Here is a 144,179-nt window from a genome sequence, read left to right on the forward strand (position 1 = left end):
GAAATCATCGGTTAAGATGCACGCATTCTAACCACTGGGCCATCTCAGCTCTTAGAATAGTTATATATAGAATAGCTATACAGAATAGCTCTCATATGTACTTTTAGAATATATCGGATAAGTATGTAACAAACATCCAAAGCGATCGAATGCGAATGCAGAGCCTTCAATCGTTACACGATCAAAACAATGACACTTTATATTTACATTTTGATTAGAAAACGAGCGTTAATCGTAAAGCAATAAGGTTCATAATGTTAAATTTTAAAATTTCCAATCGAATTTAATTATCGCGTTAATTCTGTGAACTAGAATTAGAAGCATCTGCTGCGTAGTGGAAATGACGGATGCATCCACGCTTGCTATTGCAATTAAGAGCGCCGACACGGCGCTGCGATCAGCTGAGCTATTCTATAGGAATAAACTTGAAACTCATCGCAACACTGTGATGAGATATTGACATCAATTACTATAAGACTTAAAGCATACATTCATCAAAATCGAATACTAACTTAAGTCCCTTTTTAAAATGTTATTTATTACTTATTTATTATAAACTTAGTATAAGTTTATATAGAACTAACGACTCGCCCCGGCTTCGCACGCGCGCAAATCTGGTACTAAATATACTACAGAATGTTTTACAACTTTCACATGTTCCAATCATTAGACAAAACAAACAACTGTATGTCCCTTCGTTTTAAATCTGTTATATATTTGAAAATATTCATTAAAATTAAACGCTGTAAAGGACTATATTGATCTATACGTATAATACAAAGTCTATTTAAGGGACTTAATTTGGATAAGGAAGAAATTCTATATCGCTTAAAATCGCTGCAAAATAAAGGAATTATTTATCGTAAATCATTCAACCATCATTTGCCATACTTTACATTAAAAAAATTTAAATCCTTACTGTAATACATTCACATATATGTATATAATTGTAAATATCAAGATTAAACTAAATTTATAGAATGTCATAAGTAGTAGCTAACATTATTGTATTAGTGTAGCTATTGCTGTACAACAAAGTTCAAAATAGGCTGGCGGGAAAACGTAGAGACAAACTGTTACAATTATTTGTGTCTTGTATTCTGTAAATTGTTCTCAAGATAAATAAAGGCAAGGATATCAAGCCTCAAATAAAATCACCCGAAGGCTCCTCCATATGAGACGGACAAATTGTATAATATACGCGGAAGTCCGAAGGTCGACTTTTGTATTGTTTCACAGACGTCTCAAGTCAAGTTTATGACTTGTACTTTTCCTTATAATAAAAGATAAGATAAGAATTTTGTACTCATAAGATATTCATCGCCAGGAAACCTGCATATTATATTATACATAAACCCAACCTACCGTTATTGGTCAATCTGGTTTTGTCGTCTTTTTGATAGAAAAACGGTCGTTTATACAACAGTGGTATGTTTGGTGGGCTATAATTTTGGTGATATTAATTTAAGAAAGTATTCTGTTACGGCCTTATTATTTTAATCACTTAAATTACACATCAATTTATTCTTCACTAATATACTTTACTTTTTTACGTTAGGATTTTATATATAATTGATAACAGTTACTATGTTTATAATATAGGTATTTATTCATCAGCACAACTTTCGTGTACATATTTGGCAAAACTATTTGTCCGACTTCAATTATAAGCTTAATTTCGAGTCAAAATAGAAACCATATTATTCGAAATAAATATTGTAATCCAAAAGAAAAGAATCAACCGAGACACTATAATATTAATAAAATATTGTTTTGTGATTTATTAAAACAGTGAAATATTTAAAGTCGGTAACTATTATTGTGTTACGTTTTGAAATAAGAACAGGCAGTCCATTTGCCTATAGTATAAAAGAGTTGTACATATAAATCAAAACCATTTTTTTAATAGTATATGTTGGCGGACGAGCTGGGCGATATGGGCCACCTGATGAAGGTGGTCACCATCACCCATAGACAATGACGCATAAAGAAATAGTAACTATTCCTTACATCGTCAGTGTGCCACCAACCTTGGGAACTAAGATGTTATGTCCCTTGTGCCTGTAGTTACACTGGCTCACTCACCCTTCAAACCGGAACACAACAATACCGCGTACTGTTGTTTGGCGGCAGAATATCTGATGAGTGGTTGGTACCTACCCAGGCGGGCTTGCACAAAGCCCTGCCACCAAGTGAAAAAAGCAATAAATTATATTAATTTTCTCAATAACGTATGTTTATACAAATTCTGATTTATGATCGTGAAATTTTATTAAGGGTCAATGACATCTGACATCAGATTGGCCTGAAAAATTGTTCAAATATATTAAATCTATTTACTTGCAAAGGCGTGTTAAAATATCGGCGAGCATTAGCACGAGCGTACCTCACTAATGCTAGTCGATAATAATAATAAGGGGAGCACCTTCGTGAGTGAAAATATCTGTATTATACCGTTATTCTCATATATATAATATTAATTATAGAACAACAGTCTGTAAATTTCCCATTGCTAGGCCTCCTCTCCCTTTGGGGAGAAAGGAACATATTCCACCACGCTGTTCTGTGGAATACACATGTGGCAGAATTTCTATGAAATTAGACACATGCAGGTTTCCTTACTAGGTTTTCCTTCATCGCCGAGCACAAGATGAATTATAAACACAATTTATGCACATGAATATTAATTGGTTCTTGCCTAGTGTGAACCCGTAATCATCGGTTAAGATGCACGCGTTCTAACCACTGGGCCATCAATGCTCTTTCAATATTCATCGCATATTAAATTCACGTTGGTTGATATTCATAACATATATCATACAACGAAACGAATGATTTTACATCGTGTCATATTCATTTCAACTTTTGATTAAAATATTTAACTAGCAACTTTTATAATTATAACGTTTTGGTTTCGAAATTACTATAATGTTATTTATTACGAATATCAATTATTTGATTTTAATATATTCGTTATTTCGTAGACGGCTTTTTCGATAGTTTACAATTTGCTTAGATTTATTATTATTGATAAATGGCCTGGGTTTGAACCCGCAATCATCGATTAAGATGCACGCGTTCTAACTACAGGTCCATCTATGCTCAGTATACAATGTTAAGATAATTTAAAAAATGGATCGCAAAGATCTCTAGATCCAATAAAGTCTGGAAGTATACTCGTAGAGTACGACATAACCTAAGTTGTGTCATACTATACACTGCTACTATGTTGCTACATCTAATATGTAACATCGGCTAATTTAATAAAACCGATTACTGTCGATTTATACAATCAAAAGAAGTAGCTCCCTAACGCGCCATTCTCGCGTAATTACAACCCGAGAAATCAAGTACATGTAAATTGACGTGTCAAATTGATGAATATATTAGGTCATATGATATGACAAGTTATTACGTTTGTGTAAAGATCATATTCACATAAGAAATAGATATTGATAATTTGGGATAACGTACTTAATTCGGATGTGATCGGTTTTACGAATTTCGCCGATGCTATCTTAAGTTGTGTCGCTATAGACCATTAACTTGTACATGAGTTGCAACGGGTTATGTATTGAAATTCAAATATTTTATCCAGTATTAAATTCACGTTCCTATAAGTTGAAATCAAAGTCACGTTTTCATAATTTGGTTGATGCTCAGACCAAATAAATTTTCATATCATTCGTGTCTTCGTTTAGTTTTCACCAAAAATACTTATAATATATGTCGGCGCCTAGCCACGAAAAACACATGACCAGAAATGATTATTTTAATAATTTAAAACTGTTTGATTGTTAAATGAAAATTTTTTAGTGAATTTTGAAATGTTAAATTAGTCTGAAATATTTTAGTATTGGTAAACAGCTGTTATGTTGAGTGAATAAGTCTACCCACCTATTTTTGTTATAAAAGATCAAGCACCCGCCGATATCGACAGACTTGGTCGAGCCGTCGGAGCGATCGGACCATCTCATATTGGAATAAATCAGAGAATAATATTCTCTGAGTTTTATTTCATATCACCGAAGATGGTTAAAGATCGAAACTCTGACACTCGTGACGTCAGCTATGCTGACGTCATGTTTTTTAAAAACGGGCTCGGACATGCTTGCTCCGTTATATATAATCATAATTATTATTACATAGTAAAACAAAGTCGCTTACTGCTTTTTGTCCTATGTTTGCTTAGGTCTTTCAAATTACCCAACGTATTTTTTTTAATAGATAGTGTGATTCGAGAGTAAGGTTTATGTATATAATGCTACATGCATGCAATGTAGTAAAGAAACACTGATAATTTTGGAAGTTTTAAATGTGATGGAGTAAATACGCAAGTTCTGTAATATTGCACCAGTGCAAAGCCGGGGTCGCTAGTTATAAATCATTATAACATTTCAAAAACGTTCTAAATTTATTATATTAGTTAAAAATAAAATATAAAAAACTAATTGTATAAAATTCAATCAAAACCAGAGCACCGAGCACGCTGTATAAGTCACATATTACTTAAACGACTCAAGTTCTGCCGGGACCACTTACAGTTTTTAAATTTCATTCTTCGTAAAGAGGCAGTTGGTCTCAGGCACATAGACTGTAATACACGTGCCTTTCTTTTACTCTCCGAGCATGCTAAAGTTTGAACGACGTTAACTTCAGTCACCGATTAAAATGAAAAATTCAAAATTCGAATTGGAACGAAAACGCTACGTTTATATATAAAACCTGCATTGTGCTGTAAGAAATCACATTGTACCTCACTCGTGAAATTTTCACATCCAACGAGTATCGTAAACATTTTAAAATTACTAGCGGGCCTCCTTTGAAACTTCGCGTTCATTTAAAAGAATTGGAGTTTGTTTATGATTGGAAAAAGTTGATGGAGTTTTCCGGTCTCTAATGTTAAATCTTTGTTAAATCACAACAATTTTTATATCTAGAGTAATAACTTTCTAAAAAAAAACTGTATCAAAATTCATTGTTAAATTTGAAAGATCTAAGCATACATAGGGATAGACAGCGAAGTGACTTTGTTTTATACTATGTAATGATATTACGGAGCGTCTTTAGTGGTTAATTTTGTTTCAATAACGGTTCATACTATTTATTGATTGATTCATTCGAAATCTACAATTCCACGTATTTGATTGATGTCAGAACACTCCGGTCTAATTCTCAAGGACTCTCAGAACAATGGTTGAAGACATATGTATGTAAATGAGAATAATTTGAGCGTAATAATTTCTTGTAGTTTCGAAGTTACCACAAATGTATACAGCTTGTTGCTCATATAGTACTTGGGTTTTCTAGTAATTTTAAGAGATGTAGGATTAACCAATATAATTTAGAATTTACAAATATAATCTTTGTTAATATTATCAATGTAATAGAAACTCTTTCTGTCTGCCTGTCGCCCTTTCACGATGAAACTTGAACTCGAGGAAAGGACATAGGTTACTCTTTTTGCCTGACAAATGACAACCAACACCCAAAAACGCGAATGAGTCCGTGGGCGAAAACTAGTATGAGATTAAAGATGAAATACGAAACATGCAATTTCATCCGCACCACCTACATCGATTTCCGAACATCATCATCAGCGTGATTTTGAAGGCATTTCTTATCACGCACAACCGCTTTGTGGAACCAGCTTTGACCGACATCGATTTGTGCTGGTATGACTTGGGAACCTTCAAGAAAAAGCGTACGCATTTCTTAAAAGTCGGCAAGTCACCCGCTGTGTCAGATATCCAGCAGGAGTCACTTTCCATCAGGTGAGCCTGCTTGATTACCAGATGTACCATAAAATGATGGAACACTTACTAGGCAACGATCAAAATAAAGTGGTACAATTATGTGAGTCTGCATATTATTAAAGTTTCATAACAACTAATATAGTTTGTATTCTTTATTGTACACTACACAGAAAAATAAAAATAAATTATGCATAGATTTGGCCTTGGCCTTAATAGAACAGGCGTACAATTTTGGCTACCTTATCGCTACATAGCGATCTCTTCCAGGCTTCTTCAACGCTGTAAGATAGGTCATAGAATATTAGGTGCTGTAATATATTATTTAATCAAATTAGTAATGGACGGGAAAGCATTTATTAGAAGAGTATCGTTACGTGTGTTTACATTTTGACCTTTTTTATCTTAAATTTCCATTAACTTCGTGCACTACGTTTGCTTGATACTTCTTTCTTAATTTGTCAAGAACTTTCTTTTCGAGATAAAAGTTTTGTCGTTAAGTGTTCTGCACGCGATATTTTCATTACTCGCGGCTATTTTCCAGTAACGAGATAAAAAGGAAATAATGCGAATGTTTCAAAAACATTTTATAACATTGAAAAAAGTTGAAGATATTTTTCTTGAAAAGTTCACCTCACTCACTCACCTTTAAGCGTCGTATCACTTGTATTACTCGCTGTTACACCTTGGCTGTTTTACGCTTACATCAAATTAAATACTTCGAAATTGTAATTTGAAGTGTTGTATTATAGTATTATATTCTTGTTAGTGATTTACTCAATGGCGCTTGTCACAAGCAATCAAAATCCAAATATACTTTATTCAAGAAGGCTTTTACAAGCACTTTTGAATCGTCATTATCGTCATAATATCTATATTAAGTGAAGCTACCACCGGTTCGGAAGTATATTCAAACGAGAAGAACCGGCGAAAAACTCCGTATTTACTCTTTTTCAACATTTAAAAATATATACCCTTGGCCCTTGGAGATTTATACAGTAGCTAGTTTTAGTTCCTATTTGTACATATTTAAGTATTTAATGGTATTAAAACATAGAATACAAAAATACATTCATGTTAGTTAAACATAATTATTTATGTATGTATGAAATATATCTTGCCTGGAAGTCAACAAGTTTCAAGTATTGAATTGTTTGACAACATTAAATACTAAATCGGATGAACGAAAAAATACGGCCAGAATCATTTATTTATTTTTACATACTTTATAATAAAATACATACATATCAATAAAATATATTCTCGGTCTCATCGATAAAGCGAGCTAAATTTTGTTGTGTTTTAAAAATATGTCTTTAACTTAAAAATCTCAGCCATTTCGTTCTTGTTAGGTTTTGAACAACGAATTATTTATCATAAACTACCAACTAATTTTAAATATTCTCTAGGAATCCGCGAACATTATCTGAAGATAGTATGGAAAATATAATAATGGAATAATCTTCTAAATATCAAGTCACCAGTAACAATAAAAAAACAACGAAATAACATTTTTTTCTACATAGTAAGTTCGATACCATAGATCTAGGCAGATGGTTTGCCTTCCTATATTTATCAATTTTAGTGCAATCGGTGTTAGAATTTAATAATATTTGAGTATATGATCCAAATATTCCAAGCGCGTATGCTTAATGCCGTTGTTTATACGTTTTTCTACAAATTTCTCAAAAACTAAAATTCGCATTGAGATCTAAGTTCAACACACTTCAACTTAGGAGTAGTATAAGTTTCATTAAAATTGGTTCAGTAATTTCATAGATTTTGTTGTCTTTAATTTATTAGTTGTTTTTTATTTTGAAGTCAGTTTAATTTTTTGTAAATTAGTTAGACTTTACGACGAATGTCAAAAACAGGAGCGCAGTCGCGGGCAACAACTATTACTAGTAGAGAGTATAAGTCCATTATGTTATAGTCAGTAAACAGACATTTCATAATGTTACTACCTCTTTATCATACTTTATGGCATTAGGGTTCCGTAATAAAACAGTTACGTTTATGACTGCGATATTAAATATGTAAGTCCGTATTTTTGTCTTTTAGTGGTGACGAGTTTTGAAAGTTTATATTCTGTGGAACTGATTTTAGGAACACTTATCAAAAAAAAAAAAATACAGACGAATTGATAACCTCCTCCTTTTGGAAGTCGGTTGAGAAACTGATGTTTGACATGCAATCTTAAGTCTCTTGAAATATGGTTAGTACGAGTTCAGTTTCAGAAGATCGTAAGTAGATGTATGTATGTATATGTCAGAATCTCTAATGATAATGTTTTCATATAAGCACAAACATATTTTTTCTCTGTTTCTTAATGCTGTCTTAAATTTTCGCGATTATTACACATTTAAATAAAACTAGTTATAACGGATTTTCAACCGACTTCCAAAAGGAGGAGGTTATCAATTCGTCTGTATTTTTTTTTTTTTTTTTTTTTTTTTTATGTTTGTTACCTCATAACTTTTTACTGGGTGGACCGATTTTGATAATTTTTTTTTTGTTTGAAAGGTAGTGCTTCCCGTGGGGTCCCATTTTTTTTTTATTTTTTTCCGATGATGGTATCCTTATGAAAACGACATAAGTCTTAAATTTGCATTATGTATATGCGCGACAAATAGGTGAATAACTGAAAATCACGTTAACTAATTTTGATAATTCTTTTTTTATTATAAAATATATACTTCAAGGGTAATTTGATAAAAGTTTGGTAAGGTTCTGAGCACAGGATCCATGACAAAGTAACGGAAAGGAAGGGAACGGAACTATTCTGAGGAACACGTTAGCAATACTCGGTCGAATCTTTTATTTATAGGTTATTTGGATATTTGAGTCACCTTCCGTAATGTGGTTATGTTTATGTAATTATCATAGTCGAATATTATAATCAACTAGCTACCCACCCCGGCTTCGCACGGGTGCAATACTGATACTAAATATACTACAGAATTTGTCAACCGACTTCCAAAAGGAGGAGGTTATCAATTCGTCTGTATTTTTTTTTTTTTTTTTTTTTTTATGTTTGTTACCTCATAACTTTTCACTGGGTGGACCGATTTTGATAATTTTTTTTTTGTTGGAAAGGTAGTGCTTCCCGTGGGGTCCCATTTTTTTTATTTTTTTTTCCGATGATGGTATCCATGTGAAAACGACATAAGTCTTAAATTTGCATTATGTATATGCGCGACAAATAGGTGAATAACTGAAAATCACGTTAACCAATTTTGATAATTCTTTTTTTATTATAAAAAATATACTTCAAGGGTAATTTGGTGAAAGTTTGGTAAGGTTCTGAGCACAGGATCCATGACAAAGTAACGGAACGGAAGGGAACGGAACAATTCTGAGGAGCACGTTAGCGATACTCGGTCGAATCTTTTATTTATAGGTTATTTGGATATTTGAGTCACCTTTCGTAATGTGGTTATGTTTATGTAATTATCATAGTCGAATATTATAATCAACTAGCTACCCACCCCGGCTTCGCACGGGTGCAATACTGATACTAAATATACTACAGAATTTGTTTATATACGACATCACATCGCAAACTTCTAAAATTATCAGTGTTTCTTTACTATATTGTTCATGTTTTATATACACAAACCTTCCCCTTGAATCACACTATCTTTTAAAAAAAACCGCATCACAATCCGTTGCGTAGATTTAAAGATATAGGGACAGAGAAAGCGACTTTGTTTTATACTAAGTAGTGATGGAACTCCTATACGGCTCGCAGTTAGGGTGCGATATGGGGCAGAATTTCTTACTATCTTTAATCAAATTTTGTGTATGTGATGTGATGTCATATGATGTACGAAATATAGTTGGTCTTTTTCAAGGTATTTTTGGCTGAGTTCGATTACAGCTCATTCGAGGGATCCTTGTAGTTTACGCCGCGTGACGTATTAAATCCGCATTTTCGAAAGTCTATTTTTGCTTTATTCGCAAGTTTCCTTTGAAATTGTCCTCGAAGTAGTTTCTGACTCATATAAACGGAACGTTTAATCTATCCATATTAAAAAAAATTAGTTAGTCAACATCAGCTTCACTTAAAATCAAAAAATAAATAAAATTTTAACAAAAAGAAAAACCGACTTCAAACAAAACACTATTTTAAAACAAATGAATATGCACGAAAAAGTAATAAAAATAATTGCGTATTCAACATATTTTTTAGAGTCTTCCTAAGTTAAATGAAATGAAAAATATTAGACTACTTAAAAGTCGATTAACGATTATATCATGTAGTTATAATTATTGTTATATTTGGAGTCGGTGTCAGCCAATAAAACCCTACAGTATATCTATCAAAAAACAATACGAGAATACTTTAACAAATATGTTTTTTACAAATTACCTTTTACACAATAATATACTGGATCAATCAAGGGGCTCGTATCGCTTCTTTCTTTTGATTGTTGGGGCAAGGGCACCGTAGCTGACACCGGCTCCAAATATACCAATAACTATAGCTACATGATATAATCGTTAATCGACTTTTAAGTAGTCTAATATTTTTCATTTCATTTAACTTAGGAAGACTCTAAAAAATATGTTGAATACGCAATTATTTTTATTACTTTTTCGTGCATATTCATTTGTTTTAAAATAGTGTTTTGTTTGAAGTCGGTTTTTCTTTTTGTTAAAATTTTATTTATTATCTTTCAGGCTAAAGTTTGATATAGTCTCTTGTCTTCATTATTTTTAAATGAAATTAACTGTTCTACATATACATATTGGTTGACATATTCAATATTTACATTTTCTATTGTGATTTTGCGTCTCAATTGGATAGAATCTTGGTTTACATCTTATTCATTGACAATCCTACTTTTTGACCTTCTATCGCAAGTTCACTGACTACCGTTGAGAATATCTTTGGAGAGAGTAGATCTCCTGTCTTACCTCTCAATTGGATATCGATATATGAATACATGGATTCAGTTGAGTCTGTTGAATTTTAGGCCTTACTCTAGATCCCAATGGTTCCCGTATATTATGACATTAGACTGACCTCTGCGGCGTTTGCGGTCAAAAATAAATATTCACCGACGCCGATACCACTCGCTTAATACATTTAGGTAACGCAGACGCCATCCATTTATATATTATATATTACACAATTCTTAAGTTTATGGTTGATAGCGCACCTTAGGAATGAAATAATCACTGCTAGGCTACTTCTTATAGAAAAAAAACTTTCGGCGTTTCTTTTCAGGTCAGGGCATTTCCTCTTCGGAACCGGTGGTAATTAATTTGACAAACAAGAAGTGTAATGTGTATTAAATAAAATTATTTTATTTTATTTAATTTAGAGGCACTTTGATATGAAGACTCACAAACTAATTACTGAACTAATAAATAAAAATTTTAACAAAAAGAAAAACCGACTTCAATCAAAACACTATTTTAAAACAAATGAATATGCACGAAAAAGTCATAGAAATAATTGCGTATTCAACATATTTTTTAGAGTCTTCCTAAGTTAAATGAAATGAAAAATATTAGACTACTTAAAAGTTGATTAACGACTATATAATGTAGTTATAGTTATTGATATATTTGGAGCCGGTGTCAGCCACGGTGCCCTTGCCCCAACAATCAAAAGAAAGAAGCGATACGAGCCCCTTGATTGATCCAGTATATTATTGTGTAAAAGGTAATTTGTAAAAAACATATTTGTTAAAGTATTCTCGTATTGTTTTTTGATAGATATACTGTAGGGTTTTATTGGCTGACACCGACTCCAAATATAACAATAATTATAACTACATGATATAATCGTTAATCAACTTTTAAGTAGTCTAATATTTTTCATTTCATTTAACTTAGGAAGACTCTAAAAAATATGTTGGATACGCAATTATTTCTATGACTTTTTCGTGCATATTCATTTGTTTTAAAATAGTGTTTTGATTGAAGTCGGTTTTTCTTTTTGTTAAAATTTTTATTTATTTATTTACGACATCACATCGCAAACTTCTAAAATTATCAGTGTCTCTTTACTATATTGTTCATGTATTATATACACAAACCTTCCCCTTGAATCACACTATCTTTTAAAAAAAACCGCATCAAAATCCGTTGCGTAGATTTAAAGATATAGGGACAGAGAAAGCGACTTTGTTTAATACTATACGGCTCGCAGTTAGAGTTCGATATGGGGCAGAATTTCTTACTATCTTTAATCAAATTTTATGTATGTGATGTGATGTCATATGATGTGCGAAATATAGTTGGTCTTTTTCAAAGTTTTTTTGCTGAGTTCGATTACAGCTCTTTCGAGGGATCCTTGTAGTTTACGTCGCGTGACGTATTAAATCCGCATTTTCGAAAGTCTATTTTTGCTTTATTCGCAAGTTTCCTTTGAAATTGTCTTCGAAGTAGTTTCTGACTCATATAAACGGAACGCTTAATCTATTCATATTAAAAAAAATTAGTTAGTCAACATCAGCTTCACTTAAAATCAAAAAATAAATAAAAATTTTAACAAAAAGAAAAACCGACTTCAAACAAAACACTATTTTAAAACAAATGAATATGTACGAAAAAGTAATAAAAATAATTGCGTATTCAACATATTTTTTAGAGTCTTCCTAAGTTAAATGAAATGAAAAATATTAGACTACTTAAAAATCGATTAACGATTATATCATGTAGTTATAATTATTGTTATATTTGGAGTCGGTGTCAGCCAATAAAACCCTACAGTATATCTATCAAAAAACAATACGAGAATACTAAAGTATTGAGGTAAGTATTTAAGTAATTTGTAAAAAACATATTTTACACAATAATATACTGGATCAATCAAGGGGCTCGTATCGCTTCTTTCTTTTGATTGTTGGGGCAAGGGCACCGTGGCTGACACCGGCTCCAAATATACCAATAACTATAACTACATGATATAATCGTTAATCGATTTTTAAGTAGTCTAATATTTTTCATTTCATTTAACTTAGGAAGACTCTAAAAAATATGTTGAATACGCAATTATTTTTATTACTTTTTCGTACATATTCATTTGTTTTAAAATAGTGTTTTGTTTGAAGTCGGTTTTTCTTTTTGTTAAAATTTTTATTTATAATCGACTATTACTAGTAGAGAGTCTACCCGTGACCACGAACGCCGTAAAGTGCTCGAAACGTCGGGATGTCCAAAATAATTAATATACTCGATTAAAATCCGTTATAACTAGTTTTATTTAAATCTCTGTTTCTTTTCTTTTTTTGTCCTACTTGCTGTTTGCCGGTATCTGGTAAACGGTGGTACCTACCCAGATAAGTTTCTGCAAAGCTCTACCTCCAAGTATATCGAAGCTCCATGGACATCAGCTCTACGGGATATTCAGCACTTTAGCATTGCGTAACAAAGGCTCGTAGCACCCGTTTAACGCTTTCACTCTACAGTCCAGCTTATTTCTACCGTCACGATAACATAGTCATTGTTAAAGTAATGAGTTTTGTTTAGTTTTTCAACCGACTTTTTTTTATGTTTGTTACCTCATAACTTTCACTGGGTGGACCGATTTTGATAATTCTTTTTTGTTTGAAAGGTAGTGCTTCTCGTGGGGTCCCATTTTAATTTTATTTTTTTCCGATGATGGGATCCGTATGAAAACGACATAAGTCTTAAATTTGCATTATGTATGTGCGCGATAAATAGGTGAATAACTCAAAATTGGTTGGCACAATTTTGATGATTCTTTTTTTATTATAAAGGATATACTTTAAGGGTAGTTTGGTGAAAGTTTGGTAAGGTTCTGAGCATAGGATCAATGACAAATTAAGGGAACGGGAGGGAACGGAACAATTCTGAGGAGCACGTTAGCAATACTCGGTCGAATCTTTTATTTATGGGTTACTTGGATATTTGAACCACCTTCCGGAACGTGGTTATGTTCATGTAATTGTCATAATCGAATATTATAATCAACTAGCGACCCGCCCCGACTTGTCACGGGTGCAATACTGATACTAAATATACTAAAGAATTTGTTTATTTACGACATGCGGTTTTTTTTAATAGATAGTGTAACTCAAGGGGAAGGTTTGTGTATGTGTATAATACTTTAAGAAATATGTTTTTTACAAATTATCTTTTATACAATATATACAATATACTGAGTATAATATATAAGTATAAATAAGTTATAATATATACAATATACTGAGTCAATCAAGAGGCTCGTATCCCTTCTTTCTTTTGATTGTTGGGGCAAGGGCACCGTGGCTGACACCGGCTCCAAATATACCAATAACTATAACTTCATTATATAATCGTAAATCGACTTTTAAGTAGTCTAATATTTTTCATTTCATTTAACTTAGGAAGACTCTAAAAAATATGTTGACTACGCAATTATTTTTATTACTTTTTCGTGCATATTAATTTGTTTTAAAATAGTGTTTTGTTTGAAGTCGGTTTTTCTTTTTGTTAAAATTTTTTTTAAATAAATTTAGAGATTTTGAATTTACAACACTTTCATTCGTGCTAGTTTCCTTTACTTAAAATAAACTTAGTAATTCCCAAAGAAGCGTCCTCAGTTTTTGACTTCATGTGCTAACGATTTGTATGTTTTATTTATGTAGTATTTAAAAAACATGCCAGTCGTAATGATATACATTGTCATCGAATTTAATTGATCAAGAAATAAACAAGAAGTTTTTAATTTACCGTTATTTACAAGTAAATGAAACGAATCGATTTTTAAATTCAAATATCGAACATGCATCAACACCTAATGGTTGAATTAAATTATTATAAATGAATAAGTGTTTCGTACATTGTTTTAAAATGGACAAAATACACTGGGTCAATGCAGTGTGCCAGTATACACAGCTGCTTGAACCATCGCCTATATTTCAAGACTTACTTCAAACTGAGCTCTGTTCTTGAGACACCAAAAATGAGAACAAGTCTTGTGGCGACATCCTTTTATTGGATATTGTAAAGCTTGCTCAGTTCTCAAAGGGTAGAAACTCATATCATTCAAGCACGACTTATCACTTTATTACATTGCAGACGTATCGAATATTGATTTCAGAGACAAAATTTCATACTGAAGCGCGACTAGTCTTGACAAGGGCTTATTTTATTGTTTTGAAGTTACTTTACGTTTTATTGGTAATATTATTTCGAAGAGTAAAGCTATATTGTATTATTGATTTATTCGTGTAATGGAAAACAAAGATATGCTTTATATGATGTATGTAAGTGGACGAGCTAATGGGTCACCTGATGGTAAGTGGTGAACACTGCCTATAGACAATGATCAACGTTGGTAAAGAATAATTTAATTGTAATTGAAAAAATAATTTACATATAAAACAAATGCAGGTAAAGGTGTCTAAATGTAAGTGTTATCGTAAGATAACAAAATTCGTTAGATTACAATATGTCTCGTTAGATTGTAATGTAACGAATTTTGTAATACAAACAGAGGTTAATGACTCCTGGAGGTAGCATCACACTTTTCGCTTACGTGACGATCTCTTTCATTTCACTCTACTGTAAATAGTGTAAAAAATCTTCGTTCGGTAAATGCAGTAATGGTTATCTGGATTACAAACTGTAATTTTAGGTCATACCTATTTCTAGCCAAGACAAACATAATATTATCGGGCTTTTGCAGTTCTATTGATGTATATTACTAGCATTATGAACTTGTTTGGAAGACTTTGTACAAACCTTCTTGGTAGGGAATCTTTCTCCCACCACTTGACGCCGAAATTCTACCGCCTAACTGTTACACATAGTATTGTTTCCCTTGTTTCAATGTTAACATTGAAACAAGCGAAATGACCCATTTATTTGCACGTAAAAGTAACCAGAGAACCAAAATCATCGACATAGCCCACCGGATTAGTAAGCTGAATTGGCAGTGGACTGGCATATTTGTCGCAGAACCGATAACCGTTGGGGGAAACGTGTTCTAGAGTGGAGACCGCGTTTCGGCAAACGTAGTGTAGGACGTACTCGGGCACGGTGGAGTAACGACTTACGCAAGACGGCTGGCAGGAGCTGGATGCGAGTAGCCCAAGAACGATCTCAGTGGCGTGAAGAGTGAATTGAAGAGGCCTATGTCCTGCAGTGGACGGAAATAGGCTGATGGATGGATGGATGGATTTGCACGTTAACTTACCTTATTATGTCTATAAAATCATACATTTTCATATTTCAAATGCAATAGTACTATTTGAAAATGAATTTAGACAGGCGATTCTACATTAGACTTAAGACTTTTTTAATAATCTATAATGAATAAAACAGTAAATATAAGTTTACTTTAGAAGATATTTATCTACATGCTATTAGGGTTTTCTGTAGGGCTTTATATGACTTATAATTTTCTAATAGATTCTTTTGATGTAGATATCTCTGAAGTTCCTTTGTTAAACGTATAAGATTACGAAAGCAGACTGTTCAGTCCTTTTGTACAAATATTTACAAATTGTTCACGCAAACCAATATTCCGCCCTCGTCTATCATAATTCGTTGAATCTTTAAGAGGAAGAAAGCGAAGATACAAATAGAGGCAGAAAGTGGCTCTGTTTTGTACTATTTGTAGATATACGCTGTATTCAAAAGGAATTCAAACTTGAAGGGCTACCTAGTAGCGTCAAAAAATAACCTTTTTTTTGTGTTGATTAGGTTAGTGGACAAACATATGGGCCATCTGATGGTAAGTGCATGTCACCGCTCATAGACAATGCTGCTATAGGAAATATTAACTATTCCTTACATCGTCAATGCGCCACCAGCCTTGGAAACTAAGATGTTATGCCCCTTGTGCCTGTATTTACACAGGCTCACTCACCTTTCAAACCGGAATACAGCAGTACTAAGTGTTGTTATACCTACCTAGACGGGCTTGCACAAAGCGCTACAAGGGAATTTTCCTTCCTGGCTTGTCCATGATATAAGCCTGATGCATTAATATGATTGAATTACATTTCGAATTATAAAAAAATCGTACATATTAAAATTCAGATTTTAGTGAAGTTAACATTAATTTAATTTATAAGGATGGGATAATAGGTCGCACAGGTCGAAAATTGAACAAGTGACATTAAAAAAAAAGAAACCAAACTTTGTAAGGAGTTTTTTCTGCGTTGATGTAATTTGTTCGGAGAAATGAAAGTCAATATTAAAAATACACTTTTATTCCAAAGTCATGCACACCTACAATTTGTTTTCTAAGAGTAACATTGTGATATTGTGCTATTTATATCGAAAAATCTATCCAGTCTGCCGTTTATGAAATAAAACATGTTCAGTCAGCGGAGTTGCAGCATCATGATGTACAGTCGCCCTCGAAAACATGTAGACGAAAATAAACATCCATTGTAAATTCGAAGGCTTTTGTTTTATACTATTGAGTGAATTCACACGAACAAAACCTTGTACACATTCAGAGTAGAATTTAAACAATACATCTAAATATTTGTGTTAAAAAATATATATCCGATAGTTTGACAGAACATTTTGGTGCCAAATTGACGACATAATTTTTAAAACATATGTTGTATGTGTAATTATATATGTCAGTGTTACATTATAAGGACCATTTATCAATAATAATAAATGAACCACCAATTGGAAGATGGGAATAAACGCCACTTTTCAACATATTCACTTTTATACACTCTTACATTCTTTAGACGTAGGGCTAAATATTATACATTTAAGGTCTTTTCTTAATAATCATTGATGTCCTATAAGTTTATAAGTTGAAAGCAAAAAGTTGTGAAGTTTTTTTTTTATTATCTCCGTTCCTATTTTTTGGATTTATTCCCTGCTTCCAATTAGTGGTTCAAATCTAAGCACATTGTAAATTATCGAAAGGCCGTCTACGAAATAATAGATATATTAAAATCAAATAATTGATATTCGTAATAAATTACATTATAGTAATTTCGAAACCGAAACGTTATAATTATAAAAGTTGCTAGTTAAATATTTTAATCAAAAGTTGAAATGAATATGACACGATGTAAAATCATTCGTTTCGTTGTATGATATATGTTATGAATATCAACCAACATGAATTTAATATGCGATGAATATTGCAAGAGCATAGATGGCACAGTGGTTGGAGCGCGTGCATCTTAACCGATGATTACGGGTTCACACCCAGGCAAGAACCACTGAATATTCGTGTGCTTAATTTGTGTCTGTAATTCATCTCGTGCTCGGCGGTGAAGTAAATCATCGTAAAGAAAACTGCATGTGTGTAATTCAAACAAATTCTACCACTTGTGTATCCACCTCACATTGGAGCAGCATGGTGCAATATTCCTCAATACTTCTCGTTAAAGGGAGGCCTTAGCCCAGCAGTGGCGAATTGCCAGGCTGTCTATATGATGATGTAATGTATTTTAAATGTTTTATGTCATTACAAAACGACCAATTGCATGTTAAGAAATACATTATAAAAAGCACCGTATTGATAGTTATATATCCATTAAAATGCATATTTTTAGAGTCCACGCAAATGTGCTTGTAAACAGCTATTTCTAATGCTGGATCCACACATAACTGCTCTACCATTGCCATACACAAACTTGTGCGTTCCTGTTAACAGCTATTTGTAAGAGTGCATCCACACAAGCCAACTTTAGTGACATTATATATAATTGAAACGCACTTAGTTTTGTCCTTATGTGTCTATCCGTATGCTGCTCTTTCGCAACTGAAATGAATTTGATGAGATTTGAAGCAAATGTATAGATTGTAAACGGTCTAAAAAATGTGAACGGAGAGAGAATTTACAATGAAACACATAAAGTGTAGACTATCACTTTGAAGTTTAGTTTTGTTTATAGATTAACTGAATTTGGCTTTTTGAGCATTAAGGATACAATTTTTTCTAAGTTGGAGGTGCATAGCTCAAGAAGATTGTTGGCTGTGTGTATACATATATTCCTCTATCTGTTTTTGAGCCAATTCATATTTTTTATTAACAAAATCTAAAGATCTTTGTAGGCTAGAAATTTATAATTGCAGTTGTTCAATGTCATTTTCATATATTATTTTATTATTCTGCAATTTGTTATTTGATGATTTTACTTTATGATTTTTTAATAAGAGTACGCAGCGTTTATTAGTTTTTGACAGTTTACAATATATCAAGATAACATTGCTGGTATATTATGTAATTATTAATACAAATATAACATAATAAAACCATCATTTATAATGTAAATGATATAATAAGTAGACTTTAACGTGTGTAAATATTAAACAAGCGCAGTGACACTATACGTTGATAATTAAAATTTATAAAATCGTTTAAATAACAGTTGATAACCGAATATCAATTTAAAATTCCATTGTATTCAAAACAGTTGAATTAACAAATGGATAAACGTTAAAATTAACAGAAATAAGTTTAATGATTATTAAATGTGCTCTTGGTTAATATTAATTATTACAAATAACAAAATGCTGTTTTTTGTCGCTTAATAAAATAATACTTTTTATGCCAATATATTTGTTACTATATGCGTTTATGAGTTATTTTATTGGTAGCAGTCCCTCTTCATGGGAATAAAAATTTACTACATTAATAATAGATGTAATAAGTTTGTGTGTTTGTTATTAACCAATTAGGGTGTTGGTTGTCATTTTTTAGGCAAAAAAAACGTCCTTTCTTGGAGTTCAAGTTTGCTTCATACCAAATTTCACCAAATTCGCTTCAGCGGTGTGGTCGTGAAAGAGCCATAGAGATGGACAGATTTGCATTCACATTTATAATATACATAAACAATCACGCAATTAAATTACTCTCTCTTTGATTAGGTTGTCTAGGAACGGTTTTTCGACCTTCAAAAAAAAAGTAAGACTATCGTTTTACAAAACTGTTTGCAAATTTTTGGACTAAATTTGCTGAACAAAATCAAACAGTCTACAAACAATTGAAATATCAGTACTGATACATTACTGCTTTTTTCACATAAGCTTTTGTTTAGATAAATTATAAAACATAAAATATTTACCTATCAATTAAACGAAGAATACAGAGATATGTTTAATACATTTTTTAGAAAAGATTATAGAGTTGATTATGGTACCTTTTACGCAGCAGACTGTGGCAGTGATCACTGAAATACGATCCTTATCGTAAATAAACACAAACATATATATAAATTAATTTTATAAATAAAATAATGCTACACTTCACAACTCGGCTGACGGAACGGTTAGAGATTTACCCAACTGTAATACAATTCTATTCATTACAAAAAATAAACATGAAAGAAAAGATACTTTCTTACAAAAGATAGACACATTATTATAATAATTCCCTATAGATTGTACCGACACTTGCTTCGTAACACAATTTTCTGACAAGTTACAATACACGAAAGTTTATTTTTATTAATAATCTGTGCACTTATTTTGCTAACGCAGTATCTTATAATGTGTGTGTAACGTTCATAAATGTTTTGTATAGCGTGTAGAACATATTCGAAACGTAAAATATATATATTAAAAAAGTGTATATAACTAATTTCTGACTAATAATAATTTAGACAGAATTCTTGGATTTATTGTTTTGCTGGCTGTATAGTACCTTTAACAAATAGAAGCGATATTGCTTTTATATGCTTTATCATATACAGAGATTTTCCAAATTGTTTCATATGATGAAAAACCTAAGTGAGAAACTGCCAACAATATTCGTAAGGTTTGGAGCTTATTACATCACGCTTTGATGCAGATTGGTGGTTACAAAAAGAGAATTTTAACGTTTTAAATTCACACGCACACACAGTTCTCTGTTATTTACACTGCAATACAATACAAAATATATGTATATATATCTTTCATATACTGCTTGTGCTTTAAGGGATTTACCTTTTCCCCCTTTTTATATGTTGCTAGGGGCAACTAAGTACACGCGTGGAAGTTTATGCTTTATCATGTAGTAACGTTTCTTCTTATCATCACATGTAGAATATTAAATTCAAATTCTTCGAAATACATATCCTTACCGTTTTCAAAGAAGTTTTACTTCTTATTAAGACGGTTTTTATTACATCCTTAATAAAATATTTCGAAGAAATTAGTAAATCAACTATCAAAATAATTATACTTTTTACATAATTAATAATCACAATAATGATTGCGTTCTAAACAATATTAATTGGGTAACCTCTTTGTAATTTAATTAAAAGTCACCCAAAAACTATTAAATTTAGAACACTGTAAAACGGTTTACGCTACAAAATAATGATGTTACTTTTATTAGGACTAATTATTGATGCATTAATAATATTTTAATAATTAAACAGAGTATTGCTTTGCAAAACTATAAGAGCAGCGTACAATTACATAGAATAAGACGGAAACTTTCTTGGTGGTAGAGCTTTGTGCAAGCCCGTCTGGGTAGGTATCACCCACTCATCAGTTATTCTACCGCCAAATAACAGTAATCAGTATTGTTGTGTTCCTGTTTGAAGGGTGAGTGACCCAGTGTAACTCCAGGCACAAGGGACATAACATCTTAGGTCCCAAGGTTGGTGGCACATTAACGATGTAAGGAATAGTTAATATTTCTTACAGCGTCATTGTCTATGGGTGATGGTGACCACTTACCATCAGGTGGCCCATATACTCGTCCGCCAACCTTAAATTACCTTAAAAACTCTTAACTTCATTATGTTATCCTCCTTATATAATCCAATTTAATGTTAAAGTTCCCTCTTTGTAACCATACAGCAGTAATAAATAGAAATAGGATCAAACTTGAACCCTTCTTGAGCGGTAGTCAAGTAAAAAGTAATTACTTACTTGGCTTAGAAGCTTTCTGACCTATTTTTACATCGATTCATGTATATAGTGCATAGTGTGCTCTTTAGTTTTGATACAGTACCATTGGTCTAGATGGTTCATTAGAGCAACATAATTAGCATTTTCGAGAGCATGCTACAAATGGTTCATGAATGGGAATGAGTTGAAAAAGGAACTTTTCTTTCGGTACACTGGAGTCTATGATTTCCAAACCCTATATCAATGGTATGCCTTTAAGTGTAATTGTAAGTTTAGATCCAGAATGACCCAGTTGTTACAAGATCCGAACAAACACTATTGATTGATGTATTTATAATTTAATTCATGCTCAAGTGAAGGAAACCATTTTGAGTGAACTTCCACGTGGTGGAAGATAGTTTGAAGTATTTATCCATCAAACTGTATTGGAACAGCCACTACGCTGCTCTAAGTAAGCTCCAAACGTTACTTTTAATAGAGAAGGTTTTTCAATAAAGATAAGCGCAGCGTGGGGCGTCCCCCCATGAGATGGACCGACGATCTTGTCAAGTCCGAGGAGTATAGCTGGATGCAGGCCGCTCAGCGGTCAACGTGGTAATCATTGGGAGAGGCCTATGTTCAGCAGTGGACGTCTTACGGCTGACATGATGATGATGATGAAAGATAAATAGGTTATCACATTAAAGTTTTGACAACCCTAATTAAAAAACCAGAATAATAATATTGATCATGATGCATAATATAATTTTATTTTATTTGTTTTTATATTTCTATTGTACAATAGAAATTTAATAAAAAATAAAACATTGTCAAATAAATTTTTGTGCACTCGTATTTTGTTTTTAATTACAATATTATTTTTTAATAAAATAATATTGTTATACGAAATGAAATATTAATAAACCTCTTCTAAAGATCCATAAGGCTTAAATCTAAAATCGAACACGAAAAAGGGAACTTGGTAGCATACGTCGAACATAAAAAACATTTTATTTTAAAAATAGCTGGATCGCGGCATCCATTACAAAATGAGAATGGAATCTCACGAAATAATTTTGTTGAAACGAAGCAAATGTCACTACAACCGCGTCTATTTAAAGGGGGATACCCTGATAAAGATTTTATATCTCGTTCAAACATTCCGCAACAGAAAATGTCTAGTATTTTATTTTTCACTGGAATGTATCCAGATCGTGTTTATTTTCCAAACACGTTTTATTACAATGGTGAAACTGAATGTATCAAATACTATCTCGTGAAGACCAATAGTATTTATTCTAGAAATTGTCATATAAGAAATATGAAAAAAAAAACAGAAGACAATTACAAGGAAATACATTTGATCAAATTAAGAACACAATACACACGTACGACATATTTGCGAAGACTTGCCTATTTATAAAAACAGTATTTCATAATTAATTTATTATTTGTATGTGTGAGTATCTTAGGATACACTTATGAATGATTGTTTAAAAATGAATATAGTTTATTTTATTGTATCTATGTGTGAGTGATTACTTCTGAAATCTTAAAATGGAAAGTCGTAACTCTCGGAGAGCTGTTTGTGAGCCCGCGTGGGCGCAAAATAGCATCCGCTATTCGACCCCCAAACAAGACCACTTTATATTTATTTATTCCGGTTTGAAGGGTGGATACTTCCGATTGCTGACGCCGCAAAAAATAATGTGATAATTAATATTTCTTACAGAAAATAAGCTTTGGCAGTAACACCATTTATTTTCAGGTTGCTTATTTGTCTGTTTTTCCTTTTTTTAATTTAATAGAACAAGGATAATTTTAAAGTCAGAATGATTTTCCTAGTTCGTCGAATATAAGAATCATTGTTAACAAAAATGAAAACTTGAGTTTGAAATGTTCTCCCTATAATGTTCACATGTTTAAAAAATGAGAATATTATCACGACTTCATCTTGTAAGGAATTCTTTATCATAATATAGTTAAACAAGATCTAACCGTTGTGGCTTCGCTAGTGGAAGTGTTATAATGTATTTTCAGTGCGATATAAAATTATTCTTAAAAACATATGTGAAAATATTTATTTATTCTGGTGTGCTCAGTGAGGGTGTAAGCATATGATTTGGTTGTAAGCAAATGTCTCGGGATGCCGCTTAATCAATCATTATTAGTATAAAAAGCATTCTAATTAGGATAAAAACATGTACTTCTTTTGATTCGTAATAACGTGTAAAGAAACGGCAGTATTGTATCCCAAAAAATATACTGTTACCAAAAAGGCCGATTATTAATTTTTTATCTTTCCACTGTTAACTTTTTTCCATAACTTTAAAGCATAAAAGACGAAATTAAAAGCTTTCTTCAAATTGCCTTTTAGTCGTGAATTCCACGATTATATTTTATGCGAGAATATTTGACCATTTTCTTACGAAGTTATAATTTTCATTTCAAATTAAACTTTAATAGCTATGAAGCTATACGAAAACGAATCTTTATTTATTTCATTTCAAATTATTGCCATCTGCTGAATAACTATTAACAGCAAATGCTTCGATTAAATTTATATAACACTAGCAACCAGCCCCAGCTTCGCACGGGTACAATACTGAACCCCTTGCTATCTACATTGGGTTCCTTAGATTTAATTATTTTCTTGTGTACAATCGATGTATGTATGTGTATATGTAGCAAAATGCTTTATAAGTCTTAGCTAAATTATAGCTTGGTAAAAATATCTGCAATTACAACCCGAGTGAATTTTACGATTATCTACTAACATAACTGATTCTTAAATTTAATAACTTACAAAATAATTTATATAAGATATAAAATGAACATGGTTATTTTTTTTGAGTTCCGACGGATAAAAATAAAATGGTAAATATCCCGTAATTAACTGTAATACAATAATAACCTATTTGGAAAAGGTCGCAGGAAACAAACGTGTGTGAATGTAGTGTAATTTTTACTTCTCGTTTTTATATTTGTTGCAAAATGTTTGAACGCATTACGAACTAATGTCTTTCCACATGGAAATATCATATTAGTAAAATCTAGTATATACAAATTCTATATACATTTTTTAATATTACTTAAATTATGAAATTTTTTGTGTCTTATATTATTATTACATAGAAAATTGAAGAATTTAGCTTAGGCTGTTGATTCATGCTGCATTTAATTAAAATAATCTGAATGTCACCGTTTACATATACAGTTTTCGGTAATATTAATCGTAACACAATATAATATTAAAACTAACACAAAATATTTTCGTATCGAAATGTTTTACGATGGTATAGTTAATTGATTACACATTTTCAGACAAAGTTTTACAATTTCACAATTAAAATAACAGTCTAAAACTTTTCTAGAAACGATCAGAAGTATATTGAAACTTATTGCTTTTCTAAATCGTATGCCAAGAGATGAATTATTCTATTATAAATAACACTAAAAAATAAATGAATACAAACAAACAAATAATGTAGGTATCGACGTTACTTTTATTGGCACATCGAAATTTGTTTTAAATTATTTACTGTTACATATAAATATAAATAAATAATCATATCTTAGATTGTATAAACATTTGAATAATAATAAAAAAAAATTGTTTAGTATTTTACGGTAACAAAATTAATTTTATTATAATACTGTTATTATCGTGACTAGAATAAATTATCAACATAATTACGCAATTTTTTTCCCGTTCAATTGCTTTAATTTAATATAATAAAAGACCTAGATTAAGATGGCTTTCTTTAAAAGTATTTTGTTAATGTAATAGAACCTTTTTCACTCCATCGAGGACTAATTGGGTCGGAACGGTCTACAGCTTAATATTTAATCGCCTATAAAAATATAATAGAAACGAGTACGTATAAAACATTATGATTTACATAATATTAATTCTAAATTCGAATGATTGTGCACGATACACAGAAGTTCTGTCCGCGAATTTTTTTATAAGCTTATATACAATACTATTTTCATATTCAGTCGCTTTATCACTTTTTTAGCGTCTAAATTGCCCTGTTTACGCGTTATCGTTCCGGCGACGTCGTCAGATGTCATTCGCATCGCCCACGTAACCCTCATCGGGGCTCTCGGAACACATATCAGAGACACACTTCGCGTTCGATACCTGTGGAAGCGGTTTCAAAACATTCTCCGACCCCTCGCCTGGCATCCGAGCGTCCGTTGTCTGAGTATCGACACACCTAGTTTCCACCTGATAACACCTCCCTGGCCCTTCCGGCATTCCCATAGGGACCATCACCGCACAGGTTCCTTTTGGGTTCCAACTGGAACACGTCTCTGTGGGGACACAGCACTGGACTGGCTCAGTTTTGTAGCCTTCTGGTGGCGAAGGTACGAACTCTTCATTGTAATAAACGGTTCCATTTCCAACAAAAGCAATCTGACGATTTCTGGGGACTGGGTAGCCCTCTAAAGTCCGTCTTACATTTGTCGCGCTGAATCCTTCGCTAAAATTAGGACAAGCGGGTGGCGTCGCATTAAATTCGTTATCTTTCGCGAATTTACAAACAAGCTTCTGTCCTTTGGGCCTATTATGTGGTAATGTTTGATAAAAGGGTCCAACGACGGAATAGTTTGACATCATTGTTGGTCGACATGGGTGCTTCGGAAGGCCGTAATCGTATGGGTAGCCTTCGCTATCTAAGAAGCAACCAGGATTGAGGTGAACGTCCGCCGAATGTTGGTACATAGCGTTAGGAGGCATGTTCATTGGCGGCATGCTTGTTAAATTTTGTTGATCCTGCCACGTGACTTGTCGCGGTACCGTCGGAGCAGTGAATGCGGTCTCCTCTTCGAAAGTGTCGTTAGTTGTTTGTGCTTTGTACACTGAAAGCGCTGTGTTCTCGTTTTGTGCGTTGTTAGCGACGGTTTCCGCGTCGCTAATTAGGTCAGGATTCCTGTCGACAAAGCCTTTCATGTTATTGCTTTGGTATGCATCGCTCGACTCATAATCTCGGTTTGTCTGTACCGTATAATGCAAGGCGTGATGCGAGTGAGCATTCACTATAACGCTTCCGTTATTTTTTGGCAATGATCCGTTACTTCTGCTAGACGGTAATATTTGGTTACATAAAGCCACGTCTTTTCCACTCTCTTTCTTTTTACGACTCCTGGTATCCGTTTTAAATTTCAATAAGACAACCGCTATTATTGCTATCAATAAAACGATTATTAGAAATATAACAGTTATTATCACAACTAAATGTCGGTGAGGAAACGTGACGACAATAACGACGGGCTCCTCTTTCACGAGAATTTTTATTGTATAATTTGCACGAACTTTTCCAGCTGAATTTTCTGCGATACACGCATACGTACCATTGTCATCGTTCCCAATATTGAATATGTACAGCTCGCTTTTTTTATCTATAACACCGTTTTCGACATAAAAAACGTGATGGGGCTCAATAGCGGACGTTGAATAATTTCGAATAAGTTGGCCTTGATAGAACCACTGTATCTTGGCCTCCGGGACGGCCTTGACGATACACTCGAGAGATACATTGTTTCCGACATTCGTCTCTAAATATACGGTTGTAGGGGTCAGTTTTGGTAAACACGATAAATCGAATTCATTTACGTCCGTGATAGTACGTTTTTTCAAACGTTCAGGTAGTGAGCAGATGGGTTCAACGGCATGTGGCATATTGAAATTCGATAGCCAGTTATGTAAATCTCTCAAATTACAATCGCAATTCCAATTATTGTTTTGAAGATCGATACCCCGAAGCGTATCGGGAAATAAATTATCTCCTTGAATATTTGATAATCGGTTACCATTCAACCTCAACCATTCCAAATGTTTCAGTCCAGAGAACGCCTCCGGTTCGATATTCTCAATTTTACAGTTGCTCAATTCTAATGTATTCAAATAGGAGAGATGCTGGAAGCAGTGCGTCTTTATACCGGTTATAGGATTATTGTTCAGCGAAAGTCTCATTAGTGATGGGAAGAATACAAAATTGCTCGATGGAATCACGGTAATGTAATTATTTGATAGATCCAACTCAACTAGATTTGCAAGGCCCCTGAAGGCGTGGTTATCGATTTTCTGCAATCGACATCTCTGTAGATAAATTTTCTGTAAGTCTAACAAGCCCAATTTGTGGAATGTCTCCTTTTGTAACACTTGCAAATCATTTCCTGTGAAATCTAATACTTGAGTTTCGGAATCCAGCGAGTTTGGTATTGCTTTTAAGTCCTTGTCCGTACATTCGACGTATCTTTTTCCGTTCTTCCACTTGCATATGCATTGGGTCGGGCAAGCGATTGCCGGTAGGAGTAAACAGGTAGTACACAAGGCTATGAGCCTCACGTCTAGACTCCGTTTGACTTTCATATTGCCTTAAGGCATCCGAGTATCAGCAAAGGTGGCGAGCATTATCTGAAACAAAAGAAAATAGACGTTGAATTATTACTATACTTTTATTATTTCTTCTTTCGTTGTAATATCATTCAGCTCGAGCCGTCTCTTTGTTTCCTAAAATCAATAAACTTATCGAATTGTATCGTAATTTATTAGAGTTCCCGTTGTGAATATTCCGTTTCGAATATATATTATTATTTTAATACGAGTATATCTATATCATTCAGATTCATATTCTATTCTGGATATAATTGCTTTCGTAGGAATATTATTAAAATTATATTAACATTTATGTGAATACTATTTTTGTTATCCAATAAAGTTTGTTTTTTGAAGAATCCGTATTTGTAACACTAATATAAAATACGTAACAAAAATATGGATCATGAAGATCGGCGTATATTTACTATAAATATTTCTAAAGAAACATTTGTTAAATTTCAATTTCGTCTTAAAATTAATTTCGAAGTTCGTGTAATTAAATAAAAGTAAACATAATCTTCAAAAGTAAAAGGTTCCTTTAGAAGCGATATCGAAATTAAAACTCCACATCAACGATAGGAGGAGTATGTTTTAATTTGGTTCCATGTTTGCTTTTTGTCGGTAATGTGTTGGTATTTCGTTATTCCGACCGACGTATACTTTAATATAAGGATATCGGTTACATAATGTAGCAGAATTTAGTTGCCAGCCGGTATTATTCTTCTAAAAATCCTTTCAAATTTTTTTTTTTTTAATGCATAAGAACTTTTTGCGATGTTAAATTTATTTTAAATAGCGATCTTTGTATTCTATTTAAACTCGAAGGTCTATTTCACCTCCTTAGGTTTAACCTCTTTCGAGATACCCTTACTTAGTCCTCGCTTTTATATGAAGCTTTTGTATAGAATTTTAAGTTCTTTTACGTTTAGAGAGTTTTGGGTTTCATAGAAAAGCCGCAGCGTTCGTGTATTCGTTAGCTTGGACGTTGAAGATACAGCCTTTTTATTCTTATAGACATTTTTGAATAGCGTTATGTCAAACTATTACCCAATTATATATATTTTAAATAAACATAGAAGGTAGTACAAGTAAGTTTTTTTAAGACGTCATTTTACTAATCAAAGTAATTATTACTCAACTGCAAAGACGTGAACAACATAGATTTATCAAATAATCAACATAGATAAAGATAAATATATAAGTCAACAATATAAGTTCAAAACGCATATAATTTTAAATAAAAAATTTAAATTTTGACTTTGAATTTTATATAGTAAAGACTGCGATTATTTGGTTATTATGATTTATAATTAAACATACAAAAAATAATACAAGTTTATACTAATGAAACTTTTGACTTACTAATTTAATGAAATTACTAATGAAATTTAACTAGCTGAAGCTCAGCATTTATTGATTTGTATGTATGACATCATATCCAAATTATTTGTAATTAATATAGTATAAAAGAGTAACTACTGAGAATAGCCCATTCATCTAGGTTGAATCTAGTTTCCTATATATATAGAAACATTACGATTACATAAGATTAGTTACTTAAAATCCAAAATAGTTTTCTATCCTGAAAAGAGATATTTTTCACTTTAATATCGGTTTAAAATTTCTAGATAGCTCACCCATAATAGACTTAGGCTAGGCTTAAGTTCTTAGTGCTTAAAGTCTCCAGCGATATGATTAAACTACGGATCCGCTCGACTTTACACGGGTAATTAAGATTTGATCCTGCAATATATTTTATTACATACAAAATATATAACACCTAATTGCTTTCATAAGAATCTGAAATGTATTAGTTTGTACTTTAATTTTTTTTTAATTTAAAAAAAGAACAATACAAAAGGGTGCTTACGTTTTCTTAAGACGCTTAACATAAGAGAATAAGCTTTTGTTAATAAAACGATTATTTTTTTATTATTATTAATCCAATTCTTCAATCAAACTTTTAACCCATTTTTGTTAAATTCTTCATAGATAGTCCGGTCCTATTGGTCGTAGCATGTGATTGTAGCCTTATAGCCTCTCCCAATATGGGCTATCTAATAATTCGGGCTATAATTTCCGATACAAACGCGTTTAACCAAACAAACTCTTAATAAATAATCTGAGTATAGATACTATAAGTTTTTATTAAAGAAATATTTTTGTATATTAGCCAAGAGGCTCACACTTGGCCAAGTTTGTTAACCCATATCTTACCAAAAGCCAAATACATTATGTATGCAATGCATTATTTATTTCCGTCGGTCGCCCCTTTTCATTCTATCTACGTTCAGTTGTTTCTTATTTCTCGTTTTCTGAGCTATTGTTTACTTCGAAAACTGCTGTATCACAAAAATTCGACGCCACAAAGGGGCCTTTCAGTTGATTTCGTTGGTTATATCTAAGTTGCTTTTATTGAACTACAACGAAAGTGCTGCTGTTATTTGTAAATATTATAAGTAATTGTTTTATTGACTATTATTGTAAAGATTTTTTTTATCTACGTAGATCATTATTGACAATTTTTGTTTGATAAAATGGGAAAATCTGAATAGACTTTTCAAATTTAATTGATAAATATGAAAACTTAAATTATATATAGAGCTGGAAAACGAGAGTAAGAAGAATGGTTCGCATCCAGACGAGTTCGCAGAAAGCTCTAGCAGCATTCGGTAACTATTATTTTAAATATTTTTTTTGTTTTACTTATTGTCACCTTCATGTGTATTATTAACAGGTACCATCAAAACAATACTCTCTGATATACATTGCTCATGTTTGGTGTAACAAGATTAAATTTTGCTTAGGAATTCCTTACGGAACATAATATACTAAGAGTGGATTATGCTAAATTAATCTTCTATCAGTTAAATGATGGACGAAATTATATATAAAGTAACTGTGCCCGCGTACCTTGTGTACCGCGTGTGTACCTTGTACGCTTTTGAATTTAACAAAAAAAAAAATATTGTAGCCTAAGTTACTCCTAATTATATCAGTTATCTGCCAGTGAAAGTACCCGTCAAAATCAGCCGTTCCATAGATTAGTCGGAATAAACAGACAGACAGACAAAAATTGTAAAAAATATTATTTTGGTATATGTACCGTGTTGTTGTTTACAACAACACGGTACATACCGTTTACGGTATTTACATGTGCACTGAGTAAAGGGCTATTTTAATATTACAAATTGACACTCCAATTTTATTATATGGAAAGATATTCTTTTATTTAAAAGTAAGAACATTGCATCTTTTTTGAGTTATATAAAGACTATACTGTGGTTTTAAATGTCCGTCTCCTAAAAGGGTTAAATATAGGGTTGAAGTTTATATGGGACCCGAAATAAAATGAGGCTATGGGTAACACAGCTTACCAAAACTCTAATACTTTTTGAATAATGAGATCAGATCGGATACACGAATAATTTTTAATATACATATATTTAACAAAGATTAATGCTAGTAATAGTCCCTCGCTTTGCTCGTGTTTTAGGGTATTTGTTGTCATTTTTTAGAGATCAAGGTTGCTTCATACCAAAAGGTCCAGAGGTGTGGTCGTGAAAAAGCAACAAACAGTGTTACTTTTACTTTTATAATATTAGTATTGACGACCTCCATGGTCGAGTGGTGTTTACAACGGTTTTCATGGGTGCGCCACTCTGAGGTCCCGGGTTCGATACCTGGCCGAGTCGATGTAGATTACCATTAGTTTTCTACGTTGTCTTGGGTCTGGGTGTTTGTGGTACCGTCGTTACTTCTGCTTTCCATAACAGAAGCCATATATTCCATAATAAAGCACTTGGCTTTAGCTACTTATATTGGGATCAGAGTAATGTATGTGATGTTGTCTCATATTTATTTATTAATTATTTATTTAGTATAGAAGTATTGATTACGACTGCGAAAGTCTGTCTGTCTATATGTGGCTCTACTACTTACAATCGTACCGAATGAGATGGAATTTGGTATCAATGGAATTCCAAGGCTAAAGGCTATTTTAAAGCCTAACTGATAACTATCTCTTAAACTCTATCCCAAACGTCTGTCATTATACGTTATAATACCAGCCAGCTTCATTATATTTCTCCATAAACAAATTATCCGTAACCTTGGTCTATTTTCAACTAGTGGCCCGTCCCAGCTTCGTACGTTGACATACGTTTTTTTATATTTTTACCCTTTATTTACATATTTTTTGTTGCTTAAAAATGCTTAAAAATTATCGTTCTATTTACAACTTATTAATACGAAAACCTTAAAAAATAATACGCCTAAACCTTCCTGATTTTGTCTATTGATGAAAACCTCATGAAAATCTGTTCAGTACTTTTATAGTTTAATGCGAACATACAGACAGAGAGACGCGACCGAGGACTTTGTTTTAAATTATGTAGAGATTTGTATTTGTTAATTTAGTGAGCCTGCATGTTTTTATTACCAGTACAAAAATTAAAGATTCCGGACTAATTTATTTTTATATTGTAAAATAGTATTATAGTCATATTTCAATATAAATCTGTTTTAAATATCATACGAAAAATTAATATATCGAAATCTATATTTCCTTTTATATCTAAGACAAAGGCACAGCAATTATTTCATAATTCGGTTATTATTACGTAATGCTTTCCCATATAGACTGTCACGTTTTCCAAGAACTGTAAGACAACCATACTATTATTACTACATCCCTTTACGACCTTCGATTCATCTCCAAGATCTAAGAATCGAATGATTCTTAGAAAATATTGCTTCGATTTAATACATGTTTTCCTAAATGGATGGGGCGCTGTTTTTTCAACCGAATTTATGTTATTTAGATAGTCTATTTGGCATGAGATACGAATAAACTCCGACAAAGAATAAAACGACAATCTCGTTTTGTATCTAGTTTTATTAGATAGTAAAATATAAATGACTTAATAACATCATGGTAATGTTAAGTAAGCACAAACTACTTGTATTAGGTTTTTTATATATAGTCTTGGAACAAGAAGTCTTTTAGATTTTCTGAATGTAATGCAAAAAATAGAGTTTTTATGTTTGGATAGATCGCTCAATCACAGAAAAACCCCTAAACTGATTGTGATGAAAATTGTAATAGAATTTATTTTAATTAAATTAATTATTATTTATTTATTTTATTTTAATTATAATTTATTTTAATGAAATTACTTTAATTGACAGATTACGTACAATGTGGGGCAAGTCGTCGGAACTGATATTTATGTGATAACGTTCTTTATTTAAATTTTTAGTCAAAATAAAAATAGATAAATTTGAATATAGAATAATAATTTCCTAAGAATAAAATGGATAGCAAAGTGTTAAAAACAAATTGGTTTTTGGACGTGATAGCTCACAATTTATTTATAAATTGGATTTTTTTTTCACTTTACAATATTTCGAATTAATAACGTCTTATGGTATGGTGTCTGCTGTCTTTGGAGAATTTGTAAAGGGATTACTATAATTAATTGTTTATAATATCTGCACAGCACTAACTATATTAATGAGATAATTTCGCTTAATCTATCTGTAGGTTCATACAATCAAATTATAGCAAAACCGTATCCTAACGTAACAAAGGAATATTTAGTATATTATTAATGTTAATATTATTAGAGGCTGACAGATGACACTGCTAGCATCAGACAGAATAGTCCTAGTGGCTTTAGTAACGACGGTACCACAAACACCCAGACTCAAGACAATTAAAAAATAACTAATGAACTTTTTCGACATCGACTCGGCCGGAAATCCATGAAAACTGGTGTACACTCTACTCGACCACGGAGTTCGTCAAAAATTATTCAGATATATCGTTGTTTGAAGATTGAGCGAGCCAGTACAACTTCCGGGACAGGGGACTTAATAATTTTGTTTCCAATTATGTTGGCGCATTGGCGATGTAAGTGTTGGTTATAATTTCGACGCCAATGTCTATGCGTAGTGACAATCACTTACCATCAGGTGGCCCATTTATTCGTACACTGATCATGTTTTATAATAAATATATATGTATAAAAAAGACAATTAATAATTTAAATTTATTATAACAATTTATTATTTTATTAATTATTACGGCCCTACGCGATCGTTTATCTGCAAAGTCTTGAAAGTTGTCAGCATTATTAATAATTTTTCTCAAACAAGCGTTCCTTAACACTTTATTTGTTATACTATTATACAATTTCGAACGTTTCGAAGGATTCCGTTTCAGAAGATCATACTGTATACAGTCGCATGTATTGTTTCATTGAGGAAGTCGAAATAAATATATTATATAAAAATGACATTCAATTCCCTTAAGTAAAAAGTAAATAAAGCATCCTCGTCGAGGTACCATTCTTAATTCAGATGTTTGCACTTGAATACAACAATAGAAACTGACGTCCCCCGGGGCGCCCGACCGAGGTTTGAATGTATGATGGAAGTAACAGCCGTCTTGGTTTTATTGAGGAAATATTTACATTTTATAAGAAAACTAGCAAACCACGAAAATATTTCAGTTATTTTCAACTCGGACTCTTAAATAATGTAAAGCTCATCTCACAAATTAAAATTAACAATATTAAAAAATCATATTAGTCAATACAAGATTATCATTTATATAAAATGTGTGGATTTCTAGGCAAGATATAAAAAAAATAATTGTACTTGACTGTAGAATCAACTGTCTGTATTCTTATCTGTATATACCTTTTTAATTCAATATTGTCACGTGACTTTTGAGGGGAAAATTTGTAGCACGTTCAATCATGGTTAAAGAATCCATCAGGCAGAATTGATTGAAATAAGACATATATATAAACTAAGCTCATGAGAATTTTTTGCTTTTTCTATTGTATAGGTTGGCGGACGAGCATATGGGCCACCTGATGGTAAGTGGTCACCATCACCCATAGACAATGACGCTTTAAGAAATATGAACTATTCCTTACATCATCAATGTGCCACCAACCTTGGGAACTTAGATGTTATGTCCCTTGTGCCTGTAGTTACACTGGCGCAATCATCCTTCAACATAACACAACAATACTGAGTACTGTTAATTGGCGGTGGAATAACTGATGAGTGGGTGGTACCTACCCAGTGGACTACCACATATTTCAACTACTAAGATATCTCGACTTCATCATAGTGTCATATATTAATAAAGATAAGATATATACAGTCGCTGACTTTACCGAAGAAGTTTGAAAGATCTACAAATATTCATGAAAAGTTCATATATCCGGTACGTAGAGTTTTGGCAGCGTTTGCTTAAAAGTACCCCGACTGACTGTTTTCTCTTCGACTGCGTTGACATAATAACTTAGAATTCATAAAATATTCAACATTTAAACGTGCTTCAGAACTGAAACTATAAACTAACATCATACAAAAGTTTCTTATCAATCGACTTAGTTACTTTACGACTTTGTACCATACTAGCCCAGGCAACGAAGGTAAATTAAAAATAATAAATAGGAGTTTTGGAAATTGGTGACAATGTCCATTCTAGCTTATTATTGAATGTGTTGAAAGTCTTGAACAATTGAAGCCCCGGAATCGCCGCCATCTTGAAAAAAAAGTGCACTCTTATGGTTTTTAAATAACTTCTTAATTATGATATTTATTGAAAAAATAGTTATAACAAGTTGGAGAACATTAAATTTTCTTCAACGAACTTCAATTGTTCAGGACTTTTAACCCGTTCATTAATAAGCCAGAAGAAACATTGTAAACAAATTTCAAAACTTTCGTATTTATTATTTTTATTTCGTGAAATTTGGCCTTCGTTGACTGTGCTATAGAGTTTCTACTGGATATAATAATACGTGACGTGATAAATGGACAGTTTATTCACACTAAACCCAAGTTACATATAATTAATTATGATTAAAAATAATTTACTATTGATAAATGATTTTATATTGATAATTAATAGCGGTGTAGGTACTCAATGGCAATTAGTTAACTAACTTATAAATTGTTAATTAAATGAATCATGAATATTGGTGTTGACGTGGTGTTGCCATTTATCAATACGCGGTTGCATTATTGAGGTGATATAAAAAAAACCTCTATAACTGCTATGTAATATTCGTATAAATATTATGTTTTATATATGTAATCAACATTCATTTCAATTGCGATTTTCTCGTCAAATTTTTTGACGCAGTAAGCTTCTAAATTTGAATTATTGAATGTTTGCATTTAAAACACGTCGTAGTTTTCATATGTAGCTAATAATTCGAATAGAGAGCCAGTTAAAATTTTATTACTTATTGAATAAGTAATAATTACAATTCTTCAGTTTTTATTGTTGTAGACATTATATCTGTGGATTTAAAAAAAAATCCCAATTTAAAATAAGTTGACTGGCTCTCTCATCCTCGTCAGGGCGTCACGGTAGCATGCGTAAGCGATCCCGTGACGTCCGCCGAAAGACGGAGAGGGTACCGCTGGTTTTTTAGTGGGTAAACCCGCTGGACCTGGGTGGACTTGGCATCCAGGAAACCGGGGAGTCCCACCCCCCCACTTTTTAGCGTTTTTCCAGCGATAAAAAAGGCTCTCTCATCTTCCAAATCAAAACACAATAAAACTAAATATTGCTATTTAGCGGCAGAATATCTGATAAGAGCGTTTTCAACCGAGACGGGGTACAAAGGATCGCACCACCAAATCAAATATACCTTAAATTAAAAATATTACGTTAAAAACCCTTCATTTTCTCAATCATCAACATCATCTTTTGCCGGGTATAAGATAAATTAAATAAATATATAATTAATATTTGATGACATCACATACATTACTCTGATCCCAATTTAAGCAGTTAAAGAACTGTTGTTATGGAAAATCAGAAGTAACGACGGTACCACTAAAATGGTAGGTAATATACATGTTAGGTATTAAATAAACGTATAACATTGAAAATAGTAAAAGTACATTATATACCATAGCTCATATTATAATTATTGTTGTTTATATTAAGTTGCATTGATATCATAGATGATAGACAACAAAAGGGTATATGTGCTTAAATCAATTAACTAATTGCTTATTATTAATGACATCAGAGAAGCGATAAGCCTCAGTAATGGAATGGTCGTATTCTAATCTGATTCGCTGAAAAGATTAACGTCATTGATAAATTGTCTAGAGTTCTAGACCTTGAATTAATCCGGTCAGATTGAGAATGATGCCAGATTAATAATAAATGTATGAATACTTGTAAACTATAAATTTATTGCCATAACCAAATTTATATCAGTATACCAGCTTATGCCTGCGCCTTCGCGTAGATTTCGGATTTGTGACAGAATTACGTATCTCAAGAAAATCATAAAGATAAAAAATAAAAAGAAATTAAATAAAGAAGTAAGAAGATGATTATGGTTGATTTTTTACACCTTGTGTCCGAAAAACGCAAATATCATACGGAACCCTATTTTTTCCAAAATAGAATTTAGCCTATGTTACACGTGGATAATGTAGCTTTCAAATAGTGAAAGGTTTTTTAAAATTTCGGTCCAGTAGTTTAGTGGTAGTGAAAAAAATAAACAAACAAACTTTTCCTCTTAATAATATGAGGTATATAAAATTAAATCGGTATTACGTTTCCAGCAACGATTTATTTAATAAAATAAAAATGTTAACAAAAAGAAAAACAAATTTCAAACTAAGCTAAATTTTAAAACAAATAAATTTGCACTAAAAACTAATAAAAACAATTGCGTATTCAACATATTTTTTGAGTCCTCCAAAGTAAAATGAAATGAAAAATATTAGACTACTAAAAAGTCGATTTACGATTATATAACGTAGTTATAGTTATTGTTATATTCGGAGCCGGTGTCAGCCACGGGCGAGTCCCTTGATTGACTCAGTATACTATCGTATAAAAGCTATTTGTAAAAAACATATTTCTTAAAGTATTCTCGTATTGTTTTTTGATAGATATACTGTATTTACTTGTTTTGAAGTAGTGTTTAATTTGAAGTCAGTTTTTCTTTTTGTTAAAATTTTTGTAATGTTAAGTTTGAATTATAAATCAAGTAAGATTAAATTCATTTGTAGTAAGTAACAAAAACAATTTTCGAAACGGGAACGAAACTAAGCGAGAACATAGTGATTTAAAAAACAAAACTAGAAAATGTATTCCAGTAGCTAAAAAAGTTCAAATGAAACGAGCGAACCTCAGGAGCCATAGAATAAAATTCAAACATGTGGCGAGGCGGGTGCAAAACAATCGCTGTAAGGTTTTTTAAATTCTTAATAGGCGGGACTACGCTCCATTACCCGTTTCCCGACGTCTCCGTGCGACGAATACTTGATATTTTTTCGTACTAACCGTTGAATCGCGGACAAAAGGAACCATTTTGAGCGAAAAAAAATTATACCTTCGCAATTCGGACTCAACTTCACTGTTCTTAAATGGATTTTTCATGCCTTTTTAAGATATCGATATACAAATTCACTTCTTCTCAAAGTTACTCAAGATATTTTGTCTTATATAGAAACTTTTTAAAGTATTATGTACGGTAATTTTCATCACGAAGTTGTTCCATCTCGGTTCCACGGAAAAGTCAAAGAGAAAATTTCAAATTCAACGCCAGTGCTTTAGATGTTAGGTCATAAATATACAGATGAAAATAAACAAGATATTGTGGCAATGCCACGAGGAAATATGTTTGGCGTGGTTTCACACGTACGAGGAGTTCACGTACGACTGTAAGCGGCAAATATATTCCGGAATAGTACTCTAACCCATTCTCATATAATGGTATATTTATCACAATAGCATAACATTTACTGTATATTCTTCAATCCGCTTGCATGGTTTTTTTTTCTGATTTAATCTTACTTTGATTAATTGAGTCGAGATGGCCCAGTGGTTAGAACGCGAGCATCTTAACCGATGATTGCGGGTTCTAATCCAGGCAAGCATCACTGAATAATATTCATGTACATATGTCTAGTTTCGTAGAAATTCTGCTACGTGTGTAATCCACCAACCGCCATTGGAACAGTGTGGAATATGTTCCAAGCCTTCTGCTCAAAGAGAGAGAACGTTTTAGTCCAGCAATGGGAAATTTACTGGCTGTTGTTATTGCAATATTACTATTTAATAACATCATAGTAATTAGTAAGTCTTTTAAGCGTGTCGGTTTCAATTGATCCAAAATAATGATTATATTTACGACATATTTTATGAAACCTAAAGGTTAATCGATTCTTCAACAACTTGGGGTAAATAGGTATAAGGAAAGTTGGAAGATTAAAACACGTTTCTCCCTCTCAGATTTCTGATCACGCAAGGCGCCGCCGTCGGGCCAGCTTAAGTTAGTGAGGGTGGAACTGACATCGCGTTGGGTATTTTGTGCCAAAAAATTTATCAGTGAAACTTCTTGCTTTAATTTATTTTTTTCTTGTTACATAGCAAGAGGAATAGATAATACTACATTTCAACTTTTTTGTAGCTATTATCAATATTCTTTGTATGTATCATATTGAACACTAAAGTAAAATTTTTTGGACTTACTCGTAAGTGTATTTTTGCTTCATATGCTTGTGCAATGTTTGATAATAATACATTTTCTGATTGGAAAAATATTTCCAATGCTATAAAATTTCCAAGTCTTTTCAAATATATAGAGTAGTTTTTGTCGTATAATAAATATTTTACTGGAATAAAATACGATTTGTAAGTTCAATAGTGCTAAAGATATGCAATTCTATGCAAGAAATTTCCTCAAAAAGACGCTGCAAACGATTTATCGTCGCTTTTGATATTTGAAGCGGATTTTATCGATTCGATTTACGTTGGGAAAGGTTGAAGATTGCTGGTGATTGGAAATGAAATAACTGGAACGGCTGGGAAGTATTTCGAAGATTCAGATCGGTTCGACGAGGAAGTTAGGAACCATAATTCTGATAATGATAATATGTATGAGATAAGGTACATTTTGGTTTTTATTGCATGACATTCAGTTTTATTGAAGGTGTTCGTGATCTTACGATTTTATATAAAAAAAACTAATGACTTTCAAACACAAGTTTTTTCATATGAAAATTTGGCAAAGTAATTGTCTCCCGTTGCTTGACTTACGTTTTTAGGTTAGTCATGAGTTAATAGGCGTAAATAGTATGTCCTTCCTTGGGATTCCAGATTACTTCATGCCTTATTTCATAAAATTATCTTGACAGACAGACAGTGACTTTGGCATTTATAATATTATAGATATAGATTTGATGGATCGTAGTTAAGTATATATAATCTAACTGTCTATATATTAGGTTATTCCATCTTGTTATTGGCTTAACTATATACAAACAATTCATTACAAATAAGTATTTCAATTAAATATGATAATAGTGAAATAAAATAGATGACAATAAATGTTAACATTGCGAAATTGTCCTGAATTACTTTATAGTTTATAAAATCAATATAAGGAAGAGAAGATTGGTTCCGAAGCAAATTTCCTGATGATGAATACACTTCAGATATAGTTTCACTGAGCTAATAAAACTTATGAACGCATTTCATAAAGCTAAGCCGTGTTCAATTACTACGTCTGAAAGCAGCTGACAAAGATTAATAGCGTCATTATAAAACTCTCATAGAGCATCGTCAATTTGGTCGTCGGTTACCAGATTCGAGCAATTTTCCATGCATTATACAAACGGGCGTAATATGCACTTTAATGAAATTCCGTTCTTGGCTTAATCCGTTCCAGTTGGAACTTTATTTCTCCCATATCATGTTCCCACTTACATTTTAAACGCTTAATTTTAAAGTCTCCGCAGTTACGAGCCTGGAGATAAGTTTGTTCTCATCTGTAGTCAACGTTTCGTTTTCCATTTCAATATTAACTTACTCTTTAATTTGATTTCATAATTCTGGAGAACTTAATGCATTCATAATAGTATTTAAGTCAATTTACGCTCTTTTTATACGATAGAGTTTACTTGGTATAACAGTAGTCGCTCGTGGCTTTGCTTGCGTTTTAGGCTTTTGGTTGTCATGTATTTGCTTCATATCCAATTTCAACAAAATCGTCAGACAGACAGACGGATCTACTTTCACATTTATAATATTAATATAGATTAATTTATTTTAATTCATAATTACATTTACACCATACACCAAAGCAAATTTTCCGAAAGCAAATTCAATCAGAATTGGTCTTAATTGATTCATCGACTATCTAGTTTTATTGCTTAAATTGCAGGTTGAATTTTCTTTCAAAGCAAAAGCTTATTTGAATTCTTGGCATTGTTTGGTTAGATTTCATTCATCTTATTGTGACTAATTGTGGATCGTCTCTCAGCGTTAGCGTAATCCTCTCTTTTCATTCAAGAATTCCTTCAATCGATATTACTCTGATTCTAAGAGCAACTTTGGAAACTGTTTATATTTGAATGAAATTATCGCTTGATTTAAACACTGGATTATGAAACAAAGCAAAGATTTAAAAGTAACGTGATATTTTACTAAGCTCAAATGTAGACACGGATTAATGGTTATTATTATCATCTATACATATAATAAAATTGTTGTGTCTGTTTGTAGTATTAAAATAAACGCTTTTCTTCGCTTCACTTAATCCGTATGTGTGTGTACACGGTATAAATACCGAAATACCATCTTTTAAACTTTTTGTCTATCTGTCTGTCTGTTTATTCTGGCTAATCTCTAGAACGGCTGGATTGATTTTGATGGGGTATTCAGTAGTAAAAAGCTGATGTTATAAGAAATAATTGAGGTACAACAAAATTTTTTTTGTTAAATTCAAACACGCACAAAGTCGCAGGCTACAACTAGTTATATAAAGTTTTATATAACTAGACAAGAGGCAAATTGACAATATGGTACACCGAGCATAAAACTACAACATGGGAGATACATAAAAATATATATTTAACGAGCTTTTAACGACACTTCTTAAATTTAGTATTTTACTAACAGTAAAAGATTCATATAACATGAAACTGAAGCAAATATAATTGATAAATGATAACAACATGGTATCAGGCATAATAGAGTCATCGAAGTATTGACCCTTCGGCCTATAATAATGGTTTTATCTCAGTACTTCTGAGAATTATCGAGTTGACAGAGTTTCAGAATGTAAAAGACATAGGCAATCCGTAAAGTAAGAGTGTGACTTAATTTTGTTATTTTAAATGGGTCACCTGAAGGTCAAGACCGTCAATAGATATTGGCGCTGTAAGAAATATTAATTCTTCCTTACATTGCCAATACGTCACCAACCTTGGGACCAGTTCATCCTCATCCTCCTGCCCTTTTCCAATTTTATTTGGGGTCGGCGCAGCATGTCTTCTCCTTTCATACTTCTCTGTCAGACGTCATCTCACAAGTAACATTCTTTCTAACCATATCGTCTTTCACACAATCTATCCATCGTTTCCTTGGTCGTCCTCTACCTCTCTATCCGTCCACATCTATGCTCAAGGCCTTCCTTACAATATGTTCCTCATTCCTCCGCATTACACGCTCATACCATGATAGCCACCTTTCACCAACCTTGAGACCAGTTGCCAAGGTTTATTCATCCTTTAACCCGGAATACAACAATACTAAGAATTACTGTAATAAAGTCGTTAAATACCATAATTCATATTCTTATTCAAGCTAACTCCAATTTCAATTTCTATATAACTATTTCCAAATGTAAATTTCGTATACGTGAATATAACTCAGCGACCGTACCCTCGTAAAGAAACGGTAAGAGAAGTGAATTCAATTAATATCTAAAATTCAAACGCCGTAGCTACCTCCATATTGAAAATGATTTAATTTATGGTGTTTCGGCAAAACAGGTTAGATGAAAAATTAAATTTGTAACAGCGATGATAATACGAACAACAACAGCTTGTAAATTTCCCACAGCTGGGCTAAGACTGCCTCTCCCTTTGAGGAGAAGGTTTGATAGAATTTGTATGAAATTAAACACATGCAGGTTTCTTCACGAAGTTTTCCATCACCGCCGAGCTCGAGATGAATTATACATATTAAGCACATTAAAATTGAGTTATGCTTGCCTGGGTTGGAACCCGCAGTAAGATGTACGCGTTCTATCCACTGGGCCATCTCGACTCAATTCGAACACTCAACGATTATTTAAAATCTTCTTAAGAAATTACATTATTCAATGACGAAATAGAACTAGTAATTTAGGATTCGACATTATTAATTAAAATAACTGTGTGCTGTGGTTTTAAATGCATTAAATTTGTATTGTAACATGAAGTATCTGATCCAATCCTAAAGCACATATTTTATATACTTGGACTATATACTTCATCAAGTTGCTGCTCTATCAAAATGTATAAGTCCTGTCTTAGAAAACGATTCATCTATGCATATAATAAAATTGGAGTGTCTGTTTGTAATATTAAAATAGCACTTTATTACTCAATTAATATCTATGTATACACGGTACATATACTAAAATATTTTTTTTTTACAATTTTTGGCAGTCTGTCTGTCTGTTTGTTACGGCTAATCTCTGGAACGGCTGAACCAAATTTGATGAAATTTTGAATGAAGCAAACTTACATCCAAGAACGAAACTGTCATTTAAAATAAACTAATACTTGTATTAATTATTTTATAATTACGTACACACACCTGGAATTCATCTACCTCGTTACCTAACTACAATTTCGTATTTCAAGTCATATATCATCATGTTTGACGTATCAAAATCAATTCGCGTATACTCTGTTTAATTTATCTACTATAATAGCGTTTAAATCAAGTGTAAACGATTTCGAAACCACGCTAGGTAAAGCCGAAACTAATTTTACGCGTAAAATACTCAAGTTCAATTTGAAATTGCAATTTTGGCAACAATCATTATGTATAACCCCAATGTGCCTGTTAAAACTGTTAATGGTTTTGTAATTTCGCTTAAGAGGCAAATATTATAGGATATTCCTCAATGTATAGTATATGTTTGGACAAATTTGAATTTACTCCTATAAACAACAACAACAGCCTGTGAATTTCCTACTACTGGGTTAAGGCCTTAACCTCTCCCTTTGAGAAAAAGGTTCAGAACATTCCACCACGCTATTCCAATGCGGGTTGGTATAATGCACTTGTGGCAGAATTTCTTTGAAATTAGATACATGCACAAGCACGACATGAATTATAAACACAAATTAAGTACATATTTATAGTTGTGTTTGCCTAGATTTAAACCCACGATCATCGGCTAAGATCCACGCGTTCTAACCTCTGGGCCATCTCGGCTCTTATATCATTCCTGCCTAAACTAAATTGATCGAACTAATGATGAATGTTAAACTCGACAGGCTTTTGTTAGCATTCCGTAAATAAGCGACTGAAAAATTATCCTCGCAAACGCAATAATTGCGGACCTAATGAATGAATTGGATTTGTCAACGCCTTTCTTTTCCTTTGTTGCGCTTAACGCCTTTGAAATTTTATTTCTTTATCAGCATAATTTGCTTCTTGTTAAAATAGCATTCGTTAATTATATTTTGCCTTTTTACAACGTCTTCTTCTATTTGTTTTATAATTTCATTATTTAGCTTCTTTAATTTAATGTCATTTCGAGATAATTATATTGAAACCCTTATTAAGAACATGTTAATTTTAAAATTTCTTATTATATTTTAATAGATACTTAACCCATTTCTAAAAAGGAGGTTATCAGTTTGACATGTATGTATGTATGTGACATTGTTAGAATTTCAAAATATTTAAATATGATGATCCGTTTAGGCTTCCAAGCATGTATGCTTAATTTTGTAAGTGTTTGTATGTTTGTCCATGAATTGTTCGAAGACTAAAATTCTTGTTGAGATGATCTTCTATCTAAATAAAACTAAAATTGGTCCAGTAGGTTCATTGATATATTTGTTCTTTTTTTTTGGTATAGGTTGGCCGACAAGCATATGGGCCACCTGATGGTAATTGGACACCGTCACCCATAGGCAATGACACTGTAAGAAATATTAGCTATTCCTAACATCGTCAATGCGCTACCAACCTTGGTAACTAAGATGTTATGTCCCTTGTGCCTGTAGTTACACTGGCTCACTCACCCTTCAAACCGGCTATTTGGCGGTAGAATAACTGATGAGTGGATGGTACCTACCCAGACGGGCTTGCACAAAGCCCTACCACCAAGTATATTGTTATTATTACTTCACTAGCTGTTTCTAATTTTGAAGTCGGTTTAATTTTTTTTTATAAATTTGACAAAACTATTATTGTAATATACACAGACAATCACTTCACTAATGACGTTTCGATGTGTTTTTTTATCTTTATGTCCTTTCCAATACATTGTGTGAAAGAATATTCGTCTCAATCGAGGCGATAAAAATAAAAATTGATTTTATCGAAAATCTCTTTAACCCTTTTCCAGCCCTTCGCACATCCTATGGAATATAATAAAGTCTTTACGGTTATGGTAATGATATGCAAATGTTGGTATTCCATTCCATTTAATTTCTGTCAAGGGGCGTCAAGGTTAGTGAGGTTTTATCGAATTAATCTGAAGGTGATTTTGAAATATTTTGAACCTGTTTAAGTAAGATATCAACCAATTGGTTTGATCTATGGCTTACTTCTATGGATTCTTGTTGAAAAGTTATTGTTTTTTGTATTGCTTCGTAATTAATATTAGCGCAACTTTAGTAAATTATCACTTACTTAAAGGTATTTATCCTTTATCTAATGTTTTCTGTCGTTCAATTGTTCCATTGTAGTTAGATAAGATAGTAATGTCTACAGATATTGTCGCAGGAAAGTGAGAGTGAGTAACGTAGCTATGTTTTTACAAACACTTTGTTAAAAGTCGAGTCGAGATGGCCCAGTGTTTAGAACGCGTGCATCTTAACCGATGAGTGCGGGTTCAAACCCAAGCAAGCACCGCTGATTCATGTGCTTAATTTGTCTTTATAATTCATCTCGTGCTCAGCGGTGAAGGAAAACATCGTGAGGAAACCTGCATGTGACAATTTCATAGACATTCTGCCATATGTGTATTCCACCAACCTGCATTGGAACAGCGTGGTGGAATATGTTCCAAACCTTCTCCTCGAAGGGAGAGGAGGCCTTTAGCCCAGCAGTGGGAATTTACAAGCTGCTGTTGTTGCTAAAATAGCAAAATTTTAATTGACATTTGAATAGAATACTTCAAAAAAATATATCGTATTAAATCTGATATGAAAATTTCTCGTACAATGTTTGTTCTAAAGTAAGTTCTTGTAAAAACAGAAAGTTAGTTGGGATCTCCAAATGTTGGAAATAAATTCCAACTTTATCAAATATCAATGTAACTCTTGTAAATATATTCCGATTACAAATATCAGGTGACCCTATTTGCTCGTTCTGATTGTCAAGGCCCCGTGGACACGTTCTGATTACTGATAACAGTCTCCCTAATTGTGTGGATAGCCTGATTTTCAGAAGTCCCATGAAACATTTATAAAAGCATTGTTATGATATAATAAAATTCCGCAGACATTTTTAACTTTGCCGTTTAGTAAATTCAAATTGTTTGTAAAAAATACATTGGTAGAAAAAGCATATTATTCGATACAAGATCATATAGATTATAAAAAATCGTGGAGTTAATACCTGTTGACTTCCAAGCAGGATATATTAATTTAAATAATTGTATTTAATTAACATTACTTTGTATTTTTTAAATGTCAATAAAGAGTAACTACTGAGTTTCTTGCCGGTTCTTCTCGGTAGAATCTACTTTCCGAACCGGTCGGTGGTAGCTTCACTTAATTGTTAAATGACTTTTCAAAAGTGCTTGTAAACGCCTACTTGAATAAAGTTTATTTTGGTTTGATTTGATTTGATTTGATGATATTATTTTTTCAAATGGAAAAAAAATACTTAACTTCTTTAGCACTTTTGTTGTAGTGACAATACACCATATAAACTCAACTCAAACTCAAATATCTTTATTCAATTTAGAAGCATTACACTTTCTTATTGATGGTCAATTGAAACACTACCACCGGTTCGGAAAGAAAATACCCTGACCTGAGAAGAACCGGCGAAAGAAACTCAGCGGGTTTTTTTTTTTGTTTGTCTTATGTATTATATAAATAAACAATTTAATATGAGATGAAATAGCCAGGAGGCGATCGTATCATTCCCAAGGTGTGCTATCGATCATAAACTCATTAATTGTATAATAACCTTTTGCACACAAGCGTTCCTTAATATTTTTTTTAAATTTGGCAACAGAGGCATTTTGAACGCTTTCTGGGATCCTGTTGTAAAACCGTATACATTGCCCCACAAAGGAGTTACTGACTCTATGTAGTCGAGTAACAGGAGTAACAAGTTTGTGTTTGTTCCTTGTACCAATGTTATGAGTATCACATTTTCTCATGAAATCATTAATATTTTTTCGTACATACATAACAGTAGAGAATATATATTGAGAAGCAACAGTCAATATCTTGATTTCTTTAAATTTATTCCTTAACGATTCCGAACGATATAATGACAATGTGTCACCAATTTTGAAATGAAATATTATATTCCTCGAGAGTTGATCTGGTTGACTCTCCAAACAAGTTCAGGAACGATAGCTTGTATTAGCAATAGTTATCTTCCGTTAAGATTCATGACGTGTTATTTTCACTAGGTCAGTATATATCAATATTACCTCAAAACCAAACATAAACTATAGTTACCAAGGATGTTAAGAATTTAATATAATCTTCTTAAATATGTAAGTGCTCTTCTGTTTCAGTACAACAACAATAACAGTAGCCTGTAGATTTCCCATTGCTCTGTTTCAGTATATCTTACTTATTATTGCACCACCATTTAGTAAGAGATACAATTTAAAATACCCTATATTTATGCGGTTTTGTCTTTGTATTACAATTTTTTCTCGTAGCTACTCGATGCCATGAATAGTCGGTAATGTGTCATAATACTCGGCACCATAAATGATAAATATTATGTAGCCAAAGTCGATAACTCAGCGACAAAGACACATATGATTCGTTTTAGTATCATGCTTGTAACGATATATATGTAGGCACCTATATATATTAATTTATTTCACTAACAGGTTGCACAAACTGCCTTCATGACACATGAGCATAATGTCAGATTACATTAATGGTGTAACTTTACATGCTATTGGCTTAGTTCCAAAAGTAGCATCCCTAAGATCTCTGAGCTGATATGGCACAGTGGTTAGAACGCGTGCATCTTAACCGATGATTGCGGGTTCAAATCCAGGCAAGCACCACTATATATATGTGCTTAATTTGTGTTTATAATACATCTCGTGCTGGGCCTAAATCTGTATGTGTCTAATTTCGCCACATGAGCAATTCACCATTGTTACAGCGTTCTGGAATATGTTCCAAACCCTCTCCTTAACGGAAGAAGAGGCCTTATCCCAGCAGTGGAAAATTTACAGACTGTTACTTTACTTAACTTTTTAAGATCTCTGTCGGGTGTAAATGGTTTTATTATTTTATTTTTTTACAAAGAGTCTCATACCAATTATATTAATGAATTAAGCTATTTAATATTTTGAAGAAATACTAGAATTTATTTCGAGAAGTTCTTTGGAATCTTGTTTAATATAAATTTCGATTTGATGCAACCGACCGACAAGTGGGTTATGCCTATACCGCCGTAAGATGGGGTGTTAAATTCTCCATAAATTACTCTAAGGTCCAAGTATTCCAATTACAAATAACACAGATCTATTACTTGGGATAAGAGACAAATATTTGTGATGCTTATTTGCTTCAATATTCACTGGTTTCTCCGCTGCTGTTTCCCTGGCATACAGGTTTGTTTGTCAACGCATGTGCTATGGGATACATTTACAGGGAATTAATATCTAGTTAGTTGACAAACTAGTTTTTAAAATATAACATTAATAAAATTTGATAACCTCCGTGGTCGAGTAGTGTACACCGGTTTTCATGGGTAAGCCACTCCGAGGTCCCGGTTTAGATTCCCGACCGAGTTGATGTAAATATAGTTAATTTGTATTCTATGTTGTCTTAGGTCTGGTCGTTTGTGGTTTTTTTTATCTTTATGGTATAGGTTGGCGGGCGAGCATATGAGCCACCTGATGGTAAGTGGTCACTATCACCCATAGACAATGATGCAAATGACGCAATGACCAATTACTTCAGATTTTCCATAGCACAAGTGCTTAAGCTACTTACATTTGGATCAGAGTAATGTATGTGATGTTGTCCAATATTTATTTATTTGTCGGGAACGCGTACCTAAAATCCTTCAAATTTTCTTTCACATTTTGTGCTCAAGAAAAACATATCCGCTGAGCATTTTATACAGATGACATATTGTTCTCCATTAGGTTATATGGTTCTTCATATATAGACGATAATTTATTTCTTTCACATATAAATTCTCGATGTTATAATGCTGATTTATATACTTAGTGTTCAGAGAAATATTCATCGTTTGTCAGACAATTTTCAAAACATAAATTCAACGCGAAAATGCTAATTTATCAAAATTTCCCAGTCCACATACTTGTAGATTACATCCATGATATCTGTCAGCGGAGCTAGAGACGCTATGTGACGTCATCCCCATGATGGATGGTGTAATGCATACGGAGCAAGAAATGAATGATTGATGCGAATGCCACTATTATGGGTTGTATAGGGTTTTTGTGTGTTTACTATCATATTCGCTTACCGTGTTAGTTTCGCTTTCGAACTGTAAACGTTTGTGTGATTAATGATTCCTTGTAGTAGTCATTTTTAAAAATGAATATCATTCTTATAAGCGATGAAGTGATTATAAGATTTTTGTTCGTTTTTATGTTCTCTGTCTATGTCTATGTCTGATGGGCAGTGGTTTCTACAGCCCATAAAATCCTTGGATTAGCAATGCGCCACTAACCTTGGGAACTAAGATGTCATGTCCCTTGTTAGTTGTACTGGCTCATACCAGCCTTCACCCTTCATACCGGAACAAAACAATACTGAATACTGTTGTTTGGCAGTGGAATATCTGATGAGGGGGTGGTATCTACCCAGATGGGTAGATACCACTAAAATTTGTACACAAATCCCTACCACCGAGTGAAGTTGCAACAATTTATCTTTCCAACATTCATGATTGTCATACAATTTATATGTTTAAATAGGCTATTTGACTGGTTTTTGAAATCCATTTTATATTATTTAGTAGAGGTTGAGGAAGCCAGTAAAAGTTGTATTTTTTATTTTTAGTATATATTTGCCCGAAAAATATCATATTAAATATGGCGACAATATGACGCTGCAATAGGTGACGTCACTTGCCTGTACACACAAAAGACACACAGTAAATGGTATTACTTTATTGTTTTTATTCGTCTTCATATTTATATATCTGTATGTTATTTATATATCGCAGTTTATTACTACGTTTACTTTAATAAAAAAATTGTAGTCAATAAGAGAAAAAAAATCAGAAAATCCTTTCATTTATTTGCATGAATTTGACATTAAAAAAATCGCTTTAAAAAATAATGAAGTTGCTCTTAATATTGGTAAAACTTTAAAGTATCCCATACTTATTCTCAGCAATGCGTCTAATTTGAATTCGGAAACGTGAAACTATAGTTTGACCGAGTTCTTTGTGCCAAGCTTCGTTGTTTGAACTGTAGCCAGTTTTATTATTAAAAAATCCTAGAATTTCGAATAAGGATACCATTGTACATACATGCTTGACATCACAGCTTCATTCGAGATTTAAAATATTTTGTCTACTATATAAATAAATGACGATCAAAATATTAATTTTTAAGTGTTGAAAAAAGTATAAACCTTCCATCGGTTCGGATAGTACATTACATATAACAATCGACGTGACACTTAGTAGTTGTATTTCCAACCATTTAAATTACACAGCATGCCACACGGCTATTCCGCCTTTATTCAAGTTGTCATCCTTATCATTCTATAATTATTGACTTTATTTGGTGGTAGGGCTTTGTGCAAGCTCATATGTGTAGGTACCACCCACTCATCAGTTATTCTACCGCCAAATAACAGTACTCAGTATTGTTGTGTTCCGGTTTGAAGAGTGAGTCAGTGTAACTACAGGCACAAGGGACATAACATCTTCCCAAGTTCCCAAGGTTGGTGGCACATTGACTATGTAAGGAATAGTTAATATTTCTTACAGTGTCATTGTCTATGGGTGATGGTGACCACTTACCATCAGGTGGCCTATATGCTCGTCTGCCAACCTATAATAAAAAATATTTGTAAATTTTTGCAGAACATAATTTTATTGAACAAAAGACATACTTCAAGATTTTTTTTTTTTGTTGGAGCACTTTATACTAGTTAACCTAAAAGCATACAAAGAAAGAAGGTTTTGATGAGTGTGAGATATATGTATTGTTATTCGTTTGAAGTTGTTTATATCGTTAAGTGAAACATACATTCTTTGGACTTGGCAACGACTTCAGTTCTGTAATGTATAACCTTTCTTTAAAAAGCCCAATTGAGCCATTATTCACTTTAAGTGCACGTTCTATTATGAATTCGGATTAATTAATTTAAAGTATCTTAGTTGAAAATAGGTTTTTAAAAAATATGTCATGTCTTATAAGTCTTTATAAAAATATGTCATATATTATACGACACCGTAAGATTACAAACATCGTTAGATTACAATCTATCGACAGATCACAATCTCGCGAGATAGATTATAATCTAACGGTATTTACAATTTTACGATGACATATAAAGCTATATTTAAAAAAAAAATGAATTGTTTATTTTTAGTATTGTTTATCGTTAATTGATGAATAATCTGACTTTTTTCGAGATTTACAAAAAAATAATGTGTTTCCTTCAAATGTAGTTATTTACGTTTTCTCGGCTCTCTTAGCCTGAACAGATTTGAAAGATTTAACTTTTATTCAGTGAGGCCTTGTGAGGATATTCTTATTTTAAAGGCAGTGAAATTTTGTACATGAAGTGCTTGTTTATTCATAGCTAAATGGATTGTTTATTTGTATGTCTGAATATACATACATGTAACTACATCGGTTAGTTGATATTAAAAATTGCCCATTCAATTAAAAAATGTCAATATATTTAAAAACATATGTATAACGTGTGACAGAATAGTAAAATTAAACATGTTATATAATAATGGAAAATAAAATAATTATGTAATTACTGAAAAACACTTCCCAAAAATGACGTAATCATAATATTCACGACCGTTGTTGCTACATCTTTTAGAGTGGCTTTAATGAAATATTAAGAGGAAAAACAACTTCGAAGAAACAACTTCCACAAACTATTATTAATTTTGTCGTTAGGAAAAGAAATTTCAAACTATTGTGACTTCGATCGTCCATCCATGATTAAAAAATGACTATGACAATCATATTCTGTAGAAAATAGGAACGCAGCAACCTATATTAACGAGGAAAATTTGGCGCTTTGCCGGAAAAATGTTAGGAAGAAAGATAGTGTATTACTTTAAAGTCAGTCTAAAATAACAATAGAAAATAATAAAGCTTTATTTATAATAGGATTGCTGTCGAACAGTCAAGAAGGGAATGTACCTAAGTTTGACAGCAGACTTAAACAATTTTAATTACATTCAAATGTGCTATTTATATTCATCTTTGGACAAATTTGTTAACACTTAATAATTGCAGATGAATACAATATTCATATAGTCTACTATTATTTTATTTGTAGACGGTAATGGCATTTCTGTTGAAATTTAGCGATGTATATTAATATTACTTTATCATAGAGCTTAGTCTTCAGTGTATAATTATGTTACCGTAAGATTATAATATTTGTTAGATTGTAATCTAACGAGTTAGACTGCATCTCTCGAAATATTGTGAACTGTGAAATACAAAAATGATTGCAACTTAACGTATTGTTTTTCATTATACTGTAATCTATCGATGGGAAGCGGTCAAATTGTAAACTAGGATAGAACGGATGATACTATTTCATATTTCACAATGAATTTTGTTATCTTACAGTGATATAAACAAGAAGAACATTTAAGCGCATAGATATAGCAAGTATCTAATACATATATTATTACATTTACTCTATATTTAATTCGTTGTATTGTAAGCGTTGTAACGTAATAAAGACATTAATTAAATATAATTAAATTCGAAAACAAGGATCTTAAAATTCATTAAAATAATCCTATCGTCGAAAAAATCTGTTCGCGGTGGAGATACAGGATAAGGCTAATTTTCCGGTCTTTTAAATTGCGTAGGGAATCGAAAATCCTCATTAAAGAACATCGCCTCAGAAATATGAGTACAATTGGATTGAAAGTCGACGAGAAGCGCATTAAATTCATATTAAAAGATGGATGTTCGTTACAAACCACGATTGGAAATAGAAAATGGGATTTTGAATTAACAACATAATAACTTTTTTATTTATTTATCGTAAAGATTCCTAAAAAAAAATATTTTATTTATAGTTAACTAGCGACCCGCCCCGGCTTCGGTCGGGTGCAATACTAATACTAAATAGACTACAGAATTTGTTTATTTATGACGTCACATCACAAACTTTTTAAAATTATCAGTATTTTTGACTATATTGTCCGCGCATTATAATAAAAATTGCATTAAAATACAAAACCTACCTTTCGACGGATTAATCTATTAAAAAAAAACAGCATCAAAATCCGATGCGTAGTTTTAAAAATTTAAGAATACATACAGATATAGGAACAGAGAAAGCGACTTTGTTTTATACTATGTTGTGATATGAAAATGTAACATCTAATGTCTCTGAAATATACTTGGTTGCAACCTGGCGTTGGTATATATACAGCTTATCATATATTCTGCTATCAAACGGTATTGCTGCGCTTTGTTCTATTTAGGGGAGAGTGAGCCAGTGTCGCTTCAGGCACAAGGGACATAACGTCTTAGTTTGTCAATTCTTATGTTATCAAAGGTGCTTATTGATAAATATATTTGTTACAACGCCAATGTCTATGAGTGGAGACGATCACTTACCATCAGATGGTCCATTCCTTTGAATGTTTTATGAAAAAAAAAAAACACGATCGCCCAACATCAAAAATACGTAACAATGACTAAAATAATGTAAAGATAAATAAAAATTTTAACAAAAAGTAAAACCGACTTCAAACAAAACACAATTTAAAAACAAATAAATATGCACTAAAAAGTAATAAAAATATTTGCGTATTCAACATGTTTTTAGAGTCCTAAAATTAAACGAAAAATATTAGACTACTTAAAAGTCGATTTACGATTATATAACGTAGTTCGAGTTATTGTTATATTTGGAGCCGGTGTCAGCCACGGGCACACGCTTCAACAATCAAAAGAAAGAAGCGATAAGAGCCTCTTGATTGACCCAGTATATTATCGTATAAAAGGTAATTTGTAAAAAACATATTTGTGAAAGTATTCTCGTATTGTTTTTTGATAGATATACTGTAGGATTTTCTTAGCTGACAAAGTCTTTTTGAAGTCGCATAAAACCGCTATATGTCGTATGGTTTTTCACATATATCCGCTTCAACATTTCACGACTGAAATTCGAAGAGTTCTCATAACAATGCTGCTCTCTTCGTACAGAATGTACAGAAATGTCATAGACATTCTTCGTTTTGCGAGTCTAGCGTACCCGTGCAGTCGGAGATTGCAATGCAAAGTTCGTATTACATATAATTTCAATATGTAACATTTTTGAAGTTTCGTTTCTGTCTATTTTGTATGGTTTTTTTTATACAAATACTATTGTGTTCATATATAATCTATATTTAAGCAAGATTTGTATATATAAATATTTTATCTACTCAACATGTAATTGATAGAGCACAGCCCAGTGGACACGATTCCTTTTGTTTTTATATACAACAACAGCAAATTCCCACTGCTGGGCTAAAGGCCTCCTCTCCATTTAAGGAGAAGGTTTGGAACATATTCCACCACGCTGTTCCAATGCGGTTTGGTGGAATACACATGTGGCAGAATTTCTATGAAATTTGTCACATGCAGGTTTCCTCACGATGATGATGCATAGAGATAATGACAAATTAAGCACATGAATCAGCGGTGCTCGCCTGGGTTTGAACCCGTAATCATCGGTTAAGATGCACGCATTCGTTAGAATGCGTGCATCTTAACCGATGGGCCATCTCGACTCATATTTTTAATGATATGTTAAAACATTTAAAAACCTGATATAATCTGATATGATATATCTTGATATGAAGTATAAGAGGCATCTAATGAGAGAGGCGAGTTACAGAAAGTGGATATCAAACCTTATCCATTAAAACATACATACATATACCAACCGTTATAGTGGATTAAATTTTCAACAAATATATTAACATATTTTTCATTTTATAAACAGCAAATATCCCAAGATTAATCACAGAATTACATCAAGTCTGTAGCTCAGCGAAGTTTTTAAAGACAAATTGAAGATGCAACGAAAATAACACCATACATTTTTATTGATCCATATTATCATATTGTCTAAATAATGTTTTTGCTGTCAAATTGTTTAAACTAAATCAAAGCAAGGATTCGCTATTAGAGTACAAGATAGAACTGTCTCACTATCTTGTAGCCATCTGTTCCATTCTACTTAATTTACGTCTAAGCTCGTACTAAGCTCGGGTCTGCGGACTCACTTGTAAGCCAAGACGCATACTTATCTCTTAGCATTTTTACTGCAAAGATCCTTTAACGTTCCCTGGACATTTTCTGGAGAATTAAATTGAATTATTACACTTTGTTGTTTAGAAATTTTATTTTGAAATAATGTTATATTCAGTAATATTTATCTCCGACAAAATGTTACTGAACATATATATATGAAGGATATTAGTTGCTCTCGTTATGTATTATGTATTAAAGCACTTTAATACAACAACAACAACACCAGCCTGTAAATTCCTACTGCTGGGCTAAAGGCCTCCTCTCCCTTTGAGGAGAAGGTGTGGAACATATTCCGTTAATAGACGCAGTGAAATTAATAAATGTTTGATAATATTCAAATGACAAGAACTAAAATTGTTATTTAAAAATGAATAAAAAAAGGTTTCATTAAAAGCGCATTTAAAAGAGAGACAGAGATAAAAATAAAGAGAAGGAATGATGGCCTGGAAGGGGCAATAACGTTCCTTGGGTGACGATATCTGGTTGTCCACTTAACTGGAAGCAACGTTCTAAGCTTCCTTAACAAAAACAAAGATATATGTGAAAAGACATCAGGTTGGTAATAATAATCGAACGACAAAATTAAGACCGTTATATAAAATCCCGTAATACAGATAGAGTAAGAGAGTGATAGTGATAGAGCGCTAGAAAGAGACAGAAAGAGAGGGAATGGAGCCCGCCGGGTGGGAAAATAACGCTTTTTTCTGACGTGACGATATCTAGCCTTACTAAGCCTCGTAAATAATAAGTAATAAAACCTTCATTTATAAATACTTATTAAATTATTATTTCACCCGAACGAACTCGGGATAGGCAGCTAGTTTTAAATCTTTAAGCGCCTTTTGAAAATATGACGTGCATTTAAAAACTTTTGTATAAAAATAATGCTATTTTCGTTCGTATTTTATAAATCCGTGTACGGTTTTGTCCGATTGAAACGAAATGAATATACAATTAATTAACATATTGTTTTGTATATTTATATCAAAACTTTTTTGTGCCAGAGCTCAGAATGTCGTAATGTTCTTACGTAATTCCAAGAACTAACAATTCGTTTTTGTCCTATTGAAATATTGGATTAACCTAATCCCGTTGTCGTAATGGCACCGTCCTGTGCTATTAAGGAATATTGTCGGTGATATTAGATAGACTCGATTGGATGTTCAATGATGCGAATTCTCTAGGAAGTTAAAGTGAAAAATACTTGAAAAAGTGATTTTATTGATTAATTTGATCTAGATTCAGCACTTTTGAGAATCTGGCTTGGAATTTTAGTGTGATGCTTTGATGAAAATATTTACTCAATTTAGTAATTTATAAAGTCAAAAAGTTTTTAAGACCTTGTCGTGTTATCAGCGGATATTGAAATAAAAATCAAAAACAAAATCTTTATTCAAGAGAAATGATAAACTTGCTCATTAATCGTCCAAAATCTACCGGTGGTCCAAAAGTTTTGTAAAAAACCACAAAAAGGTCTTAGGGAACGTTACCAGGAGAAAATACACACAGAAATAAAACAGATAGTAAGCAAAATTATGTTAATTACAACGATGCTCCAAAAAGGTTCGATAAATTAAAATTTCTCTCATAATCTAAAAAGTTTTGCATCAAAAAGGTTTTAAATAAAAACGAATTAAAAATCACTTTACATGGACAGAAACAAATGAAAACAGTTTTCCAATCATTGAAAAAGAAACAATGTAGTGTAACATTCGTAAATCCATTCATCACAATATGCAATATAGGCCTTCACTAGCGGTAATGTACGCTGATCAAACAATGTCATTTTCAGGCTTTCGATTCGCTTGAATCAATAAAGGATCGTACGCTCTGATGCACTATTTTTACTGACCCGGAACAAGGAATGTTTGCTACATATGTATTGCAAAATAGATAGATAGATAAACATAATTTTAGGTACATTGTTTTTATCTATCTATTTTCCATCCAGTCAAAAGCTTCAAATAACTTTCTCGTATGTAATCTTAATAATATAATTTGTCTAACAAAGATTGGTTTCTGCGATCTATGTAAAACAAATTACTAGAAGAGCCAGTAGCTATTGGTACTTAAAAATTTCAATAACAGTAGTACCACTAGAAATATTAATTTACATCGTTAAAACAGCTCATCATTAGAACAAAGGTCCCTTTTGCTTGGTCATCCTCAAAATTGAAAATCAGTAATATTTTGTGCTCTCGTCAAATAACTGTTAACTGTTCAAAGGAAATTGCACGAAAACCTACCAAGTCTAAAAATCGCAAGCGAGAGTCCCTAATCCTAATTAAAATCGCGGTACAGGATCAAAGTGACAGAGAATTACTAAATTGTGTGGTCTGTAGTAGTAAAACTGCAGTTGCAGGGGAGTCCCGTAATTGGGACTGTGTCGCATTACGCGAATAAGCAACGTGCTCCTTTCATAAAGTAGGGAAGTGAGATGAAGGATTACTTCGAAATATATGCCAATACATGACAGAGGCAGATATAAATACGGACTGAAACTGAGAAGGTAATTTGAACAGCAAAGCTCTACAAAAACTGAAGCAGCATTCACATCCAAATATAGAATGCTTATAAATACAATACATTTATTATAAGTGTGGGTGTGACTGTAAATAACGTGTATTTATATAAATATTTATGCATGTCTACACACACATATGCATTAATGAAAAATAAATCGCTGTTGTATATAATATTTAATCGAATCAAATAAACATAAACTTTATTCAAGTAGGCTTTTACAAGCACTTTTACAATTAAGTGAAGCTACCACCGGTTCGGAAAGTAGATTATACCAAGAAGAACCGGCAAGAAACTCAGTAGTTACTCTTTTTTAACATTTAAAAAATACAAAGTCATGTTAGTTAAATGCAATTATTTAAATTAATACATCTTGCTTGGAAGTCAACAGGTATTAACTCTTTTTTATCATCTATAAAATCTTGTATCGAATAATATAGTTAAAAATGTCTGCGGATTTTTTTAAATTATTCTTTATTCCAATTGATATAAGACTCAAAACACAATTGAGAAATAACATCGTCAAAAAGAACAAACCACATGTTTTGAAACTAGATGTATTGATATAATAATACATTGTTTGAAAAATATGTTATTAAATATATACAAAACCACAATATGTCATAACATCAATGTTATCACGTATTGTGGTGTCCGTCCAACGTTTGTGTTGTTGACTACATAACGTCAATACTGTATGAAATTCTAAATAATATTAATTGAGGCTAGTATTCAATTCATTTTAGATTACCATGTTACATTATGAGATATAATATGACGATATAATTACATTAAACAAGGGATAATAATCGTATATTTATTAAAAGTAAAATAGTTCTGAATAGGATATGTAAAATTAGAATTACATACCATGAACTATTAAAATTCAGAGCATATGTATGTATAGATTTATTTCAAAATTAATTGTATGGATATGTTGAAATAGATAAAAGTGTTAAAGATGCAGTTGTATTCAAAATTTATTTAATTCCTATTTTATTAATGAAATAAAAACTTAAAAATCGAACAAAATAATTATATTTATTAGTAGTATGATAAAACTAAGGGTCTGTGTAAGTAATTCAATACTTATCAATAATGCGAATTCAATCAAAACTTATTGACATAATAAATATTTCATCGCGATTTTCTAATTAAAATAACTCGAGATCAGACTCATTTGCTGTTAATTTTAATTAAAATCATATATAAATTTACTACTTATTTAATTAATTGGTGATGCTAGTAGTCGTAGCAGTTGTACAGTATATAATATATAATATAATATAAGTATTGGACATCACATACATTACTCTGATCCCAATGTAAGTAGCTAAAGCACTTGTGTTATGGAAAATCTGAAGTAACAACGGTACCACAAACTGCCAGAAAACTAATGAATTTTCTACGTCAGCCGGGAATCGAACCCGGGACCTCGGAGTGGCGTACCCATGAAAACCGGTGTACACACTACTCGACCACGGTGATCATGACAGTAAGATTACATTATATATGTAAAATAATGATTGCCAATTTACTACGAAGTCGCTCAATCATACGAATTAAATGTGATACTACTGCAAATATGAACATATTTTCGTATTGATAAATATCTTCAAAGGCTTCTGAGTATAAAGCTTATATGGATTAGGACGTTCAGAGCGTATTATATTCACAAAGGGATATCTCAAATTTTGTTCTTTGTTACTAAACGAAATACATTCATTTTAAATAACATCTTCAACATCACAGGAACATATGTGAACCCAAATATTAATTTACTTTGTTTTCATTTACGATTTCATTTCAATTACTTTTTTTGAGCCGAGATGGCCCAGCGCTTGGAACGCGTGCATCTTAACCGATGATTACGGGTTCAAACCCAGGCAAGCTCCACTATATACGTGCTTAATTTTTATTAATAAATTCATCTCGTGTTCGGCGGTGAAGTAAAACATCGTGAGGAAACCTGTATGTGTCTAATTTCATAGAAATTATGCCACATGTGTATTCCATCAACCCCCATTGGAAAAGCGTGGTGGAATCCAAGTCCAAACCTTCTCCTCACAGGAGAGGAGGCCTTAGCCCAGCAGTGGGATATTTACAGGCTGTTACTGTTTTTGTTGTATATATTTTTATTTAAAAAAAAACAGTTAATTGAATTTTCATATGTTAATTTCGTATTCGTATTTCAAAATATATTTACACTAAAAAAAGTTTAATTAAAAATTTTCACTCTTCACAATGTAAACAAAATAACGATGACCAAAGGCTGCCAAGAAAATTACTCGACCGTGATAAAAATGGCCGGATAATTTAAAAGCTATATCCGGATATACATTTGACAAGGGAATTTTCAGGGAATAATCGTTACAAATGAAAATTAACCTTCGGTGCACGTAATATGTTTTATTTTCGCGTGTACATGTCCGAGGATATTTTGATAATGCATTGCGGTCGGTGGATCGGTCCGATAGGTCGAAATCAATGGCAAAATGAAAAACATAAGTTATACCGTTTGACATTTGACACTAGGAGTATTTTGCGATTCATTTGAAATTGTATTCGCTTCGGTTATTTATTGAAATCAAATGTTGTCTGACTGTTTGACGATATATTGACTGGGTATCTTTAGCTTGTTAACGTTTTATTTCATCACTGTAAGTGCCTACAATTCAATTGTTTTTATTCAATGGTAACGTTCGTGTAATTAAAAGAGAATGTAAAGTATTGTAGCGCTTCTATGAAGGGATTATATTATATCTTATTGAAATTTATTTATATGGTTTAATTACATTGTTTTTTATTTAATTTATAATACAAATATTTTCACACAATTACACGCACACACACACACTCACACATCATATATATATGTCGAATCATCAAAAATTTTGGCGGTAGGGCTTTGTGCTAGCCCGTCTGTGCAGGTACCGCCCACTCATCAGTTAATCTTCCGCCAAATAACAGTACTCAGTATTGTTGTGTTCCGGTTTGAAGGGTAGAATGAGCCAGTGTAACTACAGGCACAAGGGACATAACTTAGTTCCCAAGGTTGGTGGCACATTGACGATGTAAGAAATAGTTAATATTTCTTACTGCGTCATTGTCTATGGGTGATGGTGACCACTTACCATCAGGTAGTCCATATGCCCGTCCGCCGACCTATACCATAAAAAAAAGTTTAATTAGGATTTATTTACTATCGTACATGCTGGCGACGTCAGTATGACGTAGAAAACATGACAGCTAAAATGTGATATTTCAGGGAGTATCAAAAGAATACCTTCCTTTACGAACGTTAACGACAAGACTTATATTTCGAATATCATCATGTCTGATAACGAGTTGATGCCTAACGAGGAGCACGATACATATATTATGTCCATACTTTATGCCTCGATTCAAAATCCATGCCGTAAATCCATAGACTACTTTGTTAATCTTTTAACATGGTTACTACGCATTCTTCAAGAGTATTATGGAAAATATTTCGATATAGTTTACAAAGGAAAAAGTTTTCGAGGAGATATAAGAGTCTTTACAGATTTTATTCATATTATTATATTAAAATATTTAAAATTTAGCGATAATGTTATCAGTTCATACTTTATTTTACATATATTTGTTAAATGTAATTTTTATTCATAGTAACACAGAACGTGGATTTTACGTGGTGGAATATGTTCCAAAACTTCTCTTCAAAGGGAGAGGAGGCCTTAGTCCAACAACAACAACAGACTGTAAATTCCCACTGCCGGGGTAAAGGTCTCTTCTCCTTTTGAGGAGAAGGTTTGGAACATATTCCACCACGCTGTTCCAATGCGGGTTGGTGGAATACACATGTGGCAGAATTTCTATGTAATTTGTCACATGCAGGTTTCCTCAAGATGTTTTCCTTCACCGCTGAGCACAAGATGATTTATAAACAACAAATTAAGCACATGAATGGTGTTGTGGTTCCCTGGCTTTGAACCTGCAATCATCGGGTAAGATGCACGCGTTCTAACCACTGGACTATCTCTACTCGCCTGTAAATTTTGACATTGGTAAATTTGCAGGTTGTTGTTGTTATTGTTTATATATATATTATAACGAAAGGTAATGTGAATCGATTGTTTACTAAACACCGATGTCCAAATGGCGCGAATTATTCTTCTGACAAACCACAATAGAGATGATTATCAAGCCCTTATTTAATAACGTCTTTGTGTTTTGCGATCATTTAATTAAGTATTGTGTTTATATGAACATCATTAATGCAATCAATGATTAATTAAACACAATATTATATGTTGAATTATTTGCTATCTAAATTTGTATAACTTAAGCTTTGTGTACACGGCGCTACAACGGTTTTAGTACTGGATTACAACTCTATAATCTTTGATAAAAACTATAATATATTGGCGACGCGTGGACTGTGTATCAACCTTATAATGCTACTATTCTGATATGTTTCAACTACTAAGCAGTGATGGAAATTGTCATTGGTATTTCTGTACATGCTTTGTAATATGTGCATGAAGCCTAAAGGTTATTAATAAATTCTGACTGTATTTTTTGGTTGCTGTGGTTACTGTGAGGTGTTTATTAATGTATGATATTGATTATATTGATTGATTATATATTTGTAGTGGGATGACGTTTAAAAAGAGTGTCAACTCTGAATCTGTAGTCTGAGTTTGAACAGAAAGTTTTGCTAACAAATTATAAATATCTTTCTTATAGAGAAAGTATACTGAATCTGGAATCTAAGATCCAGGATCTCCAGCGTCTATCTCGCCCCTCCAGTGTTGAAATTCGTAACGTACCCGCTGTCGAGAACGAGTCTGTGTCGGATCTCGCGGATATTATAACCAAAGTCAGCTCAGCCGTTGATATTCCGCTTAATAGTACCAACTTGCGTGATGTTTACCGTCTACCGGGTAAATCGGGCTCTGTCAGACCAATTGTCGCTGAACTTACTAGCGTCCAGACAAAAAACCAATTGCTCACGGCGACCCGCAACTTCAATAAGAAACACAGTAATGACCGCCTCAGTTCCCTTAGCATTGGCCTGCCCGGTGAACGGCGGCCGATTTATATATCCGAACATCTTCCAGCCAGCTCCAGAAAACTTTTCTTTACAACTAAAGATTTTGCAAAAGTAAACAAATTCGAATTCTGTTGGACCATAAATGGCAATATATTTTTGAGGAAAACAACGGGAGCTAAGCAAATACTGGTGAAGTCTGAGCAGACTCTGCGGGAACTGGAACGTTTAACAGAACAATGACTATCCTATCAGTCTAAGTTTGCATGCCTTATTAATATCTATTTACTTTTAAGGATAAATAAAACCATATTATTTGTTAACGCCCACCATACATCTTTAGATAAGTTTTTACATATAGTTAAGTATGTCAACTACACCAACCAACAAGAAAAACACCTTTTACTTCGAACTAACATTACACACTACACCAATATAACCTACACTGCAGCCAAATATACCTACCTATCATCAATTCGCCCACTCAGATTCATACACTTTCATACACCTATTTTACACTTTTTACCACTATCTCCCTTTTGGTTATATGGTACAAAACCCGTAATGATAATAAGCTACACCATTACAAATTACTCATCATACTCATACAAATATCCCCGACAAGTTATAATGCCAAGTGATAGATGCAGAAAAATAAAACTTTACCAATGGCTACCATAAACGAAATAAATAATGACTTAGATGATGTATCTGTCTCCCTTTCGTATCAATGCTCACCTGATAACTGTTCTAATTATGTTAATGGCCAATCACTTAACATCCTCCACATAAACATTAGAAGTATTAACAAAAACTTTCATGATTTCAACTGCCTCCTAGTAGCGATTAAAATCGAATGTGACGTCTTGATCTTGACAGAATGCTGGCTCAATAATCTTACTTCAATACCTACTCTGGCTGGCTATACAGTACACCATACTAAAAGTTTACTTAATAAGAATGACGGAATAGTTATTTACATAAGAGAACATTTGAGTTTTACCATCACGGAGCCGCCATTCACTGACTCTAGCTGCATTATTTGTACTATCGAAAATAAAGTAGCAATAATTGCACTTTATAGATCGCCGTCTATCAAAACCATTGATAACTTTCTCGATGGTTTACATAACGTTTTGGTAAAGTTCAAAAATTTTAACACCATCGCATTGATTGGAGACGTCAATATAAATATTTGTCCCAGCGGCACTGATGCTCGGTCTCATCAGTATCTTAACTTAGCAGCTTCTCACGGTCTTTTACCAGCACACCAACTTCCAACTCGCCTAAACAACTGTTTGGATCACGTTTTATTGAAAACAAACAAATTAGCGATAACTTTAGTTCTTGATACCTCAGTCACCGATCATTCAGGTGTTCTATTAAGCCTTAACAGTTGTAAACCAATCAATAAACCCCGTAAATTTAACCTAGCTCGCCTCAATCTCTCAAATGCTATCAAAGACATCGAAAATTGCGATTTTTCAAAAATTATGGCAATGAAGGATCCGAATTTAGCAACTGACGAATTGATAGGTATTTTGTCTTCCATCACAGTTAAAAACACAATCTATAGATCCATTCCCAGCAAAGCCAGAATTTTAAAGCCCTGGATCACCCCGGGATTATTGAGATGTATTCGAAATCGAGACCAGATGCACAAAAAAATAAGCAAAGATCCTAAAAACCATATCCTTAAAATCACATACCTTCGCTATCGTAATTTCTGCAACAGCTTACTTAAAAAATTAAAAATTGCGTATGAAAAACAAGAGTTTGTGAAAGCTAAGAATAATCCCAAAAAAATGTGGGTAACTATTAAAAACATTACTCATACTAAGCACAACTCACCTTCACCAACTGAACTCCTAACACTTTGTCAATCGCCCCAAAAATCTGTAGATTTTGTAAATTCATATTTTACACAGGTAGGCAAGAATCTCGCTACCAAAATTATTCTTCCTCAGAACTGCTCCCAATCTTTCTTCAGGAAAACAACAACACCCCCCAACTCATTGGTATTACTGGAGACGGATGAAAAAGAGGTTGAGCGAATGGTTATGGAACTCCGTACCGATAGTTCCGCGGGCTGGGACGGAATCTCGTGCAAGCTATTGCAATCCGCTAGCAACATACTTCTTCCATCAATTACACACATTTGCAATCTCTCTCTGTCTGCAGGAATTTTCCCAAGAGCCCTAAAAAAGGCCCTAGTTCATCCTATATACAAATCAGGTGACAGAGGCAGCGTCATAAACTATCGCCCTATCTCGGTACTTCCAGCTCTTTCCAAAATCCTGGAAAAAATACTATACAAAAACCTTAACAACTATGTAAACAAATACAAACTTATATCGCGAAACCAATATGGGTTTCGAAAGGGGTTTTCCACCGAAGATGCTGTTTCCAACCTACTTAACTGTGTCGTAAACAATATTGACAAAAAAAGGAAGTGCCTAGGCATTTTCCTAGATCTCTCGAAGGCCTTCGACACGATCTCTGTTCCTATCCTCCTATCGAAGTTAGAATCCATTGGGGTACGTGGAATTGCTCTCGATATATTTAAGAGCTTCCTCTCCGACCGATCACAGTGTGTCAAAATAGGAGACTACATTAGTGCTGATGAGTCGATTGAGTTCGGCGTGCCCCAAGGAAGTCTGATCAGTCCCCTACTCTTCTCTATCTACGTAAATGAGCTCTGTGAGCTCTCCCATCCATCGGCGCACGTAGTGGTCTACGCCGATGACACGGCAATTGTGACACACGGCCATGATTGGCAGGCGGCAATAGACGTTGCGGAAGCAGTTCTAAGGCAAATAACTTTCTGGCTATCCAAGAACAGTCTTACCTTAAACGTCGACAAAACTAAATTCATAACGTTTACCTCTCGACCCTCTGTGCAACCAGCAGAACACACAATCACAGTCAAAGCACACCAATGTGACACACAAGGCATTAATTGTACATGCCCTGCCTTGACCAGAGTGAAAGTGATAAGATATCTCGGACTGCAACTCGACGCCTGCCTATCGTGGAAAACACACCTTCAAGCCCTTTCATCACGCATACGAAAACTTATATTTGTGTTCAAAAAACTTCGACTATCGGCTCACATTGACACCTTAAATGTAGTTTTTAATGCACTTTGTGGATCAATTGTAGGGTATTGTATTACGGTCTGGGGAGGGACTGCAAAGACAGCAATTCTCAAGGTGGAGCGCGCCCAACGTGCTGTCATCAAGGTTCTCATGGGAAAGCCGTTCCGTTATCCGACTCATCAATTGTATATGGAGTATAAAACCTTAACAGTGAGGCAGCTTTACATCCTCCGCACAATCATGCGTAAACACGCTGCGCTGTTGCCCCCTGAAATTAGCAGCTCCGCTCCAAGGAGAAGACCAATTCCTGCTTGCGAGAAACTCCACGTTAATACAGCCTTCGCACGACGTCATTTTCCATTCTTGAGCTCTCTACTGTACAACAAGTTACACACAAAACTTAACTTACATAAATTAAACAAGCACCAATGCAAAAACAACACCAAAGAATATCTAATGTCGCTAGACTATCACGAAACAGAAAACCTTATTAAACCAGCATATAAAGGACAACTGGAGTAAAAAACAAAAACTATCAATTTCGCAATTATTCCCAGTCACACACATATTAATTACCTTATTACCATAGCTATCAGGTACAAATACCACACTCAACAATTCAATAAATACACAACACCCCACGAACCCACCCACACAACCTCACCCACACACACATCTCTCCACAACCACTCTCATACATACCTTATCACGCACGAATAGACATACTTCTTACTTCCTACTTTTTACATAATTACCATATTTTACACTTTTTAACAAAATCTTACCGTTGGTCGGGACACAAAAAAATAAATAAAAATAATAATAAATAAAAAAAAATAAATAAATAAACAAGTATATATATATTATCTGCTATTATAATATGAAACGTGTATTCTACTTTGAAAACTTAGTCGATTTAATTAGTTGTAGTGGACGGATGAATGTTCCCCATAACACAGGATTTTCCTAGCATGGGGTCATTAATCTCTTATATTGTGAAATGTTTTTCTAAGTACTCTGTATGTGTCATTTATTTTCTGTACTTCTATTATTGCCAAATAAATATTATTATTATTATTATTATTAAATAAATAAATATTGGACAACATCACAAACATTACTCTGATCCCAATGTAAGTAGCTAAAGGACTTGTGTTGGGGAAAATCAGAAGTAACGACGGTACCTCAAATACACAGACCCAAGACAACATAGAAAACTAATGATAATGTACGTCGACCGGGCCGGGATTGGAACCCGTGACCTCGAATTGGCGTACACACTACCTGACCACGGAGGTCGTCACGCCAAGCTTTACGTTTTACAGACGAGCATGTAATCGCGACAAAGTAATCAACTAACAAAAACATTTAATTGGCAAAGCATACGCATGTGTCAGTCGCAAATTTCTTTGCAAATAGAATGTTCTCGACTGTCAAAGTCTGCGATCAACTTTTACACAATTCAGACCCCAAATAAATGGCACTTGGACAACCAAACTGTGTTGATATAGATAATTTGTTACAGTAAGCGAATTATCACGTGAATATGTATATAGAAAATTATTGAAATAAAATGAGACCAAAGTTTTACTTGACATTGATGGGTGTTAAAAGTGATTTTAATGGGAAATCTTTCTGATGAAGTATCATCTTATCTAACCAAAATATACCCTTATTTCTGATAATTATATTCTTCTTTAAATCTTGGATATGCAATCAGTTTACCTAACATAGTTACATAGATATAATTCCTACTTTATTTATCTACTAAAGAGTTATTGGTTACATACGAAACCTTACATATAATTGAGAGAGTTTTAGGCGATGATTTTTTCTAATAAATAGCAGAAGATTATTATAGCTCAAATCCAGATTTATTCAAGAATTTAATTCACCATTCTTTTTCTTATATAGCAATGAAGAAAACGTTGGCTTTTGTTGTTAAAATATACAAAAATAATCAAATAAATCATTCTCACCGTTGAAATAAGTAAACCATTGCAAGCAGAAAAAAATATTTTATTAAATTATAAATCAGTGCACAAAACCATCCACTTACAGTTAGTTAAGTGCAGTCGGGATGGATTGAAAGAAAACTTAGGAACTAGCATTAATAAACGTTTTTCTATTACGAAGAATTTCTCAAGTCTGCGCGATATTGATTGAACGCCTCAAATTTGAAATTCAACGAGAAGTACGGGATTTATATGCACCTGATTTTTAATAAAACAGCTTTAAAAGTTTTAATTAAAAAAATGGTCCAGTGGTAAATTAAATGCAAGGGTCGAATGGCCTGGGTATTTAGAACGCAATAATAAAAGCGGCAATTCAGAATCTTGAAACTTAAACAGACAACGAAAAAAAAATTGTTATTTGCTTTACTCTGCCCCGGGGACTCGTTTTGTTGCCTTTTGTTTAAGAGATGGATTATTTTATGGCCAAAATTTATGATTATTTGGTAGGATAACTCAAACATAATTGGCGGACCAGAAAAAAATACAATATTTCATTTAACTCTGTTGTAGGCATATTATTTGATAAAAGATTTTATAGATGATAAAAAAACGAGGAGTTAATACCTGTTGACTCCCAAGCAGGATATATTAATTGAAATAATTGTATTTAACTAACTTTGTACTTTTTAAATGTTGAAAAAGAGTAACTACTGATTTTCTTGCTGGTTCTTCTCGGTAGAATCTACTCTCCGAACCGGTGGTAGCTTCATTTAATTTTAAAATGACGATTCAAAAGTGCTTGTAAGAGCCTACTTGAATAAAGTATATTTTGATTTTGATTTTGTCATGTACCTTTGAGTAGATGTTGTTGATACTGCCAATATATGGTAGAAATGTATGATCTTCTAAATAAACAGTGTATTTACTTAGAATCAAACAATATATGTAATTAATTTTCAACTATTGATATTTAGAGAAAAATCCATTAAGAATAATTTTAATGAAAGTTTAAAAATAGATTCTAATTACCGAAATGCCAAACAATACTTTTGATCATTAAAAATTGATTGCTCCATGTGCCTAATTTGAGTTTCACATTTTGAAAAATTAAAAATTTCAATTAGATTCTGGTCGTACTTATATTCAATGTATTGGAATACCGGGGAGGAATGTGTTCCAAGCTTTCTCCTTGAAAGGAGAGGAGGCCTTAACACAGAAACAGGACAATTACTCCAATTGATAAAGTCTAAAATATCTTAAAAGTCTTAGTACAATTTCTATTCGACTGTTATCACATTTCTCATCATAATATTGTAGATTAATTGAAATATTGAGTCTTTAAACGAGTTTTAAAACAAATAATTAGTTTATTTCTCAACCAGAACGACTTTTTTGAGTCCTCCAATCATTCCACCGCATGTCTGCATCAATGGGAACATTCAATTCCGAGCTGAATGGAGATGATGATCTATTGTGTTCTCAAACCAGTATACATTATAAAACTATCTTATTTTATCATAATAATTCTCTTATCCTTTGTATTATATTTTTAAGCAATTTTAAGTTGAATAATTTTCTCTTGCAGCGGTTTTTAAAAGGAGCATTATTTTGCATGTTCGCTAATTCTATGGTAATTTGGGTCGTTACGTCAGTGATATATAGTAAAGTAACAATGTATTAAATTTATCTATTTTTAATGGTGCAGGATATGAGCCTGTAAATCTTAACCGAAAGTAATGATCTCCAAACAAGCGCCACTAAGTTTTTATGCGTTTGTTTGTGTTTATAATCCATGTCGTATAACAACAACAACAGGCTGTAAATTTCCCACTGCTGGATTAAGGCCTCCTCTCCCTTTGAGGAGACGGAACATGTTCCATCACGCTGTTCCAATGCGGGTTGGCCAGAAGACTTGTCCAGAATTTCCATGAAATTAGACACATGCAGGTTTTCTTACGATGTTTTCCTACACCACCGAGCACGAGATGAATTATAAACACAAATTGATCACATGAATGTTCAGTGGTGCTTGCCTGGGTTTGAACGCGCAATCATCGGTTAAGATGCACGCGTTTTAACCATATCATACAAAACAATCAGTATTGCACCCATGCGAAGGCGGGGCGGATCGCTAGTATCTTTATATATGTAAGATAATTTTATTTGCATTGCTAGGTCAAACTTGATTATTTATTGATCAACCAATATTGGTATAAATCGAATTATTTTTACTTAGAGATTAAAAATTTACGTAATAATCATCGGTCATCCGGTTTATTAATAATAATGGTATATATTTCCACAAAGACGGAAAAATTCCATTCCTCATACAAATCCAGTGGAGATGAAAGTAAAATGTTCTCAGCAAATTCTCCTAAACGCAGCGACAATCAATCATTCGAGGGCGTTTATTACGTATTTACACTTCCAAGAAAGATTTGTATTTTTTTCCACAAAGCATGTATATCTTATAAGAAATGAAGATATTACTCGGGAAAATTCCTAAACGCTTAAATAATGACCGATCAATTGCTCTGATAGAATTTATACAATACATTGATGTATTAATTTTTTGATTCTGGAATAATTTGTATGGTCGTCAAAGTAGCACAAAAGTAAATTGAAGAAAGGAAGATGATGATAGGTACTTAGTAACTTCTATTATCATTCGTATTCGATTTTTAAAATTGTCAATTTTTTTGCCATTGCTGGTTTTATTCTGTACTAGCTGTGCCCACGGCCTTGTACGCGTTTGAATTTAATAAAAAAAATATTATTGTAGCCTAAGTTACTCCTTATTGTATCAATGATCTGCCAGTGAAAGTCCTGAGGTTAGCCGGAACGAACAAACAGACAGACAGACAAAAATGTACCGTGTATACATACATATGTATTGAGTAAAAAAAGGGCTATTTGAATATTACAAACAGACACTCCAATTTTATTATATGTATATATAAGTAAATTTCTAAATACATCCACAAAAATTACAAAAACACTAATTCTAAAACCATATAAATAAATTTATCGCGATGATTACTTCTGTAACTAGCTCTCTTATAGAAATATGTAACGTTAAGTCCTACCTGTCTTCGGTGGTGACTTGTGCAAATGTCTATAAAACATACCGAAGCTTAGAACTATCTTCCAAGCGCCGTCTACTTTATCAGCACTCTGCAGAGGTTTGTTACACGAAAATGTCGTAAAACGTATAAAATCCAACCGTATCAGGTGACCGTCATAAAAGAAAATGGCAAAAATGCTCGCTGTCTCCGAATCTTTTTTTCATCTCGGCACTCTGGGACAATCAATCATTCTCACGACATTTATTATGTATTTACGCTGCTCTAGGTATGCTATTGTCGAGAAATTTGTACGAATTTCCCTTACAAAGGATCGTAACGCGAGTGGCAAGTGGAAGATATCGAGGTCCCTTTATTTTTTATTTTTTTCTGGTAAAAGTTGGCGGACCAGCATATGGGCGACCTGATGGTAAGTGGTCACCATCACCCTTAGACAATGACGCTGTAAGAAATATTAACTATTCCTTACATCGTCAATGTGCCACCAACCTTGGGAACCAAGATGTTATGTCCCTTGTGCCTGTAGTTACACTGGCTCACTCACCATTCAAACCGGAACACAACAATACTGAGTACTGTTATTTGGCGGTAGATTAACTGATGAGTGGGTGGTACCTACTCAGACGGGCTTGCATAAGGCCCTGTCACCAAGAAAATGCCCTGCCCTTACGATCTGTGAATTGTCCATGAGACAGTTATGAAATATTGAATTACGTTTTATAATTAACAATAAAGATGGACTGGGATACGAAATAATTTAAATTAATGTAAAGTTTTTAAATGGGAACCGCAACTTTTGCGGTGCGTTTGTTGATTACTTGCATAATTTAAACTGAGTCGTGAAATTCCATACATATTCAGTTCAGTTATTTCACGTTAAATGAAATGATTTGTTTTTAATTCTGTACAGTTATATTTAATTTTGTCTTTTCGTGTATATTTGAACTGTAATTGTGGTTTCATAGCATATTGAGTTCTCATCAAGGTTTATATTATGTTTTTAATGAGATACAACAACAGCCTGTAAATTCCCACTGCTGGGCTAAAGGCCTCCTCTCCCTTTGAGGAGAAGGTTTGGAACATATTCCACCACGCTGTTCCAATGCGGGCAGGTGGAATATACATGTGGCAGAATCTCTATGAAATTTATCACATGCAGGTTTCCTCACGATGTTTTCCTTCAGCGCTGAGTACGAGATGAATTATAAAGACAAATTAAGCACATGAATCAGCGGTGCTTGCCTGGGTTCGAACCCGCAATCAATCGATTAAGATGCACGCGTTCTTACCACTGGGCCATCTCGACTTTTATTAATGAGATATATTGGTTCAATAGATTAAATAGTACATGCATCTCAACAAAACAGCGTACACGCCATCCCAATAGCAACGAATGTTCATATATTTCTAATTGTCTCGTTGCGCTGAGGTTAAGAGGAACATTGGGAGAAAACAAACGTCTTGTGTATCCACTAATTGATAAATGTTGCAGTCGACAAATCAATATTGTGGAGTATTATGGTACTGCATAAGTCCATAATGCTGATTTATATTTATTTGATTTGATTTCATATAAATCGAACACGTGCATCTTAACCGATAATTTCGGTTTAAACCCAGGCAAGCAACACTATATATAAGTGCTAAATTTGTGTTTTTAATGCATCTCGTGCTCGGCGGTGACGGAAAACATCGTGAGGAAACATGCATGTGTCTAATTTCATTGTAATTCTACCACATGTGCATTCCACCAACCCGCATTGGAACAGCGTGGTGGAATATGTTCCAAACCCTCTCCTTGATGGGAGAGGAGGCCTTAGCCCAGCAGTGGGTAATTTACAGACTGTTTCTTATTTTTTTTACAATCCATTATCAGAATTTCTTTCATATATCAAGTAGAAACGGTTTTAAATCTAGCATTCTTATTCTTAAATTATTTGCCAAAGATTACCTTAATTGTTCAATGGCTAATTCGTTCTAAACTTTAATGGAAACATAATCAACAATTTTGATTTATTTTGAGGTATAGGTTGGCGGACGAGCGTATGGGCCACCTGATGTAAGTGGTCACCATCACCCATAAACAATGACGCTGAAAAAAATGTTAACTATTCCTTGCATCTTCAATGTGCCACCAACCTTGGGAACTAAGATGTTATGTCCCTTGTGCCTGTAGTTACACTGGCTTACTCACTCTTCAAACCGTAACACAACAATACTGAGTACTGTTATTTGGCGGTAGAATAACTGATGTGTGGGTGGTACCTACCCAGACGGGCTTGCACAAAGCCCTACCACCAAGTTAAGTTGATAAGCCTGACTTCGTATTTAGTTTCGTATCCATTGCGGATATTAAAATCTGAAATCGGATATCAGAAGTTCGGTTCCGATAGTCGATTTTCGATCTCCGAATCATAATTAGTTTACCAACGTCAAAGCGCTTGATACGGCTGCTAACTTAGGTAAGTCACACAGAGGTATTTATTAACACTGAATATTCTCGAGTCTATCTGAGGCATCTTTTTTCATGATATCGTCAATCGATATAAGACCTTTAAGAAATATTATCCAACAAGTTACATTTTCAATGTAATACTCGTAAGCCACGGGCGAAACATCGTATTGATTGCAGATATTTTTAGGAAATTAGTAATTCGTAATTGTTTTGATTTAATGTCATAAAAAGTGATGACGTCTGTTCGCACGATTAATATTTGTTTTTTTTTTAAACAGCCTTTGCGCTCTTTCTGTCCAACCAGTAATTTTTTACATTCTTTAAATTTAAGTCATTACATCGTAACAATCTATTAAATTGCTATCAAGAATCATTTTCATTTTTCTGTACATCTTCGACTCTTCACAATGAGGCCATAACCGATTTTTATATGCAACTGTCGTCCTATAACTACTGGGACAAAAATCGGCTTACGCTAATAAATAACATTAAACCTCTCGTAGAAACAAAGGTTTTACGTCTCTTTTACTATTGGCTACCAATCTTTAAATCGGAACGGAACAATACTTTTTACTAATAATATTAAGTTTAGCAATTAATTTTGTGATGAGTGGGTAATACCTCCTAAAAATACCTTATATTTTCAAAAACAACATACCAAGTCAAGTTAATGCTAAACACCGCCTGATTGATCTTTGTTTGTTCAGAAGACCGGACATTTTGTACATGCTTGTTCATTTATTTATGGAACAATTAGCTTTGATATAGAGGAAAGATTTATATCATAATATTTATTTCAATGATTTTTAACCCCTGACTGATTACGGCTGTGAGGGTCATTTTTAATGGTGTCTAGCATACTGCGCAGGACATAAGAACGTAAGTGCTTGAGCAAATAAAGGGGCATTCCGTCATTTAGTCCGATGCATCAGCAGTTCGAAACAACTAGAGAGCTCTGAAATAGGATCAACGACTGGACGTGAATTCCGAAGCACAGAAGCGTAAACGTTGCCAACTTCCAAACACAGACAGGTATTGAGAATTTTCCGAGAAAAACAAAAATCTATCAGGAATTAGCAGCCTTTGGGTTCAAACTGTATAACAGTCTATGGAGTCTTTATTATACTGTACATAACATATACAATATATATATTTCGATCTAAAAATAAATTTGTTTTTATTATAATTGAAATGAAAATTATGATATAAATTTAAAGCTCATGACTAATACATTTTGAAAAATAAGACACATCACTCAATACAAGATTATATTACAGAGTAACTAATGAACTTCCAGCCGGTTCTTTTCGGTAGAATCTACTTTCGAAACCGTTGGCGGTTTTACATATAATTCAACACTGTGATATGACGATTCAAAAGTGTCTTTATGAGCCTACTGAATAAATAATATTTTGATTTTACGAACGAGCTATACGTAGCTGAAACTGTCATCCAAGTTAATTTCGGTCTCAAACACTCGAAGAGTTCGACGTCAGTCCGAATTCCCAACGGAACTAGATAACGACATTCTTGCCTAACTTCCACAATCTGATAAATTATTCTTGTGTATGGAATCTGAGCTTGGTAAGTGTATTAGGAGATTATATTCGAACAAAGGATATTACCATCGCCACCGGTTTTTATGCTTTGCTTTCCTCATCGTGAATATCATCTAATTGCTAATTGCTATAATATTTGAATAAATATACAACAACAACAACATTCTGTATATTTCCAACTGCTGGGCTAAGACCTCCTCTCCCCTTGAGGAAGTTTGGAACATATTCTACCACGCTGTTCCAATGCGGTTTAGTTGAATACACTTGTGGCAGAATTATTACGAAATTAGACATATGCAGGCTTGTGATACTGAATATTCATCAGAACCATTGTCTGTCATTAAAAAAAAATATGTAAATGTCTCAAGTAAGCTTTTCATATTTTAACCTCATTCCAAATATAATATAGTAATTATGAACAAGAATTTGGAATATCATGTTAAACCTCTGCGAGTTTCATGGATTCTTTTCAAGAATGAAATATTTCTTCCCCAACCGGAGGTTTTTGACAAACAATAAGCAGTTGTAATGCTTTTACATTGAATAAAGTTTTTCCTTTTTGAATAACCAAAGTAACCTAATTAGTAAACGTATTTTTTTTAAGAGCATCTTGTTTTGTTTTTTTACAAACATGATATCTTAAAATTTTTCTTTAATTACAATACTTTTCCTTATGATATATTAAAACTAAGAATTATTGTAGACACAAAAAACTGTTTTGAAATATTATTCAATTTCCACTTTTAGTATTTAAGTGGTATAAAAGTAAAATGATGATTTTACGATCAAATTAGACACATGCAGGTTTCCTCACGATGTTTTCCTCAACAATTAATAATGTCAAATAAAAACAAATTAAGCACATATATATGGTGGTGCTTGACTGGGCTTGAACCCGATATCATCGGTTAAGATGCATGCGTTCTAAGTTCTAACCACTGGGCCATCTCAGCTCTCAGCATCTTAGTGGTATACACGACTGGTATTAACTTGGTAGTATGGCTATGTGCACAAAGTCGTTCTACTGTTGTAAGCCGGAAATGGAGCCTGGATTGAGCCAGTGTAACAACAGACACAAGGGACATAATCTCATAGTTTCCAATGTTGCTGGAGCGTTGGAGATGCAACGAATGATTAGAATCTCTAACAGCGCTAAAGACTGACGGTGGTCGTGATCCATTTCTCCTGTCGAAAATAAAAATGTTACAACTTTAATCCAGTGAAAGGACCGGGAATATACTTGTAAGTGGTGGATGAAAATTTGCCATACTTATTATATATAGCATTGTAATGAAGATCCAAACCATCTTCTCTAAAAGGAGATGAAGTAAGCCCAGTAGTAAGACTCTTATAGGGCACAGTCATATTTACTACATCTTGCATCCTTCGCCAATCTTTGCAAACCATATTGCATGGGAAATTGAAACATCTCGACAAAACCTGTATACTGTCAAAATTTAACAAATCACCAATCAGAATGTCTCATTCGATGCTTGATATGGAGATTTGTGATCTGTTAATATTTTAATTCGATGCTAAATTACGATCGATATCGCTGTAAATTAATCTAATCATATATGCATGTTTCTGCGTAGACACGTATATGATAGCTAATGCAGTTAACCAGCGTCTGAAATGGATTATAGACTAAGTGACTAATCTCCATCAACTATGAGATGTGGCCAATATATCTGCGCCCACAACGAACAGTTGGAAATCCAGTTGGAAATCGAATTCATGACCAGATGTTTGTATTTGCTTTGTCAACATTGACTATTCTACTTAAGAAGCTTTGTTGTGATTGATTTATTAACAATCTATGTGTGTGTATGTTTGCTTGTGTGTAAGTTAGATTTTTTTTAATTCATCCTGTTATGATTTTGGATTACTTGAGAGTTTTTTTTTTTATTTAAGTAAGGGACTTTTATTTATACAAAATATGTCAGTCCCATTGTTCACTTACAATTTGCCTTATCGAATACAATATAAATGCAACTTATATCTGGAACTGACTGACTATTAATTACTACACCTTAAATTATCTTTTAGAGAGGCCGCATGTCTACCAGAACTATATCATGAATAGTTTTAGCCGATAATTTCGTAGCTGCTAGGATATTTTGGAAAACACCCATATCAAAAGATTCATATTTAATTTGGCAATTGCTGCAGCTCTCCCTATTCTGTTCTTGGATAATTCCGTTACTCGAGAGTTATTTTTCAGACTAAGAAGTAGTTTTTGTATAACTAGTTTTTTATCCAACATCCTATTCATTACTCTTTGACCGCCAAATAGCGATAGCCCGAATCACATTTACCAAGTTTGAAGGGTGAGCAAGTATAACAAAATTTACAAGAGATTTATCATCAGGTCTCGAACTTACCATAAATATATTTAAGGAAAATGAATAGTCGTTCAGAGTATCAAACAAAAAATTTGTTCCATTGACAAATTTTATGCCCCTAAACATCAAACAAAAAATCATAGTTTCATAATAAATACGGCAAATATATTAAACCCACTTTCGATCAGTAATATAATGTCAATAAGTACGTAATTTATATGTTAATTATATATACATTTGAACAAATAATTGTTAACTTTGAGTTTGAAGTCGCCAGCAAAACCGAACTCCAAATCCGCTTAGAATCAATATTATTACATTCTATTTATATTTCTACTTGTATATTCAGAACTTCCACGAGAACAGTGAACGAGTCAATTTTGAACTTTATGTATATATAGCTATACAGGTGAACAAATATCGCATGCTAATCTATTGGGAAGTCCTTTGCCCTAATGTTGGCTTAGGATCACAGCTATTTCCATTCGTAAGCAGTTGTTCGTTTAAAAAAAAAGGTTGGTCCTCTCTTTCAAATAAGAGATAGTTTCAAGCATGAGTTGCTTTGGTACGTTTGTGCTGATATAAGAGAATTTATATATAGGTAATGTTAAATGGGTACGGAATGAATTTTCCAAAATTGCCCTGTCCCAAAAGTTGAAGAATAAAATGTGTAATTACAGGCTCAAGGGAAATATAACCTGTGGATGAGGGATGTAATAGATTATCGGTACATTGAATTAAAAATTATATATATTTTTATAAATGTTGGTGGCAAAATTTCTACCACAAAATCATCTTATAAAATACAATCGCTTATTATCATTTACATGCAATTAAATGTGTGCTATAAGAAACGATATAGATTACAAAACCTTTCCCTTTGCACGTGAATATAAATCTGCGTTTCCAAACAAGGATTCTTTTCAAATTGTGTCAACACTTATATGTGCCATAGGATTCTGAAAGATCTTAAGTTGTCTAAAAGTAAATACGTAGTAATTTGTTGGTAAAATTCTACTGTATTGCAAAGAAACAAATCGTGACCTACGTAAAAAAAAATTTCTAAGCTCATTGCTGAAGACATTACAAAAAGCCGTTCGTAGAGTTTATCGCATACATAGACCAACGCTTGTTTTATAACATGTAGTGATTACATTTGGCAACTTGAACTCGGCACATATACCATTTAAATTACTAAACTATTTGGTCCTGCATAAAATGTTTTCAGAGAGATTGTTGTCCATTCGGATTATGAGAGTGTAAGAATAAAGAGTTCATCTGTGTTTGTGTGTACATTTGTACTTTATATAATGTATCTATGTGTATGTGTGACTCTTGAAAAGTGCCGCCTTGACCAGAATTCTTCATTCGATTCATCTTTCAGAGTATGTGGAATATTATCGCTTCAACGAAGTGTTTGTCCTAACGTTATAATATGAATTTATAATTAAAGGAAGGTTCAAGCCCCTTGGGTTGAACCTAGTTGTTCTAGTTTTGGAGGTCGTATCCAATTAATCATACAATTACATTATAATATTTATATCAGGAGGTATATTATGATTTAGGTTAATTTTAACAGCTATGACAATATCGAACGTATAGGACGACCTCCATGGTCGAGTAGTGAGTTTCTGTTGTTATGGGTACGTCTTTGCGAGGTCCCGAGTTTGATTACCGGCCGAATCGATTTATAAAAAGTTAATTAGTATTCCATATTGTCTTGTGTATTGGTATGAGTGTCTATGGTACCTTCATTACTTCTGATTTTCCATAACACAAGTGCTTTAGCTACTTATATGGTATCAGAGTAATGTACCTGATATTAAAGAATCTTTAAATATTGAAAACTTTTTAGTGATTCGGTAATTAAGATACTCGTAGGTAATAGAATTAACTTCGTTTTAGGATAGGACTTACTTGATTAAGTCAAGAGATTCACAATAGCAGCGGTAAATTAGGAAGTTAGACGTTACATTGTCATGTACCATAAATCTCGCGAAGTGAATCTTATTTCTGCCCAGTTGTGTCTCTAATGATATTGAACTCACACTACAAATGAATGCTGGTTCAGATTTCTTTGATCTTTCACACACACTATATTATAAATGTGAAAGTAACTCTGTCTATCTATCTGTCATTCTTTCAAGATAAACCTATCACCGAATTTGTGGAAATTTGGTGTAAACCTTCAACTTCAAGGAAGGACATAGGTTACGTTTTTTGCCTAATATGACATCCAACCCTCTAAAACATGAGCGAAGCCGCGGACGATAACTAGTTTAAAACATGTATTCATATATTTGCAAAGTTCCACTGGCTTACACATCCGTTTAAACAATAATAAACAATGTATAAGTAGAATATGTGATGAGTGAGTGCTTTTTAACAAGACTAATCCTCTGAGTAAATAAATATAAATTAAGCTTACCGATTGTCTTCATGCAAATAAATCGTTCGTTGGTATTGGTATGGGTGAAATAGCTTATTGCACCAATTCATCTTAATTTTAGTAGATACAGGTGACAGAATTATTCCGACACATGCGGGTTGCTCGAATATTTCATCCCTGAGGGCTTGATGAAGTATGGGCATAAATTAAAGGCATAAACTCAGGTGAGCTGCCGGATTTGAAGCCGATCACTTCGGTTAAGATTCAATTGTTATAGTCTTATGACTGAGCGTCTAGCTTGTCTGTATCGAGTATAACGGGGTGCTCAAATTTTCTAGGTGCAGATAAGGTGCGCTTAATTCAACACAGAACACGATCGTGAAATTTCCAACAGTAAATAATTAAGTAAGGTTTAAAGTTATTAATTTCGGGATATTTACATAGAATATATCATAGTATATATAGTATATCATAGTGTATATATATAGACTATTCTATATATACACTATGATATACTATGTATCGTGCTTATAAATTTGAGTCTCGTGAACAAGACATTTGTAGATAATGCCGAAATATCGAGCTCCAACGAACAAAAATAAAAAACATGGTAAATATCCCGAAATTAATAAATTTAATAATAAAAATAACCATGTTAATTTAAAATCTTATATAAGTAAGGTTTGTAAATATCCACTGCAGGTCGCTTCTCCCCATAAGGAGAAGTTTTGGAGCTGATTCCGCTATGCTTCCATTCAGCAGAATTTCATTTAAATAACACATGCAGGTTTTCCCACAATGTTCACTGCTGACCACACCATAAGTTAAGTACAAATTGGAAACATAAAAATTCAGTTTTTTGAACCCACAATAATCGGTTAAGATACGCGTATTCTAACTACTGAGCTATCTCTTAAAGAAATATGCGACATTAAATAGCGCATCAGTTGGTTTACGATATTTTACGATCGTATCGAGCATCGTATTTCAAATTTCTTACTGGAATATCTTTGTACTTGTTGAAACTAGACGAAGTTGTATTGAAATATTTAAATTTCCCTCGTGAAATACGTTTACGTATTACGAATATAAATTAAGTTCGACGTCCGTATTTATGTTTAATCAGTGTGCAAAATATTTTATTTACATATATCAACCGCGTATTTTTATTAATTATGTCACGTTGTAAATCAACTCGTGCGAAAGGCGGGTCGACGTGTGTAATGTAATCATTATTTTCGAGCGGACAATTACGGTATGTATTTTTGTAAAACAAAGGGTTCGTTTGTTTATTTATAATTTAGCACAACCAAAATTCACGATAATTTAATTTGTTGTATTGTCAATGTTGTTTTCGACATAATAATAAATATTACTTCAAGACCAATGCGAAATGTTGTTATAATAAATTTGGTGCAGTTATCATAATACCTCCTAGCGAGCTGTATTTTAAATAAAGCTTCAATTACTACGTTCCTTATTAGTGAAGTAAAAGTAACGACCTGTAAATTTCCCACTGCTGGGATAAAGCCTCCTCTTCCATTAAGGAGAGGTTTTGGAACGTATTTCACAACGCTGTTCTAATGCTGGTTGGTGGAATGCACATGCGGCAGAATTTCGATGATATTAGACACATGCATGACTTCTTTACGAACCTTAAGATATCGTTTTAAATTGTACATCAGGTCAATGAACTTTGTATATTATTTTAATATACATATTTTATTACTAGTGTTAATATCGGTGATAATAATTGATTGATTAAAATAATTGATTCATATTTAATAATTATTAATTTCAATGTGATGCAGAAGATGGATAATACTTTAAATTATTTATTCCATCAATATCTACCTAATGGATAAAGGTCTTCAATCCTGTTAAGACTTACGTTTGAATTTCATCTGACAATACATCTTTGATTTGACGGTAAATTGAATAAAAAAGATGGATGACTTTTTAGTAAAAAATCGTCCCTACAAATAACCATAGAAAACTAGTTTGTATAAAATTGTTTTGACATGGCACCGTCTTATTCAAGTGAGGTGTTGGGTGATTAACCTTTTTTTTTTGAATACAAAAATAATAAATTAATAATATTACTTAAACATTAAGTCCTCAAAACTAAAATCGAAAATAGTCACTTTATAAATAATAGACGCGTGGAATTGTGGCTGGAATGCCAGCAGTATTTCCACGTTGAAACGCAATTTCGATACTATCTACAAAAAATGAACACCCCTATAAATAGTGGAGGCAATAAGGCGAGGTGTTATACTTTTATTATTTTCATTCCACTTTTATAACATACATAGCTATAATAAACTAGTAGTTGCCCACGGCTTCGCTTGCGTTTTAGGGCGTTAGCTGTCATGTGTTAGGCAAAAAAGTAGCCTGTCCTTTCTCGGAGATCAAATTGCTTAATACCATATTTCATCAAATTCGGTTCAGTTTAATCGTGAAAGAGTAACAGTCAGATAGACAAACAGAGCTACTTTCACATTTATAATATTAATGAGCTGAGATGGCCCAGTGGTTCCGTGTATCTTAACCGATGATTGCGGGTTCAAATCCAAGCAAGCACCACTATGTATATGTGCTTAATTTGTATTTATAATTCATCTCGTGCTCGGCGGTGAAGGAAAGCATCGTGAGGAAACCTGCATGTGTCTAATTTCATCGTAATCTGCCACATGTGCATTCCACCAACGGGCATTGGAACAGCGTGGTGGAATATGTTCCTAACCCTCTTCTTAATGGAAGAGGAGGCCTTATCTCAGAAGTGGGAAATATACAGGCTGTTACTTTACTTTACTATTTTCTTTACTTTTATAGATAGATTTAAGCAGGTTTTATAAAATAAGTAACATTATATAGATGCTAGTTTATATGTAATAATATAAAAGAGGTTTTATATTCATCCGGGGTTTGGGTTCGTCGTTAGTTATACAGGTAACAAGCGGTACTCGCGCCTAAATTATCATGAATTTTGTATTTAGAGGTACAGTATGCTGGCGTATCTCATAACTTTAACTTTATTATAGTAAATGCAATTCAATTTAATGCTTTGAAAGGTTACACGAAAAACTTATCAACTTCAGATGAGACAGAGATGAATATGAATGATATAATGAATAAGACATAATTAAATGAAATGCAACCAAGTGTTCATAATATCAACAACAACAGCAGCCTGTAAATTCCTACTGCTGAAAAAAAGCCTCCTCTCCCTTAGAGGATAGGAACATACGTATTCCACCACGCTGTTCCAATGCGGGTTGGTGGAACACACATGTAGCAGAATTTCTATGAAATTTGTCACATGCAGGTTTCCTCACGATGTTTTCATTATCAAGAATATCTCTGTGAGTTATATAAATACCAAAATGATTTTATGTCTTAACTAATAATCTTAATTTGAACGTTGTCAGGAGTTCAGAAAACTCAAACTCAAATTCATTTATTCAATATCTATTACGCAACATCATATATAAATACACATATACAGACACACACACGCGTGCCCGCATAATAAAAACTATTATTTTAATTCACTACTTAGATTGGTAAATAATTTCTTTTGTGTTTTTGATTTTTATTATTGATGTTACCTTATTTTATCTTGTTCATTTTTTTTTATAATAAGAAACAAATTTGTAACCTAACATCTGGGAAGGAACTGACTTCCAAAACACAGCGAAAGCTAGTTTGGAATTCAAGGCTGACATTAAATAATGTAAACAAAACTTGTGTGTGAAATAAATAAACAAAAAATATAGAAGCATTACACTTACTTATTCATAGTCAAATAAAACACTACCACCGGTTCGGAAAAGGAAACGTCTTTACTTTAAAAACCGGCGAATACATATAAAATAAATAAAATAAAATAAAAATAAAAATAAAAATAAAAAAGCCTTTTATTTCTTGCACAGTGCTGCTTTCAGTACAATTTAGGAAAAAAAAGAAAGATTATGACTATTAAGAAAAGAAAGTTAATACTTATTTAATAATATTAGGAAAAATATAGTTAATTATTACTAGTTTTTTACAATGATTAGATTTTTTTTTTATAGCAAGAACCCTCCTCAGGTGAAGGTGAAGGCCTCCTCTAAAGAAGTCCATTTCTCTCGGTCTTGTGCTATTTGCGGCCAGCAGGGGCCAGCAATTTTTATGATATCATCTTCCCATCTCAGACAAGGTCTGCCTCTGAGGCGCTTGCCCTGTGGGCCCTTCCATTTGGTTACCCTGTCGGTCCATCTCTCGTCCGCTAGTCTCGCAACATGCCCTGCCCACTTCCACTTTAGCTTTTTTGCAAAGCATAAAGCATCTTTGGCTTTGGTGATTTGCCTGATTTTTGAGTGGCGAATTTTTTGGAGCTTTTTAATATTCAACATGCTTCGTTCTATTCCGCGTTGGCAGCTAATTATTTTGTTTTTTACGGTCGTACTGTATTTCCAAGTTTGGCACGCGTATGTAAGGCAAGGTAAGAGGCATGAATTCCAGGCTTTTGTTTTTAAATTTATTGGCATGTTACTTTTAAATATTTCTCTTAAGGACCAGTACTTGTTCCAAGTGTTTTGTGTTCTTCGTGCAACCTCTTGTTCATTTTGTTTACTGTCAAAGCCAATTTGTTTCCCAAGGTAGATGTAGTTATCTGTATATTTCAAAGTGTCATTGTCTCCTGATACTTTTATATATATAATACATATATTGAGTATAAATAGAAATAGTTATAGCGATCGTTTCATTCCCAAGGTATGCTATCAATCATAAACAGAAGAACACCATACCGAAGCGTGCGAAGCCTTTAGCGTAAAATAGAACATTGTAACTAAAATAAAGAGATTAGTAATGAAATCACTGACCAAGATAATTATGATAACTAAAGTTTCGAAATTATGCTAGTCATTAAGTTCAACCAGTGTTCCGTGCCAGGCCCGTATCAAGACCGTCTGACGGGCGCCAGTTAATTTCTTTTATGATCCTTGTAACATACGTACAACATAAGAGAGATGAGATGGCCCAGTGGTTAGACCGCGTGCATCTTAACCGATGATTGCGAGTTCAAACCTAGGCAAACACCACTGAATATTAATTTGCTTTATTTGTGTTTATAATTCATCTCGTGCTCGGCGGTGAAGGAAAACATCGTGAGGAAACCCGCATATGTTTAGTTTTATAGAAATTTTGCCACATGTGTAATCCATCAACCCGCGTTGGAACTGCGTGGTGGAATATATTCCAAGCCCTCTCCTCAAAGGGAGAGGAGGCCTTAGCCCAGCAATGGGAATTTACAGGCTGTTATTGTTATTGTTTTTGTATACGGCACCTCAAACGCGCTTGGAAGTATCCCTACCACCATGCATGTATTTTGAAAGAATACTGCTCTACAAATACTCATTAACTACAGTGTATGCTCACGCTCTCATATACATAAGCACGTTTTCCATAAACCCTTTCTAAAACAGGACTAACTACTTTATAAATAATGAATGAATTTTAATTCTATAGATAAATTTAACAAGATAAAGGGGATGTGTTAGGGGTTATGTTTATATACTACGGACTAATTAGTATAAATTATATATGTATTGTGTGTTTTCGCATAATTTCCGTTTGATGGATTAAAGTAATATAAACGTTATCATCAATATACATAAAACTGTTCCGTTACTGAGTGGCTGAGTGACTGACTGACAACGCACAGCCTAAACCACTGGACCTAGAGACTTGAAACTTGGTACATGTATGCCTTAAGTGTCCTAGAGGTGTACTAAGAAGGGATTTTTCAAAATTCCCACGGAATAGGAAATAAATGGGATTTATATTTTCGAACCCAAGTAGCTCTATCTCCGTAACTATGATTATTAGGGGTTTCAAATTTAGCATGCATGTAGGTTATAAACACAACTAAAAACTATTTTTAGGATATTTCAGAATTCCCAAGGATTAAGGAATAAACGGGACTTGTCACTTATAAATAGGCTTTAAGTGAATGAATTTGAAATAAAAACCTTTTAAAAAAGAACAAAAAAGTTATAATTCTATTGAGATATTTAAGTTTAAGTAAATTAAGTTTTTAATTTATTCAAAATACAAATATAACTATAATTTACAATTTATAAAGTCCATCTCCTATGAGGTTGAAACTTAGGATGAAACTTCGCTATTGATATAGGCTTTTTTATGATATATAAAATGCCGTAAATAAATCATAAATCAATGTTTAGGTTTTCATTCGTGAAAATTCATCACGAGATGAAAAATATAGTTCGTAAACCTTTTGTTTAAATTAGTTTCAGACAAATCGTTAACAAAGTTACATAAACAGTACCATAACTTCGGTCATTCACCTCGATTAAATAATAGTACGAGAAATTCAGATTACCAAAAACCTCTTATACATGAAAAAACGGATATGAATAATGTTTTTAATGGCAACATTTCAAAGATAGATTTAGCATATCACAATACATTCCTTTATACAGTATGTTTTCGCTAACGTTCCGTAAATATTTTCGATATGTACTTGGGTAGCAAAGGGTAGATGAACCCGTTTTTTTGTAAGAGGCAATGCCCGCTGAAGCTTGTATCCTTCAAGCCTTATATTAGTCGAGTTCATAGAGTTCAGCTTTGAAGGCATTATTCTCAAGGTTGATCGTGTGAATCCGTTCGCGTATTGGTTACATAATTAATGATTTTATAACCTTTTATAACCCGAACTTTGAAAGTTGGCATCTATTTTCTTTATATACAAAATTTTATTTCACAAGTTTTATTAATTTCAGTAAAAAAAATGTTTAACAGTAAAAACTAGTTTATATACACAGTTCTGTTTTATATACATTGAACTTTTTATGTGGTTGATTTACATTATTTATGAATGTGAGCTGTCTTTAATTTTCTTTAAGTTCATGTGTAAATATTCAATTGTATAATTTTATCTATCTACAATTTCTGTATTTGATAAATTTGGGGATTATTTTTACATAGTATAAAACAAAGTCACTTACCGTTGTCGCTAGTTATTTTTACGTATGTTATATAATACATTTGGTATTTATAAATTCACATATATTCATATAACATTAACGTTTATTCACCTCCCTACATTAAATTAAACGACCTCTAATCTAAGGTTGTCTGGAAGAAATTATGATCTCAGTGATATACTGTCTTTGTTTACGTGTAATATTGAGTGTTTTTTCTATATTACTTGATTTGTGGAAAGCACTTTCTTTCACGTCGTATTATAAGAAATTTAACTATAGGAAACAAATATTTATATACCAAAACGTTCGAAACAATTTATTTATTATAACAGTTTTAATATGATTTCGTAAATAAACATTTTTTAGACTTGAGTTGCAAACACTGGCTGAACCCTACGAGATAGATCAGAATAATCTACTACAGTGCTATACACCTTAAAATGATCTTCAAGAATTGAAAAATTTGAAAAGATTAAGTCTTCAGTTTTGTATATGTCTATCTCTTAGGGATAACCCACAATAACCATTTTTTTATCCTTTACTTTTTACAAGAAATAATGACTCGTTTTGGAAGCGATTTTAAGCAATATAATATTTATCTTTATTCAATTAAGTACCTTAAATACATTGTACATAGAATGTAGACCAATATAGCTCTTTCAAACATGTAATTTAAACATGTATTACCGAAGATATTACATAGAGATTTGTATTGTGTAACGAAAAACTGTGAACGTTGTAAGACATTCTGTAGTATATTTAGTGTCATGATTGAAATGGGTCGCTAGTAACATAATAAAACAATTGGATTTCTTGAATTATTGTGATTGTATAAAAAAATCTATATATAAATAACGCTACACAACAATAACAGCCTGTAAATTCCCACTGCTGGGCTAAAGGCCTCCTCTCCCTTTGAGGAGATGGTTTGGAACATATTCCACCACGCTGTTACAATGCGGGTTGGTGGAATACACATGTGGCGGAATTTCTATGAAAATTGTCACATGCAGGTTTCCTCACGATGTTTTCCTTCACCGCCGAGCACGAGATGAATTATAAAGACAAATTAAGCACATGAATCAGCGGTGCTTGCCTGCGTTTGAACCCGCAATTATCGGTTAAGATGCACGCGTTCTAACCACTGGGCCATCTCGACTCAACGCTACACATAAAATTATAATCTATTTTAGTCGAACCTCGAACGCGAAATAGCGTGTTAACGTTCTATTATCGCCAGACCATAAAAATCGTGATTCTCACAAATTTATTTTTATTTTCCTATAAACCAATTCCAAACCTGTACATCAATTATGACGTCATTTTAATTAAATTGTATTTTTGAAAATCGAATATGAATTTCTATTATGTATATTTAAAGTAACAGCCTACTGGTAGATTTGTTTGAGGAAAGCTAAGATTACGAACACAGAGATATGTATATAAATGTTAGATGTGTAACTGTTCGTGTGACCTATGTCTGATGAAAGTCGGCCTAGTTTTCTATCTCTGTATGGGCGAAGCTGATGGCTTCTATTCATTTTTAACGTATTTTTACAACGATTATACTAATACTATATTTATAACTTTAAAACAATCATTTTGTTTATCTACAACTAATAACTATATGATAATATGTATGTATGCATTTTGAATTCTCTTATTTTTAGTCCGGGTTAAGGCGTACTGACATATACATATGTATGATAATATAATGTTATATACTGTTATATAATGTTATATAATGTTATACAGTTATAATAATATGGCAATTGCAAATGCACCACCAATCTTAAGGACTGATATGATACTTTGCTTGTGCCTGTATTTATACAGGCCTAGTCACATTTGAAACTGAAACACAACAATACAAAGCATTATGTTTGGCGGTGGAATATATGATGGGTTGATGATAACTACCTAGACGAACTTGCACAAAGCCCTATCACCACAACGTAATAAACATTAATAACAAAAAAATCGCAATGACTAACAATTTTTTTTCTATTATTAGTTTAAAGAAAGTACTAAAAAAATTTTCTAAAATTAACAATAAGGAAGCTTAGACATAACTATTTAAAAAAAACCTGGGTATACAGCCTGTAGCAAAAATCTTGTTTGCATGATTTTAGAACTAAATAATAACGCAATTACACACAATATGTGATGTTCTTTCGAAAATATTCTTGTATCTACCCTTTACATAAGCCATAATACTTTAGAAAACTTTCATCTTAAGTTTCACCCTCGTAGCAGATGAATTTTCAAAATAGCTTTAACAATTGTCTTTATTTCATTTCATTTACATAACCCCTTAAAACCGATTTCCATATTTCTAACATCAGAAATTTCCATACAAACTTTCATTCCCCATTTAACCCTTTAAGGAAATAAGGAAATCCTGTACCGTATCACCTCGTTAGATGGAATGGCTTAGGTAGTGCGTTGTTTGTCTGATATTATTAAGTTTCAGACTTATGAAGAAAAAAAAAAACAGATACAAAAAATCAATGTAAAATAAGCAGATAAACGCTTGATGTAGGTTACTTGCGTTAGTCATTACAACTAGCGCGCACTGGTAACTTTTGTCACGGTGACTGTTTCTTCACTCTTGTCAAGACCGTGAATATGTACAGATGCAGACAAATGTCACGTCGTAATGTGCGCTTACCTCCATATATGCGCAGTGCGCGCAGTGCGTTACAGTTTAAGAGCTAAATTACACACATAGCCTATCTATTAGTATAAATCGATAAAACTTTCCAGGATTACAATCACACTTTGAAAACAAAGAATGTTATACGACGCCAGCTTATAATTTATTATTTTATTAGTGAATATAATTTTATGTGCAGAGATGACCTAGTGATTAGAACGCGTTGTATTTAAGAATTTTTCTGATGTTTATGATTCATAACGTCCTCGGCGATGAAGAAAAACTCAAGGAAACCTATTATTTCTAATTCCATTAAAATTTGGCTACATGTGTATCCAACAATCCGCACTCGAACAGCGAACAGCATGGTGGAATAAGTTCCAAACGTTTCCTCAAAAGGGCCTATTCCAGTCTTGGGATATAAATAAGCTATTACTTGACAATATTACAACTGATGGTCACCACTTCTTACTCTTCTTCTTCTTTCATTGCTCCTGCTTGAATATTTAAAAATTCTCAGTGGATGCTTATTTGATAAAATGAACCTATAATCTTTCCTCCTTTAATTTCAGCTTTTTAAGAAAAAGTTTGATATACGAATACGCAAGCGAACCCGTGATGCGCCCTGAAGAGAGGAAGTCGGTACCGCTGGTTTTAATGGGTACTCCTGTGAACTGGAGCGCACCAGGCCTTTTATTGTCTCGCATACCCAAAAAAAAGGCCGTAGTTTTTATATGTGGATCGATAATTTTACATAGAATATATATTTCAGCTACAAAAAAAAAATATTCGCAAGAAATTATGTATCGGCATAAAGTGATATTAAAAAAAGTGTTGAACTATAAAAATCTTTCCGTTTAAAGTATTTGTAAATATATTGGAATAAAAGAGGCGTATATGTTTATATATATAAAATACATTTGGCATCAGGTGGCGCGTTCGCGCTCTTGACTTTAAATTCAATATAATAGCAACTATTTCGATTTAATCCAATAATATTGCTGTCAGGCTGCTAAAGGATCTTTTCTTTGTCCATTTTATTAATTTACAAATCTTCGCAGCTGTGCACACAATATGTACGATAGTTTTCTTAAAAGAAATTAAACTTATCTAGTGAATCTAGAAAATTCCAATTATCTCCTCAAATGACATCTATATCATCGTCATCATTATCACGTTTATTTTATTATGTAATGATAAAAATGTATCTATTTATTTATATATTATTGAAAGCACTTTCAAAACATATTTATCATGTTTTTATCGTCATTTGATGGAGCTCAATATTTCGACATTATTGACGAATGTCTTAACATAACTAATAACATTAATAATTCAAATATATGAATTTAAAATTTTAAATGGAAATTTTTGACACGCATTATGAGGTCTTCAGAAAGATACTCAGGATCTTGGGGCTGAAACTGATTTATTAAGAGGATTTCTTCCCACTAAAACCACTGCCCTAGCCAAATTTAGCACGGATTGAACATTGGGTATATTATCGAAGTTTTCCTCAGAGGGCGAAGGCTAGTGCGTACCGTCGGAACAGCTTCATCCTTTACAGAGCCGCCTCAAATAGCCACAGAATAGAAACCTTGACCTAGCATCTTCTGATAACGGCAGTATCCGGTATTATTTAAATAGTTTAAGCTAATATATTATGTGTTACAAAAATTTTAAATGTTCATATATTTTGTTGTAGTCAGATCATTTCATCATCAGATCAGAAAAATGTATGAAAACATAATGCAGCATCAAATTAATTAAAAGTCATGATAAGATAAATAATTAATTAGGCATTCGTCAAAATCATTTAGGCCGGTCTCTTAGATAAGATGTCTTGACAGATAACGTTTCTGACAGGCCAAGATTTAGATGAGAATTTAATCGTAAAGCCAAATTAATTATCAGATCAAAACTGGACTGTTAAATAGTTAAAGTTTTTGTAAATCACGGTACAAATGTTTGAGAGTTTGGTCTTTATTGATATTGTTTTTTCCTTTTAGTCAAAAAATATTTACTGTACGTGAAAAAGTGCACCCCAAAAATGTTTGTAACATCTAGCAGAAATATTGAAAAACATTTTATAACAAGATATTTGACTATCAAATACGAGACAATACTTTCGACTGAAGTGAAATAGAAAATAATAAAACGAGATCTCAAAACATTTTTGCTATCTTATTACCATAAGTTTTCCGAAATTGGAATTCGTGATTTAAATATAGTCCGAATATGGGTTTCAAACGCAATAAAGGTCAAAGGTAAGGGTCTTAATAGAGGAGCAAGGTTAGCAAAAACCGCTTTTTTTCCATTACTGTTTGACATATATACAAACTTTTATTACTGCCCGTTAAATGCTGAGATTTCATTTTGGAATACTATTTCGCATTTACTAGTTTCAATTTGGAATATTGAATCGCAATTTGAAATCATTTGAATATTTGCAATAACTGGAAAAAATAGGTGGCAATTTTTGGCTATCATTGATAAATTTATCTTTGTCATTGCCAATATTTATGTCAGGAATTAATGTTTATTGGTCGTCTTTATACTTTTTAAGCTATACTAAGTAACTGATTCGTGGGTAGGAGGTACTCAAACTTGCGTTAAGCTATAATCACTCTGTAGTCCATTTCCCCAGTAATTTGATATTTGTGCAGAGGGTACATTCCAAGAAAAACATATTTGGCAGACTTTTAATTAATGCCCTCTGTTTCACACTATCAGTCAGGATAAGTAGCTTATTGCAAATACATTTAACTTGCTCCTGTGATACTCGTGGGTTGAGTTTGGGTATTTCTATTCTATTCGATAGTCCGGAAGCAACACGGCGTCAAGCTTGCCCTAATTAAGCCGTATCACGAGTCAAAAGTACTTAGGGAATTCGATTGAACCCCCTACATTTCAAAGATAGGGTGGGCACTGTTTACTTTAACTGAAACCAAAACATATGTACGTACTTATATCGTTATTTTTCTTTATTTAAATATGTTCTTATTTATAGATTGCTGTATTGGATTTTTTTTCACTACATTGAAAGCTAGACGTTGAACCTTATTATAGCTTATGTTGTTTATTTGGCAGTGTTATAATTCTTAACCTTTTATTCTTACACTAGTTGTAGACGGCGGTCTCGCACGCGTTTAAGGAGGTTGGTTGTTATATATTAGGCAAAAAAAGCAGCCTATGTCCTTCCTTGGAGATCAATCTTGCTTTATACCAAATTTCATCGAATTCCTTTCATTGATTTGGTATTGAAAGAGGGAGAGACAGACGGACAGAGTAACTTCAACATTTATAATATTAGTATAGATAAAAAGACAAAATTATTTAAAAACTTTAGATCACAGAAATATACGTCTACCACACTGGTTGATTGGGCAATAATATTAAAAAAAAATTTTTCAATGTCCAGTAAACATTAATATTAAAGGTCAACCTTTAATATAAAATTTACAAAATTATTGCACGTTTATTTAGTTACTAGAGTAAGAATAACACTGAGTATCGTGTTTGGAGGGATCGCGTTCGAATTTTAAATATATTTATAAGGATTAACTCTATCAAACAACTTTCTTGACTTCTTAAATTATAATAATGTCATTTCAGTAATTTGGGATGGCCAAATTAATATTATCTTTTTACAATGATGCTCCAATATCTCTATTTTTTGTTACAATGCCCTGCTATCGTCCAATTGTTTTATAATGACAGGTAATTAAAATAAGAAATAGTTTTACATGCCAATATTAAATGCAGTACAAATTATTGATCCATTAATTACAATAATAATTATATATAATAAAGTAAATTCAATAGCCCTTGCCATATTAATAATATGCAATAGTAATGTGATATAAATTATGATATTGAATCAAATGTACCGTATTGAAGGCTAAGATTACTCTCGTAACAATATGAATACGTGGCATTTGTTTAAAATATAATATTTACTTAATTTTTTTAAAAATGGAATGTACATCAAGTTTAATGAAATGGAATCCTATAATTTTGCATTAAAACAAAAAAAAGTAATCTCTTTATACGAGTAACGAGATAGGATTAAATCGGTTTATCTTTTAACAGATACAACATTTGTTGAATTTTAAAATAAAAAATACTCTTTAAAACATTAAAGTTATTTTTGGAATTTTATCGAAATTACTTTCCGTGGGATACGTTTTATATAACCTCGTTTCTGTTTAGTCGGTAAAGAGGTTAATGTACGGCTAGAAAGGCCTGATTTTGCGGTATGCGTTGGTTATTGGAAAATCGCCAACGCCAAAGCATGTCCTCATGTATGGCTTCGTAGAGTATAACACTATCGTTAGATACTTAGTATGATATACTAGTTAGTTCTTTCATATATCGTAATTTTTTAGGTAGTTGGTCGTAATTGCCCAACTGTTGGTTAGTGGGCACCAATGAGTGGTAGATCATAATATGATGACGTTTCACCAATGTTAATCCAATGTTTCTGGAATTATTACAGGCTACTCTTTGCTTAGATAGACCAGTGGACACATAAAACTTACACGTAGTTTCCACCAACTCTACTCAGAGAGAGGTGGAGTAAGCTCCAAACTTTGTCTAAAAAAGTGCTATTGAGTCGTATGCCTTATTTTAATACATAAACATAGCACACAATATCTATTTGGATTTGTTGCATTACTTTTACGAATTCTTTAATCCAAAATTAGCAAAATCTGCAAACGTTGCGGCGCATTGACAAAGTATCGGAAATAAACATATCGAAATCTATTAAGTTGCCAATTTTAAAAACTCCTGAAAAACTTCCCAGATAAGAAACCCCTTTTCGAACATCGAACGAGTGTTACTACATACGTATAAAATTCGAACAAATAATTCAAATAAATTATATGTAAATTGCTTTCGTAGCCGAGTCTGTTAGATAACAAATTTCCCTTTGTAAAAACAACATGTGAAATGTATACGGACAATCGTTCGGTACATTTTCAATCAGAGTACGATGTGAAGTACAAATTACCTCGTCATTATTATTTTATGAAGCGATTGATTTAATTTTCAATGTGCGAGTTCGTTCGCTAATTAAATTCGATACTGTACAGATTTCGTAAGGACTCGCTATTATTGTGTACTTCATTTAAATTTAATTCGACACATTCCGATGAATCTGACTGGGAAATGGGTCATTGGATTGGTTGTTGCCATTGTTTATTTCGTATGAAAAACGTTTTCGTTTTCGATTTGACGGCTACGAATATTTAAAAGTAGCACAAATGTTAAGCATATAAGAAATAAGTGAATTTCAAGCACATATAAAAGTTATTATGACGTAATTACCGACTGAAATCGGTCATACGAAAAAAGAACACCAATCACAAGACACTTTAATTATTATTTTTATTTGACAGTAGCTTTTCATTCAATAAAGGAAAACAACGTCACCGGGTTAGTGACGGAAGACTCTGCCGAACACAGTTTAATTAAATGTATAACTAATCTAATATTCTTTCCTCTGATAAAGGATAGCATGATTCAGAAAAACGATTCTAGTTGACCAAGATACCTATAGGTATATATGTAAACTAAATTAACATTTAAAAAATAGTTTATATCGTTAAATGCAATAAAATGCACTATTAAGACACACTTGCGGTCTTAGTTTTAATGTTTGTTCTTTTAATTACGTTGTCCTAAAAACTGGAATGAATTATGCGTTGGTTTTCGAAAATCGTGAAATCGATGTTCACAATCACAATTTTATATTTGTTATCACATCGTAAAGTAAATTTTATGTATCCTTTAGTGACCTCTGTGGTCGAGTAGTGTGTACACCAGTTTCCTTTTTCACTCCGAGGTCTCGGGTTCGGTGCCCGGCCAAATCGATGTAGAAGAAATTCATTAGTTTTCTATGTTGTCTTAGGTGTTTGTGGTATCGTTGTTATCTTAGATTATCCATAACACAAGTGCTTTAGCTACTTACAATAGGATCAGAGTAATAATCAACACGAGAGCTACATACAATGGGATCAGAGTAATGTATGTGATGTTCCAATAATTATTTATTCAGTGTACAAATTATGGCATGAGCTCGTAACTCGTTAATTAAGAACAGCAAAGGGAACACGTGTTCAACCAAGCGTCATCAGTCAAAAGTCACTCTTCCCCTTTCGCAGGGATAACTTTACACTCTTCACACTATTCGAAGCTATACGATGGATCTCTCATACGATCCTCAGGATGACCGTCCTTTAATATTAATATTTCTTTTAAAATGACGCCCAATTCCAACTCCCGCTCGGTGTGTGAGTCAAATTCCATTCCAATTCTAGGCAGGAAAGATAAACAGAAGTCTCATTAGCTCGTTGACGTTCAATGCGGAAACATCAGTATAATTATTCTTTTGTAGTTGGAACGTGAGACACTTATCTGATTTCGATTAGTACTTTTTTTGTGTACTGCGATAAAGTTGTCTTGATCCTTGGCTGTTTAATTTTATGTAATTTTATGCCTTTACAAATCTACGCGTGGCTTGCGATGTCACCGTGTAACTGTGACTTCGATCCCATCACGCACGATGTAATTTGGCAACTCTTTCCGTTGTCACACCGTCAAAAATGGAACTCTCTACCAGCACACGGGTTCCCTTTCTCTCATATCCTGGGTGTCTTCAAGACGTAAAGAGGCATCTTGCAGGCCGGCACGGCATGACAAGGGCGACTAGTGCAACGCATTCTTATTGACTGTACTGGTCGTCAACGTTTCTGGACTTCCCTTCCACTTACCATCAGGTGGAATAGAGTCATATGGCTTACCGGAATGCATATAAAAAATATCATTTAGTTTTATTGAAATTATTAAATTAATGTTGTATTTTTTTTTTTAATCTTTTATCTAGTTCTGTTTTATTATATAACTACCCAAATTCATCTTCCTTGTAGTTACCGAGAACTTTGTGACAGAAAAACAAAATAATTATATTGTTACCTTGACTCGAGATTTGTAGAAAACGAATATTATTAATGAACTGTTTTATATTTAGAAACAGTCTTTTATCTTGTATACGGAAAATATCCAAGTAAATTGTTAACAGATCTAATTAAAAACACTTGTTTCATTTGAATATTTGATATAACAATTATCTGCGTTGAGAGACTTCGTTGAAAGACCTGATTAGACGCGTCCTTTTTGATTATTCCGACCACATTCAAGGAAGATACATTTTAGATTCTTATCAAAGGGAAACCAATGTAAAATCAACGTACTGGTTAATATAATCGTTTTGAATGAATAGCTTCTCATGCTTTTAAATATAAGCTATCAATCCCTTGTTGAATAATTTATCTGTACCTTAAATTAAGCTAACGATACGCCCCGTCTTCGCACGGGCGCAATACTAATACTACATATACAGATTGTTTTTATTTGCTACTTCTAAAATTATCAATGTTTCTCTACTATATTGTCCATGTATTAATACAAAAACCTACTATCTATTAAAAAAAAGGCGCATCAAAATCCGTTGTGTAATTTTAAAGATCTAATCATACATGGGATAGACAGAGGTAAGCGACTTAGTTTTGAACTATGTAATGGCTAGCATTAACTGGCTTTTTATGCTTGTAAAGAAAATATATGTCAATAATTTTGTACTTTATTTAAATTTTAATAGATACATTTAAATGAATTGCGACGGAAAATAGGTAATTTGATGAACCTACTATATTATATAATGGACAATTTCCACATCACCACTTACAAGAATCAATTTGTTTAAAATACCAGCCTGTAAATTACCCACTGCTGGGCTAAGGTCTCCTCTTTCATTGAGGAGAGGGTTTGGAAAATATTCCACCACGATGTTCCAATGCGGGTTGATGGAATGCACATGTGGCAGAATTTCGATGAAATTAGACACATGCAGGTTTCCTCAGGATGTTTTCCTTCACGGCCGAGCATGAGACGAATTATAAACACAAATTAGGCACATACATATATATAGTGGTGCTTGCCTGGGTTTGAACCCGAAATCTTCGGTAAAATACAAATATAAGACGTAATTGCAACATCCGTTTTAATCTGTAAATGTGTAAGCGATAGTAATTCATATCACATTTCAGATTCGTATAAAAAATTAAACATATATTAGATTAAATTTTCACGTCTCTATATAGACTTATCAAGATATTGATAATGAGGATAAGGTAAGAAAATTCTAACAAAGTTTGAAGCATATAAATATATATAAAAGTTAACATAGTTGCTTTGTGTAGAACCTTTTCAGTTGATTAGTTCTGCTAGACAAAGTTTATGGATGTCTTAACATAAGTTTAGTCAATATACACCTCTATTCGATTGTTACAGTTCAATATATATATTAAGGGTTGGAACATATATATATATATATATATATATATATATATCAAACAGTGTCAGCAATAACATATGTCTGAAGAAAAAACTTGCATATAAGTATGGTAATGAAATAAAAACATTTTAAATAATTCTCTCTAAACGTACCGTACGTACGTACGTAACGTACGTTTTAAAATATAACTTATGTAATAAGAAAATGAATGTTTGATTAATTATTTTTCAAATATTTAAAAGAAATAAAAAAATATAATGTATTTTTGTCAATGTGAGATGCGATGGCCCAGTGGTTAGAACGCGTGCATCTTAACCAATATGGGTTCAACTCCAGCATCACTGAATTCATCTCATGCTCGATGGTGAAGGAAAAAATCGTGAGGACACCCTCATATGTCTAATTTCAACGAAATTCTCCCACATGTGTATTCGACCAACCCAATGTGGGTTGGTCGAATGGAACAGCGTGGTGGAATATGTTTCAAGCCTTCTTCTTAACGGAGAGGAGGCCTGAGACCATCAATGGGAAATTTACAGACTGTTGTTGTTTATTGTTTCTGCCAATTCGGACAAATATCAATGACTTATAAAGAGACATTTCAATTTCGTATAATTGAACTCACACGCGATTACTTCTAAGCCATTTGATAATACTGTTATGGAGCTTCCGAACAAACTTCCTACATGATTCTCCTGTGGCAAACATTAAGGCTGGCGATAATTGTTTCAAAAGAAACCCTACGCGTTGCCAAAAAAGCGGCTAGTTGGGTTAAGTACTGTAACATAGCTTACTTATGCCTGTTTCTGAGGTTAGTGTTCAGAATCCTTTACAAGAAATAAGATTACTCTTATATATGTCACCGTGAGATTAAAAACAACGTTAGATTATAATCTGCCGTGAGATTAAAAATTACAGTTTTTATAATAAAACTGAAATTGACTTCGATAGATTATAATCTACCGTAAAGTAATGCGTTAAATTGTTAACAGTATGATACGGTTCACAATCTTTCGACAGTTCGCAATCTCGCGAGATAGATTATAATCTAACGTTATTTACATTTTTTTTGAAACAATGATTTGAATGCATGTTATCTGTGATTTTACAAGTAGCAAAGTTTCGTTATAAATATGTTGTAAATGTGTGCTGTGTTGAGACTAAATTTTATAGGGGTTTGTGCGAACACACTTGGGTAGGTACCACCTACATTTTAGATATCGTAACGTAAAACAGCAATTATTAAAATTGATGACATCCAGTTTTAATGATGAGTGAGCCAGGCATAAGCGACATAACATCGCATTGGTGATGTAAGGAACGGTTAATATGTATGTCCGCTGGTGACCATATGTTCGTCAACCTATCATATATTTAATATATAAAATTAAACTTTTTTTTCAAAATTTCAGAGGCCGATTGTAATTCTATTACTGTCTTTGACTACAAAACCAAACGCTACAGTTAATATGTATCATTTAACGAAATTAATATCTCAATTTTATCGGTGTATAAATAATAATATGTATAATATAATAAGTATTTTTTACAACGCTCAAGGAAAAATAAGATCAAGACGAGGCAAACCAGAGGAAACATTTAAATATATTAGTTGAGAATTGTCTACATAAATTCCACCCTTCGTTTCGAAGGCTGGCGATATCGCAAGGCTTACCCTAAGTACGAAAGGGTGGTTATGTGAGAATTTTTTCGACGCCAAATCCCCCCACCATTCCCACCACATCCCTGTTTTACGAGCGTCGTTACTCTGATTTCACTTGCTAATCTTTCAGGCCTGAATCTTGTTTAGTTTTCTGTGACAACATTTCGATTTTTCTCCTTTGTTTTAGATGATTTTATGTTAATTGTTAGAATGTTTGCTGTGTGTTTATTTGATCAAGTGTTTCATTTAAATTAAGTGATTTGTTATATTTCTATCGTAATTTTTCTTTAAAGAAATACCCTTATATAGTTCATAAATATTCTTGAATAATAATAATTATATTTTAGTACGAAATATAGTCAAGTTGCGGAAGCAATAGTTAAGACTTAATTTTAAATAATAACATTTGTTTAAAAAAAAATCTTAAATTACAACTTAATTTTAATGCCAGTCATATAAATTATAACAAATAAGAATTATACCATAATAATTTTTAAAAAATCAGCCATCTTACTGGAAACTCATTCCGTCCGGTATTATACAGACAGACATAGACAACAGTAGCTTACCAGAATTGAATAAAATTTAAATATACTGACTATAAATATTGTGTTCGTTAGTAATATTTATATTCTGTGCACGTTTATCTTTTATACTTGGAAATGAATATTATGTTATATGAAAATATAAGTTTATTCTCATTCGTCGGTTGAATAATTGAACGACCTCCGTGGTCGAGTGGTGTGTACACCGGTTTTCATTTGCTCTTTGGCGGTATCATATTATGATATGTGAGTACTACCCTAAACAATCTTGCACAAAGCCCTACCAGCAAGTAAGATGTTGCGTATATATATATATATATATATATATATATATATATATACATCCTACAACATTTTTGGCGTCATGCACGTGGTGCATCATTACGACGTCCCCAAGTTCCCCTTACTTTAATTAACATGTCTTAATGAATACTGCTTAGTTTTTTGATTTCCAGGTCCTTGGGATACGTTGTTTTCCGATATAAAAAAATTCCACGATATTCGTCTTTCAGTCAGGCCCAAACACTTTTGAACCCCTAACCATGATGATACATTTAAGGTATCCTAGATATATTGATCATAATTTACCTATGGCATCGATTATTTAGCGTCCTCACAGGATGGACTGTATTTGGAAGTGCGACGTTGCCAGCTTTAGGTTTGTTGTCTCTTTCTTTTCCTATCGCTGTTCTGTTCAAACAGTTCAACGTTTATTTTGTTCCAATATTCGTAAGGCTTATACATATACGGATGTCCGATATGTTATAACGTGTAAATACGTAATATATATATATATATACATATTTTTTTTTTTACGGTCTTGGTTTGCGTACGCGCATATGGGTCACCTGATGGTAAGTGGTCACTATCACCCATAGACTATGAAGCTGTAAGAAATATTAACTATTCCTTACATCATCAATGTGCCATCAACCTTGGGAACTAAAATGTTATGTCCCTTGTGCCTGTAGTTACACTGGCTCACTCACCCTTCAAACTGGAACACAACAATACTGAGTACTGTCATTTGGCGGTAGAATAAACTGGTGGGTGGTACCTACCCAGACGGGCTTGCACAAAGCCCTACCATCAAGTAAGTAGGTGAAATAATTTCTTCAGATTATTAAATTGAACAATAGATAACCGCTAACTTACTAACTGTACTTTCTAAGCGTACAGATTTACAAGTGAATTGTCAATGTCTAATAGACCGTAGTTATTAATCACTCGAAGACCACTTTGATAGAAATTAAATCGCTTTGAAATCAGGTAAAGGATTCCTAAGAACAGTTGAGTGGATTATAGCAAATGAATGAATATCAAGGCGTTCAGCGTTCAGTTCGAGAGGGTTCACCATGTTGGAAGAACTTAAAATATTTAAGATATGATAAGTAAAGTAACAGCCTGTAAATTACCTACTGCTGGGCTAAGGCCTCCTCTTCCATTAAGGAGAGGGTTTGGAACATATTCCACCACGCTGTTCCAATGCGGGTTGGTGGAATACACATGTGGCAGAATTTCGATGAAATTAGACACATGCTTATAAACGAACATAGGGACAGTGAAAACTGCTTTGTTTTATACTATGTAGTGATGTTTCGACTAATGATATATATACATATATCATGTTCATATTTTTACAAATCATATGGTAAGGTCAATGACTCTATCTGAATGTGTTCCAAAAGATATTTTAAATTTACTTTTGTACAATTTGTTATAATAAACATTATACCACCTTATAACCTATGTAGGCAGTGACAGGCAATTGACAATAGTAAATAATATAATAGCCTATCAATCACGTTCAAAATTTAAGAATTCGGTACCTCGTAAATGATATTTAATTGTTTGACAAGGATAGTATTATTGTTCATCTTAAATGACATTGTGCAGTATAAAAGATCGTTCTGGGATATAGGAAGATATACAGAATATTACTTCGTCACTCATTATTATTTATAAATTGTCAAATGTAATATTAAGCATTCCTTACATCATCAATACACTATGTATGGTCTATGGTACACTGAACTTGATAATTAAGTTGTTTTTTCGTTTGTACTCGTAGTAACACTGTATAACTTCTCGTTCGAATTGTAATACACTGAGTACTCAGTGTTGTTTTGTTATAATAAAATATTCCCAACAACGGCGACTTTCAACGCAATATTACAAATAAAATAATATATAATTTTATTATTAATAATACCACCTTCTACTCAATTCTTGATTTCTCGTCATAAAGCCTATAAATTATATCCATCCTTCTTTATTAATTCAAATTATTCAATAAGAAATAATGAAAATACAACAACAAAAAAATTATTTAATAAAGAAATAGTCACTCGTGTATAAATCGTCATTATTTAAAAGCTATTGTTACAATCGCTACGTAATTAATTTCATTTTCATCTCAACCATATTGCGCCTCTTCAGAACGCGTTCTGCTTCACAGATTAAAAATCTCTTTTTTTTTTAATTATGCCATCATAACTAGATCGCGTTGCATTCAGCCGTGATGCGTAAATTTAATGATGTACGTGCATTTTGTTCACATCGCCGTGAAAAAACATTGAAATGTCAATATTATGAGAGCGGTTTGTAATTTTAATTTTTGATTCAATTTATCTTCCAATGTACCTATAAACCAACTACTTTGTAACGTTTTAATTTACAAACAATAATTTTTCATATCCCTTTTTTCATTACTCTTTCCTAAATTCTTTTATCGATAATATTATAAAGCATTTCACAGTAATTGTCAACATTTTCCTGCTATTAAAAGACTTGTCATCTGTCAGCTTTAAATTAGCTTGTTAGTATCGACGTTAGTAAGGAAATAAAATAATTTAAATAATATTCCAATTTTAAGCATATTTTTGAATAGAAATTCGTTGGGGCACGAAATACTTTAATCATTAAAATTACTGGACATTATCTACCTGCAAAGAACAAATAATATTCGGGTAAAGAGTTTCGAGTTACGTGAATTAATTATTTCCTGGTATGATATAAAAACTTTATTTTATCTAGAAATTAATCAACCAAATGGTAAGTATGTCTGTATTTCCGCCTAGAGAACGAATCGTAGTGTCTAAATTAATTCCGTTTATTTAATTTAGATTCATAAAGAATCATTAGGAAAGTTATATAAATATTTATTTGGGTGCATTTAAAACTAGTCAAAGATAAAAATCTTATTTCCTTTTTTAATCTGTAGACGAAGCTGTCGGCGTTATTATTAAAAGGATCATTATACTGAATCGAAATTGGGACGTAGCCAAGTACTACCGAATAGTAGTTGAGAGATATGAGAATGTTCGTTGTGTGACTCTGATTTTGAATTGCAAATTAAAACCAAAACATGTACATATACATAGCAGTACGTGCATACTTTTGAACGCGTGTTCAAATTAATAATCATACAGTGAGATTAGAATTTAAATATTTTGTTCTTTATTTAAAAATAAAACTATATAAAACAGTTATAATAAATGTCAAATTTTATAGGGTATATCACCTCAAATTATTAATTTCAAGATTTAAAAAAACCGCAAACACAGTAAATTTTATTCTTGGTGTGTACACCGGTTTTCATGGGTACCTGACCCCGAGGTCCCCTGTTTCGATTCCCGGCCGAGTCGATGTAGTTTATCATTAGTTTTCTACGTTGTCTTGGTCTGGGTGTTTGTGGTACCGTCGTTAGTTCTGATTTTCCTTAACACAAGTGCTTAAGCTACTTTGGGATCGTTTAAAATAAAACAATATGTTCTTCATAACTTATTTAGAATGAAACTAACAATTTACAACTAATCACAGTCGCAATTTAAACTCGAGATCAGCACGATATTCCTTCAAAGGGCCTTTGAGGAGCTTACTCGTATACTCGTGCGAGCGCTCGGGCGTGCCTCTTGACAAACGATATACGTACCTATGTACTTTCAGGTAAAATCCACTCAGCCTACATTTTTATCGACCGTGGTTGTAAATAAGCCTGTAGTTATGTGTTGTGGTGAATTTTACATCGCAATTGTAGAAATGATCATATTTACTTACAACTGTTTACTCACATATGTTTGGAAAAGGCTTCCTTTTCAGTTAACGAAATAGTTTGGCTTATTCCACATGTTTAGGTTGCTGTTTATTTATGTGACAAAATTCCCTTAAATATTAATGTATATTATTTAACTGATTATGTTTAGTAAGCTGAGATGTTAGAACTTAGAACCTAGAAATTCTGTCACATGTTTATTTCAACAACCAACATTGGAACAGCGTAATAGAATATGTTCCAAACATTTGCTCAAAGGGAGAGGAGGCCTTAACCCAGCAGTGGGAAATTTGTTGTTTGTTAAGTTTTTCCTAACAGCTAACTCCGCGATGATGAATAAGTAGTTTATAAGGAACTACTTATATTTATACATTGTGAATTTATGAGAAAACGTTGACCTTTCCTGAATTTGTTTACGATTTGCGTAAGTTCTGCTTTTGCAGACCTACGCTCATATTTGATTTGAATTTCGAATTAAAATCTAAATATATTTCATTTATGTTTACTTAATTAATTAGAAGTGAAATTTATTACAGTTTAGTAATTAAAAATAAATATATATTTGTAATACTGATATGAAAATCAGCCTTGTCAGGAATATTATATATTTATGGTATCGTTTGGAAACTCTTGAATTATTTATTGACAATGATAAATATTTTATATTATTAAATTTACTTGTTGGTAAATCTTTGTGCAAAACCGTTTGGATATCCACTCATCATGTATCCACTGCCAAATAGCTATACTTCATCATCATCAACCCGTTTTTGACCACTGCTTAACATAGGCCTCTCCAAATACACGCCACCGTGGAAGTTAAATCATTTATTTCTTGAAGTCCACTCGGCTATGTGTCATTTCATGTTCAATTCATTAATATTATTAGTTTGCTTTTATAAAGACTTTGAAATTAGTTTGTAATTTTGATTCTATTGAGAAAAAATAATTTTGTCGAAAACCATTCATATATCAATAGTGTATACATTGCTTATGTATATATATATATATATATATATATATATATATATATATATATATATATATATATATATATATATATATATATATATAGTTTTTTTTGATATACGTATACGATACCACAAACACGAATATCACCTAGATTAAGACACATACCAAAAATAAAATATGACTTAAATTTAGCCTTGGGGAACTCCCATTTACAACACAAATACATAATAGTATTTCATGAAGGGAAACAAGTTGATTTTACTTAAATTGAAACTAAGCGTAAAATCAAGAGCTTTACCTTCAACATCGTAATATTAAAAAAAATATTTTAAAGTGTTCTGTTTTGCTTTTTCCAATCAAAGGCTTTAGATAAATAGCAGAACAGAAGAATTTATTAAATGAGAAAATTTGCGAAGAGATTGAAAGCTGTTTAAATATTATCACAGCATAGTACATTTAATATAGTATATTTAGTATTAGTATTGCACCCGTGCGAAGACAGGGTGGGTTGCTAGTAGAAACATAAAAACTAAATTCATTTATTATTTTCTACGTAAATTATCTGTAAAACAACACGAACCGTTCTTAAAGCAGATCAAATGTAAAAACGTTTCAATTTTAATGTTATGCAATAATTTATTTTTAGGTTAATCCATTTCTATGGAAATTATATTTATAGTTAAAATACTGCTTTAATTAAATTCCTTAATACTTCACTTATACATTACGTAATGTTTTATATTTAATCTAGGGTGGTATACGTGGTATGCAATGGCTTTATTTTTAACCCAACCAAACGGTGGCTATATTATATTATATCATCCGGTATTATTTCGCACACACATATTCAGATTTCTAGTAGAAGCGTAGTTGTTTTAAAAAAAAAATATTTTTTATGCTTTTATTATGTTAATTACTATTTACGTGTGCTTATTAGATTCACTTAGTAATAATCTAATAGTGGAAACTCTGTTTGCTTATGACTTATTTTAGTAAAAAATATTAGTGTATTATATGTTTACGGAAAAAAAATAAAGAGTTGGCTGGTTATAGGTCATTTCGTGTCAATCTAAATTCAATAAGGGCCGTCTAGAGGAAACAAATATACCGTGTTGGTTGAATTAAATTTAATTACAATACTTAAAATATATGTAAACAACTACGCCTGGATTGACTCAATAAGTGACGTTACTGCTTACATACTTTTCTGAGTTCAAGTAGGTGAGTTTTGGTTTGAAACTTCAAATTTATCTTGTTTGGTAAACAATTATTCGATGCGACTGTTAGCCAAACGATAATTATACTATTCTAGTTACCGTATTTCTAAAGCCAGAATACATACAAAAACAAACACTGATTTGTATGAATATGAAAATTAAATATTCAACGAATTCTGAAATCAATGGCGCTAATTCAACTTGTATTGATCACGCTAAATTTTTTATTAACTTCATTGAAACACGCCATTTTAAACAAAAACGGTGTGCGTAGGCTGGAATGTATTTTATTTTTAGTAGTAAGCACATGAAAATAAAAACCATTAAAAAGTAAATTAAAGTAACAGCCTGTAAATTTACCAATTCTGGGCTAAGGCCTTTCCATTCAGGAGAGGGTTTGAAACATATTCCACCACGTTATTCCAATGTGGATTGGTGGAATACACATGTGGCATAATTTCGATTAAATTAGACACATGCAGGTTTCCTCACCGCCGAGCACGGGATGAATTATAAACACAAATTAAGCACATGTATATAGTGGTTCTTGCCTGAGTTTGAACCCGAAATCATCGGTTAAGATGCACACGTTCTAACTACTGGGCCATCTCAGCTCACAAAAACTATTAGATGATGAATTATTATTTGTATTCATGTATATATGTATCAATTAAATAAAATAATATTCAAACTACGAAATTTATAAAAGGAACCAATTTCCACTGAGAAATTATTAGTTTATCGTAATCAATAAATCTTACTATAGTTTATCACTAAAATAGTCTTTTTTTATTTTATTTTACGAGGAATACAAATGCGGTTCGGTAAAAGTTTGATTGGAATATAATTAGCAATATAATCAACGGTAGGTAGTTGCATATTTTTATTTAGGTTTATAAAACAATCCCAATTTTAATAAATGTAGTACTGTATATTAGTTTAAATATTTATGTTGGGTGTCATTTAAAAAATGTCGTGAGGAGCGTTACTCATTTATTTAAAAAACGCACAAAAATATGATGTAATGAATAAAACGATTACGTTTGTTTATTGTTTAATTCAGGTTATTCGAATAACGTTATTTTTTACTTTACATTTTTATTCATTTGGTGGTAATTTGATTTATGGTTTTATGTTTAATTCCAAAAAAATGTAATACTTAATTAGTTGATACATTTTGTGTTTTCTTTTATCTTCAATTATTACAAATATTAATCCTTTGAACGCAGTAATATTTTATAAAGTCTTAATACATATACTAATATCCTAAATTCACTAATAACATTAAAACAACTGTTATTGCTTGTCTTAAAGCGTATTACTTAGTTATGGTTTGGAGGGTAAGAAAACCAGTCTAATTAGTGTAAGAGGAACAAAGCACCTTCGTAGCCATTGTAGACGCTAAATAGACAGTGTCAGATATGTTATATTAAGACAATATCTAATGAAAAACAGTATAAATCTATTTTAAAGTAACCTTACTGAGTCAAATTCTGATATATGATAGATGATATTTTGACTTAGATTAAATCAAAATACTTTTTATTTCAATATTATATCTAACTAACGATCCACCTCAGCTTTGCACGGGTGCGTACTTCAGACACCTCTAAAAATTGTCTGTGTTTCTGTACTATATTTTACACGTCTTAAACATAATATAAAGTATAAAGCTTCCACTTGAATAGATAGATTTATGTATAAAAAGAAGCCGTATTAATAATAATACACTAATATAATCTATTTAGTAATTTTAAAGGTCTAAGTATACATAGGGACAGATAGCCGTAAGCGACTTTGTTTCATACGATGTATTGATGATTTATCATTTCAAATATACACCAATCACGACTAATTACGGTTTACAGTAAAATTCATATACTATTCTTCGCTTGCAAACTTAAAGCTTCTATTGGGGGGAAGTGGGGGTTAGGGATATAAAAAATTAGTCCTTCCTTTTAATTCTAGCTAATTTTGTACTAAAATTCCATCAAATTCGCTTCAGTTTGCTTTTATAACATATTATGTTGAATAACACTCATACATGTTTCGACCTCGAGATAACAATATTATCTATATTTAAAAATATACAATATGAATTACAACGCGAATTATTAAATTTTCAGCGCGAAAATAGTCGCCAATATCGAATTGTAACTGATGATTATATTTACCTGTACCGAAAGTTACCTCAGGGAAATAATTTTTCATATTTTTATAGAACTTGTTTAATAATGAATGTTGACATATAATATAATTTATATACAATTGCAATAATATTGTATATTATGAGCTAATTTATGTATTACGAGTATTATTAAAACATATCATTATTATTATTACCTTTTAAGGAACTATTTTAAATTGCTTTAACAAATTAACAGATAATTAAATTTATTATTATATAAAAAAAAATATTATGAGATAATTAATAAATATTAATCCTTATTCCCTTTACTGCCCAAAGGTTAGAATTTCCTAAAATTCTTTCTTAGCGAAGGCTTACATCATAAAGTGAACCACGCTCTTAATTACATACTACTGGGGTCATTAGTTCAGCTCGGCGATGATAAACCACTCAACATATAATTACATATATGTGATAAAGTTACGTAACTATGTGTAGTTTTTCATATAAAAATTCCAATGTATCTCGTAATATTTCGGTACCTCTAGATATGTATTTTTTTATGGAAAAGGTTGGCGGATGAGCATATGGGCCGCCTGATGGTAAGAGGTCACCATCACCCATAGACAGTGACGCTGTAAAAAATATTAACTATTCCTTACATCGTCAATGCGCCACCAACCTTGGGAACTAAGATGCTATGTCCCTTTAGATTACACTGGCTTACTCACCCTTCAAACCGGAACACAACAATACTGCGTACTGTTATTTAGTGGTAGAATATCTGATGAGTGGGTAGTACCTACCCAGACGGGCTTGCACAAAGCCCTACCACCAAGTATATATTATACGTTCGTATATATATTCATAAACTCGAGCATTACACTTAATTATTGATTGTTAAATTAAACACGGTTTGAATAATAAAATACCACGACCTGAAAAGAACTGGCGAAAGAAACTCAGCAAGATAAACGATATCTGTGATAAATTTTATTATTTTGAATTTTAAGTGATCACTAATCCTCAGTTTTAAAGCGATGCAGTTTATTAAATTATGAATAGATTCTCGCTGTTCATTTTCGTTGTAAATAAAAGCCAAGGAATATTCAAAAATATATTCTTCATCTTGTTTACAAAATAAATGTCTTTCAATATTGTAGCGTCAAACAAAAGCTCTATTAACTGTGTCTGACGCCGCTCAGCTTAGTTTGGCGAGAACAAATTTGCCAAGGAAATATAGTTACACTGAATATAATACATTCTCAGCTAGATCATTTATACATATATAATATACATGTATATATTCCACTTTGTTATTTATATAAATATTTTTCTAAAGATAAATTATTGGTAGAAAAGTTTTACTTTTTCTACCACCTACTCACCTAGAGTAGGTAGGAATCTAAAACATAGATATCGTGTTTTTAAAAATGTTTAAAATTATATTTCTTAGTACGTAACCATTAAACTATAGATGCTTTCAATCAATGTCGGCTTATGACTGCTTATTTTCTTTTTTAAAATATTTCTTTAGTGTTATTGATATATACTAGGCTATTATTTATAGTACTGTAATATTAAAAATACCGTTACATATATTAATACAATCATGATTATATGCATTTTATAATAAACTGCATAATTTTTCGAGAGATTAAATATCAATCGAAGTTAATTGCAATTTCATACTAATAGTATTTGTCTATATTTAATCACAAGTCACATTTTGACAGTTTACAATCTCGCAACGTAGATTATAATCTAATGTATTTATAATTTTATGTTTCAAGACTTCTCACGTGTATATAATCTAAATAGTCTTGAAGTAAGACTATTATATAATATTTAAGTCGAAACCAATATTGCTATATTCACTTGTTTTCTTATAACTTTATTTGTTCAGCCAATTGTGACAAATTTCTGATTGGCAATTACTTTCGGTCAACTTATATCGCATGTATTGCTACGCGCCTACGATGCTCGTAGTACTTCGTAGAACGGCTTTAACCTTTACATTACATGCCTATATTTATAGATTTTCGAAAATACTTCATAAAACGAGCCGAATAATCCTTTTTAACTATAAAACTATTTTTATGACAGAATAATAAAAAAACAAATACTTAATTTTTATTGTTGTCAAAATTATTGTTCAGGTACTGGAATAATTTAAAAGTCATATAAAAATTTCAAAATTCTTTAAAAAACGTAATAAGATTAAGGATTATCTACGTCCTGAATTCACGTCTCATTTAATGTTTTGTAATTTTTTTGTGTGATAGACAAACGAACAAATCAAATCAAAATAAACTTTATTCAAGTAGGCTTTTACAAACAGTTTTGAATCGTCATTTTACAATTAAGTGAAGCTACCACCGGTTCGGAAAGTAGATTCTACCGAGAAGAACCGGCAAGAAACTCAGTAGTTATTCTTGTCCGACATTTAAAAAATACAGAGTCATGTTCGTTAAATACAATTATTTAAATTTAAATATCCTGCTTGGAAGTCAGTAGGCGGCTCACCTGATGGAAAGTGACTATCACAGCCCAAAGACATCTGCAACACCCTTGCAGTAATATTGATTATTACAATTATTATTTAGTATTAAAATTTAAATTCTTTTATAAAGCTGACTAACGCAAATACGATCTTTGTGAATTCATTCCACGCTTATAAACTTCTGATTCAGATACAACAGTAAGTCCAAAAACGCAGCGTCAGCATTCCAAGTTAATCAAATAATAATAATTAAAAGTATCTTTGTCATAGTATAGGAAAACTAGCAGTCGCCCGCGGCTACGATCGCTTTTGAGCGGTGTCTTATCAAGTGATGGTTATAAAATTCCTTCCTTGGACTTCAAGTTTCATACCAAATTTCATCAAATTCAGTCTTGTGGTTTGACCTCGAAAGTGAAACACACAGACAGTGTGACAATATATATAAGCAAATATTGATGTTGATGATAATAATGATTAAAATGTTTATAGCTTAACTATTGTCTATACTTCATTATATTATAAGGAATTTATTAAATATATTTATACTGTGAATAATTTTGCAATACTTTTTATGAGCACTTAAATAATACTAACTTAAATAACTAACTTGACTTTGTATTTTTTTAAATGTTGAAAAAGAGTTACTACTGATTTTCTTGCCGGTTCTTCTCGGTAGAATCGACTTTCCGAACCGGTGGTAGCTTTACTTAATTGTAAAATGAAGATTCAAAAGTCCCTCTAAAAGTCTACTTGAATAAAGTTTGTTTTGATTTGATTTGATTTGATTTAATCTATTTGGTAATCAAAACGTCAAAATATTCGTACTTGAGAATAAAAGAAACAACACCTAATTAATTATAACGGAAATAATCACCGAAGACTTGCTTGTTAATAATAATATTGAGACGTATTACTATTTATATTTACATATTCTTCTTTATTTAGAAATAGATAGTGTTATATTTGTAGGGAAAGTGTGGAAAAATATATTCGCTTAATAGGAGTATATTTAATAGAGCTAAATAAATAGCTCATAATAGACTATTTCCTCGTGTTTTAGTACGTACTATAATCGTTATATTTTATCTTTAACGTTTCTATGGCAACTAGCTAATAGCTATGGATATGGCAATAAAATCATAAATGAAATAAAAATCTTAACAAAATCTGTTTTTCGACTTTTCGAACATAATTTCTGTAAATATGCTCTTGAATCGATTTACTTTCATTCAGTAAAAATGAAGTTCAGAATATATTCTACCAAGAAGAATTGGCTAGAAACTCAGTAATTACTATGTAACCTTCATCATCTAATAATATAATAACATGTTATTATCACAAACAAACAAATTGAAATTACTTTATACATATATGGTAGTCAATCTAAATCCAAGCTTTTAAATTATATCTATGATAATCGTATGAAATAATTACGCCTTTATTATTCCTATTCACATTTTAAATATCTTATTTCCAAATATAGTTATACATTTATGTACTAAGCATATCCTAAGTCAATATTTTAATTCTGAAAGGGATTGAATTGTCGCAATCAAAGATATTCTCAAAGTTTACGTTCAAAACACGATACACGATTAAAATATATTAATATCATAATATTTATCATAATACCGCATTTTTTTATATAATAATTTTCCGTAAATACACAGGATGAGGAACATGAGATAAAAACAATATAACTTCATTTGATAGAAAAAATTATAATATTTATGTATTATCTGTGAGATTAAAACTTTACACATTTACCAACGATAATACTAACATACAGCTTTATTTATACATACGTTAATACAAACAATATACAGAATTCTTGATTACAGAGTACGTAAAAACAGTATGTTTAACATATGAAGTATTAGTAACAAATGCAAATTAAATGTTTTTGATAACAATATTTATATATAATAAAGTGAAACTTACGTGCAATTCATAGTTGAAATTCCACCGGTTAACGTGCGTAATCATCCACCCACACACACAAACACTCTATAGATGCACAAACACTAAACATTTATAGAACATACTTTCCGCAATCATTTGCACGAGTTGAGTATTCGCGTGGTCACCGTGGCGAGGGCGAAGTCTGACTGAGCGCGGGGGTGTGGCGGGGAAGGGGAGAGGCGCCGCGCAGGCGGGTGGCGGCAGGGAACTTTATTTTTCTCCCGGATTGCCCACTTATCTTTGCTGATGCAGACTGCAAAGCAAAAGCGCAATTAGAACGTCGCCTGAGCGGGAGTTTGATTCGAATTATGTTACTTGATGAAACGTTTCGATGGCGTATTGATCGTGGTTGAACCCAATGTTTCCTTGAATGAGGTACGGTTGCATAAAATAACAAATGGTTTTTTGTATGTAATGAATGCGCATTCATTAATGAAATTTCAAGAAAGCTCGGGACGATAGCAAACCAAATAATATAGAATTTGGTATTTTTAATTTAAAAATATTATTTTTCTTATATTTTTATCTCCGTTGCTATTATTTAGTATATTTTCATTCGTTTCGTTTTAAGAACTTATAATTTTATTCCAAAAAAAATAAGTCCTTAAATCATTTAATATACGAATATGAATTATAAATATAGTTGAATCTGAAATATAAATCATAACCGCGTGGCATGATGGCAAGTATGATAAAAGTATATGAGCGTTGAATCGCAATTCCGATACTCTAGGCAAGAAACAAACGAGCCCAACTGTAAAATAATTTTCAACCGACTTCAAAAAGGAGGAGGTTATCAATTCGTGTATTTTTTTTTATTATGTTTGTTACCTCATAACTTTTCCTTTATTTGGAGTCGGTGTCACAATACAATAATAATTTAAGAAATATGTTTTTTACAAATTACCTTTTATACGATAATACTGGGTCAATCAAGGGGCTCGTATCGCTTCTTGCTTTTGATTGTTGAGGCACGTGCCCGTGGCTGACACCTGCTCCAAATATACCAATAACTATAACTACATTATATAATCGTAAATCCACTTTTAAGTTGTCTAATATTTTTCATTTTATTTTACATAGTAGGACTTTAAAAAGTTGTTGAATACGCAATTATTTTTATTACGTTTAGTGCATATTTATTTGTTTTAAAATAGTGTTTTGTTTGAAGTCGGTTTTTCTTTTTGTTAAATATTTTATTTATTTTGAAATAGCAATGATAAAATACAAACCGTATATGCGCAATTAACTCTTATATAAACTTATATATTTTATCAAGTTATTTACGGTTTATATGTGCAACGAAATTATTGAGAAATGAAATGAATACTTCACATTTCTTAAAAACCCTGGAAGTTACTAACAGTGCTGGGCAAAACATTTCTGTCACCTTCAGGAGAACTACATTACTCAAAGTAAGGATATTGGATTCTGCATCATGTATGCAGAATTTACTTGGTGGTAGGCCTTTGTGCAAGCCCGTCGGAGTAGGTACCACCTACTCATCAGAAATTCTAACAGAAATACATTGTTGTGTGTGTGTGATATACATATGGGTTGGGTTAGTGAGCCAGTATTTAATGGTAGGCCATACTAATGGACTTTTAAAAAATATAGGTTAGCACTATAACTCCGAGGTTGTAGCTTATCAATTGGAATGACAAAGTTATAATTATATATGGATAATATATACTTATAACTTTGTCATATCAATAGGAATGTTTAATGTTTCTTACGAACGTAATGTCAGGAGGTGACATCGGGTGAATCATTTGCTAATTAAAACATAAAACATTGCTGGTTTTGCGGTGATTTTCTATTAGATGAACATACGATGGAATATTACTCCAAATTAAGAATATGGAAACCTACTGGCATGTGTCTGGATACGTCACGATTAATGATTGAGATAGTCGTGTCGTTTTTCATTTGGGAACTTATATTTCATTATACTAGGTCCTAGCGACCGTATTACAAATTTTAATATTTTCAAAGCATTTTCATGGATGTTTTTTTTATGTGATAGGTGACAAACGAGCAGTAGGCTCACCTGATGGAAAGTGACTACTACCGCCCATGGACATTTGCAGCACCAGGGGGCTAGAAGGTGCGTTGCCGGCCTTTGAGGGAGATGTCTGTAAGGCGCACCTTTGTTTCATAATCATAGATTTTGATCTTTGACAACTGCTAGGCATCCCTAGAAAGCCACTTTTTTAATCTAAACTTACCCGAAGACATTAACCAAAGATCACAAGATTTTTAGGTATAAAATTACTTCTTTCTTAATCACTTATTCTTGCTTATAATTCATTACACGCCCTTCAAAATATCTTTAAAAACTGGATTGTTCATACCAATAAATCGTAATTAAGTGTGAGTGCAGATTACTAAATAAATTTCGAACCTACTCATAATTACACTCTTCTAAATATTTCAACGAATTAAAATATTTACACGTGTATGTTGTTATGTTTAAAATTTCATAAATTTAACCTTAACCTATTTTTATACAGCAATAGTATAACTTTTAACACGGTTTTTATACAAACTTTGCAAACATACATGTTAGGAGTGCACCTACAGTTCATAAGATTAGTAGCGTTCGCGAAGTTAAGAATCTATATTTTTATAATATTATAAATGAGAAAGTAACTCTATCTGTTTGTCGCTCTATCACGAGCGAATCACTGAACCGAATTTGGTGATATTTGGTATGAAGCAAATTTAATAATAATAATAAATATGAGACAACATCACATACATTACTCTGATCCCAATGTAAGTAGCTAAAGCACTTATACTACGGAAAATCAGAATTAACGACGGTACCACAAACACCCAAACCCAAGACAACATAGAAAACTTATGATAATCTACATTGACTCGGCCGGGAATCGAACCCGGGACCTCGGAGTGGCTTACTCATGAAAACCGGTGTACACACCACTCGACCACGGAGGCCGACATTTGGACACCAATTCAAATTTGGACACCAAGAAAGGACATTTTTCGCTTAACACATGACAACCAACACCCCAAAACGAGCGAAGCCGCGGGCGTCTACTAGCTAATAAAAGCTTGTGTAGAGCACCGATGCTTAGTGGGGTTGACTATTTATTTATTTATTTTTATTTATTAATAAATAAATAAATAAAATATTTGCCATTAGGTCCATTATAGTTCCGCCCAAATTCCAATTCTAAAAAAAATTAAATCGAAAATATAAATTACCTGTCAACAGAGGTAAAACGCTGCAAATAGTATAAAAATAACATTTTATACAGCTTACATCATAACAGCTAAAAAAAGACTGTATACTAACATTATCAAGAAGTAATCTTTTTTGTTTATACCTATGTAGGAGGTAATCTCGGCAACTAATTATGCGATTGTAAATATTATTTCGCTGGTAAATAACTACCTCTGAGTTCTGTGAGGTAAAGTACTTATTATTATTTATATAACATATTTTTATTAGATAACAATTATAGATGATAAAAAAGCGTGGAGCTAATACCTGTTGACTTCTAAGCAGGATATATTAATTTAAATAATTGTATTTAACTAACATAATTTTGTATTTTTTAAATGTTGGAAAGGAGTAACTACTGAGTTTCTTGCCGGTTCTTCTCGGTTGAATCTACTTTCCGAACCGGTGGTAGCTTCACATAATTTTAAAATGACGATTAAAAAGTGCTTGTCTTTTATAAGCTGCTGCTACTCCTACTTGAATAAAGTTTATTTTGAATTGATTTGATTTGATTTGCCGCGTCAAGCTGGGCGGGTCAAAAGTAACAACAAAATTAAACAGATATATTTGTTATTAGATATAAAATAATAGCAAAAAATAAAATTTACGACAATCTGATTCTCACTTAAGGAAAAAGAATAGGTATTACTATATGTTACACTAGTTCTCGCCCAGGGCTTCTCTCGCTTTTTAGACGCTTGGTTGTTATCAATTAGGTAAAAAAGGAGCCTGTATCCTTTCTTGTTGCAGCTTTCTTCATAACAAATATCATTAAATTCTGTTCATAGATTTGGTCGTGAAAGACAGACAGAAAGAGTAATTTTACATTTATAATATTAGTATACATACATTTTACAAAGCATATTTCCAACCACTTCCCTTTCCGAAAACCACGCGCGGATCGTTTGTAGCATTTGCTCCTTTAATTACTCTCTCCCGTTCACCCTTCAAACCTGAACAGGGGAATACGAAGGGATTATATGTGTTAAAATGAACTTAATAGGTCTTACAGTCTGACAATTCTAATCACTAGTAAACAACAGCCTGTAAATTTCCCACTGCTGGGCTATGGCCTCTCCCTTTGAGGCGAAGGTTTTGCAACATATTCCACCACGCTGTCCCAATGCGGGTTAGTGGAATACACATGTGGCAGAATTTCTATGAAATTAGACACATGCAGGTTTCACGATGTTTTCCTTCATGGCTAAACACGAGATTAATTATATACACTAATTAAGCACATGAATATTCATTGGTGCTTGCTTGGTTATGAACCCGCAATCATCAGTAAAGATGCTCTCGTTCTAACCTCTAGGTAAATCAGCTCCACAAGTAAAATGATTTTCTTAATAATATCTCAATATAAGATACGTAATTAATTAACAGCAGCGCTAGATGCACGTAAGGTACACTTAATACATGAAATCTAGGGCGGGTATAGTCGGGTATTGTTCCTCAAGAACCAATCCCGAGGAATCTAATTGCGAAACTTCGTAATTCCTATCACCGGGACTTGTACGTACCGATCTAAGTAAAGGCGCTAAGAAAGCCTTTTAAAAGTTGCCTGTAATCCGTTCAGATAGTGGGTCCGTTCGATAAACTGGATAAAAAGATCTATAACATCTACTAGTTTTTATAATCTATACAATCGCAAATACTAATAGCTGTGCTTATTTTTTTTTTTAAATAGTTTCCGCTATCGAAACTAGAAAGTTTCAAAAACGCTATCGTACTTCTCGCTACGCCGTACTAAACAGTTACAAACGCTAAATCCGATTAAACTAGTAACCGGAGTTTCGAACAGTGGTTTTAAAATAAAATACATCAATTTAAAAGTGTTAATAGCATTCTTGTTAACTAATTAACTATTAAATAATTCTAAGATTAGTTCATTATTATGTTTTATTCGTATTGAGTTATTATTAATTATTGAGTAAGAATTAAACAAGTATTTGTGTTGTTGAATGAATGATAAAAAAGTTTTCATATTTTTACATTATTAATAATATTTGACGACCTCCATGGTCGAGTGTACAAGGGGTTTCATGGGTACGCCACTCTGAGGTCCCGAGTTCGATTCCCGGCCGAGTAGATGTAGATTACCATTAGTTTTCTATGTTGTCTTGGGTCTGGGTGTTTGTGGTTCCGTCGTTACTTCTGATTTCCATAACACGAGTGTTTTAGCTACTTACATTGGGATCAGAGTAATTGATGTGATGTTGTCTCATATTTTTAATATTGAGTACTCACTCATCACATATACTATCACCAAACAACAATGCATTATGTATCCCGGTTTGGAGGATGAGTGAGCTAGTGGAGTGAATACAATAGGAAAAAGGGATATAGCCCTTTTAGGTGCCAAAATTGGTGGTTAATTGGTGATACGTGTTAAGAATAAATAAATATTGGACAACATCACATACATTACTCTGATCCGATCTGATGAATGTAAGTAGCCAAAGCACTTGTGTTATGAAAAATGAGAAGTAACGACGGTACCACAAACAATCAGACCAAAGAGAACAAATGAACTTTTTCTACATCGAATCAAGAATCGAACACGGGACCTCAGAGTGGCGTACCCACGAAACTGCTGTACACACTACTCGACCACGGAGGAATATATATGACAAAAATAACATTATTATAATAAGTATATCTACTATAATTGTAAAGCCTTGTTTGTTGTTTTTAATTCCAGGAGAAAATCATTTTACTTTAATAGTAAATTTATTGAGAAATATCGTAAAAATAAAGTAAAGTAACAGCCTGTACATTTCCCACTGCTGAGATAAGGCCTCCTTCATTCCTTCATCATTCAACAATACAAATAATCACGTTCATTCTTATTCAATTATTAATAAAAACTCGATACAAATAAAACATAATAAAAACCTAATCTTCCATTAAAGAGAGGGTTTGGAACATATTCCACCACGCTGTTCCAACGCGGGTTGGTGAAATGCATATGTGGCAGAATTTCGATAAAATTAGACACATGCAGATCTCCTCACGATGTTTTCCTTCACCGTCGAGCACGAGATGAATTATAAACGCAAATGAAGCACATACATATGTATAGTGGTGCTTGCCTAGGTTTGAATCAGCAATCATCGGTTAAGATGCACGCGTTCTAACCACTGGGCCATCTCAGCTCAAGGACGTGGATTTTATAAAATCACGCTACAGTTAACATTTAACAAGACTTTCTAAGTACCGACCAAATTCAATATTAATTTAAGATTGTACATATTATGATCGAGTTGGAAAAAATATTGACAATGTTTCTGTTTCGAATCAAAATCTGATTATCTGAACAAAAATACATGACTGTACTTTTAAATGTTGAAAATGAGTAACTACTGAGTTTCTTGCCCTTTACTGAGTAACTACTGAGTTTCTTACCATCACCGGTGGTAGTTTCACTTAAATGAATATAAAAAAGTTTTAAAATTACGACAAAAGTTGTATGTAATGCTTGTAAAAGCCTACCTCAATAAAATATATTTTGATTTTGATTTGCTAAGTTAATCATACACTGGGTATTTAAAATTTTCCCGTCAACTTACATTTTATAAAAATATATATCTGAATTCCACGATTTGCAACTAGAAAGAGAAAGTCATATGTTCTATTTAAATATCACACTCACCTTACTGTTTTTACAGTTTGTAATACAGTATCTTTCAATTAATCCTAACTAATATAATAAATGGCAAATATAAGTTGTTTATTTCATTAATTGTTACCCTTGAATGTCTTAACTACTCAACCGATAATCTATAGAAAAGGACACAACATACTTACATCTCTCTCACACACAAAAAGCCGCGGGCGGTTATACACAAAAATATAAAACTTTATTAGAAACCAATATAGATAAGCTATCAATCTATCAAGCAATGTATCTCTAATTCGTTTCACGAAAATATAAATTACAAAAATCAATATCATCTCCATTTCAAATTTGGAATTCGTAATAGAAAAGACAATGGATGAACGTAATGTTATAGTAACATTAATTACACCAACGACGTCTAATTCCCCTCGCAGGGAGCTCGAGACCTACAAAATGCAATTTTTATTGACACATACACACACATACACAGTAACCACGCCAGCGTTGTGGAAGTCATTATATTTAGAACGGCGGGACGCTGGGGCGACCATAATTTGTACTTTTTATTAGATAATAGGAAATACCAGGTGTTGGAAAGCTTGGACGGAGTAGAACGGAACTTAATTGCGTTGTTTTAGGTCAGTTGTTCAAGTAGGTTATAAGAAAAAGGTTCCTCATTTTTGTGACGGTTCTGTGGAGTTCTATAAATTTTGTATTGCATTTACGTTGTAACTGTTTTTTTTTTTCCTTTCATTATCATTATTTATTTGGGACTAGAGAATATTAATTTTGTTATTAAACTATATTTCGTGGATATATAAAATTATCAATGTCAAAGTAAAGAAAAAAAGTTACTTATTATTAAAAGCAATAAATTAATTGCTATTTAACTAATAATAAATGACTTTTTGTTATGCCTAACTGAATAATCTCCTAAGCCAATATACACAAAACTTATACGAGGAAATGCGGAACGTTTCCGAGAAGGTTTTAGTATATCATATTATTATAATAGAAGTTGGTTTTCACAGTTTCATCCACATTAATTTCAATATATACAAGTTGTGTTATGTAATACAATTATATAATCAGACAAAATTTCAAAGTAATAATATGTGTAATTCTAAGACATGTATGATTTTATTAGCGCATAAAAATGTGTGATTATTTTCAGCCTATTGTATTTCTTTTCTTTTGACATCATCGAATATTTAAATCTTTGTATTTCATTCTATCATTCCTAGACCTCATTTTTTTATGATTAGCTGTGCCTGCAACATATTACGCGTTTAAATTTAACAAAAAAAAAAAATATATCGTTGCCTACATTACTCCTTATTATATCAGTTATCTGTCAGTGAAAGTCCCGTCAAAATCGATCCAGCCGTTTCAGAGATTAGCCGGAACAAACAGACAGACAGACAGACATTGTTATTTTGATATATATACCATGTATGTATAAGTACATATGCATTGAGTAAAAAAGGGCTTTTTTAATATTACAAACAGACACTGCAATTTTCTTATATGTATAGAAGTCAAGTCATATCGCAGGCAATATTTATATGCCTTTATCTATTAGTTTGTATGACCCAAATCTTAGTTTGAAGCTAGTTATAAATGATTGAGTGGAAATTTTGATCACTATTTTGAAATTAGTGACGTACCAATCTATAGCCGACCGCTGAACCGTTATAAATCGTCTGTGTCACTCGCGTATGAACACACTGTCATTGCATTTCACTGATACGTTAAATGCCACTATTGGAGATTTTAAATCTCTTGACCTAAACGATCAGTACAAATATCATGACCATACAATAAAATATAACAAATAATTAAATTGTTTATTTGCAATTATATTTTGTATTAAATATTTTTTACCAGCGACCCGCGCCAGCTTCGCACGGGTACAATACTAATACTAAATATATTTTAAATTAATAATTATCAGTATTTCCAAAACCTTCCTTTCTCTATGGAAAAAACCTGCATTAATATCCATTGCGTAGTTTTAAAGATTTAAGCATACAAAGGTTCATAGGGACAGAGAAAGCGACTTTGTTTTATACTATGTAGTTATGACATATTATTTAATTTAATTTCTTAACAAACGACACAGTTATGATTTTGTTTCACGTACGTTTTTTTAATCGTTAATATAGATACTTTTTTGAAATAAATACAGATTAAAAAAAATACATTATAACAAAACTATAAATCGTGGTAGCCCTACTCACCCATGATTAAAACGTCCGAAGCGAAGCTCCGTCAGATTAGGGTAGCTACAGGGGGGTCCAGTCCCTGGCGAGCAATGCTTCCCGCATTCACTAAGGAAGTTTTGTATAATCGGTGTCTAGACTTCAACGTATAGCAAGAATCCATACAGTATTAATATTATTATAACAATATCAGCTTATTAAAATTAATTAAAATTAAAGAAAATTCGATTCGAAAGTGTATAAACCATGCTTTCTGATGATATTCACTCACTCGTTTTGGTTTAATACTACTCTTTAATACAATATATCGATAAGTGTTTTATACGTGTATTATTGATATGTTATCACTGATTCTCTACTATATTGTAGCTTTATTATATGTATATATAAACCTTCACCTTGAATCTATCCGTTTTTATCTGAGCATACTTACATATGGACAGACAGCGGTAAGCCACTTTGTTTTATACGTAATGATAATGATAGTTATAATACAATGTTAAGATACAGTCGATAGTGTTTAATGAGTTTTTATTTATTACACTGAACCTGTGGCATTACCCACGCGAAATATATAAGCTTTATTAATATCACTCAAACCTTCACACTCATTTTACCCCCTCCCGTGTAAAAATATGAGGTTACTTTCGCGTCTATAACGTTAGTATATAGTAATCAAAATCGTTCAAGACATCTGATATAATTGTAAAGATCAAAAAAGAAAGACAACTAACTATTTGTAGCAGGACTTTGGGAAGGCCCGCCTGGATACCATCTACACATAAGATATTTTTCCGCCAAACAACAATAGTTATTAGTGATCCCATTGGCAATGATAGAAATGGCTAAATATTATAACGGTGCCAATATCTGTAGGCAGGAGTGACGACTTAAGATAAGTAGAACTTAATTAGTTTAATAAGTTAAACAAAAGGCACGGACAAAAAGTTATAAGTGAACGAATTTTATCTTAAGTTTTTTATACGCCCGAAGACTTGAGCACTGTAAGAAGTGTTAACTATCTTTACGATACGTCATTTGGTCTAGTAATTAAACTGGATGACTCGTTGTTTTAGCTGAAATACAGAAATATATAATACTAAGTAACCATATTTATTTTGAGGAAAATAATTATTTTATCCCGTGCTATTTTTATTTAACTAATGAATATTTCACAGTAATATAAAACAAATACGTTTTCTCTGTCCCTACATCCCAATGTATGCTTAAATCTTTAAAACGACGCAACATATTTTGATGCGGTTTTTTTAATAGATAGAGTGATTCGAGAGGAAGCTTTTTGTATATAATGCATGGACAATATAGTAGAGAAACACTGATAATTTTAGAAGTTTGTAACAACAACAACAACAACAACAGCCTGTAAATTCCCACTGCTGGGCTAAAGGCCTCCTCTCCCTTTGAGGAGAAGGTTTGGAACATTTTCCACCACGCTGTTCCAATGCGGGTTGGTGGAATACACATGTGGCAGAATTTCTATGAAATTTGTCACATGCAGGTTTCCTCACGATGTTTTCCTTCACCGCAGAGCACGAGATGAATTATAAAGACAAATTAAGCACATGAAACAGAGGTGCTTGCCTGGGTTTGAACTCGCAATCATCGGTTAAGATGCACGCGTTCTAACCACTGGGCCATCTCGACTCAAATGATGAGTGATGTCGTAAATAAACAATTTCTGTAGTATATTTAGTATCAGTATTGCACCCGTGCGAAGCCGGGGCGGGTCGCTAGTTATAAGTATTTTCCAAGAGACGTCGGTCTATTCAATATTCAATTAGTTTGAAATATATACGTAAATAGGTATGTTGTGTGAATAGTTCCCCACCCAAACTTGTTATAAACGGCAGAGCGCTCGCCGATAAGAGACATTTTTATTCGAGCCGTCGAAGCGATCGGACCTCCTCAACTTGGAATAAATCAATGAATATTTTCTGTATTTATCATACTTTGTTGGAAGGATAGTAATCTAGATTTTATTCAGTTTTAAAGACCTAATTTTTACAGAATATTTTACTATTGTAAGTTTTACTTTACTATAAGCTACATAATCTTACATTTAAATACCATTAACTTCATCAGTACAGAAACACGTTCTGGTACGTACTCGCATCCAGACAACTCTCTCCGGCAATATTTCACAATACGTCGCAGGATGAAAGGGGATTGAAACTCAACTTCAATGTGGAGCTATATTTCAATGTAAGTCTAATTTGAATTTGACTTTCTCAAGATTTTTTGTAATTAATTCAAAAACCGATGTAATTCAGTAGATCTATAGGTTAATAATAAAAAATAAACCAACTTCAATTTTTTTTAAATTTATATTACCAACAGAAGTGACCGGTGAACAGCTTTTCAAACGAAAAAATAATTTACCAATTCCTAATTTTTATATAAATAAATAAATATCGGACAGCATCACATACATTACTCTGATACCAATGTAAGTAGTTGTGTTATGGAAAATCAGAATTAACGCTGGTACCACAAACACCCAGTCCCTTAACTAAACTTTTCCTACATAGACTCAGCCGGAAATCGAACCAGTGATCTCGGAGTGGCGTACCCATGACAACCGGTACCCACTACAAGTAACAAACATTGATTAATAACTGCTCATTTGAGAATATGTTAACAATCAACCAGATCTATTGTCAATAAAAGGTACACTTATGTAGTATATGTGTGTATATTTTAAATTATCGAGAATACAATTTTAGCGTTAATGAATAAACTAAATGCTAGTAAATTGATAATGATGATGGAAATTGATGCTTAATTTGATTTTATTCCGCGTAAGCTATGCTGGCGTCGGATTTACGATTTCACAATAATATATACATACATATAATAAAGTTAGTGTCTGTTTGTAATGTGAAAATTACTGCTATTTACTAAATTCGTAATTATGTATACACGATACATATGCCAAAATAATATTTTTATCTGTTTGTCTGTTTGTTCCAACTAATCGTTGGAACGGCTTGACCGATTTTGAAGAAACTTTCACTGGCAGATAGCTGATGTAATAAGGAGTAACTTAGGGTACAAAAATAACTTTTTTGTGAAATCCAGACGCGTATAAAGTCACGGGAAAAACTAGTTTGAAATAAAAATAAGTAATCTCAAGCGAATCGAAAGAACGAAAAGATTATGAATATTATTTTTTCCGGTAGAAGCTTTAACTACTAGACTATACACTGACTTATTTCCAACTTTGATATTCTAATTTGGATCCGAACTGAACTAGATTTACTAGCCCGTGCAGTACGTAAACTGTGAGGATCATTTATCAAATGCAACCGCGTACACCTATAATGAAATTACAAATACCACGAAAAAGGGACGGTCGAGGATGTATATTTGAATATGGAAAAGAATATTGTAATAGCTGGATTCGCAGAAATGTTATCACGGGGAATCATGTTTTAAATAAACTTATTCCACTAGTCGTAACTAAAGAATTAATAAAATGAAATGCTTAAATATATGCAAATGTGAATTAAAAATGGAGCTGAGATGGTCCAGTGGTTAGAACGCCTACCTCTTAACCGATGATTGTGGGTTCAAGCTGAGGCAAGCACCACTGAATATTTATGTGCTTAATTGTTTATAATTCATCTCGTGATCGGCGGTGAAAGGAAAACATCGTGAGGAAACCTATATGTGTCTAATTTCTTGGAAATTCTGTTCACATGTGTATACCACTAACCCATTGAAACATCGTTGTGGAATATGTTCCAATCCTTCTCCTCAAGGAAGAAGAGGCCTTAGCCCAGCAGTGAGAAATTTACAGGCTGTTGTTGTTGTTGTATGAATTAGGTGTTAAGCTCATGATGAAGCTTTTTCCACCACTTATCCAAGGGCCAACTGTTTCGAGAGCAATTGGGACAAAAAAGTACTTTGACATAAGAGACGAATAATATAATTATAATAAATTTGATAAGAAAAATATTATGTCAACGCGAGTTAGGAATATGACTTATTCAACTAGCTCCCTCTTTTCAAAATTAAAATATACTTTATTCAAATAGGCTTTTCAAATACTTTTGAATCATTATTTGCCAAATATATTAAGAGAAGCTGGTTTGGAAAGTAGATTCTACCAAGATGTACCGGCAAGAAAGTCAGTAGTACATTTTCAACTCAGTAGTACTTTTTCTCTATCGCTATCCGTTTGTAACCGAAACCAAAACAATAGTTTGAGAGGATATTAATCCCCAACTGGCTTAAAGTGTAGTATTATGCAATTAGAACAAGTAGTTATATGGCTGATTCTACAAAGCTCTAGAAGGACTGGATGTAGATAAGACATGCTCTAAATTCCGACTTAAATTGAGACATCAAAGAACGAATAATGAATGAAAATAAATGATAAGAGATGGTACCTCGATATGTGTAGCATATCCTGTTTCGGATAAGCGCTTGGACATATTATTTCCGCTTACAGTCTTAAGCTACAAGGATACTACTGTTTGTGAAAATACTCATTGTATTCGCAAATACAATAGTATCCAAAATAATCCAGCATCAACTTACCTTCAAATATTGCCCCGTTAATATTGAGCTATGATGTTACGTAATCATTTCGAGTATTTTCATCGACACTTGAATACAGATTTTTGACTTTGACTAACAATTGATTAAATTCTTAGTTATTTCGATCGTCACTATTACATCTAAATATCACCTCTAAAATCTCACCTCAGACATTTCTCATCCAGCGGAAGAATGGCCCGGTGACTGCAAAGGTCTTAGGTCATATTCAAATAACCTGAGAATTCATGCTTTCCATCTATACTAGACCTAATTGGCATTATTAATCTAATCAGGTTAGCTCTCACATGTTAGAGACTACTCTATCATAATTAAAAGAAGAATACAAAGTCTAATACATATAATGACATGTGTAAACTGCACTACATTTCCATGCCAATACAGTTTACGATAGGAACCCAAAAATTGCGCTTACGCATTCTCATACAGCGCATTCACGCGCTTTTGGATCATACTATACGCAAGATTTAAAAGTGATGTAGCTTCTACAAGAATTAAATTTTCTCTTGAGTTCATTTTCCATTAATATTTGAGTGAATTTTAAATTTACTTCCCTTGTAAATATCGTCTGCTTTTTGGATGGTTTATCTAAAATAAATTTCTAATTCAGACTGTCATAAATCCAAATTTTAAACATAAACAATTCCTATACTGTACTGGTGATGTAAAAAATAAATAAATAAAAATAATTTATTTCATCCAACGTAGTACACTTGTTTATAATAGTTGGGTACCCCCTTTTAAGTATAATGTATAGCAATAAATACCAATACAATTAGAATATAATCTATTATATAGATCAATACCATGCATTTAATGACCATTACAATATTTTAGTCTATATTCATATATAAAACACAAGAATTTAACACAAAATATATTGCTTAAACGGATAGAATAATATGAGAATGTATCCTAATGTTACGCTTCGTTTGTGTGGAATAAGATATAGTTTGTAAACAGGACCACTCGTAAGCAAAAACGTCGACAAAGCACCGTCACAATTCCCATTGAAGTATAAAAGGCCTTTAGCGACCAATTTACTGAATAAATAAATTGAATTGGATTCCTTCTGAACTCGAGTGGGGCCCGCGTGTGCCGCGTCTGCAACGAATTCTAAATCTATACAAATTGATGCGATATTTCAACTTAGCTTCGAACATTCGAGAAATATTTGGGTGCACGTACGACTTGATACAAACATATTTTAGACGATTTAGGATGCTAAATTGATGATATCAAAGACGAAACATAGACGTGATCCTGTAGGATTGTTTGATTTGGAGTGATTTCTTTGTATGTACAAAATAACTATTTAATATAACGTACTTGAGTTTCAACGCGTATACAATGATTTTTTATGATGATAATAATATGATCGAAATTTTCTTTTTTTTAAATCTATGATACATTTGGCACCAATTCATCTTATATTAAGAAGGCATGATTAAGACTGGAAATAAAAAAAAAACACATTCTAAGGAAAATTATGTTGTAATTTCGAGATTTTTATAATTGAATCTATAAAAATATTAAAATATTTGAAGCATTTCATTTTATCCTGGACAATTTGACCTCTTTTTAGTTGATTGGGTTGAGTTGACTGCAGCGACAATGTGAAGGGGCTAATGTTGCCCCTTCACATTGTTAGTATAAGGATTTTGTTATATATATAAGTACATCGGTCAACAATAGGCTATAATAATCATGTGTATGTCTGTAATTACGCCAGCTCTCTCACTTTACAAGCCGGAACACAGATATATACTACTGGCTTTGTGAGCGTTATAATTTAACTAAAAGTCATTGTTGTAGTAGAAGTTACTACTTATTACATCGGCTATTTATCAGTGAAAGTCCCATCAAAAATGAGGCCAGCCGTTCCGGAGATTAGCCGGAAGAAACAGACAGACAATAATTGTAAAAAATGTTGTTATAGTATATGTACCGTGTATAGTATTCATACTATGATTTTTATACTACATACTAGTATTTATACTAAGTCCATATGATTTAGTCCATTTTTTATAGTATAGGTATTTGGTAATCGTATCCATTATTACCTTCGATGAAAATTTTAAATTTAGAATACTCAGTTCATCCGATATCCGAAATCAATAGAGGACGTTTTCGCAAGTCCAGGTTATTTAAACATACCGTCAGTCAACTCCAGCTAACAACTTCCATGTTGTTTTACAAACAAAACAGTCCGAAGTTAGTCCGTTCAACTATACAATAACTAACCAAATTTTACCCTTCCGAATGCTTATATTAGAACAGTTATAGGGCGATAACATTATAACGTGTAGTTTAATGAACGACAATTATTTTATAATGGTTTTAAGTTGTGTACAAACCCACGTATTTTACAACCTTTTGCAAATTGCCATAACTTTTCGGCTTATAGGTCGTATATGCCTGTAATAATACTAGCTCACTGCCCATATTATTAGAGGCATATGTCACATCCTAAGATCCGATTAGCCAGTCAGTTATCAGAAATGACTTACTATTTTCCATGCGATATTTATGCCAATATTAAAGATGACTTTTTACCACCGTTTAATTAAAAATTGCTCTTTCCGTTTCAATCTAAACAGAACCATTTTTAGTGATTTCGTCTTTACTACAACATAACATTTCCCATTATTAAGGATGATTCGAAAACTACTTAGAACACATAATACGACACAAATATGTCCGTAAATATAAGTAAATTCATAATCTCTTCACTTATGTATATATTATATATTGGAATCAGGAGAGATAATTCAGATACAAGACTAACAGCTTCACGTGTTATCCGAGACACGAAAGTCTTGACATTACCAATTTTCGGAGTCCGAGTTGCTATACAGCCGAGATGGACCAGTAATTGGTCTGCGTTCATCTAAACCGATGATTGCGGGCTCAAATCCAGGCAAGTACCGCATTTTCATGTGCTTTATTTGTGTTAATAATTCATCTCGTGCTCGGCGGTGAAGGGAAACATCGTGTCGATACCTGCACGTTTCTAATTTTATAAAAATTCTGCCACATGTCTATTCTGCCAACCCGCACTAGAACAGTATGTTCTGAACCTTCTCCTAAAAGCGAGAGGAGGCCTTAGCCCAGCAGTGGGAAGTTTACAAGCTGCTGTTGCTGTTGTTGAGTTGCTTTACTTAATACTACACTTGGTTTAAATCCATGACTACGAAGACTGGGATCTTATTTACAACCTACTAGATCTTAAACCAGTCAAAAAAGGATATAGTGTGTTCATATTATGTTTCTGCATATAAAATCAGTCTAGACTACATTAATGCTGCAATACTAAATCCATGCAGCTTATTTACATAAACAGTTTTATACATCTTTATTCAAGAATACAAAGAATACAAGCTTGTAATATATCAGCTATATCTCTTTATAGTATTAAATAAAATCGCTTCTCGCCGTCTGTATGCTCAGATTTTTTTTAGCTTCGCAATGGATTTTAATGCGGTTTTTCATCTATAAGCAGAATGATTTAAGAGTTTATATGTATAACTAGCTGTGCCTGTAGCTACATGCGCGTTCGTTTTAACAAAAAGGTTATTATTGTAGCCTAAGTTACTCCTTATTACATCAGCTATCTGCCGGTGGAAGTCTCGTCAAAATCAGTCCAGAAGTACCAGAGATTAGTCGGAACAGACAAACCGGCAAAATTTATAAAAAAATGTGAATTGGTATATGTTTATTTGGTGCGTATAATATGTATTTAATTAAAAGCCGTTATTTAAATTTTACAAACAGACGTTCCAATTTTTTTATATGTACATTTATTATTTAGAAGAGATAAGTCAAGAATTCACTTATCCTAGCTAAAAAAAATTAAAGAATTTATCTTATTGTTTATCTTTAATCAAAAAGGTTTATAGATGATCTTAATGGACGTGTATGAAGTCGGGTCGGATAGCTTATTACACAATAATTCACTAATATACGAAACTTTCAAATTTAATTTTATTAAAAATACTAGACAAAATTCTGACAAATTTAATATGTGACATCTGCCGTAACGCTACAAAATATATAACACAGCGAAGGAAGCTGTAAAGTTAATATATCGTACTTATAATATATAAGACACACGAATATTATGAATATCAACCATCAAATTTTGACAAAGGACAAGTATTTATTACTCTTCATCTTCCGAGGCGTCTTCATATGCATGTTGGAGGACGAAAATCATCTCCTAAGCATTAGGGAAGTTACCTTTGTGCTGCATATTATAATCCATCTCTGTGACAAATTCAATTTCGATCCGTGAAGCTGTTATATCTTAATTAAGCAACAATCATCCCTCCTCATTTATAATATAAGTAAGACTAAATTTGAGAAGCCGAGATGGCCCAATGAGATAATATCACATACATCTCTGATCCCAATGTAAGTAGCTGTAGCACTTGTGTTATAGAAATCAGAAGTAATGACGGTACCACAAACACCCAGACCCAAGACAACATAGAAAACTAATGGTAATCTACATCGACACGACCGGGAATCGAACCCGGGACCTCAGAGTGGTGTACCCATGAAAACCGGTGTTCACATCACTCGACCATGGAGGTCGTCAATGATTAGAACATGTACATCCTAACCGCTGATTGCGAGTTCAAACCTCGCGTCATTGTATTATCGTGTCGGTGTAGGAAAAGATCATGAGGAAACTAGCACGTGTAATTTGAAACTGAGAACTTAGCCCAGCAGTGAGAAATTTATATGCTGTTACTATAATATTATAACTCTTAATATCACAATCATTTTTAGTGAAATATTATCAAACAAAAAATTTACTTTTCTTATAATGTTTCATGTTTCGCACTCAATTACCAAATAAATATTCCTTGAAGAGGTCACTGTGAACAAACTTCGGTCAAGGGTTATGACACTTAATATCCTTACTGATATAAGTTTTCCCTATATCGGTTAAATTATAATGAAACTAGAAGACGCCCGCGGCTTAGCTCGCGTTTTAAGATATTGGTTGGCATGTTTAGATTCTTAGAGTTCAAGTTTACTTCATACCACATTTTTTTATATGATAGGTGGCAAACGAGCAGGAGGCTCACCTGATGGAAAGTGACTAACACCGCCCATTGACATCTGCAGCACCAGGGGGCTAGCAGTTGCGTTGTCGGCCATTGGGGAAGGAGTACGCTCTTTTCTTGAAGATTCCCATATCGTATCGGTTCAGAGGTTTGGTCGTGAAAGAGCAATGGACGGACAGACAGATAGATTTACTTTAACATATATAATATTAAAATACATGACTATATTTTTAGTATCGAAATATTGGTTTGGCTCTAAATGACTTATTCCACGCAATGCAAAGTGGGATGGTATATTGGAAAACAGAGATTACCTAAAGGTATAATCTTTCACCAACAAGTACGAGAAAAATTCTAAACTCGTTAAAATCCCTGAGTTACTTTTCTCAAGAACAAATTTAAAAACTCTGAGGGTCACTGGGTATTTTGGCTCATAAATTTAAGTTCAAGTAATAATGTGATCAATAACAACTTGTGGACTTGAAAAATAATTTATTTATACGTTTTATTTTTGTGTTTATTTTTTCGATTTAAACAATCCAGTTCAAAGAAACAAAACATTAATTAAAAGTCGTAGGGTGAAAACTAATTCGTCCCCTTTGAAAACACACTGGCTTAATTAACAAATCGAAACTGAAGGATAATTACTGGTAAGAAAATACTTTAATTAGACATTGAAAAAGGTGCTTTAAATTAAATTTTAGTTTGAATTAAAATGAGCCTAAGTCTCATTTGCGGTGAAGCTGTAATCGGCTATTACTTTAACCGACTATTCGCTTGATACACTGAGGGTTACCTCAAGACCATAGGCTTTATACATATATATTGACAACCTCTTTGCTAGATACAAAGGTCTTCTTGGTTCAAAACTAAAGTTTGTCCGATAAAAGTAATTAAGTTTTTCTATAGGAAATTTCTCAGTAAGAGTGTTTGTTTGTTGGAAGTATATACACTATCGTGTCTCGTAATACGTGAAGGCATTGCTCCTGAACCTCCTTTAGGTTGTTTCGGATCTGTCATTGGATAAAAAGTGTACTAGTGTTTGTGAACACGCTAGTGTGTTATAATATCCTGCGTATTTTGAGACTAGGGATTAGACGCCGTATTTGAAATCAGTTTTATGATTTTCTTGTTGTTCTATATCCTAGCTTATAAGAGCGCTGGTCCCACGGTACGAAACAGAACCCAATTTTTGGAATAGCAGTCTAAAGGCTAAAAATCTACATTTACAATTCCGTGTCTCCAAAAGTGTGTGACATCTTCGAAACTTCAAAAATAATGGTTCACAATCACAGATGATGAAAGTGATGGAATAAAAGGTACACCAATGTTTGTTCTATTAAGTAAGCACAGAACAGTTTGTCAAGTTTCCCTTGATTATAGTTTTTCCAAAAAGTCTTTTACGGCTGAGGCTACTCGATTATGTAATGCCCTCCCGCTTAATATCAAACCTGCAACCTCTTTAACATTATTTAAAACTAAAGTTAATTATTACCTCACACTCTCACACTGAATGGCGACTAGATACCATTTGTTATTTGTACATGTTCGTATATTTGTATAGTACGACACAACTTAGATGTCGCATCGGCAATATTCGTAAAACCGATCACATCCGAATTGAGTACGCTATCCCAAATTATCAATATTTATTTATCATGCGAATATGATCTTTGCACAAACGTAATAACTTGTAATATCATATCACCTAATATATTCGCCAATTTGACACGTCGATTTACATGTACTTGCTTTCTCTGACGCGTCAATCTATAGCGACGAATAGCGTCGACTGGCGCGATAGGGAGCTATTTCTATTGGTTGTGTAAATCGCCAGTAATCGGTTTTATTTTCATTCCATTGCACTTTCCGATGCTACATCTAATTTGTGTCGTACTATATGTATTTATGTATGACTTTATGTATATATTATGTATGTATAAATGTATTTATGTAACTAGCTATATGTATGTAGTAGTTTATGTATGTGTTATCTTATTTGTATATATGTATGTAGTCTATTTTACACCACCTACCATCTCTCTGTTGGCTCCTACTCCATATCACCTCGGTTGTCTGGAAGAAATCGCTTTAAAGCGATAAGACCGCCGGTTGTACCATCTTTTCTTTATGTGTACTTACTATAAGGCTAATCTGTTTAATTTGTGGTGTACAATAAAGTATTTAAATAAATAAATAAATAGTCTAGTATTGAAATTAGTGCGAAGTACTAAAACACCTTTAAACCTTGTCATCGTTATATTATAACTAAATCAACAGGAATGAGTAATAAAAATATGTATTGTAATTTTTCTGTTTTCTTAATATAGAAACATTATAGTTAATTGAATTAAAAGTAATAGAATTAAAAACAATAGTTTTTAGAAATAAAATATAAGAATTCACTTCAAATAATTACAGCCATTATTTTAATAGATCCAGTGCAAGAAAAGAAACTCAATTTCAAATTAAATTGAGAGCGACAATTTTTATTCTTGCAGCGGAGTTGTAATCGGCTATTAGTTTAGCCGGCTATTCAATCGATACAGCGATCAGATTAGCTACTCTTGGTTTTCTTTTATTTCCTTTTATTTTAGGAAGAACATGGGCTCGCTTATGTTTTGTCACTTTCACCTATTTGAATAATTATGAAACCTAATTCTAATTTAAGAGCCTAGTCCAGTAGTTAGAACGTGTACATCTTAACCAATGACAGCGGGTTCAAATTCAGACAATTACCACTGAATTTTCATTTGCTTAATTTGAGTATAAAATTCATGACGACAGTTGCATATGTCTAATTACAACGAATTTCTGCCTCATTTAGACCTGCAGTGAACCTTTTTCAAGGGAGAGGAGTCATTAGCGCAGCAGTGGGAAAATTACAAGCTGTACATTAAGTAGGTATCAAAAAAGGGTACCATTGAAAACCAGCATTAGGTGTCCACACCTATGAATTGCTGAATGGTATACCTATTTGGGACACTTTATATTCCCATATTGTAGTTGTTCTTTTTTTTTGTATCGTTACTTTCTTTAATTGTTCATTTTATTTCTTTTTTTTTGTGTTAATGATAAGTTATTAGTACTTAAGTTATTTTTTTACTATTATTATTTTTCCCTTTTATTTTGTACCTAATTGTCATTTTGTCCCCAATAAAGGTGTTCTTTCTTTCTTTCTTTCTTTCTTTCTTACATGACAACATGTACCCTTCAAAAGTGCAACGAGTAATCTCTTATAGTTTGGTCCCCCTATACTGCATGTAACAGGCTCAATGACTTAGGTAGATAAAACCAGGTGGAACAAAACTGATGATCAAATGAAATTAGTTACCCTAGACGGTAATCATTCTCAAAAATTACATCAAATTTATGAATAGACTCGTTCTTTTCGCATTATTAATAACTTTACCAAACTTAATTTGAAGCAATGTATATAGGCAGTTAATTCACTAAAATTATGGAAGTATTATTAATTTAGAAGATTATCTATGTTGATATTCAATTACTTGCCTTTTTATTGAAGTAGTACAAGCAAATGAGTAACACTCAAAATAAAAATAAACTTTATTCAAGTGCGCTTTTACAAGCACTTTTGAATCGTCAATTAACAATTAAGTGAAGCTACCACCTGTTCGGAAAGTAGATTCTACCGAGAAGAACCGTCAAGAAACTCAGTAGTTACTCTTTTTCAACAATTTAAAAAACACAAAGTCATGTTAGTTAATACAATTATTTAAATTAATGTATCCTGCGTGGAAGTCAACAGGTATTAATTCCACGCTTTTTTATCATCTAAAAAATCTTGTATCGAGTAATACGCCTTTTTTACCAATGTATTTTTTATAAACGATTTGATTTTACGAAACGGCAAAGTTAAAAATGTCTGCGGAATTTTATTATAGAAACGGATACCTTACCCTAAGAAAGATTTATTGACTTTGCGGAGTCGGAGACTTGGTGTTATAAGCTTATACTCCTAGTGCATATACACTGACGTGGAAGATGATTCTCTGCATGAATCTTAATTCTCTACAAATTGTAAACACTACAAATAGTCAGATCAGATGATTAGATAACAAATCAGCAGTCTTACTGCTACTCCGTTGGATATTTTTTATAAATTATTTATTTTATTACTTTACACAGTGGTTACACTGGCTCATTCATCATTCAAACTGGAATAGAACAATGTCATGTGTTACTATTTGATGGTAAAATATCCGGTGAATTGGTGGTATCTACTCAGGTAAGTTTGCATAAAGCCCTAACGTCAGGTAAGCAAGTTTTAGTACCAAGAAATAAATATATAATACTTCGCATTTCGAATAAAAATACAGTAGCTATCCAAAGTACAGACTTATATTAAAATATTTGAATTCGAATCACGATCTCCAATCAATTTACTACAGAGTATTTTATCACTGAACTTTCTTAGTAAAATAAATAACCGATATTGATATAGTTTTCACGGAATCGATATCGAGTCCTCTTCAGTAATAACGGAAGAAATATGACCGTAACTTATAAACCTAGTTCCGAGTTATTCGAGTTCTTTCTTTCGGTCTGGTCGCTATTAACTTACTACAATTAATTGAACTCTCAACTCGAATATACTCGCGAGGCGATATCTTTTATTCAAAGTTCGTATAACATTCAGTGTGTGTATTCCAATATTGTCATGTTCTTAATTTAAAAAAAGAAATGATAATTCCATTTTAAATTCTGTCATCTAAAAAGGTCGTACTTAATTAAACAGTAAGTAAGTAATTAGCACTCCGTAAATGCCCCACTGTTAGAAACGGCCTCCCTTGTTAAGAAGATGGATTTGCGTTTTAATTCACTTCACTATTCCACGGTACAATTACTTAGATTTATTCCAAAATAGCTCTGAAAGTTTCCATACAGTTTGAATACGATATGAATTTGAAAAGATAATTTTGTTCTTGATAAAGTCAGTGGTCGGAAGGAAATTTGTGGATACGAATCTGTTTTAAGGGAATCTATAATAGCACTTTGAGTGTATAAGCCATTTGTAGCATTTGTTCCAAATCACTCAACGAAAAGTATGCAACATTAATAGCCTGAGGTCTGAAAGCATTCATTAATTGAACCTTATTACGATCCACTCTTAATGTTTTGCTCAGTAATTCTATTTTACTGTATTTTATGGCCCAATGGAACTACCTAGCGTTGGCGTTGATTCTGATAAATGGGTAAAATTTATCTCGTGATTTTTTTTTTCTTTGGGGCAAAATTTGAAGAAGAATAATGACTTTTCACTGAAACAGCTCTTTTAAAGTTGTAATTATTACAAAGAAAATAAATTACACTCGAAAAGTCAACGTCGTTTGTCTTGTAATAATATATATGAGTATTTACTTGGTGGTAGGGTATTGTGCAAGCCCGTCCGGGTAGGTACCACGGTTGGAAGGGTGAGTGAGCCAGTGTAACTAAAAACACAAGGGACATAACATCTTAGTTACCAAGGTTGGTGGCACATTGACGATGTAAGAAATAGTTAATATTTCTTACAGCGTTATTGTCTATGGGTGATGGTGACCACTTACCATCAGGTGGCTTATATGCTCTTCCGCCAACCTATACTATAAAAAAATAAACTTACATAATACTTGTACTTACACTTTTCCTTCAAAAAGGATTCGTTATTGCCCAGTAATAAATAACATGTAACAGAGAAAATACTTGCATTACGTAGAATTAAAAAAGTATTTAAGTTTTTAATTTCTGTATAATTTATTTAGTTTGTCATTTTCAGTTATAACTTTTAATAGAATTAAACCTACATCATGTAACTATAGAATATAACTATCGCTTTTTTTAGGTGTGGTTTTAATACTTATTATAGTCAGTATTATGTTATTGCGCAATTTAGTATATATGTATAGGGTTATTGGTAAATCGACGTACATCCGCTAGAAGGTGATAGGGGTGACTATTAGCAATAATTTTAACCCCATATGCATACTACAAAAGTGAACCATTTTTGGGTAATTACGTTTTTTATATTTTTTCAAAATTTGTCAAAAATGCAATTTCAAAAATTTATTGATATTTTTTTCTAAATAAGAAAAAAAATATCAATTTTTTTTTTCTTCTGATTTATAAAAAACGAATAAACACTGGATATTTGTGAATATTCAAGCAATCATTATCAGGTCAAATTTAAAAATGGGTAAACAATATTTATTTGTTTCAAACGACCCAGATTTTTATTTCTTTTTAGTTTTTACTCAATCTTATATTTAGCGATGATATAATATCTGTGTTTTAAATCAGTATCAATAGAAAAGAGCTGATAATGTCCATGTCATTTTAATAGGTAATCATTTATGATTGACGAAGTTGACTTTTTGCTTAAGAACATAATAAACGCCATGACATCTCGAATATTTGACGTTTGAATCGATAATATAAATTAGACATATTGAAAATCAAAATGTAAAACATTCCGTAAACATTGATAGGAAATTTTGCGGCGAAAAAATGTATCCAAGGGAAATGGCTTAGCTTAAAGTTAACCCATAAACGTGAAACGTTTATGTCATATTCACGGCTTAGTCGGTGTGTGTACGATTACGAGATGACAGGCAGTTGCCGTATTTTCTGGGTATTTTTGACTTTATTCAGGGATATGGTCCGTCTAGCTCATCGACTGATATTTTAGCTAAAAGATTTTCCCGGAAAAATTACCGAATTTGTGTGTTTATGTATGCGATGTTCTGATGCGAATTTGTGTTTAAAGACATTTATTTCTCAAAAGAAATTACATTTCACTTAATGAGAAAACAAAACAAAATATTACGTACTAATTGAGCTGTGAGCGTTTTAGACAGATTTTTTTACATAATCTTTCACAATATGACTTACATATTATAGATGATATAGTTTTTTTTTTAAAATAGTAATAGGTATATAAAACAAAATGTATTTTAATTACTAAGAAAATAATAATGTTTTAAAGTGGGTAATCCAAAATATTGATCTATATTGGTTTTAATGTAATGGTTTTTAATAAGACATACCCACATTTAACTTTGTTGTGAATGCAGGATCGGATTCAAGACATTAATTAATAAAATTATTTGTTACATATTTTTTTTATCTGTTTTTATAAATGTTAAAGTTTTTAAGTTCTTTTATTTCTTTTGGTAGTTTGTTATAATATTGTGCTCCTTCAAATAGTATAGTTTTCTTGCCATAGTAGAATTTTTGACCTATTACATTGGAAAATATAATTTTTTTATTTAGTTATGTTACTGTTTTAAGCTATAATAGATTTGCCAAATTGATAACTTAGGAAATTATGAGAAAACTTCACATTGTCAAGTAATAATTAATTTGACCATCATACATACCTAACGCAAAACGTATCATCAAAGTCGTTTCAAAACTAAAAATCTATATCTACATGAATATTTATACCATTTATATCCACTTACGAAAGGAATTTGTGCAACTAATTGAAACGCCAAACACTTGATTGCTGTTTTCTGTTAGTATTATAGGTACAAGGGATATACAGGCAAATATATCTCAGTTTCCAATCTTGATACCGCACTGGTTTTTTGAAAAATGTACCAAACATGGGCATTGGTGACCCCATAACATTTGCCAATCTACCTATTAATACGATTTAAATGTGTGTACAACGAATAGGGTACACGCTAATTTTCTTAAACTCGGAGATTATTTTATAAAGTAAAATGAATAGTGCTAGTTTTAATATTAAAATTAAATCATGATCACTACATAGTATAAAACAAATTTGCTTATTGCTATTTGACTTACGCAGGTTTAGATCTTTAACATTACACAACGGATTTTAATGCTGTTTTTTTTAATAGGTAAAATGTTTCGAGAGGAAGGATTTTCAACCGACTTCAAAAAGGAGGAGGTTATCAATTCGTCTGTATTTTTTTGTTACCTCATGCGTTTGTTACCTCATAACTTTTTACTGGCTGGACCTATTTAAATATTTTTTTTTGTTTGAAAGCTGTGTCAGCCAAGAAAACCCTACAGTATATCTATCAAAAAAACAATGCGATATAAAACAATACTTTAAGAAATATGTTTTTTACAAATCACCTTTTATACGATAATATACTGGGTCACCAAGGTGCTCGTATCGCTTCTTTCTTTTGATTGTTGAGTCGCGTACCCGTGGCTGATAACGCCTCTATATATAGCAATAGTTATAACTACATTATATAATCGTAAATCGACTTTTAAGTAGTTCAATATTTTTCATTTTATTTCACTTAGGAGAACTCTAAAAAATTTGTTGAATGCGCAATTATTTTATTACTTTTTAGTGCATATTTATTTGTTTTCAAATAGTGTTTTATTTGAAGTATTTGAAGTCGTGTGTGAACAATACAGTAAACAAATATGGTAATTTAAGAAGTTACTAATGTGATGTCGTATATAAACAAATTCTTTAGTATATTTAGTATCAGTATTGCAGTATTGATTCGCTAAATTTTATAAAACAATCATTATTATTACAATTCGTTTATTTTATATCTATCGCAGACAATAACGGAGCCATTACTATTTTTGTAAATTTATAACGTAATTAGTTTATACGGATCGCGTATTTAAATAGTTGAGAACATATTTTTATCCTTAATCGGTGTCGTAAATTTTGATAGTGTGGACAAGCGCAGTTTGCTTTTAACAGGAAAGTTTACACAATGTAAAATGTTAAAAAATAGTAAGTAATAGATAGCTTAGTACGAGTATAATAACAACAACCTGTAAATTTCCCTCTGCTGGGCTAAGGCCGATCTCCAATTGAGGAGAATTTTTGGAACACATTCTACCATGCTCTTCCAATATGGGTTGGTGGAATACAAATATTTTCAATTAAATTATATACATGCAGTTTTTGGTTCACAGTCATTACAATTCTACATAATGATGTATTTCTGACTGACTTCTTTCAGGATTCTTAATGAGAAATACCAATTGAGTAGAAGATATTAAAGTCCATTAGTATCTACGTAATCTATCTTTTCACTCACTCTTACAATCCGATGGGAGGTGATTTAAGACAGTCAAAAAAAGTTCAGGCGTGAGAAAAATGGCTTCGACATTGATCATTGACTTGAGAGTTTTTCCGAGATATTATTATTTATTAGATTTTTTTTTTCATAATATCCTACTAATATTATAATTTGGTCCAACGACCTGGTGAAGTTCGCGGGAAGCAGCTGGTTGTGGGCTGCAAGAGCGGAGGTCTATGACCAGCAGTGGACGTCCTTCGGCTGACTTGGTGATGATGATTATAAATGCGAAAGTTTGTGAGGATGGATATATGTATAATACTACTATATATAATACTACTCAATGGATTTGGATGAAATTTTACAGCAATGCATCAGAATAACACATACGCTACAATTTATAATTATTTTATGTTATTTGTTCATAATATAACGATACAACAAGTATCCATACGAAGACGGGGCGGTTTGCTTGTTACAATAATTGTAGCGATACTGCTACTGGCTCTGCTTGAGCATAAGTGTTTTACAACAAGTAATTAAATATCTGTATAAAATTATAAAATGTTATTAATTACTTACAAATTTCTTTGTTTTTCAAAAATGACTTAAGTCGCGTTGAATAACTATAACTCTCGTAACAAAATGAAAATGAAGAAAATACAAATACATATTCTTTTTTTAAATTCTAAGAAAATTTATCTTTATACAAGAAATAAAACACAATTGTCGTTAATTTTGTTCTATTTGTCAGCTACTTGTGTTTAATTAACAAGTGCACTAATCTTATAATGTCTTTAGATCCACTTCAGGCAAGAAATAAATTCTCGTCGAGGATTCCTCTAAAAAGTTAGCGTCGAGCCATTCGTGCGATACCTTGATTAAGTTAGACCGGACTTAGAGTCGGCACGAGAAACGTAGATTTCAACGTAGATTTTCATAGCTTTTTTTACGTCGCTATTCCTGTTCTTTATTCTTTATTATATTGCTATTGTTTTTATTATTATTATTATTACAAATTGGAAAGTTATCTAACTAATAAAACGATCTGTTTTATTTTGTATGCCTATAGCTCGATCACGGTCAAATCATTACCCCTTAAAAAAATGATGCAATTTTGAATGAGGAAAGCTCGAATTTGCTATTATTATTTTTCTGTGTTTTAAAAACTTTTATAATCTGTTTGTTGATAAACCGTATTTGATTAAATTTGGTATGAGGTAAGCTTGAATTCGTTATTATTATTTATCTATGTCATTTATTATACAAATAACAATATTTGTTTTTTTCTGCATCAGTGGCACAGAACTTCCCAAATAATTAACTAGTTAAGAATTATGTAAAACTATACGTAAAATAGAGAAAGCTGATAATATTAGATGTTTTGTTTATTTGAATTCTCAATTTTTATATGTTACTATTTTGAAATAAAACATATTTTCAAGCGATTTCCAGAAAATGATTTCCGTGCAACGCCATGCTTCTCAAGAGTTCCACTGTGCACCCAATCCTTCTCGTAGTTTCTGCAACGAAACTGTTAAGTCCACTTATATGTAACTTTTCGTATTGTGTTGTAGCAGAATATTAATTTGGTAATTATTATCTATAATAGAGCTGAGATGGCCCAATGGTTAGAACGCGTGCATTTTAACCTATGATTTCCGGTTCAAACCCATGTCAGCACCTCTATTATATATATGTTTGTTTAATTTGTGCTGAAAACATCGTGAGGAAACCTGCATGTGTCTAATGTCATCGAAATCTTGCCACAAGTGCATTCCGCAAATCGGAATTGGATCAGTGTGTTGGAATATGTTCCAAACCCTCTCCCTAATGGGAGAGGAAAATTTACAGGTTGTACTGTATCTCTAATATATATTTCTTTATAAGAACTCTTTTGAATATTTTCATTTAGAACAGTCAGATTACAAACTAGTCAAAATGTGACGTTAATTATTTTATCTCAATTACACTAATCAAACCCTTTCATTTGAAACTTTTATTGTATCAATGAAAAGGCGTCATTTTGCGGTCTCCGCCAATTTATAATGTAGATTTATTTAAGCTTCCATGCGTGCAAAACGTATAATAAAATACAGGAATGTATGTCAAATTTCACTTGTATGATTTGATTAAAGATATCTCGACATTTCAAATCAAATAAAGCTTTTGTATAAAAGTGCGCAAAACGTATACCTTTGATAATAGTGGGATTTCATTTTGCACTAGAGAAGTTTCATTTCGAAATATTACAAAAAAATTAAAGGTGTCACAGAAACATGCTTTGGAGTTTTATTTTGATCAGTTCAACAGAAGTTTCGCTTCGAAACTGTTGAATCAAATTACATACAAAAAGAACTAACCATGAAACTAAGAGAATTTTTGCGTCGAATCGCAATTTTATTTCTTGTCGAAATAAATGTATCTTTCATCAAAAGAATCAATATCAAGGTTGCACATATGTATATCACAAGCTTTTTTTTACGCTTATGTCTTTAAAGGAACGGAATCTTTCCATGATTTAAAGTAACTTGGTGGTACGACTTTGTGTATGGCAGGGGGCTTCCACGCGTCGTGATATTGACTATTTAATATAATTGTATCCAGTTTGATGGAGAGTCAGCCCGTGTTATTACTGGTGCAAGGAACATAAAATCTCAGTTCCGAAGGTTGGTTACCTATCGATGATGTAAAAAAAGCATGTTTAAGATGTCTTATGCACTAAAAAAAGACCGATGTTAATACAGTATGGTATCGTAATTATTTTTACTTATTTATATGGACTATTAAAATACTTCATTGATTTAATAAGGAAAGTATTTTATTAAAAAACGTCCAACACCTTCACATTAATATATGAAATTCATTATAAATATTGCTTAATCTGTGGCTCTAACAGCGATATATAGAGAAACTCGCTTCATTATTATTATATATCTTTAAGATTTAAAACTATTATTTCATTCGTGTAATGTTGATTATTTTGAATACTACAAATTCATAATCATACAAGATTGAATATGTTAAAGAGCTCATTATTGGAGGGTGGCCCATTAAACCACTTTCACACTTACAATGCTTGTATCAGTGTAATCATCATATCATCATCAGATGCGTAGTATAAAACAAAGTGACTTACCCCTGTCTGTATGCTTAGATCTTTAAAATAACGCAACAGATTTCGATGCGTTTTTTTTTTAATAGATAGAGTGATTCAAGAGGAATGTTTTTGTATATATTATA

General features: G+C 32.4%; 1 protein-coding gene across 1 annotated transcript; it reads right to left on the reverse strand.

Moving 5' to 3' along the window:
• Window positions 1-25,092: 25,092 nt before the first annotated feature.
• LOC124532144 lies at window positions 25,093-113,282 on the reverse strand. The gene is made up of 2 exons (XM_047106858.1): window positions 113,137-113,282; window positions 25,093-27,951 (listed from the first exon to the last, which is right to left on the reverse strand). Exon 2 carries the CDS (start codon window positions 27,904-27,906, stop codon window positions 25,591-25,593), a length of 2,316 nt encoding a protein of 771 aa, XP_046962814.1. The 5' UTR covers window positions 27,907-27,951; window positions 113,137-113,282; the 3' UTR covers window positions 25,093-25,590.
• Between the last annotated feature and the right edge of the window lie 30,897 nt (window positions 113,283-144,179).

The sequence above is a fragment of the Vanessa cardui genome, chromosome 8 (assembly GCF_905220365.1).
Source record: "Vanessa cardui chromosome 8, ilVanCard2.1, whole genome shotgun sequence".
Classification (NCBI taxonomy): domain Eukaryota; kingdom Metazoa; phylum Arthropoda; class Insecta; order Lepidoptera; family Nymphalidae; genus Vanessa; species Vanessa cardui.

Coding starts and splice junctions, on each gene's coding strand:
- LOC124532144 (XM_047106858.1), bottom strand. CDS start 27,906: ATGAAAGTCAAACGGAGTCTAGACGTGAGGCTCATAGCCTTGTGTACT.